Source organism: Notothenia rossii, assembly GCF_949606895.1.
Source record: "Notothenia rossii genome assembly, chromosome: 6".
Taxonomy (NCBI): Eukaryota; Metazoa; Chordata; class Actinopteri; order Perciformes; family Nototheniidae; genus Notothenia; species Notothenia rossii.
This window is the reverse complement of record NC_136909.1, coordinates 22,795,794-22,939,972: the sequence shown is the minus strand read 5'-3', so window position 1 is coordinate 22,939,972 and position 144,179 is coordinate 22,795,794. Positions and strand designations below refer to the sequence as shown.

The following is a 144,179-nucleotide window of genomic DNA, read 5'->3' as shown; positions in this document are numbered from 1 at the left end:
AAGTCAATTTAACACAGTAAGAAGAGAGCTTTGCATGCTCTTTGCATACTCTATTATTATAATTTAGCACATGTGAATTTAAGTGCTATACACACAGGCGCCTTCGATCAATAGGCTAATAATTCCTCCCATGGACGTCGCCTGGGGTAGGCATACGTGGCTTTAGCCATACTTGTCAACCCTCCCGATTTTCGCGGGAGACTCCCGATTTCATTGCCCTCTCCCAGTTTCCTCCCGGGGTCATATTTCTTCCGCATTTCTCTCGATTTCTGACAAGATCAGATTTACACACGACTGTTTCCACTCGGACATTAATACAGCTACACCATTGTTTGGTTTCCATGGTAACACGTCTCTTTAGTAGCGCACGCAACTCAAAGTCTGAGAGGGTGAGGCAGATAGTCACAGAAAACAGAACAAGAATCGACAACTACTCTACTCTCTGCTCACTCCTTTCCTGTAAAATACAGGTCCAGCCCACACATATGCTCCATCAAGGACGGGGAATGTCCCGTGTTCAGTGAATGCAACAGAGGCAAGACACCACCAGACCAATCAGAGAGTTGCATGGAAATAAACGTGTTTTATTGGCTGACAGGTACGTATCTCTCCTCTGTGACAGTGTTTAAACTTTAAACTGTCAGTCGTCAAAAATGGAACATTCTCCGTTCGCTTACGAGCTCATCGTTTGAGCGATCAATTATTCCTTCGCAATTTAGCATCACATTGGAAATGGGCTGGACTTGTCCTGGATTGGAATTTATCCGATCATTCCCCTAGGAGGAGTCCGCAGAAATGTCCTTAAAATGCATGAAAAACGCACATTTTTCAAAATGGCCGACTTTTTCGGGGGCGGGGCTAATGGAAAGCAATTTGAAATATGTCCGCAATCATAAGTGCAATGTGTATACAGCGTTTCGTGAATATCAGAAAAACTATATGCGACTTGTTTGGAGTAATTTGCGACATGTAAATCGTCAAAAATGATGTATTCGCTGTTAGCTTACGACCTCCACGATTGAGCTATCAAAAATGTTCTTCTCAATTTAGCATCATATTCAATAGGGGCTGAAGGTGTCCTCGATTGAAATTTTTCCGATCATTCCCCTAGGAGGAGTTGGCAAGAATGTGCTTAAAATGCATGAAAAACGAACATTTTTGAAAATGGCCGACTTTGTCAGGGGCGGGGCTTATAAAAGCCAATTTGAAATATGTCCGCAATCATAAGAGAAATGTGTATACAGCGTTTCGTGAATATTGGAAAAACTATACGAGAGTAGTTTGGAGTCATTTGGAGTAATTTGTGACATGTAAATCGTCAAAAATTGAAAGTTCTCCGTTCGCTTACGAAGTCCTCGTTTGAGCGATCGACTATTCCTTAGCAATTTAGCATCATATTGGATAGGGGCTGAACGTGTCCTGGACTGGAATTTTTCCGATCATTCCCCTAGGAGGAGTTCGCAAGAATGTGCTTAAAATGCATGAAAAACGCACATTTTTCAAAATAGCCGACTTCCTGGGGGGCGGGGCTAATGGAATCTATTTACAAATATGTCCGCAATTCCATGAGGAATGTCTGTGCCAAAATTCGTGAAGTTCTGAGAAACTATATGTGAGTACTACACAATAGGGGGCACTAGTGAGCAGTTTTTTGGAAAAATTACGTTTTTTTTTTACATTCTCGAAAAGGTCGTGGGCTCTGACGTGTGTCCCAAGTTTTGCGTCCGAAGCTCATTTTATGCTATCGCAATTAAATCTGAGTTCATAGTCACCCCGAGAGTATGTGTAAAAAAAAGAAAAAAATATTAGTCCATCCGCTCTTGAGTTATAAATTGGTGGTGTTTTTGGCGCCCCCTATAGTCCAAAATGAAAATGCTTTGGTGTGCCTATTCCCCAAGACAGACTAAACCTATTTACCAAAATCTATGATGTTTGGATACATGGTTGATGAGTTATGAGCATTTCTTTCTAAGCCCCGCCTTTTTGCGAGTACGTTTTGATTGAGGGCGACAATATCTATCATCCTAACATGCTCATTTTCTACGCTAATGTGTCTGACCCTCCACCGATGCTGTATACGAAGTTCGGTTTAGAAAAACTGAAAATTGAAATTTAAGTGAATATTTAACCGTTTTGAAAATTATGCTAATTTACATTTTTTAAAAAGTAGGCGGAGCTTAGGGTTCCAAGAGGATTATTTATAGAGCAGGTCCACCCGGATATGTGTGCAAAATGTCAGGTCATTCGGAGTTACGGTGCGACTTTGTACATTTATTCCGAAATGGGATTTTGATAGGTGCCGCTAGCGAGCACGTTGTAATATTTTAACCCATTGACTCCAGAATGTTGCAATTTTTACCGGTCCTGGCGCCCGTGCAAAATTATACAACTTTCTCAGCATCCTAAAGCCCTCAAAAACAGGAAATATGATTCCTTATAATAATAATAATAATAATAATACCACGGAGAACAATAGGTTCCTCGCACTTCGTGCTAGGACGCCGTTGGGTCCTAGCGCTCCGTGCTCGGGCCCTAATAATAATCCGTGCATTTTATCCATTAATTTCCCCAACATTGTGGTAAAAAACCACAACTACAAAAAGCATCGGTTTGTTTTCTGATCAGGAAATGCAGACCGGCTCAAACAAACGATTTTTAAATCATCATCCTCACGATCATTTAATGTATCATATGTTCGCCGAATTGACATGAAAGCACTAATAAATGTAGTTTCATCCACTTGAGTTTACAACTACAAAAATAATCGATTTGTTTTTATATCACATCCTACGGGGGGAAATTCAGCAGCTCTCACTACCGATTTTTAATCCTAATTTAATCATCATCTTCACCACGATCATGTATGTTTATGTTCGCCGAATTGACATGAAAGCACTGACAAATATGAATATACTGTACTCAACTTCATTAAAACGTTATTAACGTGCCTAAACTCAGTAATTCACAATTTCTACGCATGACAACACACTTTGTCCGTGTTTGGTTCTCTCGCCGCACAGTGAAGCGTTCCCGCATTGACGTCACTTCCGGCTTCTCCCAAAACTTCTAAATGAGTCGAAGGAATTTCGCCGCGATGTTCGAAATTATTGATATTTATCGGAACGGTATCGCACCTTCTTTTTTAAACTGACGGTTCGAGATGATTAGTAGCCCAATATTTCATTGCACAACAGTTGTTGGGATGCTGTCACAGGCTCTTTAAACTGTCGCACTTTCTGTTGTTTCTATCGCGCATTGCCGGTATGAAAGGGTCTGTGCCGGAAATATCAAACATTTAATAAAAGTGAAAAACAATTAACAAGACTTAACGTATTAATAATAATTAATTATATTTATTCCGTTTGGATGTAGGATTTTTGACTTTGTTTAGAGCAGCAGTGATCTTCAGCAGAGAGCTAAGCGCTGTCAGACCGGACCTAACCCTGAAAAGTATTATCATCTCAAAATTAATCATTATGTTATTCATATTAAATACATATTGTATTTTTACAACTTGTATTTAGAAATACTCTGTTGTAATTATTGATGCATAAATGTGTTCATCGATTCAATGTGGCATCTGCTATAATGGAGTTAATGTATGATATTACTAATAATACAATACATTATAATATATGATATGATAATTATATTTTAGTTTTATTCATTTCTTATTTCATAGTTTCTCATTATTATTATTTTTATCGCTCATCTTATTTTAGATTTTATTAATCTGTGTGAATCTGTGCTATCCTGTTTTTCACTCTTACCCTGTTGCTGTTTGAACTACTGAATTTCCCCACGGGGATTAATAAAGGTCCATCTTATCTTATCTTAATGTATAAATTGATTTACTTCAATCTACTGTACTGTGTAAAAACACCCCAACAATATTACAAAAAATATACTGCATAAAGCAAACTATATACTTTATTTGATCTAAAATATTGATGTTTTTTCATTATAGTAGCCTGTGAAAACCATAACAAATAAGTGATTAAATGCTCCAGTATTCAGCAAACACAACTGCAGAGCTGCAAACATTGCAAACAGAATAAGTTCTACAACACCCAGTTTTCTTTGTGTATTCTTTACAGAAAGAAACAATTGACTTGGTGCAGGCAGCAGTGGCGGATTTAGGATTATATCAGATCCGGGGCTTAGCCCAGGAGTTGTTGGGGCTGGGGGCTGGGGGTAAAGTGCTATTTTGGTGGGGGGTGGACCGAACATCCTTTAGGGGGGTCATCGCCTCCTCTAGTGGGGTCCGGGGGCATGCTGCCCCGTAAGATTTTCTTTTAAATATTGAAGTTAAAAGCATCAATCTGGTGCACTTTGAGAGCAAAATTAACCCTACCTTAATAATACCTTAAAGCGGACAAAAGGCACTGGAGAACACTTATTCATTAACACCCTTTAATTAAGCAAACTAATGCCTTAACTCACTCAAATACAGTTGTTTACTTATTTCTGTGAAACGAATGTGCGTAGAGTTTTAAAGGATGCGGATAGTCTCACCTGGATTCTGGCGCATTGCTTATCGTTTTATAGATCTATTCTCATCCACCATCTTTGTTTGTGACGTAAAGAGTGTAAGAGTCTCGTTTCTGAATCGGATACTGAGTGGATGAAGTCACAGCCAATCGGAGTCTGATTCAGAGGGTTGCCTGTCAGTTCCGTTGCCTGTCAGCAGGGGCGGACTGGCCATCTGTAGAATCTGGAGAACCACAGAACGGACGGTCGTCAAGGGCCGTTGACGGCCGCCCGGCCCTTTAAAAAAAAAAATGTGTTTAATGTCATCATTTAAGTTCCGCTGACGGCCGACAGAGGGCGACAGCGGCCGCTAATGCAGTTGTGTGGTTCTTATCTGTCAAATAATCACACACGAAGAAGAAAAAAGACCGGCCACACGAGGAGAAAGGATTAGACGCCGCGGCAGACAGGGGGAATGAAAAAACATGGATAAAAATCCAAGAAAACGAAAAGTAAAAGGTGGGGCCTAGAAGGCAAGAGAAAAAAAGGTGAAGTCACTCGCAGGTGAAGCATATAAATGTCGCAAATTGACAGACCTTTTTGGCAGCAGCTTAGAACAAGTGCAAGATGATGAAGAGAATGATGAGGGCGCAAGTTCAGATATACAGCCAGCCTCCTGCGTTCATGATGAGGGACAGAGTTGAGCTGGTGGAAGAACCAGCTCAACTGGCACATACAAGTGCAGGGCAAGAGCAAGAGGTGGGTGAGAATTATCCCTTGAACTCAGTGGTGTTTTCTCCTGGAGGCCAAGGGAAACCAGGCTTCCCCTGTTTTTTGGATTGTAGTTATCATTTTAATAAATAAATAAAAACACTTTGTTTAGTTTCGTTAATTATTCTTCCGGCCCATCTCTCCCCCATTCTCATTGAGTATTTTACAAAGAGTGAAACAGCGCCCCTCTAGATGTTATGGTGAAACAGTAGATTGCACTCTCTGTTGCAAGAGGAGGTTAGCCGAAATTGGCTTCCCTTGGTGAAAAAAAATTGAGGGATTGACCAATCAGATGAGGCTCACGTCATGCCTCACAATCCAATCAAATCACATCAACTTCAGTTCGTACTGTAACTGTCATCACCGCCCTTAAAAAGTAGCAAGCAACTGTCGCAAGTGCAATTATGGAGGGTGGAGATTTGGAGTATTTCATCAAAAATAGTTTAATAAACTTCCGCTACAGCAGCAACTAAAAATGAAATATGATGACAGGACAATGCCCAAACTGGAGCTGTGTACAGAGAGGAAAAAAGGAGTGAATCGGACGTAAAACTTGAAATAATAAACAGCGGATTTCTAACATTTGACATTTCATGTGGCCGGACTGGGTCAGTTTCCAGGGCTGAATTTTAGTCCCAGTCCGCCCCTGCCTGTCAGTTCTGTTACTATGGTTCCGTTGTTATGTGTACTGAAACGAGAGCCGGTATAATTCCACGCCTAAAAAAACAAAATAAAAATTGGAATACCTTATTTTAGTGTCTTAAAAGTAGACTGAGGTATGAAGGGTCAACGTTACATCTTAGGATAATTTTTAGTCATGTTCTGTATACATACTAATATATAAGGGTATACTTAGTGTGGTTACTCCATGTTTACTAGCTATAACATTAACGTTACATCACTCTTTTTCACTTCTTACTCAGTCAGCCAGAGTGCAGATATCACCATTAGATTCACAAACCTGAAACATCATCCATTTCTTCACTGCTGGTGATGACATTGTTGTCAGCTGCTGATACTGCTGCTGCTGCAGCTTGTGGCGCCTGCTTCGATGAAAATAACTTTCTAATATCCATAACTGTATAGGCTATTAGCTTAAAACTCGTCATGCACTGGAAGGATCACTTCTTCTTCAGGGCAGGGAAGGCTACGCAGTACGCAGGCTAATTTACAGCAGCGGCTGCCTCTCTGGTGGACTCCGGTACTTCACATTACTCCCGAGACGTTTTCAACAATTATTATTATTTTTTTTTTAAGTGAAACATCTGGGGCTTTTCAGAAAACATCCGGGGCTTGAGCCCATGTAGCCACCCCCTAGCGCCGCCACTGGCAGGCAGTAGATTACAAAACAGCAGTTGAGAACACACTGAAAAGTTACCGAAGTAACGAGAAAGCACATGAGGTCTATGACAAGACCAAGGCCCTGTGCAATGATCTTGATATTCCCGAAACTATGACACAGAGCAATGTGAAACATTAAACATAAATAAACGGGTGTACAACACTCACATACCTGCATTCCAATGGACAGCATAAAAGGACACGTGAGCAGGGTTCTGTTGGAGAAATAGCACCATGCTGCTCACATTAGCTTATTAGCTCAGATTAGCTATTGATGATCAGGTTGATAAATCATCAAATAGCCAATCACACAAAAAACATGTAACTGTGACTATGAGCATTAAACAATTAACATTAAACTAAACAAACACAACAGTACGTTATTGTCCTTATAAAATAAAAACATACATTTTGTCCACCGACATAATACAGGCACCTTACCCTTACCTCACGTGCTATGAGAATCTCCCACAATCCATTGCCGTAACAAAGCTAATGCAGGCACACGTTTGTGACACCAGATGGCGCAATTGTGTATGTGCGTGTGGGGAGTCTTGCAGTAGAAAATTTGACTGTAGCGCCGCCACTGTGGGCTAAGCCTCGAATGTTTCCAGGTCCAGGCGACGGCCCTGATTCCCATAATGTTTTTTTGCCAAATCTCTTCGAATTCCAATATTTGCTTCATTCCTATCAATCAATCAATCAATGTTTATTTATATAGCCCAATATCACAAATGTTACATTTGTCTCAGTGGACTTCACAGTTTGTACAGAATATCAGTATGACAATACGACACCCTCTGTCCTTAGACCCTCACATCGTACAAGGAAAAACTTCCAGAGAAAACCCCACAGTTTAAAGGGAAAAATGGGAGAAACCTCAGGGAGAGCAACAGAGGAGGGATCCCTCTCCCAGGACGGACAGACGTGCAATAGATGCCGTGTGTAAATTGAAAAGATAATACATTTGCAACATAGGTAGTCCAAATGTTTGGAAATGCATGTGTGTATAATAAGAAGATGAATCCACGAGGATATCCATCCAGGACTTATGATCCAGGACCACAGCCACGACTCAAGATCCAGGACTCGCAATCCATGACACAGGACCGCAGGATCATCCATGACTCCGGATCCCGGCGTATATAGACACCAAAAAGAAAGAAATTTGGGGAAGCTGGGTTAATCGGAACATGAGAGTACACAGGTATAGACAGAGAGAAGGAAGAAGTAAGATGTCCCCCGACAAACTAAGCCTATATCAGCAAAACTAGGGGCTGAATCTAATCAGCCCTAACTATAAGCTTTATCAAAAAGGAAGGTCTTAAGCGCACTCTTAAAAACGGATAGGGTGTCTGCCGTCCGAACACAAACTGGAAGCTGATTCCACAAAAGTGGAGCTTGATAAGAAAAGGCTCTGGCTCCCATTGTACTTTTAGAGACTCTAGGAACAACCAACAACCCTGCATTCTTGGAACGCAATGCCCTAGTAGGACAGTAGGGTATAATGAGTTCTTTAAGGTAAGATGGCGCCTGCCCATTAAGGGCTTTGTAGGCGAGAAGAAGAATTTTAAATTCTATCCTGTGTTCTATAGGGAGCCAGTGTAAGGCAGCCAGAACAGGAGTAATGTGGTCCCTTTTCCTAACTCTGGTTAGTACACGAGCTGCAGCATTTTGAATCAGCTGAAGCGACTTGACTGACTTCTTGGTACACCCTGATAATAAGGAGTTACAATAATCCAGCCTTGAAGTAACAAATGCATGGACTAGTTTCTCTGCATCGTTTTGAGGCAAGATATGCCTGATTTTTGCAATGTTACGTAGATGGAAGTAGGCGGTCCTTGAAATTGATTTTATGTGGGTGTTAAAGGATAAATCCTGATCAAATATAACACCAAGATTCCTTACAGTCTCACTGGAGGCCAAATTAATGCCATCCATAGTTAATATATCTTTAGATAATTTGTTTCGTAGATTCTTCGGGCCAAGTACAATAACTTCAGTTTTGGTCGTGTTTAACATAAAAAATGTAAGGTCATCCACGTTTTTAAGTCCTTGAGGCAGTCTTGAATTTTATTTAGATGATTAATTTCATCAGGCTTGATTGATAAATATAGTTGAGTATCATCCGCATAACAATGAAAGTTTACAGAATGATTCCTTATAATATTGCCTAACGGAAGCATATATAGGGTGAACAAAATAGATCCAAGCACTGAGCCCTGTGGCACTCCATGGCTAACTTTGGTTTGCATGGAAGATTCATCATTGACACGTACAAACTGAGAGCGTTCAGATAGATAGGACCTAAACCAGCCTAAAGCAGTTCCCTGTATGCCAACTAAGTGCTCTAGTCTTTGCAATAGGATATCATGGTCGATAGTATCAAATGCAGCACTAAGATCGAGCAAGACAAGAATAGAGACAAGTCCCTTGTCAGAGGCTATTAGAATGTCATTTGTGACTTTAACCAGAGCTGTCTCTGTGCTATGTTGTGTTCTAAAGCCAGACTGAAAATCTTCAAATAAATCATAGTTTCTTAAGTAATCACACAGCTGTTTTGCGACTGCTTTCTCAAGAATTTTTGAGAGGAACGGAAGATTAGAAATAGGTCTATAGTTGGCTAAAACCTCTGGATCGAGGTTGTGCTTTTTAAGAAGCGGTTTTATCACTGCTACTTTGAACGATTTTGGAACATAGCCTGATAATAAAGACATATTCATAATATTTAATAAAGAAGTGCTAATTAATGGAAAAACTTATTTTAACAGCTTAGTTGGAATCGGGTCTAAGATACACGTTGATGGTTTAGAAGAGAGAATCATTGAATTTAATTGTTCAAGGTTTATGGCTGAAAAGCATTCTAGTTTACTATCTAGTGTAATATTATTAGAACTTACGTTTCCGGGAGCTGTTGATAACACTATACTGGTCAAAGGCAAGAGGTCATTGATTTTGTTTCTAAGAGTAACAATTTTATCGTTAAAAAAGCACATAAAATCATTACTACTGAGTGCTATGGGAATAGAAGGCTCAGTCGAGCTGTGGCTCTCTGTCAGCCTGGCTACAGTGCTGAAAAGAAATCTTGCATTATTCTTATTCTCATCTATTAATGAAGAGTAGTATGCTGCTCTCGCTTTACGCAGTGCTTTCTTATATTCATTGAGAGTAATATGCCAAATTAAACGAGATTCTTCAAGTATAGTGGAACGCCATATCCTTTCAAGTTGTCTCGACTTTTGCTTTATTTTGCGGGTTTCGGCATTATGCCATGGAGCTAATCTATGTTGTTTTATTTTCTTCTTTTTCAAAGGAGCAACAGAGTCTAATTTTATTCGCAGCGCATCTGTAGCACTATCAACAACATGATCAATTTGGGGTGGTGTACATTTTGTATAAGTTTCCTCCCCTACATGCAGACATGCTATCGAGTTAAGTATTGGTGGAATCTCTTCCTTAAATTTGGCTATAGCACTAACAGATAGGTTTCTGCTGCAGGAGCTTTTGGCTAATGCTTTGTAGTCTAGTAACAGTACTTCAAAAGTTACTAAGAAATGGTCGGATAAAGCAGGATTATGCGGTTCGACTAATAGTTGCTCAATTTCAATACCATAAGTCAGAACAAGGTCAAGAGTGTGATTATAGCAGTGGGTTGGTTTATTTACACTCTGACAGAAACCAACAGAATCTAATATAGAGTTAAATGCAACAGTAAGGCTATTTTTATCATCGTCAACATGAATATTAAAGTCACCTACGATAATTACTTTATCTGTTTTAAGTACCAAAGCTGATAAAAACTCAGAGAATTCTGATAAGAATTCTGAATAAGGACCTGGTGCACGGTACACTGTAACAAATAAGATTGGCTGCAAAGTTTTCCAGGTCGGATGCGTAAGACTGAAAATGAGGCTTTCAAAGGAGGTATAATTTAATTTTTGTTTAGTATTGATAAGCGCAGAGAAGCGTGTAAGACTGCGACTCTGCCTCCTGGTCTCAACTCCAGTTTGTCATGGATTAAGTCCACAGAGCCCTGAAATGTTTGCCGAAATGAGATTTGCACCTTCCAAAGTAGGATGAATGCCGTCTCTCTTAATCAGACCAGGTTTTCCCCAGAAGGCTGTCCAATTATTCACGAAGCCCACATTGTTTGCTGGGCACCACCAAGACAACCAGCGCTGAAATGATGACATGCGGCTATACATGTCATCATTGATCAGATTGGGGAGGGGACCAGAGAAGATTACGGTGTCCGACATTGTTTTAGCATAACTACACACCGACGCCACATTAAGTTTGGTGCATTCTGATTGGCGTAAACGAACATCATTACCACCGACGTGAATAACAATCCTACTGTATTTACGTTTATTTTTAGCCAGCAGTCTAAGATGCGCCTCAACGTCGCCCGCTCTGGCCCCCGGAATGCATGTGACTGTGGACGCTTCGGTCTCTAAATTCACGTGTCTCATAATAGAGCTACCAATAACCAGAGTTGGCTTCTCAGCGGGTGTCTCGCTGAGTGGGGAATATCTGTTAGATACGTGAACGGGTTGGTGGGGACCTGCGGGTTTCGCGTTATGCCCCTTCTGAACAGTCACCCATTCTCCCTGCTGCTCGGGAGTTGCCGGGGGACGGCTAAGAGGAGCTACCTTTTGCCGGTCCGCACCGGCTAACATGGGCTTTACTGTAGCTGAGTTATTTTCTAAGATGCGGAGCCGGGCTTCTATGGCTATGATTCCCGCCTCCAACCTAACAACTATACTACATTTAACACATGTATCGGTACCAGTAAAGGAGGTAGGGGAGTAACCAAACATGAGACAGTTAGAGCAGGAAATAGCACCCGAGGGTGGGGAAAGAGCCATGGCTAGCTATCAAGCTAAAGCAGCTACCGTTAGCAAACCCGAAAAGAGTGTAGGCAACTGTGGAGTTACAGTCGCTAAGAGAAGGAGAGTTTGTGAGTGCTTAAGCTGTAGTAACGTGTGATTACAACGTCAGGCAGTTGCCGTGATCAAGAGTTTTAAAACGATCGATTAAGTTAAGATAACAAGCTATCAGCAACAGAACAGGCACACGGGATACCCGGAGATGACAACAACAACCGGAAGTTACAACATGCTTACCGCAATAGTGGTCCGTGTGACCACCTCTAATCCTCCCCTCCAATTCCTAGAATGTGGAGGGGAGGATTAGAGGGGGAAACCAATAATTGAATCAGATGTTGCCTGCCCATTACAAAATTGTATTATTGAATATATTTTTGGAAAGGGAAACTGTGCGCAAACAGCAGTAGATATATATTAATTTATAAAAAAGAAAAAAGGGGGAAAAAAGGGCACTTTCTCTGGAGGAAGAAAAAGGGCAGGGGCTCAAGCCCTCGCATGTGTCCGTGGCGAGGCATCATTCAGCGGGCTCTCCAGGGTGACAAGTTACAACACCTTCTCAGTGAGTTTCCCGACTTGACGCAGCCCACCTTTTCCGCTGCCACTACCAAACACGGGGTCGAGCACCACATTGACACTAAAGGCCCCCCAGTCTACGCTAGGGCCCGGCGGCTTAACCCTGACATGCTGGTAGTCACCAAGCCGGAGTTCGACAACATGGAGCGTCTGGGCATCATCCACCACTCAGACAGCCCTTGGGCCTCACCGCTCCACATGGTCCCTAAACCAGCCGGCTGCTGGCGACCGTGTGGTGACTATCGCTGCCTTAACCCCGCCACTACGCCAGACCGCTACCCAGTCCCTCAAATCCAGGACTTATCTGCACACCTGACTACCACCAGGTTCCGGTGCACCCCTCGTACGTCCCCAAAAATGCGGTGAATACGACGTTCGGGCTGTTCCAGTTTCTGCGTACGCCGTTTAGACTTAAGAATGCAGCTCAGTCCTTTCAGCGGCTGATGGATTCGGTGCTCAGAGACATGCCATTCATCTTCGTCTATTTAGACGACATCCTTGTCACCAGCTCCTCTGAAGAAGATCACCAGGCACATCTCCGAGACCTTTTTGCGAGGCTCAACCAACACGGCCTGATTATCAACCCGGCAAAGTGTCAGTTTGGGTTGTCCTCCATCCACTTCCTCGGACATCTCATCAGCAAAGATGGAGCCGCCCCCCTCCCGTCGAGAGTGGAGGCCTTGTTCACCTTTCCCTGACCGTCCACAGCTCGAGCGCTCGGAGAGTTCTTCGGGATAATAATAATAATACATTTGATTTATATAGCACACTTTAAAGACAACGTCATCTCAAGGTGCTTCACAAAGCTATAAGAAAAAGAAAAAAAAAAGACATCTAAAGCAGCATATTGGATAAAATATGGCAATATAAAAATAAAAGGTTAGGAGCATAAAAGGTTTAAAAATATATAAAGGATGGTGACATTTTATCACAGGGTTCTTGCCTTTTTCAGTCGCCAGTTGACCCTCAGGTCAATCCTTGTCGGCGGAGCTCGTATATGGTCAGAGGCTACGGGTCCCCGACACACTGTTGCTGGTATTTTGGCCCATTCCTCCATGCAGATCTCAAGCAGTGATGTTTTGGGGCTGTCGCTGGGCAACACGGACTTTCAACTCCCTCCCTGGCGGCGTAGTGTGTTACTGAAGGTAGCCTTTGTTACTTTGGTCCCAGCTCTCTGCAGGTCATTGACTAGGTCCCCCCGTGTGGTTCTGGGATTTTTGCTCACCGTTCTTGTGATCATTTTGACCCCACGGGGTGAGATCTTGCGTGGAGCCCCAGATCAAGGGAGATTATCTGTGGTCTTGAATGTCTTCCATTTTCTAATAATTGCTCCCACAGTTGATTTATTCACACCAAGCTGCTTATCTATTGCAGATTCAGTCTTCCCAGCCTGGTGCAGGTCTACAATTTTGTTTCTGGTGTCCTTTGACAACTCTTTGGTCTTGGCCATAGTGGAGTTTGGAGTGTGACTGTTTGAGGTTGTGGACAGTCTCTTTTATACTGATAACGAGTTCAAACAGGTGCCATTAATACAGTTAACAAGTGGAGGACAGAGGAGGCTCTTAAAGAAGAAGTTACAGGTCTGTGAGAGCCAGAAATCTTGTTTGTTTGTAGGTGACCAAATACTTATTTTCCACCATAATTTGCAAATAAATTCTTTAAAAATCAGACAATGTGATTTTCTGGATTTTTTTTTTCTTCTCATTTTGTGTCTCATAGTTGAGGTATACCTAGGATGACAATTGCAAGCTTCTCTCATCTTTTTAAGTGGGAGAACTTGCACAATTGGTGGCTGACTAAATACTTTTTTGCCACACTGTATGTGTGTGTATGTCTGCATCTGTAGCCTATTATTGTCTAATTATACCGCACTGTGAATCAATTAAAAGTAAATATATAAGTCATCATGAACACAGTTCTGTCTACCAGACAGAGGGCTGTGCCTCCTGTCATTAATGGACGTCTCTTTAAAATGACCGCTCAGAGGACAGGATTTCTAATTTCTCTAACCGCCTGCTGCTTCCCCTCCTCTCTCCTCGGTTCCCCTCCTCGGTTCCTCCGCTCGCATCTCTTGTGGGCGGGACTAGACATGTGGATAGGAGTCGAGGATAGGAGTCGAGGAGGGGAAATTTGTGAAATGAGAAAGGCCCTAGGGAAAGATTCTTGCATCGCCTCTGAAGGACCTGACTCGGAGAGACCTGTCCTACCAAGGAAGCGTCCTCGACATTGAGAAACACCCAGAGCTTCGAAGCTTGCTTCACATCACGTGACATATGACGTCCGAAGCAGCAACTAGGCTCATTTGAGATGAGTGAGACCAACGCAGACCTGCACAATTGTGACCGCCGTCTTGCTAGTGCGTTGCATGATGGTCAGTAATTGTGTCCGACTTGCTCTGGAGGCTCGACTACATGAGACGGGTCTGCCCTCCAGTGGTTTGCCCCGTACCTCAGTGGGAGAAGTTTCTCCATGGCGGTGGGCCCGTTCTCATCACATAGCACTCCCCTATCCTGCGGCCTGCCCCAGGGTTCTGTTTTAGCCCCCCTTCTTTTTGCCCTGTACATGCTCCTATTGGGCCGCTTAATTGGCCAATTTGAGGGTGTCTCCTATCATTGTTATGCTGATGATATCCAGATATATTTATCTTTCAAACCCGTCAAAATGGAAAATGTAAACACCCTGATCATATGTCTGTCTGCAATTGAGGAGTGGATGTCAAGCAACTTCCTACAGCTCAATGCATCAACAAGTCTTGATCTTAGCGGCTGATAGCATCGCCTCTAAGGTAGCAAGCCACCTGGGTTCATTTAGTGGTAACATAAGGGCAAACATAAAAAACCTTGGTATAACTTTCGATCAGTCTGTGCTACTAGACAAACACATAAAACTCCTGACCCGTACTTGTTTTTTCCATCTCAGGAACATTGCCAAGCTCAGGGGAGTTCTATCAAACGCAGAAATGGAGATGGCTATCCATGCTTTTATTTCAACCCGGCTTGATTATTGCAATGCTCTTTTTTCCTGCCTCAACAAAATATCAATAAACCGGTTACAACAGTTCCAAAATGCTGCAGCCAGATTGCTCACTCGGTCCAAAAAAACATGCCACATCACTCCGATCCTTTCTGCCCTGCACTGGCTCCCTGTCCATCTCATAAACCAATTCAAAGTATTGGTCTTCACAGAGCTGTCCATGGCCAAGCCCCAGCCTACATTAATGACCCTCATATCCAACCCAGGCCCCGAGGTCCTCTGAGCAAGGCCTCCTAAAGGTGCCCCGAACCAGGCTAAAGACTATGGGTGACCGGGCCTTTGAGGCGGTGGCCCCAAGGCTTTGGAACAAACTCCCCCAGAAACTAAGAGCCTCTGCCTCAATCGAGATTTTTAAGGGGCAGTTAAAGACCCACCTTTTCCGACAGGCCTTTGGGGTGCCGGAGGAGGTGAGTTAGTAGGTGTGTTTCATTGGTGTTTTATCCTATGTTTTATCCTATGTGTTACCTGCTGTTGTTTTATGCCTTTTATTCTACATGTTATAGTTGTACTGTGAATTGTGTCCTGTGTAATGTACTGTAAAGCTCTTTGTAAATTCGTGTTGAGAAGGGTGCTATATAAATAAAGTTTTACTTACTTACTTACTTATTTACTTACGTTGAAATCTCGCGGGACAAAGACGCTGGCAGCCTTGAGAGCGAGGCGGAGCAGTTTCTCTCCACGAGCTGCAGAAGCTAAATGCTTGATGGAAAACGACTCGCTGGTATATCGAATCGAGCTGATCGCTCGTTGGTGGTTTTTACCGCGTGCTGGTGATGAAACTCTCCAATTGGCTCCGCAAAAGTTTGTTGTTGTTTTGTGTCACTTTTACGTCGCCACTTCCATTCACATGTTTATCATCATGAAATTAATATCTATATATTTTATACTATACTTGCACTGCTTACCGTTTTCATACTTTATATATCTTAGCATATTCATACACATTGTTAATACTGTTCATACTGCTCATAGGCTACTGTGTATATCTAGTGTATTCATACCCCTCACTGTTTATTCATCATTCAATTAATTATATATTTTATTCTGTAGATTGTGTACATTACTTTTCACTTTACTGCTTTTTGCACTCGTGGTTAGAAGCTAAACTGCATTTTGTTGTCCCAGTACCTGTAATCTGTGCAATAACAATAAAGTTGAATCTAATCTTGAGCAGAAACAAATGTATTTACTTGGTACATATCTGACATTAACGATTAAACACATTTGTGCATTCTTTATACATGCAAACTGGTCAAGACAACTGACGGAAGTAGTTTTGAAAAATAATAAGTGGTTTTGTCTTTTACAGGATTCAACCCCCCTTGTATCAATTGATTTGTTTTAAAATGAACTGACACTTGAGTGTTTCATTTGTCGTGATATAATAATTGTGGGATTTCTATTGCAATTTCCACCTTTGCAAACCGAGTCAAGCCGACTCCGAGCTGTCCGACTTCAGAAGAGCTTTTTGAGACCTCCCCAGCTGCAATCGGCTATTCTCGTCTACTTTCGAGGCGAAGCGCAGCTCATTTCGCCCACACTAGTGCTACCCCAGATCCTGCTCCTTTTCTGTGCCCTGCTGTCCTCGAACACTTTGAGCCTGTATCCCTCTCTTCTCTCTCGGATGTAGTCATGCACCTGCGGCCGACAAACTGCACCTCAGACAGCATTCCCTCTCGCCTTCTCAGAGATGTTTTCGAATCAGTTGGAGCAAGTATTTTATTACTTATAAATACCTCTCTTAGCTCAGGATGTGTCCCAGCTGCCTTCAAACATGCCGCGGTCAAGCCACTACTTAAAAAGAAAAATCTCGACCCTTCCATTCTCGCAAATTTTAGGCCCATCTCCCAGCTACCTTTTTTATCTAAAGCCCTGGAGTGAGTAGTCTACGCCCAGCTGCAGTCTTTTTTAACCATGCATGGCATCCATGAAAAGTATCAGTCTGGCTTCAAACCCATGCACAGCACTGAAACAGCCCTTTTAAGAGTTTTTAATGATCTGCTTCTAGCCGCCGACTCAGGTAGCCCAGCTGTCCTCGTGCTGTTAGACCTGACAGCTGCCTTCGACACTGTGGACCATAGCATCCTGTTTTCACGACTTGAACAGTCCGCTGGCATCACAGGCTCTGCCCTTGCATGGTTCAGGTCCTACCTAACAGACCGCAGATTCTCTGTGCAGCTGGGTGCCTTCTCCTCTGTAAAAGCCCCTCTTACCTGTGGGGTTCCCCAAGGCTCGATTCTGGGCCCCATCCTTTTTCTACTGTACATACTGCCCCTAGGTTCAATTCTCACAAAACACAACAACCCCTTCCACTGCTACGCCGACGATGTACAGATCTATCTGCCACTCAATTACAATGTCAACTCATTACAGCTATTGATGAACTGCTTAGCAGAGATCAAATCCTGGCTGAGCCAAAATGTCCTCAACCTCAATGAGAGCAAGACTGAGGTTATCTTTTTTGGACCCCAACCTCTAGCCTGAGCCTCCCAGTTTGATATTCTGGGCTCCCTCAAAAATAATATCCTCCCCTCTGTCACAAACCTTGGACTGACCTTCAATAGCGCTTTTAAATTCGATAAGCAGGTCAGCAGCGTAGTCAAAGCCTGCTTTTTTAAAATACGACTATTGGCCAAGACCAAGTCGTTTTTATCTTTTAAAGACCTGGAAAGGGTTATTAACGCCTTTGTTACCTCGAGGTTGGATTACTGCAACGGTCTGTACGTGGGTATGGAGGACCAGGCGTCAATTCTGCAGCTAGTGCAGAATGGAGCTGCACGTCTACTCACTGGCCACAAAAAGCGTAACCACATCACCCCAATGCTGGCCTCACTGCACTGGCTTCCATTTCGGTTCAGAATTGATTTTAAACTCCTCTTATTTGTTTTTAAAGCACTAAATGGGCTGGCTCCGGCCTATATAGCTGAACTCCTCCAGCGCTACACCCCAGCCAGAGCTTTAAGGTCTGCTGACCAGCTGCTGCTGATAGTGCCCAAGACCAGGCTCAAAACCCGAGGGCACTGAGCCTTCGCAGCAGCTGGCCCTAGGCTCTGGAACACTCTGCCCCTCCATGTGAGGTTGGCCCAGACCCTAGGGGTTTTTAAATCTCCTCTTAAAACACACTTCTTCTCCCTGGCCTTTTAGTCAGAGCGGAGTACGACTCCTGACTTTTCCCTGTGTTTTTAATATATCTGTTGTAATTTATTGTCTTTATTATGATTGTAATAATGTGTTTTTATGTGATTTTAGTATTTATTACATGTACAGCACTTTGGCCCGACCAAAAATCGCTTTTAAATGTGTTTTATAAATAAACTTTGATTTGATTTGATTTGATTTCAAACAAGCCAACTGCTTCATTTCCTGAATGAATCACTTGACTGGTTCGCGGTCCAATCACGCGATTCAATGCACTGCCTCGTCTCGATTCTGACAGGTGACAGGTTGAAACAGTTTAGAATATGAGCGCTTCAACACTTTATAATCGCTCGAAACAATGCGCAATGTTTGGGTTGTTTTCGTAGTTTGCGTTGTTGCTGTTGAGTTGTTGTTGGTATTGCATTTGTATTGGATCATTAGAGCATGCCAGGAAGAAAGATAGGTCGTTCTGGCTTGGGAAACGCTTCAAAATGTGGAGAAGTTGTGAACAAAAAGACAATTATCACTATTAAAATGTTTGAACAGTTTAAAGAATAGATAGCCCAGTGCAGTGGTTCCTAGCCTGGGGGGAGCGCCCCCCTTGGGTGATCGCAGGGGGGTGCCAGGCCTCAGATGATTTGAGGCCAAATATCATATTTAGACTTTTTTTTTAACATATAATTGTAACGCAATACATGATTGTCACTAAAACCCTTGTACCTCACAATAAAATATAAAAATAATTGATTAATTAATTTGAATAAAAATTCAAGTTAGTAGCTAATAAAGGCATAAAAAGACAGAAATGTATAATTCTTTCTTTAATAGAAATGTTTCTTCTGCCCGTAAAGTGTCCAGACCAGGCTTTTCTGGACAAGCGCATTTTTAAAACATAGTCATTGTCCATGCCGGTTTCAGTTGGATTATTTTTGTAGATTATTTAAGACTTTTGAATCCACATAAACACATCTGCAAAATCCGGTTTACTTTGAGCATGTGTTTTAAACAGTTTAATCCCTTTGAGAATTGTTTCCACTTGCGCCGTCCTTTAATTGTTTCATACAGCGGGAATCCAAATTAATTAATCCTGAGTCCAATAACCATCAAAGTCACTCAATAGTCTTCCTTAATTACGTGTTCCTCCTCCTTTAACAAAATACTTGACATTCATCCAGTTTGTGACAGTATTGAGTCAATATCACCATACGGTGCATTTGAGAGTTCCCCATTTCCCAAAAACAAATTTGAGATTTTCCATTGAACTTCATATTCATTGTATTAAGTATACATTATGCTGTTAGAAATGGATGTTCGTCAAGCTCCCAAACTTTTTATAAATTACCTGCAAGTACATGCAAACAGCAAAATGTATCCACCCTTTCATGGACAAAATTCAAAGATTTAATACATTGTAATTACATAGTGATTATAAAATGTACATTTTCAGATAGCAAACTATTTGTACCATTGTCCACCCTGTCAGCAAGTCTTCCATGACAGGGTGGACATAGTACAAATAGTTTGCCATAATTTCATTATTATCCAAATACTTTTTCCATGAACTGAAATATATTGTTGAGAATCGCTTTCTGAAAATGTACATTTAATATTATTTATGGAAGGCTTGCTGACAGGGTGGACATTTTTGGCTAATATTAGCATTTAATGAGCACATGCTGGACCTTCAGTTAGCAACGTGATTCAGTTAGCAAGGTGACTGTGTACTGTTTAACAAATATATTTAGAATTTCTGAAAGGTTTTTATATTAATTGACATTTCACTATGACAGAGTGCACATGTTAAGCTTGATAATATCCAACGACACACATAATATTGTAGCGACTCTGATAGGATGCTGAGGGTGTCACTCAGGTATCCCCCGTCTCTCTGCCAATCATAGAGCTGTACCGGGATACTGGTTGAGGGCAGGCCTGTTGTTGGGGGAGCAGACGGGGGAGGGCGGGAAGTGGTGACGTAGTCTGGGTTATAAAGCTATCTGTGTGAGAGCTTAAGAGAGGGTGAGGTTGAACCTGCAAGTGATATCTGTACCTGTGATCTTCAAAGAAAATAAGTTATTAAAGCCTAATAACTAGAAGCCTGTTTCCGACTCCATCTGTGAACGTTACAATATGATTAACATTTTTGAAATATAAGTAAAACAACGTATAGGCTACTTTGAAACTAGCCAATGTCTCAGCCTCCATTGAGGAAAGACAACCTGTTGGTAGTAATGTCACTGAAAACTTCAGAGGGTTTTTTATGGGGCAGTTATCCCTTAATGACAGGGTGGACAGCAAATGTCAGGGACACATGCAAAATGTTCAATATTATTATGAAAATAGAATATACATGATCAAAATGACTCGTTTTATCAAATAACTCGTTGTGGACAATAAAACCATATGATTATTTTTGTAATGTAGTATGATTTAACCACTTACAGAAGCCTTCTGTCTGTGTGTGCATCGAATAGTTTTCAAGGCAAAGATACGTTAAACCCACTGCAGCCTTGCACTTCGCCAGGAGAGGTCGCTGTAACTGAAGCTTCGAGATATGAACCCATTTTCGAAACAATTGTCCAAGTGGTTCGATGCTTCATTCAAAGCTTCATTTGCCTATCACTAGTTGTTAGGCAGCCTATTTGTGATGGCTGTAACTACAAGCCTAACTTAGGCTTGTAGTTACAGCCTTCACACACACTTTACCAGGTGTTTATATCTCTGTGCAAATATATTGTTTACGCAATAGTTTATGGAAGCATTACAGGTCTATAGTTGAGACCCAATTGAAGGCAGAATTTGAAGACTTCTGTGGCCTATGGAACATACATTCATTATTAGGAGCTGGGTATACTTTCATCCAAGCATACGCACACTCAGTATAGTAATACTAATCTTCAGCTGAAATGAGTCAGCATTGCTTGCTTATGTGTAAGCAGCAGTTTCCTACAAATGTATTTATGGGGAATTTAACACAAAGCTTTCAATTAACTAGAAAGTGTGTCATACTCCAGTACTAAGTTGAGGAATCAATGACAAGAAATAGTAGCTATTAGATATATCAGAATAACAATTCCTTTGTTTGACAAGTAAATTGCCCCCAATAATGTAAACATGAAACCTGTGAAATTCTTCATGGCAGAATAGGAGTTTGTAATCTGCAACCCTTTCCTATAATGCAAAGGGGAGGAGGGAAATAACAGCCGATGCAGAGGAAGATGATTTGCTGTTCCACAATTGGATGCTTAAAAGTGGGCAGCCTGCCATAAATCAACACTTAACGTTTTAGGAGGCTAGAGGATTCTGGGAAAGAGTGTGACATTGGCAGCCAGCAAAACAGCTTAAATACTCACTCCTAGATTTGCTGTGGATATTACTAGAACTGCTGCCGGACCCATACACAAGAAGATGCATAATCATGCTTCCAGGAAAAGAGCTGAGCAAAACGACTGTGGTCATCAGATCCATTTCCACATCAAATCAATTATTGCATTATTACAGTATATGGTGTCTCAGATTGTAGTGGTATACTTGATAGATTGCTCCAGTATATCTATTCATCTGATGGACTTTCAAGTATAGAATTAAAATATATGGCATGTTATTGCAACTGAATGTTTGCGGTGTGTGCAGTTGACGTGTTACTCCACTTTGACCAGCAGAGGTCAGCAGGCGCTTGGCTATCAGATGAATGTTATGAGTGTTATCAGTGATTTCTAAAACATGACGATGTTTTCACCATTTCACTGGTAAATCTCACACCATTGCTTTTCCTTACATCATGCTATACCTAACTATATTCAACCCAAGCACTGCACAGGACTTGGTTAGATTCTTCCAGAAGTTTGTAGTAGTTTTCCAGCATGGTTTAACGGGCTGCTTTTAGATCCATCCAAATTGGTTTACCATCTCCTCCCATCAAGTGTTATAAAACACTGTCCTATCCTGGCTAATCACATGCATGTTTCACATAGATGTTTACCTGCAACTGATACCTTGGATGATTCGTGCCAGGAATAAAGCATGATCTATTACACAAGTTGCTAACATGTTGTGCAATGTGTTGAATTTAATACTGTGCATCCCTTAGCAGCAACACTCACACCAAATCCACTTTCCCAGAGGTCCAGAGGTGAATGTGGGACCAGAGGCTAGACTTGCGTGAAAGAACACAGAGTGCTGTTTCACTGTGTGATCTGTGGATTATATTCTTTAGAGCTGTATCCCCCTTTGCCTTATGAGGGGTCATGTGGTGTTGATATGCAGTGGAGTCCAGCTCTGGAGCTATGGCATTCCTCTCTGGGACATCACGGGCCTGCTGACCGCTTGGCTGCTGAAGAGGCTCCCCTATGTTTGGAAGTGTCGGCATTAGTTGTGCCTGAGACCGAGTAAGGATGCATTTGATCAAATCAGAATTAAAGCAAATGTGGGATTCTGATAGCAAGAATTATGCCTCCCTTGAGTACATTTGAAACCAAGTAGAGATGGGGGTCATGTTATGTAATAGCTCATGTAACCTGTATGTTATCAAGTATCATCTCTCCTGTCTGAAGGGCAAACTCTTACAGTGCATTCTGAAAAGACTCCATTAGCACTTATCCCTTTTCCGCTGTTTTACAACTTCCCCTATCTTGTCTTCCTTGGTTTTGTGCCAGAAGACCAAACTTACCTCTCATGGATCTCTTCTTTCCTTTGAGGGGTGTAGATAGCATGCAGGTATAAATCTAATCTGATACTTGTTTTTTCCCCTTTTTCATAAGATGTCAGCTGAATGCTAAATTCTGTATTTGTTTTGTTGGTTTGCCCCTTTGAGAACACCCCTCACCAGGAGCCTACAATCCAATCTCACCTTAAAAAGGCCAGTGTGAAACATAGCTTATTCTAGGAGCTCAGTTCCAACTAGGGCCATTATCTCTATAACACATACAGTAGAACTAGCAGTGACTTTATAAAGTGAGATATAGGTCACAAGCACTATATCAGGGACTTGCATAAGTGTGAAACACCAAAGATACCTTTCTATATTTCCCAGTTGCACCCAGGGACAGAGTGACGTGAGTGTTTGAATTCTTCCCATTTCATCTGCTGTATGTAACACAGTCTGATATAAAGCACCTGTTTACAGTATTTGCATGCAAACCAGGAATGTGAGAGACAGGCTGTAACACTACGGAGAATTCAGCCTTACAGTAACAACAAACAGCTGTGTCAAATTACAATCCACCAAGGTAGTCTGTGTAGTGTCTGATTGTGCTGTATTGTGTGTCAGAAGTATAAACTCACACCATTTCCCATAACTGTTTTTCAAAGCTCTCTTTGTAGCAGAACAAAGAAACAAAAGAGCAGTCTCAACCTGCTAACTTATAGATTGCAGACTTTTAGATTATGACACTACTTCTATTCTATTTTATTGTATTTACTTGCACTATTTTATCTGTTTTATTGTGTTGCACTGTTGGAGGAGCCTGTGACCTAACATTTTCATCGACATAACTACACTGTAGCTATGTACGAATGGCAATAAAAGCCTTGAATCTGGAATCACATGCTAAATATCTATAATAAGGGGTGCATTTCAGAGGGAATATAGATAAGTGTAACTACCATGATTTTGGCTTATAATATAAAGTCTACATCAAACTGTTCTTGCCATTTTACAGTAAAGCATCACTGTTTTGGTTGCATGCCTTTTGACTTTTCCATTTAAACATCTGTTTCAAAATGTCCCTTTACTAGGATATGATCTATGAAACCTTTCACTAAGTTAAAGAAAAAACCCATGTCTTGCACCGAATACTTTCACCTCCCCCTCGCAAAGAGTGGGATGTGTTTACTGACTCAGTGCTGAGGTGGGCTTTCATTTCTGTTTGCAGTTTACATGCATGCTTTTTAATCAGTAGTGAAAAACAATATCCCCTATACACAGATGCACACATGCAACGCATTTACAAACATGCTGGGTCAACATACAGTAGAGTAGTGCAGTGGTTTTCATGTAGGCCACAGCAGGCACAGCTGGGGGTCATTTAGAGAGTGTGAGAGAGACAGCAGAGAGCTGAGCAGGGGTTGAGGGAGGAAAGGAGGTAAATAAATGGAACAAAGAAAACGGTGCAGGACATTCTGACCCTGAGTGAAGAGAATGGAGCACAAGGCTAGAGTAACACATTGTGTCTGCTTTGGCCCTTGTGATGGTGGCCCATGCCAAGCCTGTCAAAAGATCACAGGGACACAAGTGGTTGCACATACACAAAAATGTTCCAAGCACACATACAGTACAGACCAAGTGCGTACATGCAAACAGTTGAATAACTGTGCGAACACACACAAAGTTAATGATGTTCTCCAAAGAGAGCTGGAAAGGAGATCAATAGCTATTAGAGCGCACTGTGAGGTTGTATTTCTCTCTCTTCCCTCTAATGTGTGCTGCCCTTAATTTGTTTCAGTAAAAGTGCACTGCCATTTCTTTGCATCTGGTCACTTGCTTTTACAGTAACAACTTAATATTACCAGCAGCCTATTTCCTTTTCCTCTGTGCCCAAGAAGCTATATTTGTTTTGTATTCCTAAGTGATGACAAGAAAAACTGAAGACTATTTTTAGCTATTTTAAGCGCAAACAACCTACTCATGGTTATTTACATAAACATGACAATTATTTATATTTATATTGTACAGTATAGGACAGTGTAAAAAGGAAAATATATTATGAGTAAACATTACTTTATTGTTACTTATTTACAAAGAGCTGCTCTTGAATTAACCCCTTAGTGGCACAGGCAATCTTGAGAAGACATTAGCCTGTTACACATGTTCAAAAAAGGGACTTTTAATGAAGCCATGTTGCTTCAGCAAAGGGGAGGGCAAAGTGAATTGGGCACATTGTGATGTCTACTTTTAAGATAGGACAGTTCCTCTATTTGGCCAGTCGATTCAGGATGCAGAATAGAGGCCTATTTAAAGGATCGCCAGATAAAGCACAGCTGATCACAGTGTAATTGTAAGCCATGCTCAAACTTGTGGGAGAGCCTCAGGGACAGTACAGAAAAGGAAGATACTCTCTGGATTCAGCTTTATTAAGATTTATAGATGCAGTTGCCATTAATGTCCCAATAATTGCTGTGTGTAAAGGTCTTGATCAGGGGCAGGACTTTGAGACAGTTTGCTGGTCTGTTAGGATAAAGTGACCTTTGCTCTGCAGTTAAAATGCCTAACGGTAGATTTCAAGTATGCATTACGTAAATGTGTGCTGTTTCAAAAAGCTGACCACAATGTACCGTGATGCATTTTTCATTCCTATTCCACTATGTTGTATTAATAATAAAGATAGTAAATATGCAGCAACAGGTTCTAAATTCAACAGTCCCGGCTCTGTTTGCTTTTCTCTCCCCATGTAGACATACCCAACCTGTTAAAAAAACTGGGGATAAACTTCACACACTCTTTCCAGCTAACCCCACATATACGGCACAATCTCTACTCATACAGTGAAAATATGTTCACTATATTAGAAAGCGTTCCAGCAAAGATGACAGCTACAGAGGAAAGGTGGTTTGTGCTATCACGTCACAGTTTTATACTCTCCACAAGTTGCAGTGGGTTTATTTGTTGTACGCACATGTCCTTCCACATTCGGAAGAAAAGCTAATTACGTAAGTTTTGAATATGGAGTATTCTCCACTCTGATAACAAAATGAAACACAATATAGCTAACAAATGTGTTGATAGAATGCATTCTAAAAATCCTTAAATCACTACGACTTTTGTTGTGCAGTGCAATGCAGAACAGAAACAGAGGAGCTAATCGTGGGTGGGGAAAAAATGAATAACCACAGAAAGAGACAGCTAAAGACTGCTCAGACAACACAGATACATGAATAAATACCTGAAAATATAGTTATTTATGACTTCTTAAATAATTTAAACCTATATGACATTCATTGCTGCACTTCCTGTTGGAACTGTACCAGTACGGTTTGGAGTAGTGTGGACAAAACGCCTCCTCTCCCCCTATTAAAAAGCCACACGCTGGACTATCAATGAGAGGTGAAAGGTCAATCAGTAGCAGGCTGAAGGGTCATTGGGTCAGAGGCAGGTCTCTGTATTATAATTGTGCCGTCCCCTGGGCTGTGTAAGAGGGACCGGACAGCTGTCCTGCCCCATAAAGATATATTAACCCTGCCCTGGCTAAGTGCAAACTGGACCTCTTCTCTGTGGATGGCTCTGGAATGGCTGGAGCACGAGTGGGCTGGTTGTCAGAAAAAACATAAATCCAGATGAGACAGAAATGTTATAATCATCAGTGATGTACATTTAGCAGTATTGTAGTAATTATACCTTACTTTAGTATTATAATTTCCAACTAGTTCATCCTCCCACTCCACCGCAATTGAGAGGCAAATACTGTGCTTTTTAATCCAAAAGATCTGTTTGGCAACTATTTGTACTTGAACTGAATTTGCATGGTAAAACTTTTAAATGCAAGATTGCTGACCAATATTTTCTACACCGTAGTAAATCTTCTTTTACTTAATAGTAAAATATCTCTGTGTATTACATCAACCTCCGACGGAAACATATAGTTGTTTGTAACATTCTACTTGTTGTGGCCCCCTGACTCTCTTATGAGGCATCATAAACAACAGTTGTGTGCATTATGTGTCTGTTGAGAGGTGGTGCTCTGACTCTGGTGCAGCTGTTGTATGTCCCTAAAGGCAAGAGGAACAGAATGGGACAGAGAGGAGGGTGTGCGCCCTGTACTGTCTGTATCATGCTGCTGCTGCTCCTCTCTTTCACTGCCCACTGCTCAGGTTTCACAGCCCACACGCCTGAATCACACACACACTTTTCATACCCCCAGGAATGATTCACGGTTCCCCCCCTCATTCCCCCGGGGAGCAGTGACTCAGAATGAGAGGAGAAGAAAAGGGCAGAACATAATACAGGGAGGAGAACAGAGCAGAGTGGAGCGGTGTCATGATGAGCAGTTTGGCCTTCAGTACTTCGAGGAGGCAGCAGGCGCTCTGTTTCAACTGAACTTCTGCTCAGCATAAGCTTCATGATGCACAACGCTCATCTTAGTCACCACGGCAACTGTTCTCTGGAGCTCCATATACTGTAAATCTGCAAGTGATATTCATTGTTTTACTTCCATCATGTGACTCATATTGTTGCTGAGATGTTTATATTGTGAATAACACCTACTAGTGGAGAAATTGCAAAGAAAATATATAAATTGTATGGAGGCAACTCAATCAGCATCTTAGAGATACCCTCTCCAAACTGCTTTGTGCATTTACATTATTTTATGTTTTAAATCATTATCACAATTCAAAAGCAGCAATTAAACATGGATCTCATTACATTGCTGTTTAGACCTTCAACATATGAAAGGTCAAAGGTAATGATGCTAGCATTTGTGGACTGATCATTTTACGTACATTTAAATCTTGCAACAGGTCTGACTCATCATTGTCGATCAATCAGGATCTTTAGATCTAAATAACAGAGAATGTTATTTAAATGCTCTGTTGGGATTCTAGACGGAAATGTTTACTAAAAACATATAGAAGTTGTTTTATTGCATGTACATGACAGGTGGCACATGGTGGTTGGATTAACAATCACAATATCTACTGAGTTGGCAAGTACATGAAAACATGCAAGGCACACAAGCAGAAAAGTGAAGCCCAAAGGTTATACCATGTTTCTGTATTGCCACTGACAGATAAGAGAATGGTATCAAAACTACTGTTCAAGGAAAATACCCAACTTTCCTAAAAACCCAATCTGAGTGAGAAACAAATGATCTGATTAGGCTGTCACAAATGTATAGTGTGTGTGTTCGTGTGTGTGTGTGCAAAAAAGGCTGACCTTTCAAACTGTTTTTTGAAATCTCAGGTTGGGAAATGCAGTCATATTTCTTTCCATTTTTCTCTGTTACCTACTTGGTACATTAATTACTTTAGCTCATTCCACTTATGACAAACGCTACTACAGTTTCTGGCCAAATGGTCCTAATTGGTGCAGCTATGAGCTGTCAATGTGACCTTTTTAGACAGAGAAGCAGGGTGAGTCAGAGTGTGTAGAGTGCCGCATCTTAAAACATGCTCAGACCACATGGTGTGTGTTGAGAGAGGGAGATACAGTAACCTCACAGCAGTCAGGCGTATGACTCATTGGCTCTTTACTCTGGGATGATTTCAACCCTAGGTAGGTGTGTGTATGTGGGATTGATAGCATGCGTGGTAGCATATGGTGAGCCTTTTGTTTCAACACCTAATGTCTAATATTTTCATGCACAACAATATAAATAAAAATCTCAAATAAAAAGCACGAAAAAGGGGAACTATTGAGGCTTGTTTAAAGTGTGTAATGAATCTTAACAGTTGGTCAGAGATGTTTGCAACTTTCCATCTTGATTGGGGGAAGAAATAAATCACTTTTACACAAATGAAACCAACATTGGCTGTGGTGCCCATGATGCATTGCTGTGCCGAGCAAAGTGGAGTTTCCTTCAGCAGAGGAATCCCCCTCACAGTGACCTGGTTCCTGTCTATATCACACATATACACAGACACACACACTCACACACACAAATGCACAAACACGCATACACACACACACACACACACACACACACACACACACACACACACACACACACACACACACACACACACACACACACACACACACACACACACATACACACACACACACACACACACACACACACACACACACACACACACACACACACACACACACATACACATACAGTATTACTACAGTACATAATTCAACTGATGCATGTATTATAATTTTAATCGGTATTGTCTTTGTTTACTTCCTGAGATGTTGTATCACTGATATTGCTGCAACAATTGTAACCGTGCATAAGTGTACAACTCGTCTTTTGATCCTGACACATAATTCAAAGAATTTTGTGTTTAACTGTCATCAGAGATTAATGTTTTACAAAGTAACTTCCCAACCTAGTCTCAAACCTGTATCTGTTACCTAGATCTCAGTGACATATTGGTTTCTGCGTAGTGGCAGAAAGCCAAAAAGACACAGGTCACCACTGGCTTGACCCCTCTAATGGAGTATGATGATCTCTGACCTCTGACCTGTCTGCTCACACAGTCCCCAGTCCCATTGACTCTGACCAAGAATAAGCTGACACTTTATCAACTCTGAAGAAAAAGTGAAAACTGGCCCCGGATCAGCATCTGTGACCATGTGAGCCTATTGCCCCTATAGTCATCATGGCTGCCAGGGTGGAGGAAGTGAGTGTGATGATTATCTGACTGACAGGAAGCCCTTTTGTCTCCGGGGTTATCTGGCAGCAGGCAGAGGAGATGACGTAAGCACTGAGAGACAGAAAGGCCATTTCACTGGCACTCGGGACAACTGTTGCTTGTTTCATGTAACCAAATAAAGAGTAAAAATGGCCTGTAACCAATAGAACAACCGTTTGATTAGAAGATCAAGGGGCTACCTCTATAGAACTGATAAGAGTCACAACTTTGATGACCAAAGGTGATGGTTGACATTATGTCAAAGCAAAGTGCAGAAGTTTAAGCGTAATCCTGCAGCTCAAATTGAAATTACATAAACCCAAAGCAGCATGCATTATTAGGCCGGATGCTGTGTCTGTGTGTCAGAAGTCTTTATTTATCTAGTGTTCTGCCTCTTTTATCTCTCCTCTAGAACACTTATTTCCCTCCCACCCTTTTTCTTTCTACGGTCCCTTGTGTTTCTAATTGTCTCTCTGGTATTGTTGTTTTATGCAACACTTGGTTCCAGACATGTCATTTCACAGGAATGATCTCTAATGGGACCAAACAGTGTAAACAGAAGCCACCATAGTGGTCCAGCACATGCTCTGTTTTCATCTGTTGCTGTCTTTGTGATCAGAATGAAGTTAGAAAAAAAAAAGCGTGGGAGATAATATACATTTTGGGACAGAAGACACATCTGCATTTAGACCACATTCTTTCTAGGTTGCATCAAACCATTCAAAAAACATTAACACTCTTAAGACATTGTAGATATTTCAGAGACATTTTTCCATTCCCCGCTGATGACACAGTTTACACAACCTTTATTCCTCCTTAATATTTGTTCTACCCACCTCAGAAACTGGAAGCAGACAATCAGTTCTTCACTGTGAAACTTAGGATGTTTGGCTTCTAAATAAGCATGACATATGATTCTATACATCTAGTGAATTAAGTGCATTCCTCCTCCAAAACAATTCAACTGTGGAAGAGACTCCAAATGCGCATCCATTATCACCTTTTATGATGAGACACATCTTGACATTTGAAAAATATATTCAAACAAATGTCAACAGGCTTGAATGACCTGATTTCCCGCTGTATTGAAAGGGACTGCTCACTGTTAACACATCTACCATTGTGGCTAGTTGGAAGGGGCCACTTGTTTGTGTTGTGTGGTTGTGTGCAGGTGTTTCTGAGAAGGGACCTATGTGGGCCTGTTTGCGATTTGCCAAGCCACAGAGGAACCTTGTGTATTCATGTGTGTGTGTGTTTTAGATGGGAGGAGATGAAGAGAGGTTTTTCTGGGTCTTTGTGTCATGTATAATGATATAATGATATAATGTAGACAGGCAGGTTGGAGGTATTCGCTGAGTATTCGGGGTCTGACTCTGACGCAAGACTGCAGGTGGCCCCCGAAGATAACCACTGACAGCTCAGCTCCCACTCAGAATCAGTGCTAGACAACACAATCACTTTTCAGCACCAGGGTGGGCGCATGATCAGGGAGATCGTCCCTCAACCAGCAGACTGGTTTAACCACTTGTGTGAGCTAGAATCTTAAAAAACACATAATCATTGCTATAACATAACATACATACCTTTTACCATACTTTGATGAGATGTGCAAAGAGAGTTTTAATACTAAGAATCAATAAGTATCATACATTTCTGATATACTGTACATACATATTTCTTATATTTCACCCCTCTTGTAATCTCATTGTCACACAGAGTAGCAAGAACTCCTTTCTCTCTGTTGATGTATCTGTCTGTCACACACGGCTGCAGCCTCAGCTGCTCCTCTAAGCTGATGAAATGGAGTCTTAAGACCACATGAGGGGATCTGCTCAATTTGAAGAGATGCTTCTTTTTACCCATATTGCTGTGGCAGGTGGAAGGCTCACTGATCCCATTAACAGAAGTTCTTTATCTAATCATCCAAGACAGAAGGTGATAGTTAGATAGAAGGAAAATGGGAAGAGAAAAACTGGGGCCTTTGTAGAGGGGAACAAGCTGAGCCCCCATTCAATCAATGTCACAACATATGTGGATCTTAAAAACAACATGATAGGATCAATCAAAATGTAATTCAATCTGTTGAACTAATAATAATAACTTTCATATGCATTGGTTATATGATGTTCAAAACTGTAAAAGAAACATAAATAATCCAGAGTGAACCCTTTAGCTGTAAACACGACTGGGTTGTGTGGTCTCAGTCACCCTATTGAAGAGGTCCTCCTGATTCCCTTGTCCTCAAAATAAAGCTTTTGCTGCACAGACAGCTGAGGGCACTTTATGACTGCAGCTTAGATCTGCTTATAGTCAGTCTGCCTCCAGAGCAGCAAACAGCATTTTTCCTGTCCCTGTTTACCATGTTGTTTGCGTGTGTGGGTGCAAGACTTCAACATGAAACGATCCTTCTTGTGTTTTGGACTTTGCATGTTTTAATCTGCAGCTGAGCTCTGTATGTCTGCCCTGTGGTCACATGTCTGCATGCATATCCATGTTTCATTTTCAAACACTTAATTTAGAACAAAGAAGCCTAATTCTATGTCTTGAGCAGATCTGGCTTTGCTAAAAAACAATCTGTGTTCCCTGTGCTAGTGTTTTCATCCGTGTGTCTATGCTGTGTCTGCGTTTTGTGGTTGTCTGGTTTTGATTCCAGGGACTGGGCGAGGTACAGGTGTCTGGCCCCTGAGACCCACTGCTGTAACTGACAATTAATTGTTCACACGCCTGCACACAGACGGTTCACAAGTATACAAACACACATACAGCTACACACACTCAGGCAGATGGTTTGCTGACATCCACTGCTGAATGTTCACTTGCAGTCCTATACTTTCACTTGAACATGGGATACAGGACAACCTCTGCCCGGACAGACGTTATACTCGTGCCCTCACTATAGACTGAGGTTTCATCATGACAGGCAGGGGTGGCTACTATCACAAATTGAAGGGTTTTTATGAGAAATCATAATGTTTCTATGTCTGTCAACACTTCTGTAATGACTAGGTTTTTTTCTCACCAACTTCAAGTGTCTTTCTGTCTGAATCAGACTGATCTCCACCCTTCAAGACTCCTTTACTGTGGGTCAGACAAACACTCAAAGGAGTATCTGTAAATGACACACCCATCATGTCTGAACGTTGTAAAAGCACAAAACCAAACCTTTAAATGGGAAGAAATGCAGACAGACAGTCATACAGTTCCAGAGGTGATAACTGTCACTTCCATAGCCTGTCATTTGGCACAATACAACAGCCCAAGCATGCATTTACCAAGCAGTTACAGCACTGAGTTACATAACCTGCAGTCATAACTCTCAGTTTCTAATAGCATCTTCAAATGACAAGATGTTCAGTCTAGGTACATAGTTTAACAAGCGTAGAAGACCAGAATAACTATTTAAATCATATTAGTTGACATAATCTGACCAATGTTTGACACTCAATCCCATTCATGTGTAACAGCATGGCTGCTGCTACATAACCACAATCACATGAGATTATTCCAACACAGCACAGAGTCAATTAGGCGCTTAGGCAGTGCTTGATATAGAAACACTGATGGCCCAAGATGGAAACCACAAGTTATTGTTGGCTAGAAATAGTAGGGATAGAAACTTAAAAAAAGAACTGGGGATCCAGAAATAAACCCCTCCAGGTCAACCAGAATAAGATTCCCAGGAAAAGGAAACCAGGAACAACAGAGACATCTTGGGGGATATTTGATGCGCTGTCATCCACTTAAAGTAGCACTCTGGCTGCCCTACATCCAGGCTCCCTGGGCTGTTCCCTGTAGCACAGACAGATAATCCACAGCATTCAGGTGAGAGGTAACTCATGTGGGATCAGGTTCTTTCTGGTTAGTAAAAGCAAAGTCTAATCTTAACCTCATGCTACAAAAAGAACAGAGGAATGCAGTTGCTGCTCATGACGTTGACACTGTGTGCCTGTGTTTGAAGACGTGAGAAAATGTGTTTGCAGACTTTAAAAAGTAAATCACTCAGGTTTTCAAGTTCAAATCTATCAGAAAGGAGCATCTCTAACACATGTAATCTCTCAGGAAGATTTTTAAATACATTTATGGGAGAGTGTTTGATCTGTGAAAAAGTGCAAATCATGCAGGCACAATTGTCTACCCCTCACAAATGATTAAATCATGACTCAGACTTTGGCCTTCACAAATAAATGTAATTTGCCTAATCCACATGTACAGTAAAATGAAGAGATGAAGTACATTCAGCAACCGAGATGCCCTTCCAGGTGACCTCTCCTGCATATTGTCGCAATTGAGGAAATAATCCGGACGTTGACAGGAAACAAGCCCATGCTGCATTGATTTATGGGTTTAAGGGACATGACAGCAGCAGTTGATTGAAATGATCTTATGGAAAACTGAGTTGAGCATGATGCTCGTTTCGTGAAAATTGGTAGGATAGGTTTCCTTAACTACCACCATAAATCAAATATAATAGCATGAATGCAGACAAGTCCAGTGTGCTGATTTTAAGAGTGGAATTAGTTCTGTTGTGACCTCAGTGCCTACAAGCTTGGGGGAATGACAGGTTATCAACAGTTTGTCTGGTAAACAACCTATTTATAAGTTCATTGCACTTCTGTTTTCAATTCCTGCAGTACTTAGTGAGAACCTAAATGAACCCAAATAGAAATGTAAGAAAGGTGTTTTATTTCTGTTTTTTTTACACCGAAAGTAAGATCCTGTGCACTTGCATATAATAGTGTGTATCATTATTGCTTTCTTTGTTGTTTCTCTCCATGTTTTTTTTCTGTCAATCTCAATATCTCTCTTTCTCTCTCTCATTATCCTCCCCTCTCTCTCTTCTCTCATATACATTTGCATTGTCCACCTCCATTCATCCGTGTGAGACGGCTGTTGGAGTGTCTCTGTTGTTTCCTGCTGTTAATCCACTTCCCTATGAAACACTTCCTTTTCCCTTTCCAGATATATTCACTGACACACTTACAATGACAAACTCTGGCTGAAACATAAAACACACACATAGACCGTACACACACACACAACCCCCCCCCCCCCCCACACACACACACACACACACAAACACACACACAGACCCTGCAGACCTGAGCCACGACGTATTGAACTTCCCACACATCCAAGCTTAGATTTGCTTGCACGTAGGTGTATGTGTGAATGTGTTGGCAACTTCACAACGGTTGCATCTATGTGATATTTTCTCTCTCCTCCAACATGCCACCTATCTTTACATCAGTCACTGTATGATTAATAGCTCTACCTGTAGTTCGAGTATCATTTTAAAATCTGCTCTACCAGTGGTTTCGATCCTTATGTTGTACTACAGAATGACTCACCCACCTGAAGCGTTCATCTTGCAAACTCCGGATATGTACAAATGCAAGGCATCGCTCTATTTTCTTTTTCGGATCAATCCACCTCCTACGTTGCTCCATTTTATTTCAGGTGACAGACATGCACACTTTTGAAAACATGTGTGTACTGCAGGTCATATTGAGTGCTTGATTGCTTGAGTGCATGGAAATAGTTCAGTCAAATATTATGTATCGGCCCAAATATTAAAACCTACATTTGACCTTTTGTATGTTCATGTAAGGTGGAGAAACCAGTGAAGTCTGGGTACAATGAGGACCACAGATGGAAATGAGCTATTAGCTATAACCTGGCATATTGCATCTCTTCTCTTTGCTGAGATTAATGTTTTTGTATGCATGGTCCTTCTATAAATAAATACAACATACAATGCACAATGCTTTGTCACATACTTCAGAGACCCAAGGTGTCAAAGTGCAAAGAAAACATGTGAACATATAGGTTGTGAGCATGGATGAACTGTATTTTTCCACTTTCGCCTCACCAGTGCTTTACCTGTAATTTCTGGAGCAGGTTTTTCTGTTCTTGCAAAAAGGAAAACATTTTGGGTATGTTGATATGCAAACATTCCAGAAAAGTATGGTTTGGCTTTAAAAAAAAAACTTGCCATAAGCAGTTTTCTATTGTCTTTCACAAAGGATATTTCTGGGGATAAAATCACTCACTAGTCCTGAAACCTTTCAAGGCTTATGCAATGTAATTCCACATGCATCTGTAATTCCCCCCTCCTTGATATCCTTCGTGGTGAATTAGTGTGCTTAACAGAGGGTTTAAGCCAGCAACTTCAGAAGCATGGTAATCAAGACCAGAGAAACTGTTTAAAGCCATCTCTGATTCTGCCAGTTACAAAGCACTGGCAGTAGTATACTTGGAACTCTATGTCTGCCCTATAATACAGAGCCACTGTAATTAGAGAGAAGAGGGGCTTTTAGATGCTGAATTGTCTTTTGAGGTAGTTCAAAGGCAAGCTACTGCAGCTGCACTGAGCATGGGTGCTTTGGGATATGAGCCTTAATGTGCAGTTGCTGTTTGTGATTGATTGTATTTGACTCTTGTTGCAGTTTTGACAATATGTCTAAACATAAAAATAAGAGATTGTATGATATTTTACTTTCAGAAAGTCCAACTTTAACTTTTCCCATATCTCTGAACGAGCCATATTACTCTTAGCCTATGTCTCCAAGCTCTTTCCAATGGAAATGGAGTACAAACGCTCACACTGGCAAACATGTTTAATGCTAAAAAATATGTCATGTTATTGAAATAAAGAATTATTCCAAATCATAAATGAAGGCATGCTCTTAACTTGTGCATCCAGAGATAAATCAAGGAATCTGTCTGTGTGTCCTTCACATTTCATGAGAACTGTGCGTCAGATCTACTTCACACTCAGTGGGAGTATGGCTCGCCATCCAAGGACGTGCAGTGCAATTTGGACATGCGGCCCTGGGTTCCTTGAAAGGAGCTATACACATTTTATCTATTATTATTATTATTATTATTATTATGTAAAACATTAATAAATGCTGTTATTAATTTACAATACTTTGACAAAATAATGATTTGATAAAAAAGTGAACAGGGACTTTGCAGCACCAAAGTGTAAGTCCTCTGTGTTTCTGACAGCAAGTGGCCTCAACTTGACTATGTGACCCAACTTTTTCATGCTCAAGTGTTTTGCACAGAACCCCAAAAAGTGCCTTGTGAAGTTGTTTGGATGAGCCAGCATTCCCTAAAAAAAGTAGCAAGCAGTATTACCGGCACTGCACTAGTTGATTGAGCATTCAGTTTAGTACACAGTTTAAGCAGTAAAACATGTTGTTCCCTTTATTCGGTCTACATACAAGACAAGTTTCAGAACTCACTACACAAAAAGGATGCAAGCTTTATTTTCAACTAAACTCCACTGCTAATGGGGTCATGGATGTGTATGTCTTTCCTGAACATTATGTTTGTTGTCTACATGTGCAGAAGCAACATGTGTGTACCACTCTCCTGCTGCATATCTCTAAACTACAGTCTCTGGGTTTTCACCTCTCTAACCTCCTGAAAACAGTCTGAGAAATGTGTCATTGTGAAAGTGCTTCACTTCAGAAGGGAAAATCATGTTGCTACATGAGCAGTAATAAAAATGCTTTGCTTTCAAAACAGTAGTGCCCTCAAATCCGTGTTGATCAGCTGTTTCTTTATATAGATCTGCCTGCTCTGAATCTGAGCTTCAACATGTTGGATCAACACAGAGAGCTGAGAGTGAAATAGCAATTACAGGCAAACAGTGTGGTAACTTGACATTTGTGTGGAGCAGTGGGGCTTATGGAGTGAGGGTTACACAAGGCCTTTCTGTTTCACAATATTAGTCTTGGTACAAAATGAGACATACACTGATATGACTCCACGTCTATTTGCATGTGATTAATATTCTTGCATAAAGCCCTCGAGTGTTATGACTTAATCTGTGTACTAATACATTCATGGTTTTGCTTCGGAATCAGAATACCTTTATTAGTCCCACAGAGGGGAAAGGGTCTCTGCATTTGACTCATCCTTGTGTTAGGAGCAGTGGGTGCCCGGGGAGCAGTGTAGCGAACGCTGCCTTGCTCAGGGATACCTCGGTAGCACTTGGTTTTTCCGGGACTTGAACTGGTGACCTTCCAGTTGCCAAGCCAAGTCCCTATGGACTTCCCCACCACCACCCTGAGCAGTAGCCTCGGAGTAGTTGAGTTGAATTCCTGACCTGTCAGTGAAAGTACCGGTAAGTAAAATGCATTGATAAAGCTTTTAACTGGTGAGATGCACTTCTGGCCCCGGCTAAATCAACTCGATAATATTCAATAGGGAAAATTCCTTTGTCCCATGCCTTCCAATATACTTTATTTCACCACATTTATTTTAATCAGCTTGTATTAATTACCAAGAGAATTTCTAGAATACTTCCTTCACAAATGCATTGGATTAGGTATAAAGATTTCAAAGCATTTAAAGTACATTGTTATATTATAGTACTTAAGTTGTGTACGGTGAACACATCAGTTCACTCGATTCCCTGTTTCTAAAAATACCCTCAATAAGCAGGTCTGTGTACTTACTCACAGCCACTCTACCTCATTTGTGACATCACTAACCTTTTGCTAAAAACACAATAAAGGCAACTATTTGTGTCGTTGTGGCTGGAAAAAGAGCTGCTGCTCTAAAAATAGACAGAGTAAAGTGTAAACAATAGGGGTAAGACTGCTGTTATTACACAACTGAGCCTCTCTCAGCATTGCTAAGATTACAGGGGTTAGGAGCCCGGGAAGACTAAGTGGCATTATTGTTGCATGCTGTCATAATGACTTTGCAGAAAAGAAAGACTTGAAAACAATGTACACCTGACCTTTTAGTTCAGCAGGAAATACAGCTACAGCCAAGGTTTAAATGTGCTTTGGGAAGTGATACGTAAGGGGAATCTTTCTAAACAATTCCTACACTTGTGTAAGTTCAACAAAATCTGGATAAAAAGAAATTCCCAGGACCTTGCTATTTATAGACACAGGGGATTTCAAATGGTGATAACTATACCTGTTGATATGTTATTGAATACCCTGTGTATGCCTCTTTCTCTTATCACAGTGTATCTACTAGAAGACAAATATTGCTGAATGAAACCTTTCCCCACTCTGCCTCACAACCAAACTCCCCTTCCTATTGGCCTTTGTAGTATTCCCTAAAACCCTCTCCCTTTATCACCCTCAGCAGTGATATGCAAGCTCAGCTCCCAATCCCCACCTCTTTGTTTCCAGCTTAAGGCTATGCTGCTTGTGATCTTTTTTGACCAAATGTGATCTTTTGAAGAGGCACTAAATTAATACTTTTTAACAACCGCTCTGGAATAATCCTGTTCAATCCTGTATGTTTTTTGTGCTTTTATTTCCCCCCCTATCCCCCCCTGCCCATTGCAATCCTTGATTAATGAGTTCAAAGGAGCCAGTATATGGGTACCCAGATCAGGGTGTACTGTGTGTGTACACACACACACACACACACACACACACACACACACACACACACACACACACACACACACACACACACACACACACACACACACACACACACACACACACACACACACACACACACACACACACACACACAGAGAGGCTAGGATTAAGATACATAAGGTGGGACTGACATTGTGGTAGCATTATTGCTCATTAAAGCATATTTTTGAAGGGTTTCAAGGATTAATGCGTGTTCAGGGGATTTCAGGGGGTGACGTCCAAGTGATTAGCAACCTCCAGATGTTCCTAACATTGTCCTTCTGACCAGTGTCAAAACAACCGTATGGCCTCTTTACACAGAGCGTGTGTGTGCATGGATGTGTGTGTGGCTAAGCTAGACAAGGACAGGACACTGTGAAAGTGAGAACTCTATCATTCAGCGTCTGTGTGAATCAATTGTCCCAAAAGTGTTTTAGAAATAATCAGTCACACTTAACCAAGTAATATGTTCTTCTGTCCTGCCCTGTGCAAAGCATAGCACTTACTCTTTGAAATCTAAGGCGAAGGTAAAGATCTAAAGAACCGCTCTCTTTAATGTTTTCAGACGGGTAAGCGTTGGATAATGAGAAGGCATTTTCTCTTGTTTAGAGTTATATTAAATAACAACAGTTTTGTTGTTGCAAGGCATTGGTCTTGGTTCATTTGACCTTTCTAAGTATTGCTTGTCTAAATGTGATCCCCTGCACCTGTTTGAAGTACTGCACTTAAAGAGACAAAATGTTCATGCAATGAGGCCAATGAGACAAACACGCTAATGAGCTATTGAGTCAGACATGGAGAGACATCCATTATATTACCAGAGGTTTATGTGTATTCAAATGACCATATCTAATATTTTAGAGATCAACAAACTTAGGCTTTAAGCACACTTTGACAGCAGTGTGAGTTCACTTGGTGCAGTGGCATCTGCCCCAGTCTAAACCACATCAAACACTGTCTCTTTTCATCCCTCAAAGTTTTTTCTTTCTTCTTTTCTTCTCCTTTTTCTCTTGGTTCATTATTACCACGATATATGTACCTCGTTTGCTTCTTTTCATCTTCATTCATTCTTTCAATCTCCTCTTTACAGTGTTTCTACTTTTGTGCTTTCCATATGCCACAGTCATGTAGCCTTGGGGTGTGAACCTGTGTGCACTCCAAACACAGGGTGAAATAAAAGAAATAAAAGACTGAGAAAAGCAGAGAGTGAGGCTAGATGGGGTGAGTTGTTTTGTAGAACAAAGGTTGTCATTAGCTGCTTTGTAACATGCAGAGAAACTCATGATCTGTTTGACAGAGACTATTTGCAAGAAAGCTAAATCAAAGTAAATTGTATCCAGGCAGAAACCTTTAAAAAACCTGCAATAAAATAGGTCAATAGGATATGTTGCTTTCTTCATACGCTATACATCCACATATTTCCTCCCTTTAAAACAATAATAGCAGTCAATTCAACATATAAGGGTTATGTTCACTGCAAGACTATTCAGTATCCTTTAATCTTAAAGTGTTGCAAGGGTCAAGAGATTACATATTCCCAGAAGTAACATATTGTATATTTACAGTGTTAAGCAGCATGTATGCTCCTCTTTGTGTGCCATAGCCATCCAGCATATTGTGGCTGCACCCTAAAAGGCCCCCCTTTTTTTTTGCCGTTCGGCTGGTGACATCTCACGTCTCATTAACTCTCGGCCAACAGGTGAGAGCACAGCTGCAAGAATCTGCATGCATCTGTCAGAGGCACAGAGAGGGACACAGCTGTCCTCATAAACACATTCTGCAGATAGGGTGGATGGCTAAATGTTGAGCAAGTAGTATAATACGTGAAAAGCACCCTATGTTTATGTCCACAACTTAGCTCACTGTGGAATTAGGTCAGAAGAAAAAGAAGACTTTCTGGGATAATTTGTTCCTCATGCTTCAAGAACAACTTGTTTCACTTTCTCTAATCATAATGTCCCATTTTGATACAATGTGTTAAATTCTTTCTTTCATTATATCAGCCAACGCAAGTACTGTTACTTGATTTATTCTCAAAATCTGTATGATAATTCTCTCCATTTTAACTTTATTCTCAAACTGTGCCTTCATACTCATAATTAAAAATAAATACGTATTTCACCTTTCATATTTTTCTTCTAATGCCTGGCCCTTAGAATCAGTAAAAGTACCTGATGCTAATCCAGCACATTGTCATCATGCACTGGTGTACGGCTGTTTAACATATGCACAAAAACATATGAAAGTGAACAAAAACAGAAATGCACACATTGTAAAATCCCCCATAGTTAGCGTTTGGGTTGGACATTCTCAAACCCCACCAACAGTGTTTCTGGGGTCCCCCGTGTTCAGGCTGATAAGACATAATGGTACCACTTCCTGCTTCACCCTGATTGATGGTTCACTATCAGGCGCTGTGACTAACCACAGCTGAACGTGCAGGTCATGGGTCAAACCAAGAGAGATAACCACCTGCTGGAGCAATTTGGTGCCCCTGCGTATATCACATGCTCTGTGTAGTGCGGGTGGACACACTGACGTGTTCATGTTGCTAGTGAGGACATTTGAAAGGTTTTCTTTGTTCTAGTGTTAGAAAACAGAAAAACAGATGTTTCACTTAGGCACAATTATCAGTGAACAGTAACAGCCATCAGGAGAGCAAAGTCTAGCTTAGAAACCTGACATGAGCTGAACAAAGTTGAGTTACAGCAGAGCAAACAAGAGCTTTAGCCCACTGTGGATAATGAAGATGGAGCACAAAGCATCAGCCACTCCTTCAACATGTTTGCAGGGTAATTAGCAGCCACTGTGTTAATGTCAAGGTATGATTTGCTAAATGTTTTTACAGAAGCCATTGGGTTGCTTAGGGATCACAGGCTGCGTTAATGACTACCTTTACCTTTTCGTCAACCCCGCCCATTGAGCCAGTATTACAGCATGAGTGACACCTTTCCAACAATGATCACGGGACCCGCACCCAGGTAAACACAGGAAGTGGGTGTAACCAGGAAGATGGGGGGTTGGAGAATAAATGGCCATTTCCTCAGAACTCCTGGGGTGAGCTAACAAAGAGGATTGCTTCCACCTTGTTAATACAAATTACCAAATTCAAGCAACCCGTAAATGCAAATAAATAGTCTAATTGTTAATCACATAATTAAGTTGTCAAGTCTAGCACAGGATGGGACACAATTAGGACATTCTTATCTTTGTCTATCATGTTCTTTTCTGTAATAATACATAAATAAAGTCTTTCAAAGTGTCTCAATCCTGCTCTGTGCAGACGCTTTGTGCACAGGCAGCAAGTCTTCTCATATAATTGCGAGGAGAGCAGGTCATTTCAAAGTAATTTAAAGGTGGTGACAGCATTCTTATTAGAAGTTAAAGATATCTTATGAACTCCTGTCAGTGATAAAGACAATAAATATACTTTAGAACGAAGACTCACACAGTATGGACATCATGAAAAAAACTAAAATCCTGAATGTGGAATTAAAATGCAGTCAACAAGTTACCTTTTCTCACCTAAACTCACAAAGCTATGCTCCCACGATCACATTCCCCCACGTTTATCCTCTAGGGTGTGTGTTAACAAAGATAATGAGCTACTTATCGGAGGGTTAGTTCTGGGATTAATTGCCTGGTCAGTGTTATTCAAACACGACACCCTGAAGAAGACACCCAGAGGGCTGGCAGCACACTAACTCATCTGTAATTCAGAACAAGCTGTTGTGAGGCTCATTACTGTGAGTGGGAGCTTGGGCATAGAGCAGAAACACACACATACACACTCAAAATGACCCAGTAAACAGTGAGCCTGTGATTCACAGAAATGTTTCAGTCCTCATAGTTAAGAAGATTAACTGTAAAGGGGCTTTTACTGCTATGACCAAAAACTTAATAGAACAAGATTAGTGTAGCTGGAGTTACTTTAAACTGTAACCCTGCATGAAATTGGATAACATTTCTCATCCCACCTGCTTTGTAATAACTACACATACATGTTTACACACTCATAAACAGATTTCAACTTTCTGTTATTCCACTTTAGCAAGTCAGGATCTCTTCAAAAAAATCTGAAAATCTGGCCTTGTTAATCTGATGTGTTTCAAAGGCCTTGGTGTTCATTATGGTCTGTTCAGTGCACAAGTTGCTTCTCTCACTCCCCCCACAAGCTTTTTGATTATGGAGGAGTCTTCACAGGAATGTTATGCTAAACTCAACGCTGCAGACGTCAGGCTTTTGGGTCGAGGATGCATACCACTGATGCCATTCATTTTACACTGCACACATGCAAAGAGAGAGAGAGGGCACTGAGGGAATCCCCATGGGGCCATCTCTTGGTGCACACTAAATGCTTACAGCAGCAGCTGCAGACACAAGTGTGTGATGTTGGGAAAACCTGCTGCTGAACATCAAACCACCCAAAAAGCCCATTAGGTTTGCATTTCACTGAAGTGGAGTAAACCCCCCTGTACTTCAATAGAACCTGTGTTGGTTGTTTGAAGAATACAATTCAAATGTTTTTGACGGCTATGATCCTACCTGCATCAGATATTGTAGTTGAATAGACATTTGGGCTGCAGTGAAAAGGAACTATCATCAAAGGGTTATACTGAAGTACCTGTATTGCATTTTACATTGGATTACTTCATACTTACCAGAGGTGTGAAGTAACTAAGTACATTTACTCAAGTACTGTATTAAGTACCATTTAGAGGTACTTGTACTTTACTTGAGTATTTCCATTTTATGCTACTTTGTACTTCTACTCCACTACAATTCAGAGGTAAATGTTGTACTTTTACTCCACTACATGTATTTAATACCTTTGGTTACTTTAGAGATTTGGATTAATGATGTGAAATATAATCAAGTTCCACCTGGAGTAAATTCACAATCCACCCTGCAGTACACAAAGTCATTCAAACTAGCTGCACCTTTACCAGCTTTTAGAACACTTTAATGATCAATAATTATAAGCAAATCATATAATATATATTATTCTGAAATGGACCAATCTGCAGAATGACTTATTTTGATGCTATTACTTTTGTACTTCGACTTCAGTAACACTTTGATTGCATGACTTTTACTTGTAACAGAGTATTCCTCTGGTACTTCTACTTTTACTCAAGTACAATATCTGAGTACTGTCCCACCTCTGATAGTTTACTCCAACGCATTTAGTTGAAAGCTATATTAACAAATTACTTTTTACATTTAAAACTACCACAGTATATTTATAGACATACGCTGATGTATAAGTTATAATAATTAAATAATAAAGTCTATAATATTATATCACTCACCATGAACATTATTTTGCAAAGTGAGTACTTTTACTATACTTACTACATTTCTACTATACGTATTCAGTAGCTTTACTTTAACATTTAATTGAATGGAGTATTGATACAAGGTAGTACTGCTACTTTTACTTAGGTACATCATCTCAATACATATTCCAGTTCTTTGTATAGATACTACCAACTCTTTAAGTATTTCCTAATATATTTGTATTTCATTTTTCATTTTTTTTGTTAAAATGTATATAATAATAAAAGCTAAAGAGAGACAACATCTTACTCGCTTGCCACAGGTTTGCGTTTGGTAGGCATCGTTAACTTTAAGCTGCTGCGTGTGTTAATCTGCATTCATTCATTATCTCCTCCTCTGTGGTTCAGCAAGAGATTACAATTTGAAAACAATGAGGTAGTTCAGCCGGTATTACAACCCAACCTCGTTTCCAACAGGGAAGATTTAAGAAGACAAAGGAATATCTGGAGGATAAAACAACATCTAATTCAAAGCCATCGGTTCCACTATTTGATTCCTCACTCAGGCTGATTTTCCTAAGTGTTGCAGTTGCTAGTTAAAAAGAGAACTGTGTGCAGGGACAAAAAGAAACTAAAGCAATCCTATTGTTCTGTCGCTGGATGTTTACCATGGCATGATCTGTTGTTTCCATATGCTTATCTATAAATGGTAGCTCCCCCTCAAAGAGCAAGTATGTAATCCCTCAGTGTCAGATTAGTACATTAGTTTACAATTCCTTCTGTTATATATTAATACCATATTCCTGGTTAAAGGATGCAGAGAAGGATAAAACATGGAGTAGATGAGGAATAACAGATAATAAAAAGGCAAAGCAAAAGTAGCAGTTGTGTCACAAAACTATTAGGATGTTTTTTACATTTGTTTTATGTCTTGTAAAACAACATTTGTTTTAAAGCACCTTGAATTGCCTTGTGTTGAAAGGTGCTATATAAATAAACTTGCCTTGCCTCCTTGTATATTTATATTGCATTGTTTGAGGAACCTGTGACCAAGTTTTTAATTACACAACTTAGCTGTGTATTTGACATTAAAACCTTTGAAAGTTTAAATAGCCACAGAGGAAGGGGGTTCATTGTTATCGAGTATCCCTATCCTTTATTAAAACTTAACTGAGTCATGAGTAAAAGTGGGTCAGAGTTACTGTAAAAGGACAAGCTGAATTTAAGGACATTTATGAATAGTAATGTACGCTAAAACTAACCCCTTCAAACACACACTTCTCTCTGTTTTCGGAACTCATAAATACACACATTTAAATCCTCAGGGGCACGCTCAGCTGAGGGCTCTTGCTGTGAAAAACATCCCAGGGGGATTTAAGAGAGCACTGATCCCCTGAGATTGCGTATGTGTCAATATGTAAACATGTGTATCTGGATGCATTGCTCTGTTTTTGTTTTCAGGGATGTACTGTATTCTAGCATGAGGCCTTTGATGTAGCCGTTGTGTTGTTGACATCCACATGGTAACACTGTGCCCTTTAGGGGCTGCATTTATTAAAGGATTGTGTGACTATGCAGAGAAGTGGAGGCGGATTATGACCAGTGTGTTAAAAAAGTCCAGTGTGTTAAAAAAATAAAATACAATAATAACCATGTGTGATGATGTGTAAACAAGGTTTTCTCCAAAGTATAGCATGTGGCGGCTGTAATGGGGATTAGCCTTTTGAAATATGCTTTAAGTATGGCTGCATTACATGTACACATTAATACATTAAATAACTTTTTGACAATGCCGAAAACAGCTCTGTCTATATTATTCTGACCATGGGAGACTAAATTGAAACTAAACTGCTTAAAGTTTATTTTTAATAAGATTAAAATGTGCTATTATGCCCATGGTTAGACTGGTAAAAATGAACTGTATGCCTTTAGTTTAGCGTTAGGATTGGAAGCAGCACAACACTGTTAGCCTTGCTCCATCCAAAAGGTTAAAATAACTCTGGCTACCAGCATCTATGAATGTCATTAATAAAAATAATGTATTTTGTTTCAATTGAAAGATTAAAGATTCAAAGGTTTATTGTCATAACATATACAAAACAACGGTGTAGTTATGTAATGTATGAACAACTTAGTTTGCAGGTTCCTCAACAGTGCAATTTACAAGTCTGAGAAAAGTAAATATAAAAATACAACAATGAAAATGATGCAAGCTCAGGTTTTAAATAAACTTAGATCCTGTGGGATGAAACCGTCCATGTGTTTGGTGGTTTTGCATTTATCCATAAGAAAAAGTTAAAAACACAAGATTTTACAGGTTATTATTCTCAAGATGATATTTTGGCCTCATACAGTGACTCCATTCAGTTTCCAATGGTTGCCTCTCAAACTGTCATACTTTTCCTTCAATGTGTAGACAAATAAAGTGTTAAGATTAGAGCACTTCTTCGTGAAAGGATTAGTTGACAGCTGCATTAGAGGGAAACACCATTGTATGTTTATCAGAACAACTACAGGAAGAGTTCGGTTTAGGTCATGTCAGTACAATAATACTGTACTGAGTGCTGGGGCCATATCCAGGCAATGTAGGATTACTATAATAAATCTTCATTAGTTGGGGTAAAGGTTGTTGAGCATACAATTGTGAGGAAAATGTCAAATATTCCTAATATCTCACAATATAAATGACCTGTTTGACGCATTTCTAAAAAATATCACAACTTTATTGCTGAAACCCCTTTTCTCTCCTGAGTGATACATCCATAACACTCTATGCTTATGTAAAGCACACACGCATGTCACTGTGCAGAATATTCTGAAGTAAACACCCACATGCTCATTAGCAGGTGTTATCACTGACAGCCGGTCTGCTCTGTGGAAAGTGTCAGAATTAGTATCTGCGTCCTAAAGTCCCCTACATTAATCTCCTCGAGTGACCCAGATTACATCGCCCTGCATCGGCCTGTGGACAGTACTGCTGATTTCAGCTGGTACCATGCAGCATTGTGCATCAGCCACACAAAGATGGCCTTGTGCTGATGCAACAAAAGGCAATAGAGAACATCAAACACATCTGTACAAGGAACACCCCCACTGAAGGCCAGAGGCAGACCCCCCTTTGTGTGTGTGTGTGTGTGTGTGTGTGTGTGTGTGTGTGTGTGTGTGTGTGTGTGTGTGTGTGTGTGTGTGTGTGTGTGTGTGTGTGTGTGTGTGTGTGTGTGTGTGTGTGTGTGTGTGTGTGTGTGTGTGTGTGTGTGTGTGTGTTTGCATGGCTGCTAATGATGCATCAGTTTGTGTTTGACTTTATCGTGCACATTCTTCCAGCTGAGTTGGAGCCAGTGTCCCTGTGTGGGCCCCACAGAGCTGCTGCCTGTGTTCTTTAGGATAATCAGCTGTTGAAGGTCTTGATTAGCTGTGGAACAGTGTAAACTTTCATCAGTTTCAGCTGCCCTGTTTTGGCTCTTTCTACGTCAGAGAACGGATACTCTGAACTCAGGGCTGGTCTCATTTCAAGGCTGTGAAGAAGGAGGAGTAGGCCTTGTTCACAGTTTAATGTTTGTAGGGGGTAAGAAAAAAAAACACCCTTCATACATACAGGGTTTCTTTGCTTGCAAGGTTCTCACATTCCTGCCAACTCTCTCCTACTCTCCTTCCTCCCCCACTGTTTTTATTCTCTTCTACATCTTCCCAGTAAACAAAAGGCCTGTTGAAGAGGATTCATACACAATTAACACAATATTGATGTATTTACAGCGTCTTCATAGTTACCCAACAAATGCATTCAAGACTAATAAGAGCAAACAGTCAAGTCACTGAGAGGCTGAGTGGTTCAGTGCTATGACAGCTAGATGAGGCACCTTGAAGTGGGCAGTGGTCTCTACAAAGGATAGGAGGAGGGCAGTGGGAGGTTTACAGGGGGCTGAGGTAGGAGTAATAGCACAGGTAGAAAAAGTTAGCTGGAAGTTTGTTTGTTTCAAGATATGTGTTCTATGATGTGTAAATGCACAACAGAGATAAACGTCTACATTTATTGCCCATAGTTTGTTGGTTAGTTTAGTCACTGATTTCAAAATGTTATGATGTTTAATGACTTTTTACTTACCCAGAGAAAGATATTGATACATTGTTAATGTCTTTGAATTGAATGTGTACTAAACAAATTATAAAATATTATTTTTCTCTTCCAAGAGATAATGTATTTTTATGGAGTACGCAGGGGGACAATGAAAACAAGTACAATAAAAAGATTATAATTATACTATGTATATTCATATGATGGAAGCTAATTATTTGGATCAAATTAATATTGGTTTATCAAAATATGGTACGTCAACATATACTGTCAGCACCTGGGGAAGTCAAACTAATTATAGTGGCTTTGATGATGGTTTATTTTTAAATGACATGTGCTGACTTTTTGACAATAATTAACTTAAGCTGAGAGAAATGACACACATTCAAACTCTGTTGTGAAGCAGAAATTCATCCATGACCCTTGGTCACAAGCAGGAAAAAAAGAAGAACGTCACTAAAGAAAGCTACTATTCTTTTATAGCTTCTAATAAAAAAGCACGGGACATAATAGAGACGACACACTCCCTGTATTCATAGCCGAAACACAGAAATCAACTGAGTATTTCAGGCACTAATGACTCACATGTACCTGTTACATGTTCCTGTTTGTTCCCTTCAGAGTTCTATGTTTACCAAGCCTAATTCATTCACAGATTCTGGCTTTGCCATCCATTTAATTAAATGCACTCTCATTTTTCCACAACTTTTAATAAATGCATTTCTTACTATGACTAGAGATACACAAGGGAACACCAACATTGTGTAATAAGAGTTAATCATGTGATATTTTCATGAGGCTCCGGTGCTTTCCCCACTCGGAATCAACATCAGCAGGTGTTTGTGAATCAGATCTTAAAACAGACGTCTATCCACAAAAACAGATGAAGTTCTGTAGCTGATGTTTGCATGCAGGATTGATTTATTCATTCCAACAGAAAAAACTTTTTTGTTGACACAATTACATTACTTCATGACAATCTGTGCCATGCTTGTGTAAGTAGTCATATTCAAACATTCATTTAAAATGCTCAGAATACACATTTGAATGATTTCCTGTGCTATTTTTTTCAACCCAGTGTTGCAGGTATGCCAAAGGACAACTGTGGAAAAACACAAGAACATGGTCAGGTGTGTGGGTGCTGCTCATTTTTCTTAGTTTTTTCTCAACTTATGACAGGACCAGGTCAATTGTTGGCCTGAATCTGCAGTGATATTTACTTGGAGACAGATCGTTTTGCACTACATTCTATTTGCAGTCCTGCGATAAACATTAAAACAAGCAAACAAATAAACCAACAAGCCAAAAAAGACCCAGAGAATTTGTCCAACAAGTGAAGCATACCTAATATTGACAAACATTGATCCTTTGAGGTTGTATGGCACAAAGTTAAGGCTTGCCTTGAGATGATGGAAATAAAAAGTAAGGTCATTGCAATGGCTCACTTTCTACAAAATGACGCAGAGTAACAGTCAGTGTATAAACTGACGCCACAGTATTAGCCACTCTGATCCGACGGGAGGATTAAGTCAGCTAGAAAATATTTATCTTGGCCATTGCATTGCAACTGCTGCAATGTAAAGGCCAAGATAACAAGATATGCATTTTTTATGAATGTGTGTGACATGTAACACTTGCTGCATACAAAATCAACACCATCATATTTTAGAAATACTGTGTTTGTAAATATAGAATAACAGTGTCAAGGTTTGGCTATCGCTAAGATAAAAAATGAAATAGCCAACCAGCAGATGTAGTTATGCCTGTATGTTTTTGTATGTGTGTGTTACATCTACACCCCCCCCCCCCCCCCCCCCCTATGCCCTTCTTGTTATTCTTTCTCTTTAATTTCTTCAGTTGATTTGAGAATCTGCACATTGGTTAAGGCATTACATGCAACAATGGAGCCCTGTTGCAGATGCCGTGCGACAGGTCAGATTTCCTCTCTGTGCCTCCATGTGGGAGAGCATGCACAGACAGAGGTTGCAGCACTCTGCCACACAAACAGCATGACATGTCCCTCTGCTCCAATAAAGTTACACAACCCTGGATCACTCTGTCAATGGTGCTCTGTGAACCGGCAACAAGAAAACATGTGCTGCACATTAACGTTGTAGTCACCAGACCTACATTGCTGGTGACCTGTTATCCAGCAGATAGTTAATAACAATCACCTGCCAGGTGTATATAAGGACATTATTATGGAATATAAGATAACCCAGATCAAATACAAATACAAAAACCAGTGGTTTGATTTGACAAAGGGAGGACAGCCCCTGGTAATTTCATGTTAACATATTCAAACATGTCATGGAAGCATTTGGTCCACAGATCTTAAGAGGTCCTGAAGGAATCCATACAGAAATACTTTTCTCTCAGGTTTAATACAAATCAACCCCATACCACACACAACGACTGACCTGTTAGCAAACTTAAGATACTGTATTCATTTTAGATTTTGTATAGAAATGAAGCCATGAACATAAAATAGTTTTTCAAGGCTCTTGTGATTAGCAATATTAACCCTAAATGGATTGAAAATGGTACGATACAGAGTGGTACAATAAGCACATGCCCTGAGCATTTAGTCGCTAGTTGGTTTCCTGCCGTCTCATTCCCCTTCTCTCTTCACAATACAGGTTCTGGTCTACAGGAGAACCAGGACTAAGCGGAAAAACCACTAGCCCTGGCTGCAATAAAGAAGAGACATGCAGGCAAATCAGCACAACATTAAAGTCCCTTGAATTAACTTCAAAGTGAAATAAATACAATATTCAATGTACCATTCTCCAGCTTTTGTCACTTGTACGTGACAGAAAATAATTCACACCATGATAACACACTCGTTTGGATGATAAAGTCTTAAACAGATTTTTGTATTTATTTATTACGTAAGCCTGCGTTTGTGATTCATAGTTTGACGATATAAATACTGGCTGTCAACCCTTTATAAAAACTACTCCAGATACAGTCATTCAGACCTCAGATAAATCTCAGAGAATAATGTTCAATTCATAAGTAGAAACATGACCTCATATTCTTTTGGCATTATCTGTAATCTCCCTAAACAGTAAACAGGAGATACGGAGCGTACAGATAGGTCTTTCTTCCGAGATAGGTAGTACAGTACAGCAGTCACACAGCATCACACATCAGAGTTCTCCTTGTATAAGCGTTTACAGCTTGTCATTCTCCACATAAGAATCAGCCATTATCTCACATCCAGCACTGTATTCTGAGACAAGAGCCTATTCTTCATGCATACTCCAACTTGCTTGTTGTTAAAGAAAACGTACACCCTGTGCAGACACTCAGTCTGTCATGAAGAGAAGGAATGAAGATTAAGCTATGTGTGTGTGGTTCTGTTCATAGCAGATACAAATGACTGCAAGACAGAAAAAAACGTAGGCCTACCTATAATGATGATAATCAATCTATTGTGAAACAGAGAAAAACACATACATCTCAAAATATAATAATGCATGTGAAATATATAAGGAAATACAAACGTGTTGGCTCTATTTTTATTTGTTTAATTAACCAGAACATGCACAATACCTTATCTTTATCTTTTTGTGCCACATTTGTGTCTCTGAAGAGATTGTAACTGGGTTCATGGAGGTTAGATAATGCTCCTTCTGTCCCTGACAGTCAAACTGTTCTCTACTCACTAGGAGGGCTGGGGAGGGGGTTAACAATCCCTGCTGTTTGCTGCACATCTATCACCAACTGTACAAAAACCACCAGAAACCAGATCTTTTTTTCAGGCAGCTGTCGCGTGCAGCTGGTAACTCGAGACTGGGCTCACCAAGAGCCTTTTAATTCCGCACATGTGGCACTACCTGTCCAGTGAGGATTTTAAGATGTTATGCTTGTGGGACAGCTGCGGTGGCTTGTAAGACTTGATAAGAAGGGAGGGGGGGGGGGGTAAAAAGGTCCCCTCTTAGGCTTTAAACTTGCATCTCCATTCATATGCTGTAGCTATTCAACCGTCCACTTACCCATCTATCCTTCCTGCTGATTAGCCACATGTGTCTGGTCATGTCAGGAAAAGAGAGAAGGAGTAAAGTGGAAATCTGTCACCCAAAGTGTGTCTGTGTTTATGAAACTTTACCACCGACTGCTGCCACACAGTAGGTCCTCCAGGGACACAGCACAGAGGGGCACGAGCTGATGGGGGCGGGGGAGGAGGACAGGGAGGATGGATAGCACTACATTGCAGAGACAAGTAAACTCATACGTTTTAAAGAATATATTGTTCAGTGTGACTACTATTTTATTTATCTCTCTAAATATACTGTTCTGAATGTGCAGCCTGTGTAAATGTGTTAGAATGATTGGTCTTTCCGAGGTACCACACTGACTGCAGGGACATTTTTTGCGATTCCTGGAAAGAGAAAAATGAATGCTTCCAAACTCTACTTTATCTCTACATATTGTATGTTGCTACTATTAAATGAAATGTCTCAAAATATGTGTTTTTTTTATCCAAAATGTGAGAAAAGTTACAATGCATTATCACACTGCAGAGTCAGACCTTGTAAAGAAAACAAAGTAGCAAATTATTAAATAAATTACACAACAATTGAACATACAAGGTTTTTTATTGGACAGTAACACATTGTGTCTTTTGTTGTTCTGCGTCTGGAGAAAGGAGACATAGAGTACTGCTGGGAAAGTGAGAGACATGAGTGCTACTAGGAAAGTAATCGTATCCTCTGTGGGGCAGTGCGGTTTACAGGAAATGAGAAGAACAAAGTTGCAGAGAAGATTTTTTCCTCTGCATTAACAAAGAAATAATCTCCCTTTAACTCTTACCACCTCTACTTCCTCAATTTCATTATCCTGTGTGGGAGGGCATGCACAATAGGATACTTAGCCGGTTAAGACGCATATTAAGTTAATATGGGGAGGTAAGGTCAGATGCAGAGAGAATTTATGGAGCTACTGTGCAGTTTTAACTTCCGTCTGCTATTTCTCAGCACATTACTCACTCTGCAGCTGGTTGCAGGCTTCACTGTATGTACTCAGCTGGAATCAACTTCCACTGGATCCTTCTTCTCCGTCCAGTTTACAGTCAGGTCTGGCAGCCACTTCAAACAAACATGGATGGAGCCAGTAAGGAGGTAAATGAAGGAGAAAAAAGCAGCATTTATGGCAACTTGCTATGTTTGATGCAGTTTTCTTTAACCGGCCTTCTGATGGTCACAGAACACATGAGTAACATTTGTTCAGGAGATGCTGCAACTTCTGAACACCTTCACACACTACCAATATGTAACTTATATTGTACAACTTCATTCCTTCTTGTTGCTCCACGCCCTTCTGTTTATTTTTCAGACAAACAATGTCATATAAAATATTGATATAAGCTTTGAAAGAGCATTTCGAAAAATCTGGCCCACTTGCATTTTTGGAGATAGGCCTATACAGTATGGTTTTAACAGTACAGCAACAAAATGATGGCGTGGCCAAGCCCTATAGTGTTTAAGTCCGACTTACTAAACCCGACATATTTTTGGCTAATTGTTTCGTCCTATCTAATAGTTTCAGAGAACCATACCATGTTTCTCTGCTGTAAATCATAATTGTGTGCTTTTGGCTCTCTTAACAGACCTGGCCCATGTAGGAGAACAGGATGTAGGTAAGTTCTGCTCTGCTGACTAACGGGATGTCTGGCTCACATTAGATTTTGTTTGGGTTCAACACTGACGATCACATCAAAGTTACTCTGCATTAACCAGAGCTATAAAAATCCCACTTCAGTAAGTTGTCTGGCTTTAATGTGTTTATATTTGGACATGGCGTGGTTTAGGTTAAAGCTGAGGCAACACAAAGAAAAATCATGAAATAATAATATGCAATGTCTGTAACACTCTGCCAGTCACAGGAAGCCCTTAATGTGTGATGGTGTTCCAACAGCAGTGTCAAGATTACTTTGCTTTGTGCTGCAGAGGGGTATTTAGGGATGTTAAGTTTATCTGCCTTTCTAATGTGATTAATCCTCCAGTAAATGTATCATTTGATAAGGGATTACTCTATATCTCTTTGTTGTCTTTTCACTCAGAGAAGATCTTCCAAAGCTCAAATGCATCAACTAATCTATATCCAAAAAGTGATTCAATGACAGGGCTGAGTTCAGACAAAAGCATTGTATGCTACCGCTGGGGAGGGAGATGACACCAGGTCACTAAAGTTATTTTAACTCACTCATCATTTTAACAAAGACCAAAACTCCCTGACACATTATCAAAGGACTTGTTCACCTTAAGATCTTTTTTTCTCTCTGTCTTTCAGACTTCAAAGCCTCAAACTTCTTACACTCTTCTGCAAAGCAAAAAAAAGCTCTTGCAGTGTGGCTGCTCCCAGCAGCAGACAGGATTGAGAGTTGGCAGCAAACATGAACACAACTACCTATACCTCAGCTGGCATGTCAGACGGCGTGCTTGCAGCCTGTCTTACTTTGTACTGTCTTTCTTCCTGTCTGTCTTTCTTTCTCTTTCTTTTTCTCTTTCTCCCCCTGCTGCAGGGTCTCTGCTTTCTGTGAAGGTGACAGTGTTCGTGAGTCAACTTGGACTTTCCAGCCTCTCCTCTGATCTCTCTGGAACTCACCTCAATGTGCCTTTTCCTGACATCAAACACATACACACTTCAACATTCAAGCCTATCTCTATTTTCTGCGAAAGAACACATTTCACACAGGTATTTAACACCTCACCTTCTCTCTTCTCTTCAACACTCGACTTCTTCCCCTAAGCAGAGGTAGCTAACCCATGGAACGGCCACTGGAATCCCCCCCTGGGTTGAGGATTAGGGCGTCTGCCCGGACAGCCTCATGTCACAGAGGAGTGCGAGGCTGATCTTTCACCTCTTCTCTCCTCTGTCTCAGTTTCCGCCATGGGGCTCAGGGTCTGACTTGGACTGGTTGAGTGTACTGTTACTTGGGTGTGAGAGTGTGCCAATGCGGAATCCAGTTTCACACCCTAACCCGAACACAATCTGAGAAATACTGAGTGTTTCTAAGATATGGCAGAGTAAACAAAACACTCCATACCTGAACTGCAAGAAGCCAGCTCTGGAGTTTGGGAGGATGGTGTTGAATCCTGCATGAACTTACCTGTCACGTGTTCATGTGTACTGTGCTGCACACATGCTAAAAACAGGTACACAGCAGGTACATTAAAATGAAGTATTGCTTTTTGGGATTGGGGAAAAACCACCCACCAAAAGTGGAACTTGTTATTCCTGAACTCACTGACCTATGACGCATTCTATAATCTTTTCATTGAAAAATGAATTCATTTATGTAATAGCATTGTGAGATTCAGAAATATTCTCAAAGCAAATGGGTGTGCATTATTACAGTTCATATAATGATGAAAAGTTCTCTTTCTTTAAATGCAGAACACACAGAAATGTTTCATCTTTCAATAGCTGAAAAAAAAGACACTTTGCACCTCTATTGGTGAGACAGGTGTGTAGGAGAGCGACGAGTTGATCAAAACTAATATCCTGCATGTATATGTATTCACAAGATTTGGGTTGAGGATCTCCATTAGGCACATGCACTTTTCTTTGTTGCAGCAGACTTACAATAAAAAGTTGTATTACTCAATTTCTGCCTCAAGCCCCTGTAAACTTGTCTGCGTGTCAAGGTTGAGTTTGTGCATCCTTATGTGCTTGTGTGTGCTCCATGGTGTCTGTCTATGCCTTGTTGTGCATCACAAAACAGCTGTACACTTGAAGTGCTTACATAAGAAATGTAAAGGAAAAAGGTGTAAACTTTTCAGGACTAGTGCGATGTCGTCAAAATATATGACAACGAATAAATTATCCATGAATTTACGCAATCTGTAAGTGATCAGATTGTTTGCAAATGCCAAATTTAAATGACGATACACGGAAAAAATGCCTATTGTGCTTTCAAGTGCTCTCACATATACATACACACCATTGTAAACACCTTTACCCTCAAAGTACTTTTCCACCCATGATGTCATTACGTCTTCAGAAGTGAGACAGTTGGGTCATGCTGATTAGATCAGCCAGTCAGCATACAGTCAGGTACACAAATAGTTGATGGTGGATGGATGGCTTGGTCGTAAACAGGTAAGACAGGCCCCCCTCTGCCACTCTGCCACTTGCTGTAAATACAGGGATGGGGTCCTCGCACACTTGTCAAGCTAAATCAGGGCTTTAGCAGTTGCAGACAGTATGCTGGGTCGGCAGTAAACCAGAGGGGCAGACAGGTAGCTGCAGGTACAGAGTTAGATAGCGAGGTAGACAGATCGTTATCAGCCATGCAGCGTGTGTTGTTGTAAGTGCAAATAGAGGAGATAAGAAAGCAAAATGACAATATTACTCCTCACAGTATATTCTGTTTACGCATGCGCAGGACTCCACATCCATATGTGTATGTTTGCATACAAAACACCTGAAGCATGCCTTTTTTTTTTTTAGAACAGGTGTGTGTGTGTGTGTGTGTGTGTGTGTGTGTGTGTGTGTGTGTGTGTGTGTGTGTGTGTGTGTGTGTGTGTGTGTGTGTGTGTGTGTGTGTGTGTGTGTGTGTGTGTGTGTGTGTGTGTGTATCTGTGTGTGTCTGTGTGTGTTTATTATGTACACAGGGTGTAGTTTGAAGGATAATGTTAATAATTATTATTATTTCTTTATTATAGCGATAGATTTGAAAGGGGGAGACAGAGGGGATGACACGGGTAGCAAAGGGGAATTCAATGATTGCTTAAAATTCTGCTCCACTTTTCCATTGCACAGCAACCTGCTGCTGTAAAATAATAATAAGTAAAAGTCACACATGGAGATGTTTTGTCAGGGGGCATGAAGTTTGAGAAATGCACTTAATATTCAATTAGGCTAAATGGCGCATTACTGGGGTCTGCAGTGGGAAGCTTTTCATCAGAACGCTGAAGGACGTTTAGTGACAGCTTAAGGGTTTGTCATATCTCTAAAAGTCTTAACATTGACATTTTTTACTTTGTTGCAATAGAAGAATACCATTATATGGTCAAACAAAATGGGAAAATATAAATTACATTAAATTCCAACAAATACAAAAAGCTTAACCTACTATAGATAACTATAATGCAAATTGTTTGTTTTTTTCTTACTTGAGAAACAATAGATGTTTGCCCCCTTTGCCTTTGAATGGATCCCATGAACCTGCTGACTTAAATACAGCAGAATGGTCATGATAGTGTGAGATTGCAAAGAGGTGTGATTCCAAGTTTTTATTTGAATGCGATTATTCATGCAACCACAGCAAAATGAAATTACACTTCTAACTTTCATCCAGGTCCAGGTGACTGAAGCTGTCAAATCTAAACATCTTTTTTATTTATCTTTTTCAGATAGTGCACTTCCTTAAATGTAGCTGAGTGCATAACAGCATAAATAAGCACATTAATACATGCTGTGTCCTGTTGACTTTGTAATTACCTGCTGAAAGGTTTCTGATTATATCTGCCAAATACACAGACGTTTTCCTGACAGCTGAGCGTTGAATTAACCTCCACTTACTAATGTGTTTACTGAGATTAATGCAATGGATGCAGCTGTTTTGAATCATGCTCTATTCATTTCATTACATTACATCTCCATTTGTGAGACGCTTTTATCCAAAGCGACTTACATGCATTCATTTTCCTGAACTCCCTGCCCATGCGGGATCAAATACACTAATGTAACACATTTTCAAATTTAAAAAATAATTATTGTTCTCTATTTGATTTTCCTGACGAAGTTATGTTTTGACACAACTTATCCGTTACGGCTAATGACAATGAACAAAGAGCTGACAAAGGCTCTGTAATTGAATCAACCGTCGTTCTAATTTCTGGTGCATCCCTCACCCTAATTAAGCATTTGGTTGTCATTGGAGACAATTGTAGACAATGACAACCTCAATAGAGCTGTCACTCTGGATAAGACTGACATGTTGCTTTGGCAACAAGGGTCATTGGGTTTGCAGTGTGTGTGGAGGATGTTAGATGGGACAAGGACGAGTAAGAGAAAATGAAGAGAAGGATAGAAGTGTTAAGGGTGTTAAGAGAATCTAGATCCAATAGTCAGGTGGGAGTCAATGTTGCATTAGCATCTGTAAAAGCACTTAGACAAAGCATGAAGGTCAGGATGTCTCATAAAGCAATTTATATTGTGTTATATACTATCTCTCAGGCAATATTCCACCTTATTGATCCATTTTCCATCATTTATCTTCATTACCTGGATTTTGCAAACATATGACTACATGCTTAAAGGCATTCAACCTTCAGTTTTGTTTGCTTTTCAAGCTGTCTCAAGGTAAAGGCTGGATAACACCAGAATGGTGCTTTTGGTTAACATATTTGCACGAGTCCCCCTTGTTGCAATATACATAGCAAGTTGTTGTGGAGCTCTGAATTACTTCTTTGTGTCAACAAACTGTAGCTCTGTCGCAGATGCCATTGTGCTGCAATAAATCAACATTGTTGAAAACAGGGCTATAAACGACTCTTTAGGTGGTGGAGCTTGTCTCCCTCCCTCCCCCCTCCCTCCCTCCCTCCCATCAGTCTAGCCAGAATGCTCTTTTTATTGGCAGGAACCTTTGGGTGAAGTGTGCCAGTCTTCATGCCTTGGCGCAAATCCAAACTCATTAATTTCAAAAGCTCTGTGTTTTCCATTTGCACATACACTCTGCAAAAAAGTGGCCCCTCCATTCTTCATCACAGCCTTGTATGTTTGAAAGGGCCTGGCTCAGATATCCTATAGGCAGGACTAACAGCTGTCACTAAGCCACCATAGCTGGCCCCCATTCAGCACCCATCGGGGACCCAAAACTCTCCATGTCTGTCGCTGTCTCCATCCCACTGTCTAGTCTTTGGCCTGACTGTCGCCAGATACTTTCACCGCCTGTCTTCTCCTTTATCTCTTTGTCTTTCCATCTTACTTAAAATTACATTACATTCTATCCTATTTTTCTTTTTTTGGAATACATGTGTTCTTGGGAGGTTATAGGAAACATAAGAAAAAAGATGCTAAAACAAAAATGATGAAACAGGGTATGGGACAAAGAAGGATAGAGGTCTTCTCCATTCATGGAGGGGACGTGTGGCCCAGTACACCCCCCCCCCCCACACGCACACCCCAGCCTACCTCTAATCTGCACTGTTCCACCCTGAGGGCCTGAGGCTGGGGCAGCTGCTACTGATGGAGCCAGAGAGCCAGCTGTCCTCACACACACACACACACACACACACACACACACACACACACACACACACACACACACACACACACACACACACACACACACACACACACACACACACACACACACACACACACACACACACACACACACACACACACACACACACACACACACACACACTCATACCCCTCCACTCATTCATTTGGGACAATGGAGCCAGGAAAGGGGTGTGTTTGTGTGTACGGCTCATGATTTCGGAGTGTGCCATGGACGCGAGGAGGGGGCCCTCACAGTCAGTAAAGTGTTTTTTATGTTCGCTTTGTGTCTCAGCAACAGTTGGCAGCACGTGTGTCGATGACACGCCTCTTGGTTTTATTGTCCATGAAGTCGAAGAGTTTAGGGTGACCTGGGGCAAACACACAGACACCCATACAGAAGCATAAAGAGATGCAAACACAAAAACAAACAAAAGAGCATGTGCATATAAACAGTTATAAAGAACAGTAAACACAACCCGTCAAAAGCAGGAAAAACAGAGACATAATGCTTGCTCTGCCAGGTTCTGTCATTTCATCATCTTGCAACATCTGCAAGAAGCCTGTGTCTTTTTTCAGGTTTACTTAAATAAAAGAAAGACTGGAAGGATTTGCTCTGCAACATACACATTTATTGTATGTTTGGAGTATCCTATGTATTATTGGGCCACAAAGTTAGGATTACGAAGCAAGGGCATTAAGATCTTGCATGTTTGACTTTAAAAGAATAGTTCTGAGGAGAGCAAAACAACACATCAATGGATTCAATCTGCAGGTTCTCATTGGTTCATCTCTATCTCTAACTGCTTCAGTTTCTCGCTCCTGCTGCTATTGGTTATATCCTCTCTTTATCCCCGATTGGCTCAGCTGGTTATTGCATTCAGCCTCAGCCGTCTGATTGGCTGAGCACCAGCCAAGACATTGCTGTGATTTGCCCTTGGTTGCACGCTCACCAGCCAGAGTATTTTCTAAATACTGCAGCTGCTTTGGAAACAGCGTGAAAGAGAGTGTGTATGGAGGCTGATTTGCTTGAGTGCGATCATGAGGTAGGTGAGGTGTGTGTTTAGCAACTAAAAGGCCATATGGCTGATGACACATATACAAACGCTTGTTCTACTAATCGCACACCTGACGGCTGCCTCACACCTGCTGCGCTGTCTATGGCTGAGTAAGATCCAGATCAAAGGAAGCAAGCCCTCGGGGACTTGTGTGTGCGTGCATTTATGGTGTGTTTGAAGAGACATTCACTGCTTCTGAATCTACGCCAACAAAGGGGATTTGTATTTGAATAAGAGACAACTCATGTCTGGCTTTGCTAAAATAGAGGGATGGGAGAGCTGAAAGGACATAGTGTGGCACGAATGCTGTGTGCTGAAACGGCACACAAGACATACACTTACCTTCATAGGTGGAGGATGAGAAAATGGGGGGGAGGTGGCAGGTGGGACTGAAATTGCAAACTCTGCTGTAGATTGTGTGGGGGGTATTGTTCATTTAAAGTGTGTTGAAGATAGTGAAAAGAAAGACAAAGGAAAGAAAGTATCTTCATATTAGAATCATCGTCTTAAATCAGGCAATGGATTTCCTCATTTGCTGTAGGAATTAAAGTTCCCTGACGCTCATACACCCACCAAGCTGCACACATGCGCGTATGCAATTCAAAGCGGGATGCTCAAAGACTGGGTTGTTTCGGTTCGCCCACAGAGGCAACAAAGTCTGTCTTTGTCACTTTCCAAGTCAGACGTCAGTGAGAGTGTGGCTTGCTCGGGGCTTGTGAATAAAGCTTGCCCACACGGAGCCCCCATGTATGAACACCCATACACACACACACTGCACACAGTACAAGATACTGTAAAATAACACATTATGTATTAAAGACAAACAGCAGATGCAAAACTTCCTCCTCCTCGCATATAGTTCATGCAGGCATGCAACAGACACATTTTTGATAAACAAGATCAGCCTCAACCATTCATGCAAGCTGACAAAAACGACAGACCCTTATTGACACACAAACCGAGAGAGAGTACTCTCCTATCAACCCTGTCCATGTCTGTGAGCACATGTGTATGCCTGTGTTTGTTTGGCTCGGAGTCAGTGTACAGTAGTTGCTGGGTAGAGTTGAGGAGTGTTTGGCTAGCCCCTTTCTTTGTTTCCCAATAGTTTCACTATAACTTTTGCAAGATCCATGCGTTTGCCTTTCTCCAACAAACTGGACCTGGGTTCTCTGTCAGCCGCCACTCACATAGCTGAATAGGTCTTAAGAAGCTGACTCTCCTGCTCATCAGGGGGCTATTGCCAAATAAACTTTTCCTCCATCAATCCAGTGTTACCTGCCTGTCCATTTTGATGATGATGTGATTAAGCAAACGGGATTGCGCTCACAGGCTGTGGACAAAAAGAAAGAAAAAAAAACATGGATTACTGATTAGATTACCTCTCTCCTGCCCTAAGGGCACGTTCAGCTGAAGAGCTGATCGAGGATTTAAGACAGAGGCAACAAAGGAAAGACAGAGATGACAAAGACACCACTGTTTTTTAGGAAATAAACTGCAAAACACACTCTCACATGCAATTCTGAAGCAGCTGTTTACTTGCTGCAGCTGCATCCTGTGGCAGGTAGCACGTGACTCTTACTGTATAACGTTTTTCAGTCACACACACAATAAGAAAAAACACACAAAAATACAGACCACATGTACACACCTTTCAATATTTACACCTCTGCAAATATTTAACAATGTTTTGAATTGTGTTTGTCTTCTGACAATAGCTTACCACATTTTTAATTGGTTAGACAGCGGAGCTTGTGTTTTCTGTGTGTGTTCAAAGGGATAAAGTGGGTGTTAACTGGAAAACAACTAGATCCTGACGGTAAAGAAAGCCTAAACAGTGCACAGGACCATTAATCAACATCTGTCATAATAAAAACAGCTGTATTACAAAACATACGCATGGCCAAATGTACCCTCGCCCATGTGCAAACAAAAAGCACACACCGAGGATACTCTTTTTATTGGGACAGTTTCTCGTTAACAAACACACATTACTGCTTTTTTACACAGCACCTAGGTTATACAATGAACATTCTGAAAATAGTTGTTACACAATAACAACAATGAGAGAAATCTTAAGGAGTATATTCAGCATGTATCACAAACAAACCAGACTCTAACACAAACAAAGAACACACAGGCAGATACACACATAAACTCCTCATAACCCTTCATTGGTATAAGACTGCTGATATATAATTGGCTTAGTGGCGTGTGTTTGTTTGATCCTGGTATTATGGCCCAATGTGTTTTCTTCCTTGAGTGAGCTGATTAAAAAATATCCCCCTGTCAACACGCTGCCTGATAGATAGCACTGTTTGATTAATTCACACACATAAACACACATGTCATAATCCCTGCCTTTCCATTGGCTGCTGTGCAAACACTGTTTCCAAAACAACATTGGCAGTGGGACTGTGGCTCCGCCCCTTCAGGAAGGAATCGCATGTAAACAAACCCGGCATGTGCAGCCGTGTCTCCGTGTGATTCTGGTAAACAGAAGCTGACTCTATGTGCGGGCACACTGAGGCTGACCTATAGGATTACATGTTTTTCTGCTGCCTTAAGGCTATTGCTTATGTGTTGTCCTGAAAGTTTACAGCCACAGTCCTGTATTTGGCAATGCCTGGAAAAGTATTTGGTAGATCAAAACATTGCACAAACAAAATAAACACTGGGAGCTTTTAATACAGGGTCTGCATATTTTGTCAGATTTCTGCCCAAGTTTAGATTTTTTTCATCTTGTCTCTTCATTTTTTGGATATGCATACAGTACCTTACAACTTGTTTATATGTAGGCTATGATTCATTGCCTGTTTCAAGCAATGATAATGTATGTTAAACTATACATTTGTACTTTTATTAAGTAACCAAACTGTGCTGCTAGTAAACAACAGTCTAACATCAGTGTGGGAAAAGCAGGTGCATTATGGCCAAATTAAGGTTCAACGACCTGTCCTCCAGCGTCAAATCTCTCGCCCACATTTGACATTTTATGGGACGTCTAGCCTTTTTGAGTGTTTACTGAAGCCAAGATAGTGCAATATGTCCTTTCCTCTGCAGGCTAGCAGCTAAAGGTAACCAAAGTTCAGGGGGGATCTAGTTCTCCGTGGTAGATAACATATTACTATGGTATGGCCTCAGCCACGGACAAAGTCCTCCTCTGTAAGTGAAAACAGAATAGGGGAGAATAACAAGGTTATTAAATAACATAACAGCCGATAAACACATCCATAACAGTGATCAAAAATACACACACACTGAGACACCTATCCGATTGAGCAAGAACTCCCAACAACCAATCAGATTTCTGTTACCAACAGCAACAACTCCTGTTTATGCCTGCATATAGCTAATCCTGCATTCTGATTGGCCGGTACTCAAGCCTTGCAGCACAGCCCCTTCCCCCCTCTCCTGCTCTCTCACTCTGCCTGTTCCTCCATCCCTACAGATTAAGTAACACCGGCAAAAACAAAAAGAGCTTATTTTTGTTTTCATCACAGGGGGCTTGTTTATATTGCAAAGGTGTCCACTTTGTGATGAAAGGGAAATGTAGAGGTACAGCGACAGGACAGTGGAAGAGGTGGCGGGATGCATTCAACCACTGTTGCCATGCACCCATGTGTTACTGGGTTAAGTATGGTATGTTGCTACGAGAAAAAAAAAGGAGGTGCAAGGAAGTGGGGCAATTGCATCACTCCCTTGAAAAGTCCTTGAAAACATGTCTCCCTCCTTTTGTACCCTGTGCAAATTCTAATTGCACTCTCAAATCATCCTCTGGGAGGAATTTCAAATTGAAATTCTGCACATGGTCCTAGGGTGTGCAGACTTTAAAATGTTCAAGTATGAAAAAGGTCTCAGACTCTTCTCAGTACTTGTGCTCATGACTCTAGCTCATTGTTTTGATGCATGATCAATGTTTATCAGCCGTACCGAATATAGTTGTTCCTCTTTGCTGCTGGCAGTTAGGGCAAAAAGCAAAAATGCAGCCAGCTGCTGCTTGTTTTTTAACTGTCAGCGAGGCTGTTGTTTGAGTAAAGGCATCAAAATATATGATATGTTGCCAACAACTTGGTCAGTCCAGTTCTGACGTTATGCAACACCTTAGTGGTTCAAGGAGCACGTTTTTCACTAAGAAAACATGTTGGCCCCACACGCATAGAGGAAAACTGAAAACATGTTGTGGTCAATTCAAACTTTAACCCTATCACCAAGGTTATCAGATGCCTTTGTTATCGTGCGGACGTATATTTTGTGTATGTGTGTGTGTTCAGTTTGAGAGTATTTGAAAGTAGTCTGCACAGTTTTCAAAGAGAGTCAACTTGTTTGTGCATAAGCAGGTGGCTGTCATGCTGCATCATCATTCCTCTAATAACCCTGACCTGCAGTAGAGTGACGGCACAGCACAAGCAAACAAGGCCTCTGTCAGGGATCCTCCTATGGCCTTTACTTTACTTCTCTCTCTCTCTCTGCTCTATCCCTTCCGTCACATCTCCAGACATTGTTTCCTCTCATCTATCTCTTCCACTCTCTTTCTACTGTGCTCCCTGTGTCATTGCAGGCCGTGTCCCTGGCTGCTCAGCCTCTCTCCAGGTTTCTCATTAGCATGTGTACTGAGAACATCGAATCTGGCAATCACTCTGTTTACTCTGCGCTTTCTCTCTCTCTCCGCCCTCTCTTCTTCTCTCAACCTCTGTACAAAAATGTCATGCTGTCTTGACACCTTTTGACTGTCTGTTCCAGAGCACTATGAACTTCCGTTAACATAGTCTGCATCTTGTATATTTGTGGTTTATTTTATTTTTTTCAACTATCTTTGTTTCGTGGTTGCACACACTGTTCATTCAAGATGTGACAGTTAATACGCAAAGAGAAATGTCTTCCTGTTTCTATCTTTTCTATGTGTGTCTGCTCCAACATTGCGCTTGAATTAAACAATCCCTGCGAGTAAGTATGAGTGTTGCTATTTCAGATACTACTTTGTTTAGCCTAACTCTGTGCGTACACATCAGTGTGATGGCATTTGGAATGTACTCAATGCGTGAAGTGTGTCTATCTCTTCTTATTATGCTTGTTTCTATCTCTCCTTGAATCAACCTGGTCACCCTGTATGCCCTCTCTGTCTGAATGCCAGGGCAAAGCATAGACTGAATGATCAAATGAGCAAATAGCGTGCAACTGTCAAACATTTTATTTGTATGTCTCTCCGTCAGCAGTATCCATCTCCCCTTCTTCAGGCTGCACTTTTATGGTCATGCCTTCCGCCCTGCTGCTCCACGCTTGAGGATTGTGGGCTTTGGGTTGGGATTCCTAGCGTGGCTTTGAGTACATGTGCTTCTGGACGGATAAGCTCAGCTATGTTAGTAATGTGTCAACCCCGCAGAGGTTACAGGCTGCTCCCCATATTTGGCAAATCACTTAGCGTTGCCCTACCTCGGCCAGACTGGCAGCCACAGTAAACCAGCAAATATGAACAGAATGTAGAGGCAGCCATGAGATGAAAGAGAAAAGCATAAGTGAGAAATACATGCTTGAATTCATTAAATACCATAGTTTGTAATGAGTAATAACAAATGTGAAGGTTTTATTTTTTAAGTTATTTGACACATTTGGTTCATTCACTGTTTTCATTTTCTACTTCTTCTTCATTTTGTTAGAGCAAACGAGGTGAGGCTCTGAGACTCTCTGAGCTGTTATCCTGAATTAGCCTTTGCCTTTTACACTCACCTCAATGCAGCTTATGTAAAGAGGCACGTCTAAAGCCCCAGCCCTTTTGATCAATGCATTTGGCATCAGATCTCTCCCTATGGACCTGGGTAACCTTCTTGATTCGCTCAAGAGGGTTTCTTGTTTTTAGCAATTGTTGTGATGGTGTTCACTTCTGAAATACCATGAGGCGGGAACAAATAAGAATCCTGGCACTTTGACCATGTGATCTAAGTTTAGCTGTAGAGGTTTATGTAAGGTCGCTGCTATCATGGCTTATACAGTATATTTTTTATAAACCCAGTGACCGCTTTATGCCAAAAAAAAGGCATCGAGGGCGACACATACATAATCTTCTTAATGCTAATAATATAGACATTGCACTCATAGATGACACATTTTATCCAGTCAATCCATTCTATTGCTGTACTGAACAAACACCATGATGCAATTCCAGGGCAATTTTTGCAGACGTATCAATTTGAAAACAAACACCCAAATGATTATACCATGCACAAAAACTGTGGGATTGTTTTTCAAATTTAAAACTCTGTCCATCTGATATATTTAAGACGATTGTGTAATTGTTTTGACCAACAAACTAAGAGTAGCATTTAAGCAGTAGCAGTTAAATGTGTGCCATGACCTAATCAGCAATGACCCGCTGTGTGTGTCACTCTACCCCAAAGAGCAGACAGTGGATCTTAAAGTGTAAGTCAGGTGTTTCTGTGTGTGTGTGTGTGTGTGTGTGTGTGTGTGTGTGTGTGTGTGTGTGTGTGTGTGTGTGTGTGTGTGTGTGTGTGTGTGTGTGTGTGTGTGTGTGTGTGTGTGTGTGTGTGTGTGTGTGTGTGTGTGTGTGTTTGTAACCTGGTCTCCCTCCCCTTGGCTCACACACAGCTGTTTTACTTTGATTATAGGCTCTGTAGAAAGACAACCGCAATCATTTTCTTTAGAACGGTTTGGATCATCTGATCTCATCCTTCTCAGTGTGGTGTGGTCATCCCAGGTGCCCAGGTGTGTGTGTTTACATGTGTACACTTCAAAATTGAACAGCTACCTCAGCCCTACCGCAACCACAAACTCAAAAACCACCTGTGTCAGGTCATACTGAGAGCCTGATAGTGATTTCCAACAACCTGCACTCACTCAGTGAGTGCACATGTTGTTGGACTGAAAATCAGCTTGGCCACCGCAGTGATGAGAAATTCCCCACGCTGTGAATGTCAGATCTTCAGAAGGTTGCATATTGTGCTGGCTCACCACGCTGCCTCGGAGGCGTGACCTCACTGCAAGTGGAGCCACAGCAGGAGCAGAAACAGCTAGGGTGCAGCTCTTTTCTCCACTGAGTGACACATACTTAGATTAGAGACACCCGATACCAACCATCCATCCATCTATCTCTCTCTCTCTCCTCTGCCTGCCAGAGCCAGCTGGACCATGAGCCCATGTTACCAATCTGGTCCTGAGAGAGAGAGAGAGAGAGAGAGAGAGAGAGAGAGAGAGAGAGAGAGAGAGAGAGAGAGAGAGAGTGAGGCTCAGAGCTGGGTGGGGTGAGAGGGGTGCTGCTTGCCAGCTCATCCTGTAATCTAATTTTGCTGTGGTTACTGTAAGTGAGATGGAGAAGGGAATGGTAGGAAAGGACCACAGTTCCCCATGAAAGTAATGGCTCTGGGAAGGGCCCAGTATCACTCTACCAGAGTCCCTCTGAAGCATTTAGCATTTGCTGTTAAACCACAAGTCTGGGAAACATATCCCAAATATGGAAACACATACTGTAACATTTCATCAGGGTTAAAGTAGTCAAACAGCAACGATGATGTGCTATAACACAACAGGACACATTTTGTAATTTAAATAAATATCTAAAATATTAAAATATCATTGTGCATTTTGTTTCCCCTCTCAATACATTCTGCATGCATCTACAAACAGAATGTGTTTTAGGACTTTTGGTTAACTTTTTGAAAATAAGCTTGAAAATCCTAGTGAGAAAAACCTGGCTTTGATTTTGAAAGGGATGAAAGCAGTGCTCAGTTAAAAACCGTTTTGACTGTAAGATTAATTGTTGGACTTTTTTCATCTCTAACTAATTTGGCTCTGAAATACACATTAGGAATAGCCATGCATTGGGGGAAAAAAAGCGTATTCACATTATTTCTGAGAGTTTGATGAGACGTTTGATACCACTCTGATGTGTCTTAGCAAGCACCTGGAATCTTGTCGTTTGACTCCAAGAAGAAAGCATGTCCCAGCTAATAGATAATGATGCACATAATGGCCTGTTAATCATGTCTTTCTTAGAATTGGTGTATGGTTTAAGCAGACATATGAAAGGTGGCAACTCCACTATTTGCAAAAAAAAAGCCTGATTTTACATATGAGTCTTTAGGGGAAAATGTAAACTTCTCACTTGATGTTTACCTCAGTAAACATCTTCCTAATGGGTTTATGGTGTCAATAGCTGGTCTCAAGCTTCTTCGATTCTGCATAATGTTTATTTTGTACATGTTTATTTTTAGAAAAAAATAGATTGTAAAGCAGAGAATGCTAAAGGCATGGCTATTGAGATTGATGGTTCGAAACACATGTTGGTTGGTTTAGTTGCAATCCATGTTTTCGTCTCAGAACTATTACCCAATTTTTACAGTGTTTTTTAGTTAATGGAAGTAAATTGTATCATTGTGGAAAGTGGTTATCACCACTTCCAATGAGAAAAAATAAAACAGAACAGTCTGAAAATAATTCAGTAGTTAACTGCTGATTTATGTTTACCATCTTTTTGATCCACAGTTGAAAGTACTAATGATTCTCACACATCTGTCTGCTCCCTTCCTTTCAGTCTACCATAGCTCTGGATCTCTCCTGGCTCAGACCTCGCAGACAGGCGGCTGCCTCGACAGTCTGGAGTGGACTGTTGCTCCAGGCTTTGGCACCAGAGCCAACACGGGGAAAAGATGTTTGTTAACTCCATATAAATAGCAGCAGCAGCAGCAGCAGCAGGGAACACTTTTAAAATCGTCTGAATTCTTTGTTGTTGTTCTCTACTGACCCACATACACCTGTAACCAAACGGAACATTGCATAAAAAAACAGGCATGTTGTTGTTTTTATGGCTTGCATATGGCTTGCTTGAGTTGGTGTCTGTGACAAAACTGAGGTTTTAAATATCAGATGAGTGGCCTGAGTGATGCAGACATGGACAAACAAGGTTTTAGAGAGCACAAAGAAGAATCTGATCCATCGCAAAGACTATCAATGTTTTATCCAAAGTAGGTCAAGGATTTAGTCAACAATTAAAATTGTCGTTAATTGTAACTACCATATAGCCAGCAACATTTATTTTTACTTGGTGCATATATTAAAATAGTCAACATTTATATTCTTTAGAAAATGTGTCTTATAGAGCATTAAATATTGCTTTTTTTTCAGGGAAAACAGGTCAAGATTGCCACTGCTTTTGTTATTTGTATGCTTTTTGTCATGGCAGAAAACAAAGAAAGGCTGCCTGAAGAACACTGACTTGTATAGACAGAAATCCAGGAATATCTTAGGTGCTTTTGGAAACATGCTAGATAAATAAAAAAGTTGTATTTTAATTCCATTGTTGTTTCTGAACATTAGAAAGGTGTCCCAACCCACAGACAAATAGTCATCACAAGACACATTGGTCTTTAGTACTCATAAGGTTATTCCCAATCTAGTTACAGTTTTGACTGTGCATGTAGGAAAATGACCAGTTTTGATGTATAATAATTTACCTAGGTCTCCCATTTGCCTACCATTGCCCATATTAGCGCACAAGGAAAGTCCCTTTATTGCTTCCTTTCAATTGTTTTTTTGTAGTTGTGTCTGAGTAATGCTTCCTCTGTTCTTAGAACAATGAGCAATTATCTGTAAACAGGCTAAGCAGGGAAATACTGCCTCCTTTGCTTGTGTGTGTATGTTTGTGAGCATGCATGTACCTGTGTGTTCATACGTGCACACACGCAAGGTATGACCGGCAATTGGCTGCAGGCCGAGGGGCTACCAAGAAAAAGTGAGTTGAGTTCCTCAGAAGTCTATCTCTTTGATGTGGGCCGCCTTTTACCGTCAGCCTCGGCTCAGAGGCGACCGCAGCGCTCACACACTTCCCCTTACCTGCCACTGATGATCTCGCTGACCCTCATTCTGCTACAGTTTCAATTTCAGTCCATTTTCTAATCTGCGATTGCACATGGCTATGTGTGCAAGTGTCAATAGGAAAACAGAAAGCACAACTTTCCCTATGCATGTTGCCTAATGGTTTGAATGAATTTTATAGCAGGGATTTTTCCACCTGAATGTCATGAAATCCCAGTGTGTGCAATATTGTAGATTTTTGACTGTGAATCTCTGATATTTAAAGTTTTAGCAACACTAAACAATGAGATTGTTTTCATCATATAGTCCCACATTTCCACTTGGATGCACAAAACCATAACTAAACTGACACACAAACCTCTCTAACCTCAGTTGCACAGAAAGCAAAAGAAAGCTTTCTCCTGAAGGCCCCCCAGCCTCTGTTACACTCTGGCTGCAGCGATTGTGCAAGCTGTTGTATTAAGGTCACTGCCAGGAAAGGGCGCATGTCACAAGCATCATTATGTTGTAATGTATCTATTCACCTGTATCTCTCCATTTAATCTCTCTGAGTTACCGTCAGCCAACCACATTTTCACTATTTCCTTCTTCTCTTTTACTAGGTTACTGATGTCATGCAACACTTCCTGATACTTCTATAAATGTGCAGTCTTTTGTAACTTCTTACACTCTGCTGCATCTTAGCTGACCAAAGGTTTGGCACGTGCCAAAAACCTAATGCAAAGGAGAAAAAACTTTTCTGACAAGAGAGTTTCATTACAAATGTTTATTCACAAAACATGAAAAAGAGAGTACAATTTGAACAATATTGCATATTTGTCTGCATATTTTTAAGTAAGAATAATAGTCCATGAAAATGTGTCACAGGTTCAGACACAGCTTAAATCAGGATTTGCAGGCAAGTCTGCTTATACCAAGAACTTCCTTATAGCTGTGCTGGAAAAAGAAAAGTATAGTCCACTTAAACAATTTCAGACGCCTTCTTCAGAACCAGAACCAGAATCTTTCCTGTTCCCCTTCAGTCCAGTTTCAGTCCAGCATCTGCAATTTAACAAGTCCACTTCTTGCAAAGTCTTTGTGACCTCCACCGCTCAGTTCCCCACTCCCTTTTATCTAGGGCAGCAACTGGGTCATATAGTCATGCACGAGGTACATTCCATATCCTCCTCAGTGTCCATTAAACTTTCTGTCCACTCCACATTCACCTTAGCCAGTCCACACTTGACCCCTGAACTTGAGCCCTTCCTCAGGGTCATCCAGAGCCAACATGCCAACCCAGGATGCACTGGAAGGTTGTGCTCTTGCAGAGAGGTTACAGCCACTGCCTCTTAATCCAGACATGTGAGGCAGAAAGGCTTGACACCCCCAACTGAGGCTCACCTCCTTGACTTTCTTTTCATAATCTTCATCATCATGTGAAGCATTGTTAGTGGAAAGTCACTTCAGCGCTCTGGGAGAGTGATGGTGGGCACCCAGTCGTAGACACTGCGACTTTCCTCACAGAACAGACCCAGCTTGTCCAGAGCAGGGTCCTTCCATGGGTTTGCACTGGGGCTCTGAAATATAAAACAATAGATATTTAGAGTCAGACATGAGACAGACATAAGCATGCGTGCAGTGACTTGGCAGCGTGTAAAGAATCTCCAGACAGAGGAATGAAGCATGCATGATTCACTGTCTGCAGGCTGAGTGGGTGCACCCGGGAACGTACCGTGACAAGAATGCAGTGCGCGTCCTTGGGCTCGCCGGTTTCATCTGTGCTCACGAGGTCAGCCAGGCGCTCGATGTCATTCACGCGTACAACGTTGATGTCGTTGTCAAAGCAGAAAGCCTGGATGAGGGTGAAGTGGATCTGCAGAGCAATGTCACACTCGTACTCCTCATCGGTGGCAAGGACGCAGAATGCCACGCAGTCTGGGTCACTGTGGAGAAGACAAGGAAGCTGGTTAGAAAACATTCTTTCATGCATAAGCTTTAAAAAAAAAAATGTAGAAAATACAATCGCAGTTAAACATTTCACGGATTGTAATACTTACACATTCATGATTTTAGCAGACTCGTAAACTCCAACAGTCAGGTAGTCCTGCTTCTTTGCAGCGACCAGCAGCTCTTCCAATGATGCGCCTGCACTTTGCACCCTTGACAAAGAAAAACATACACCATCAGAACACCGGTCACATTTTAGAAAACAGCAATTAAAACCACTAACCCAGCAACTGAAATAATGTCGTATCCATGTGTAAAATATGTACCTATTTGCGCTTTCCATTGTGTTCTCTTGTCCGCGGATCTCTTCCAGTGTCATAGTTATAATCCAAGTGCGTAAGTGAAAAGATAGCTCGTGTAGCTCTCTGTGTTGTCTCGTGTTATTCTGAGTTCGACACAGGCGGTGGGTAGCTTTATAGCAGAGCAACGTAGTTTCTCGGCAAGGGGCGGTCTCTTCCGCTCATGCCTCCTATCATTGGCTCAGAGCAGCCGGGTAGGAAAGCAAAAGTCCCCGGGTAGTTACGCCGAGCTTGTTGATAACCCCACGTGGGGCAAGATTACAATCTTTCTAGAAATGCCCCCCACCCACCACCGATTCCTGCTTGCCTTGTCAACATCCAACATCACCACAGTGAACCAAAACTTAAAGTCCTGTTTACGGTGGACTTTAAGAGACAGATAGTGACACAATAAAGCTTGAATTCCCTGTGGCTTAAATTGGTCAACAAATCACATAACACATTATTCAAGTATTGTGGCATGACTATTTTCAACATGTATACTGCATTCATATTTAATTTGAAGAATAAAGTGTTTTCTTCTAGCATCTAATTATTTTTCATTTGTATAAGGGGATTGTTTTTTATTATGATTATGAAAGTCATAGTTTCATAAGTTTATTCCACATGTTGTTTACCACTTCATCACTGAATACCAGGAAGCTGCCTTGTGTTTTTGGGTTATATAAACGTTGTAGCTACCAATTGCAGTTATAAAAACAGTGGGCAAAGCAGACCAATATCAGAATACAGGTGGCCGTGTAATTGAATAATGAAACGAAAGTAGGTGAAAGGGGCATCGGATGTGAAATGCATCCATCCCATGATAGACTGGAATAATCTTTTAAGGACTTTCCCAACTCGAGGAATCACTGCTGGGTTATAAATAGCTCGTCCAAACTTTCCCTGAAGTCTTGACTTTCCCTTAATAAACGCGTGTTGATGCTGCTGCACCTGCACTGTGTGGTGCACTTTATCAACCCGGGAATTACAGAACTGTCCTGACCCAGATAGGTCAAGATGTCTCGATGGAGTGTTTTTGGAGGAGTGACCAAACAGCTTGTGGCCGGCACACGCCACTTTGTTCGCCCCTTGAAAAGGAAGCTTTAATTGCCAGTCTGACTCGACGCGTGTCGTTTCTCCACGGAGAGAAAAGGAGACTTTGTGTTACAATGATCACGTCCTCCACCTGCCCCCGTTCCTTTATGAGGCAGGGGGGGATGTCATGTGTTTGTGTGCGTGCGTATTGCGTGTGCCCCACACTCTTTATTACCCCACTCCTTTCAGTGTCCTGCGGCAGATGCCCGACAGATGCGCGTGGGCCCCTCCCGGCGCCACGTGCCGTAACCAGTAGTGTTTTCAGGCCAGTTTATCTTATCAGAGACTGTGTTTACATTCAACATCACTCGCTTTTCAGACAGATGTCATGCATGGTGACACGCCGCGTGGCTGTCTTAAAGTGACAATTACGTCTCCTATAGTGTCAACCTAATTTAAGTGTAGGCTTCAGCAATTTAGTTACATCAATACCACACAGTATCAGGACTAGACAGTCAGCCCCTATTACAGAATGTTCTACTCTGTTGAAGTTGTTTACTTTACACGTTTCTTGGTAAATGAGTCAGCTTATTAACCACTCTGACATTTCTAAGAATGCAAATTAAGGGTACATGATAACAGGATGACCTTTAACCTCACTAACACCATCTATGTTGCTGCTGACCTGCATGAAGCAGAGCCTCAGTGTCACACATCTGGACTGACATTGCCACCTGCTGGGCTTTCAGAGAGTGACCTTTCCCTTACATTTAAATACTTCTCCACTAGTCTCAACATGTTCAATGAGCTCATGACTCATGATTACAACCTCACACTTATGAGTCACCATCACCAACCATTCCCCTATTTGTTGTCATTCCCCGACAGCTGAGGTTGCTTCTAAAGTCAGACAAAAACTGTTTGCCAGACATGGTGCATGTGAAAAGGGGAATACAAAAAATAAATACAAATGTTTGAGTGACAGTGATATAATTTAATGAATAGGCTAAGACTTGAAAATGCCTCACATAGAAAAAATATCCCTTTGTTATTAATATAGGTACATTTAATTATATGGTATTAATTAAAACATATTAAATTAATCCAGTTGGAATGTTGTGACTTTAAGTGTTTTCAAAGCAAAAAGATGGGGGAGATCCCAGGCTGGCTGTGAAAATCCCCAAAACAGGGTATATTAGAAACAGCTGAGCACTACTTTGTCTGGGAAAAGCTTGCTTAAATTAAACTGTAGGGCTATTGAAGAAGACTTTCTGAGATCATGATGATCTGAGAACATAATGTTAAACATGTTCTCAGATCATCATTCACACACCTCTCAGGTAAATACTGGAATAGTAAGTGTATCTACTCGGTATAGCCAAATGTGTCTTATAATGTCTCATTTAATTACAAAGTAGATATTGTGTGGTCAATAATCTCCTGAAGTTGAACAATTAATGTAGACAGGTATTCATCTTTTTGTTGGTCAATAACAGTTATGAAGACAAAATCAGTGTAATTCTGATATATAAAAGGTTTATTAATATTATAGATGTCCAGACATGTCTTATACATAAAGAGTTCAAATGTTCAGAAGAGCTACAATTATTCAAGCATATTTACATTTCATTCTTGGACTACGGCAAATGTCAGTGCATTTGTTCATCACGATCAACATTTAAAATCTCATTGACTGTCGAATATAACAAAAAGCAGTTCCAACACCATTTAGATTTCCTGTATTACTCACATAAACTTAAGTACACAAAGAAATGACAAAAATGCCTCACTGACAAAACAGGTCATTACATTTTTGAGTACATTTTACTGCAACACGGTTTACCGAGCTATATCAAACCCCCTACTGTGTGTACACAGTGCTAAGGTAATTCAGACATGTTTAGAAAGGTAAGAACTGTCCCATCAAGTTGAACAAGAGAAGTTTGAAGGGTTAGAGTGGGGTTGGCTAACAATGACAAAGTCTAGGGGTTTATTGTCTTGTTTTATATTTTGCAAACATAATTTTTTCTTAACTGTACAACATAAAACTAAGCATTCCGAAATGTAAATCAGCATGGATACCCTTGTTACAAGGGAAATACTAAAAACAATTTACAAGTCTACTAAATGGCCAAATGTCCTGCAATGGCTTAAGCGTGACGGTGTTCAATCAACCATTTTGATCAAGCTTTATGAGAATCAAGCAGCTTAAATTCTAATAGGCAATGGATGTTTCTGGACAGTTTGCAGTACAAACTGTAACACTAATTATTTTCACAATAATTTACTAGGAGAGTACTTCATGTGCAGCAATATTTAGATTTGCTGTTGTCAAACCAAGCTCTCCCTTCGAGTTGGTGATAAACAATAATGCCTTCAAGTAATACTTCTCTAGAAGTAATATACTGCAAGTTCTTTATAACGTTTTCTACGGAGGTGCCAACACATTTTTAGCCCTCAGTGCTTCTAAAAGTTGCATGTGGCCTCCAGCGAGGTAAGCATGTTTACTGCGGCAAGGTCCTACTTTTTAGGTAGTTTAGACTCCTGAAATATGGCGATCTCTCCCCAGTTCTTTTTGCCCACTCGAACAAGAAAATCCCAACAAAGTGCTAAAAGGTACAGTAGTACATGAGAAGGTTGTTAGAGGGGAAAAGTAGGGACAGGCAACTTGATCCTTTATCTTGATAATTACTAGTATGTTCCCTTTTTCATTTAGTAAGCTTCCCTCTGGTACATTAGGAATATGGCTCCCTCTGCTGGTTGTGTGTCTACATCTCATCTGAGCGGTGCTGCTGTAGTATGACAGATGGGGGGTTCCGCTCTATCCAGTTATCCTTGGAACCTGTGACTTCATACGCAACATTGGCATCGATAGACCCTTCCTGTAAGGCCCCCACCCCTCCAGCGGGCCCCTGCTTCATCTCTGCAGCCTGAGCCGGGCCGGGGAAGTCTGCCGAGGAGTTGCTGTTAAATCCTGTTTCCGAGTCAGGCTGCTCCACCCTTTGGTAGTCGGGGGTGTGATTCTTTTGACCTCCAGCAAAGATGGCTTTAACGTTGTCCACCTCTGCTTGGGGCACTAAGAGGAGCTCCTCATCTTCAGGCTCGAGGAAGGACATGGCGTCTGTGCTCTCTGCTGGCAGGGAGCGCAGGGTCCGGGACATGACTGCAATAACAAAGGCATAATGGTTAGCAAAGCTGAGCCAACAAAGAAACTCAGGAAGTCACAGGCACGCCATAGATAAACAGAAATTAAACAGCACTATACTAGCAAGTGGTCATGGAAGACATTTACTTACAAATAATTAAAAAAACACCTTACAGACTGTGGTTTCAACAAATACACTCCCATAACTTTGCATATAGTGTTCACAAAACTGCTTGTTTTCCCCCTTTCTTAACTATGCTGACTCAGATATGCACTTGATTTCCAATGTAAATCAATATTTTATTCTTCTGCAGTCTGCTGACACACACTGAATTACATCTTAATGAATAAACCAACACATTCAGTGTATCTAAAAACATGACAAGGAAAGGTTGAAATAGGATTAAAGAAATCGGTTTTTATTTTGAGGTAACTTACTGAGGGAGGGTGTGTAGAGTTCCTTCTGTTCTGATTTTCCTCCAAATGGATTGACAGACGGGAAGATGATGAGACAGAAAGAAAGCAGGAACACCTGGAGGACAAACACAAGGAGAGTGAGAGAAGAAAAAACTGCAGCATGTAAAACAACTTGACACTTTATACAGGATAAGCAATCAGGAGAGAAGGACGTAATCAATGCATTTACCATAACACAGGTGCTGGTTGTGCTGGCTTTCATTGTGGACATCTTCACCATCGACTGCAGCTTCCTCAGTTGCTCTATCAAGGAGCTGAAAGAACAAAGAGGACACATTTACCCAACAGCCGACAGCAGATTTGAAAGAACTTTATAGACACATGGCATTGCATATAAATGCCGAAGCAATATTTCAGAGTTCTTACATGTTCTGTTTATGAAGCATTTGGACTTTCTTCTGCAGTTCCAAGTTGTGTGCGGTACACATGGCAACCCTGTAGTAGAAATGTATTCAGTAGTTAGTATATTTATCCAAGCACACATTGACAAACGAGTATTTGACAAACCAAAAGTTAAGACATTTAATAAATCCCTGCCAGCACAACTATTATTTACAGGGAACAGTTATTCTGCAGTATAAGGTCTACACCTATATGCCCCATTTATGTTTACCTGTGTTATTAGAACAAATTCTATTAACTGCAGGATGCAAAAATTAGTTGTTTAATCAATTAGTTGATTGACATCAAATGAATAGGCAACTATTTAGAATGAAAATTATATTTTTATAGGCAGAAGTGCAGAACATTACCTAGTTTCAAAATGTCTGTATTTTTCTGATGAAGCAATTAAAGGTATCATTCCTTTCCATTGATAGCCCTTCAGGCCTAACAGCTCACCTGTTTTCCAGTCCGTCCACATACACCTTCTTCTTCTTGCGGCTCTCCTGAGCGGACTGCTTGTTGCGGATCTTCCTCCTGACCCTCTTCAAGGTCCTCTCCTCTGCCTGTTACACACAAAGAGGGCTTTCACCACAATGCTGACATGACAGATTACGACGTATATTTCAACAGCCTTGAGCAGCTGTGTCGCAGCTGGACCAAACTGAAAAAAAACACTAAATAGCCACTACATGGAAATATAAGACCAATATTTACATGTCCAATAAAAGTATCAAAACTGTTTTATTGTACTATAATTGCCAAACAGATTAACAACACTATTAAATGTATCAGCAGTCTGTTCTTTGATTAAGTGCCTAATTAAACAAACATTTACAACATGTCGCAGATGTTCTTATCTAGGGCAATGCTGCCAATTAGCTCAAGTATAAAAACATTCACAGGAGTGAATTACCTTTGTGAGAGGCATGTGCGAGGGAATAGTTGCTCCCTCTTTTCCCAGAAGCCGCTTCTCTTCCTCAGTAAGCACAATCTCTTTAAACTGGAACTAAAGGGAGGAAATAGAAACATTTAATGACCTGTATAAAATGATAGATGTGGAGGAGTCAAATCACAACACTTGACTCAATTTTCAAATGTAAAGACTTTATACTTTCTTGACTAACATTGATAAATGGCTTGACTTGGTATTCATAACTTTTGTTTGTAAATATTCAATATATTAATATAGATGTTTCTACATATTGAGAATAGTTTGGTTTTTGAAACACAACTGGGTGATGAAATGTGTTCAAAGCTGGCAACCTACTAGATAAAAAGAATGTAATCAGAATGTCATTTGACTTGACTTGTGTCCTAATTCTCATCACAGTAACACAGTAAGGACTTGAATGAAGCTTGAAGGGTTACGAATATTTCACTTGCAGGTGACACATGTGACTCTGCAACTTGATGCGCCAGGTGCGACTAATAATATGCCAAAAATAGCTCACAAATCATTTCAAAGATATAAATCATGTATGCCAAACTGAAACTGTCTGTCTTCTTTGTAAAGATCACTTCAAACTTCAAAATAAGGAAAAGTAGGGGAAACTGACCCGGTCCATGTCATTGTCTTGAGTGGAATCCTGAGTGGAGTCCTCTATGGACAAAGTGCAGGGCAGGTCGTCTGTGATGTCCTCCTCGTCGTCGTCTTCCTCCATTGCCTCACTCACCAAGTCGTCTGACACAAGAGAAATATATTCAAAATAAATATAATGTGGTGTGCTGACCAGCTCTGCAAGTAAGTGCTGCCATGCGTCTATTATGTATGCAGCTTCCCTCACACTGAATGTGCACTAAATACATGTGTTTTGTAGAGATTTATCAACGGGTTAGGTGTATAGGTTACAAATAGGAATATACTTAAGCCTATACAAATGATAGATAAAGCCAGAATCAGACTGTTTCTGTGCTAAACAGGAAAACATTCCTGCCTACTGCAATAACTGTATAACAAATCTCCTCTGGCTGGCAGAGAACTCATTGCTCCATAACTTTTCTTTGGACACACTGTACATTTTACATTTATATTTAATATTCCATTCCCTACACTTTTAATGTAAATAATATCCTGCTTTATATTGTGTCTAAAATATAGTGTTTCATTGTCAACGTTTCTAGATTTTTTTATCTTCACGGCCTACTCTATATCTTTCTACTTTTTAATGCTGTTTTAATAGAATTTTGAGATGTTTAAATTCTAGTATTGTTTATTTCTACTCTTTAACTTCTATTTATGTGCAATGCCTTGTTTTGGTGTTTTTTATGCTGCTGCAACGCAAAAATATTGCGTGAAATTCCCAATTTTGGATCAATAAAGTACCTCTTATCTTATCCTATCTAAACATACCCAGATCAATGAAGACATCTGTATCAGGCTGCTCTGCCCTCACACTCTGCAGGGCGTCTATGTCCCTGTCATCGCTCTGCAGCAGAGAGTAGCTGTGATCGGCCTGGACTGACAGCACCTCCGGGCTCTCTGCCTGCAGCTCTCCGGGGGCCAGGGCAGGGTCAAAGTGCTCGGGGCTAGCCTGTGAGTAGCAGGGACTGGGCACCACGTCACTGTCGCTGCCCTGGGGACTCGAGCATCCCAGAGGGTTGTTGTTTCCAACCACAGTGCTGCTGTCATCGGAAATACCGCTATCGCTGCCCAAGGGAGAGTGAGAGGGACCGATAGCACCCATGTTGTCTTCTCCATCTAACAAGCTGGACAGAAAGTCTTCAGTGTCCATTCCTGTCAGTATCTGTGGGGAAGAAAACAGTTAGCTTTAACACCACATGTTTAAAAATACACAGTAGTACGATTTGTAGTCATCCAAAGAGGAACAATATGGTTGTATTCCAATGTAACCATGGAATAATTGTAACAATAATATGTTTAATGTGAATGAAGTCTTACACTCTGCTCTGACAGCCAGGATTCAATGATCTCATTCCCATCAGGAAAGAGGGGCTCAGTAGATCCATTCCCTTCATTGTGGAACAGCAGCCCGAACAGGTCTGCTCCATCCATGTCTGGAAGCTCCTCAGTGACCGATGACATCTGTAGCAACACAGCAGCATATGGACCACAGCATTAGTAATAAATAGTAATATTTATTAAAAACGGCATCAATGTTTAGATACAATTAATATTTTAATACAAGTACAAGAAAAACGAGCTTTCCCAACACTATCCCATAAGAGTCTGTATTTTGCTGTAAACACGACAAAAATGCTAGATGCTGAGAAAAAAGAATTGCTTGGACAAAAACAGTGAATGCATCTTTTGTGTTAACTTATAAAGGGTACACACACAAATAAAAAAGCATCATTATCAGACTGGACCTTGTCTGGGATGGAATACAAATATTTGCAAATTGATCCATGTCGATTTATCAAAACATCTTCTTTAAGAGACTTATGTTGCAAAAATAACTGCTTGTTGATGCTTTTCTGTGTTTTGGATCTTTCGTTTATTTATTAATTTGACGATTATTTCTGAGTTAAATTAACGTAAACTGAATTCTTAATTATCATAGGAGTATTACTATAACATAACTCAAATATGACTGAATGTCATATAGAAGTCCAATATTTAATACAGAAAAATCTTAACAATTCAGAGCGTAATGTAGTGTTAAATCAAATGTTTTTATAGTGGAATATCCTCTTATTAAAATTACCCTGCTTTATAATGTATGATATTATTACAATGATAATTCACAGGACAACAGAAAAGTAGAATGATGGTACGCCAAGCTTCCACTGTACTTTGAGTGTCTGCCCCCAGCTCATCTGCATGTGGATCCTGTTTCCACTGTAAGGAGCTCCGCAGCCTTGACAGGTTTTAAGGTGGTGTCTAAGGTGTGACAGATTAGGAGTCCACGTCACTGAGTTAATAACACGTATACTAAAGTGCCATGTAAACAGTTTCATATTGCATCATTGCCACGCTCCCATCATGATCTCATCATATTTTGAGCCCCGCCCACACATGCCTTTGTCACGAGATCTCCGAATACAATATCAAGTTTCAAAACAAAAACATGTAATGGTATTAAGTGCATTCCAGGAAAATAATTGTATATGATGCAGTGCTTGCCGATATAACGTTATCTTGTAAGAAAGGGGAATGCAGTCCGGATGCATGGTGTCTTTGTTGTATTGCAAAATAAGAGCATTGTCCTGCAGCATAGCTATTTGAATATATACGATATGAGCTGGTTAACGTTACAGTGAACAATACAATTCATAAACATTAAAAAAGAAAATGACTGCATTATTTACTCCAAATGCAGAAAACGAGGAAATGTCTTTAGGCCAACATCCACCAGCCAGCTAGTGTTAGCTCAATAATTCTGTCATTATCTTACAAAGAGGGCGTGGTCCTTCGTGACATTAAACACTCTGAAAAACATTAAATACAGTTGATGTAGACATAAATGTTCGTACCGTTCAATGACAGGAGACCAAATACCATTCGAGTGATAGCGTCCGGGAGTCTTTTGGTTTCACAGCGTTTCTTCACTGCCACAGTATACAGCGATTCCTCTGAAACTACCTTCCAACGAGGCAAAAATTGCGTCATCACGTAAAGGCGGATATGAGTACGTGGGCTTCTTGGGTGATTCTGGGAAGTGTAGTAGAGCAGCCTACAAGTACTGTACTCATGCTAGTCTTCCTTTCTGCATTCAATACGGCATAGACTGCAGCCTATGGCATACACATACATGGCAGTAGGCCAAATAAGGGGAAGGTTTTCCTTAAATATTATCCATATATTATATAATTATTATGATGCAGCTTTCCCAACACTACCTCTTAAGAGTCTTTATGTTGCTGTAAACACTACAAAAAAGCTAGATGCTGAGAAAAAATTATTTCTTGCACAAAAACAGTGAAGGCACCTTTTCTATTAAATTATAAAGGGTACACACAAAAATCAAAACGCATCATTAATCACAAAAAAGACAAATGCATTTCAATGTTTTTTTATGTATTCATTTTATTTGAAACATGGCATGAAAATCAGACATCTGATAACTTAAAAATGAATAACTGGAACTCATACCAAAATTGTGTATTGCAAATATAATATATATATAATATGTTTTTTTCTACATGAGCAACCAATCATTTTGGTGATGGTGTTTAAGTGATATCTCTTGTCTCTCTCAAGAAATCTCTCTTCCTATCACCACAAACATTAAAGAGTATAATGAAGTTAGTCTGGCTGAGGGTCATCTGATTTCATAACATGATAGAAAAAGTAAGGCATCGCAGAAAAAAGTGCAAAATATTGTAGACATTATATTTCATGCATGTTTCACCACTTCATCACCTCAGCATTATGTTGTGGATTTCTATCTTTTTTATCAAGATGTATGCTACATTCATGTCTCATAGGGTTTATTGGTGTTCCAGCATTAAGCATTGAATGGATGTGGGCTATACATATCTAGCCTCCATGTCTCAATGCAAAATTGTGGGAATGCTTAATTTGAAGATCCTTGTAATAAGCATTCGTAGGTAATAAGGCCCCTGTTGGGCCTTATAAAATGCTTTTTGACATTATCATGTGTTAAATACCACTATAAGTGTTAAAACACATTTATTCGGCATACTTTATGTTGCCCTCATTAGTATTTAGCAATGTGCTTAATAACAAAAAACACTTTTTGCCAAACTTGAGTAAGAACAATGTCTTATAACCTAACATTAAACGTGTTAATATTGCTACAAACATTCATATATCCTTATTGTCAAATGTTAATATGTATCTTATAAAGGACATTTTATCTAATAGGTAATGCTTATTTCAAGGACCTCAATGAAAAGCATTACAAAAGAAGCTCTCTAATCATCCTAATATTAATTTGTAAATGTATTTCATAACATTTCCATCTCTCATGAGTAGGTCCTTGTCAAAAAGGATAAACTCATGATTCATCAACAGCAACATTCTCACAGAGACTAATATTACTTACTAGAAGAAAGATACTCTAGGAAGAAATGCAGTTTTGTTTAGGAGCTGAGTAAGGGTGCAAGTTAAACTGCTGAACTGAAAAGCACCTTTGTTTTGCATTTCTAATCAAATCCATGCATCCTCATCTCAGTCTATGAAGTGAAATTATTTCCAGAGCAAAGCAGAACATTTTGTCACAGAATCACACAGAGCTTAGATGTGTGCCCTAGACTACGATACACTTTTAGCCGTTCCTTTTTACTCTGTTTTTTTTGTCTGACTACCTGTGGGACCACAGGCATGCTCACAACAGCCCTTTTCCTGTGAGCACGGTGCAGCAGGATCCTATAGATCCCTGTAATGGAGCTCCTGCAGTCTTTTCCTTGGTTGTTGAGGATATGCTCCGAGCTGATTCCCAATGTTTCCAGTGCTGCTTTCACCTCCTTCTCTTCCTCTACTAGTTCAGATGGATCACTTTCTGCTAGGTAGGATGGGTCTAGTTTGAAGGGCTCCATGGCACGTGGGAAGTCCACTGGGAGCAGCCACTCACAGCCCATCATCTGCTCCACTGTACAGCGGTCAGATGGTATGGGTTGGAGGATTCCTCTGATCAGCCGCTGGCATGCCTCTGGTACCCAGGAGGGCAGGATGTAGGCCCCCTCCAGGATGCACCGCTTCAGTTTGGGTACAGTGTCTGCCCTGAACGGCATGGTGCATGTCACCATAAAGAACAGCATCACCCCCAAGGCCCAGATGTCTACAAAGATGCCGACATAGTGCTCATCCCGAAAGAGCTCCGGCGCAGCGTAAGGAGGAGAGCCGCAGAATGTGTTGAGGGTCTCACTGCGGGGGCTCAGCGTGCTAAAGCCAAAGTCCCCCACCTTGACACAGGAGCTGCTGGTGTAGAAAACATTTTCTGCTTTCAGGTCCCTATGGATGATGTTGTTTTCATGCTGAGAGAGAACAGGGAGAAACTGCATTATGTGCCATCTACTGTCACTTCAAGTCTGATGTGGACATTTGGAGATACCAGTGAACATGTGCCAAATATGTACTTTTAGTGAAGTATAAGTAGCTCGTCTTAAAAATATCTAGTCTCTTAATGGTCACCATCACAGTTATTTTACTTAAAGACTGAAAATAGGTTGCATTCAGATTGAATTTTTTTAAATTATTTTAATTAAACCTGCTCAATATAAACCTATATGTACTGACCATGTGTTTGACAGCAGAGAGGATCTGAGAGAAAACAATCTTGCTTTCGGTGTCAGAGAGTTTCCCCTCCGTCGTAATCTTTGCGTAGAGCTCCCCTCCCCCTGCATACTCCATCACCAGGTGTAACCGTGACAACGTCTCCACCACCTAAAAAAGAAAAAGGATGACAGGAAAGTCAGAGTGCATTACTTAAGTATATCAGATGTCTGGCCGGATGTAGTTGTGTAATCCCCTTTGGGACCAGTTTAAGTTTGTCTATAAATCAATAGGGGAGTCAAACCTCATAGAGGCGTATGATGTTGGGATGGTGAAGTTTCTCCATGCTAGAGATCTCTCTGGACAGAAGTCGCTGAGTCTTCTGATCCAGCTTTGTTTTATCTAGGATCTTTATGGCCACTTTGTCTAGTAATGCCATGGGAGAATACACATTTGAAAAAACTTGAATTATACAGCACTTTATGCAATTTCAAATGTAATCACAGTTATTGATACAAATCACACAGCTTGTTATAAATAAAACACAAAAACCCAACAATAACAGCAATAAAACAAACAAAACAGCATAAAAATACAGAAAGTAAGTAAAGTTACAGCCCAACTATTGTCTATTGAATTTCAAAAGCCTGGATACTGTGCCCAGAACCAATTGAATTTGGATAAATTGCAGGATCCCCAAAAAAGAAAAATAAGAAGATTGTAATCGGACTGGGAGAGATCAAAGGAAAGATCATCCCATTTAAATGATACATACTACTGGGTGTCATTTTTTATATTGTAATAATTAGACCAAGTGTGAGCATATAAAGATGAGCTGATGAAGAGAAAAACATCCACAATAGGCATAAAAGATGTCTCTGAATCTTTAAGGAAATCCATCTGAATAAAGGACCATTTATGCTAGCCCAGTGCTTTCAGATAATTAAGAAGCATGCAGGGAAATACTTAAAGGTTGCATTTCATTTAAACTGAACATTTAATATTTGAAAGATTTTGTAAAAAACAAGATATCATTTCCCCCATGTGTCTGTCATTGCTAAAATGATCTGCGATTTCTGTGAAATCATACATTCAAATGTTAAGTAAAGAGATAGAGGATAGAAAATGTGAGCCCGTGACAAGCAAACACAGAATTGCACGTCAAGAGACCAAGCCCGATGCTCTCTAGATCATTTGATGGAGGATTAGCTGTACTTAGAAACCAATTTTCTTGATGATGTAATTTCACATTCTTTGTTTCGTTAAAAGTACATTTGATTTTGCAATTAAAGAAATACAGCTGGTCTGACTTCAGGTCTGAGCACAAAGTATAAAGGGTCAGGTCAGAGTGAAGATTAAATATGACGGCAACACTGAAGGCTGTGTTAGCTACATTGTGCTGAAACACAACTTGACTTATCAGCTTTAAAATGTGAGGGGAGGAATATATAGCGCACATTTCAAGATTGATATTTTACAGTTACAGACACAGAGATAACATTTTACAGCCAATAAAGATCAAAATATGTAACATATATCAAATTCAAACAACTGATGTCTTCACTGTATTCTGTTAAATAATGTATAAAGAGAAGTTAAATAGAGCTCAGGTAACTAAATACAGAAAAGGTTTTAAGTGGCAAAATGGTGTTGAGATATCTAATTGTGCATCAATATGCATTATTCAGACTGGTATTAGTCTCCCTTTCAGCTGTGACATAGCTTTCAAAAGGAACATTCAAAATGCATCGCAGCTCATATTGTTTTTGGAAGACTAAATGATACCACCTATATCCACATGCACACAAAGCATGGCACACAGACAGGCACATAGTACACTACATATAACCCTAAAAAGATAGAAATCAAAAACAGAGCAACACACTCATTTTCCTTCCTCTCTTTGGCCTTTGATGAGGCATGCATCAATTTTAGCCATCGCTAAGGAAACAAGAGATCTCTAATCAATCCATCTGTTCAAGGGCAGCAGGCAGTCTGTCTCGTGGCTGAATCAGCCCCCTGGCCAGGCACACATCACCTTGTTACTAAATTGCTACAAAAGGACACACTTATTAGTGTTGCAGCCTACTGATGGAAACCACTCATCAGCCAAATCACCACTTAAATCTAATAAAAAGCCAGAGCAAATGGGAGGTTACGTAAGGTTTCCTTAATTATGGATGTGTTCCAAGCTTTAGCAATGGCTATTAAGTCAAACTGTATGCCTTCCATCACTGAGCCTTGATTATACTCAGTATGATTGCCACTCTAGATTCTTTCCTGTACACAAGCGCAGATCTTTTAGTAGCGGCATAAAACTCATGTCTTGTACTTTCTCACCTTTAGTGAGGGCATGGATTCCTAACTTGACATGGGAGAAATTTCCACAGCCGATCTCCCCTCGAATTTTGTAGAAGCCGATTCTCCTTCCCACTGTTAGCTCACGGACCACCCTGTGACCAGATTAAATCACAGAAGATATTCTTTGTGATATACTACAGTTGAGCCACCATAGGGAACATTTCCACACCGTATAAAGTAAGGGATAAGCAAATAGATAATATAGAATCACCCCTTGAAGCCTACCTGTCGTCCTGGCACATGTCCAGATTCAGCCTCTCCAGAGGGGTGAGGCGGCGGACAGTAGCTCCTTCGTCATCTGTGTTGATGTCGGAGCTGTCCTGGCGGCTCCAGCGGCTGTGCCTCTGGCCCCCAGGGACCACAGCTGTACCTCCAACTGAACCTCCGACAGAGTCTCCATTAGACTCTGTAGTCTCTGCCCCAGAGACTGAGATGCTCCCAGCTGTGCCTGCTGGCCCGCGCCCCCTTGAGCCTGCTGTCCCAGCCCCAGCTTCAGCCCCCTCTGGGCTTCTCTCCGAGGGGCAGACAGCAGTCATCCTGCAAGGGAAGCCCAGGGTGGCGTTGGCTTAGCTCATGGCTGGGGGTGGTGGAGGACTGGGTGCCCGATAAGAAAAAAGTTTTAAAATATATTTGCATGCCCTGTGATGATTGATTTTCTTAAATTATTCAATTGCCTTTTAAAATCCACCCTTATAAACTAACTACACTCTTGAGCTTCCAGGATCAAACATTTTTATAAAGCCAACTACAACATGTTCTAATTATTATTATTATTATAGATCTAATTTAAACATTGATATAGAGCAAATTCAAAGGGACAAAAACTCTGACTTACCTTCAGATGTGAGCCATTTTGAGAGAAAAAGTATTTCAGTGTCATTGACCAAAGCTCATAGCTTTTTAGACAACTGAGTCAAAAAAACAACGTTATGAATGCTGGTTTCCTGTACCTCAACAAAATAGTGAAGAACCTCCAGTCTGTGTACACGAGAACATGCTGCATCCAGAATTTCCCAAATATGCTTCAGCTGCAAAACGGTCCTCTTCACGAAGAAATGCCGTTAGTCCTATCTTGTGTTCCTCACGTAAAGTTGTTGAAAAAACGATGCTGAACCTTAAAATCAAACAGAGATGGGATTCATGCTCTCAGTTTTGTCTTCCTGAAGAGGCCCACAGAGCTGTAATGGGCTCTTTCAGTCTCCAGGGTATAAATAGGCCACAGGTTGAGGAGGAGGACAGAGGAGCTTGATGGGGGGGATGGTGGAAAGAGGTTGAACAGATGATAGTGTCAGGGTGCAGCCATGGAGCATGTAGTGAGACAACCTGGAATAAAGCAATAGAGAGATGGTAAAACAAATGTAAACTTAGGTTCCCATGAATGTTAATCCAAGCAAATATCTTTATCACTTTCCAATAAAATACCTTTTTCTAATTGTAATGGAGAGCATGAGAGATTACTGTTATCGCGTGTGTGTGTGTGTGTGTGTGTGTGTGTGTGTGTGTGTGTGTGTGTGTGTGTGTGTGTGTGTGTGTGTGTGTGTGTGTGTGTGTGTGTGTGTGTGTGTGTGTGTGTGTGTGTGTGTGTGTGTGTGTGTGTGTTAGGGCTGCTCGATTATGGCAAAAATCATAATCTCGATTATTTGGGTCAATAATTGATATCACGATTATTAAAAAACGATTATCCATTTACTTTGAAAACATCAGTTTATTGGAGAAAAACATTTTGAACAGTATGTTTTAAACAGTTGATTACCCTGAACTTTAAGTATAATTCAACTGAAAAACCAATACAAAAGAAAAATTATTTCAAAAAAAAAGAAAGAAAAAAGTAATAAAAAAATAATCGTTTTATTTTGATTACGTTGTTTTCGTAATCGTTGCAAGCCATGCAAACAGTAACAGTGCAATCTATGGCCTTCATATAAACCGAATATTGCCACAGTCTCAGTTAAAAAATGACAGATTAGCTTTTCATTGTTGCATTAAAGGATAACACTGACTGGCAGTATTCATAACTTTTAGATGTGTCAACATAATCAATAAAAAAACAATTTGATGAATAACTATGGATACAAAAAAGGCAATAGTAGTAAGGCTTAACCTTGTGTAACATGCTTCTTTGGAAGGTGCTCTCTCTCGTCCGTCTCTATATTAAGATGAATCAATCTATTTTAAAGCCTCACAAGGAAATCAAAGCATTTCTCTTTTGTGAAATGCAGCAATCTCCCAGCCTTCAAACACCTTGTTACCATCGTGTCATGAATATCGAAGCATTGATCTCAGGCAGACTAAAAGGACTTGCTAAGAGAAGAGAGGGATCCACTTTATAGCACAAAGCAACGAGCCCTGAATACCAGCCTTTTGTATACATAAACAAAAAGACGAAAGGGACAACCTTGCATGATAGAAACACATCAATGATGAGAGAAGAGGAAGAAGGGTTTGTGGACAAATCCATCGGAAAATGGTATTTTTCTTTTATTGAAGATGAATATGTACTTACTAGTCTACTAAAAGAATAAGGAGTTATAAATATGTCTTAGGAGTCGTTTGAAATTGTACTTGCTATATTCTGTTTGCTGCTACACATCCTGCAATTATTGTACTTTTTTCATTCATAATATATGTTATATAGAGAATAGCATTTTCAAGTAATATTCTTGAAATATTCATATAAATACATACATTTTTTGTCACCATCTATTTCCAAACTAGGAAACACCAAAGTGATTTAGTTTGAAATATAACAAAGAGTCATGAAGCAGCAGCCACGGTGAGTTGTTAGATGAAGAGCTCCAGGGAAAACTGACTACTTTAAAGTCTGTGTTCACACTGTGAGCGCACCTAAATTCCATATCAACTGACTTTGAGCAAGTCGCAGAAAGGTGAGATTTAACAACCAAATGCATCTCTGTTGCATGGATGGTAGAGAGGTATTGACGATTGCTGGATTTTATTGATTCATATTTCTATTTGTAAATCCCCATATACTATAAACAGACATAAGGAAAACAACTGCCTAAAGTCAACAGCAGTCAAAGATGGTGAGTTAATAACAACTAAGAAAGAACATATTAACACGGTAATAGTTCTGTCTTAATACTATTGTTATATTCTATGGTTCGAACAAATGTTCTACAATAAGTAAATTAAGTGTCTCTGAAACAAACAGAGGGGATTCTTAAGGACTGCCACACAAACTGGATGTACTGATAATTACTTTAAGTGAAGAGTATCTCCACAGAGGGTCTATAGAAGAGAAATAGTTACCCAGATTGCTTTGTGCTTTGTTTCCACTGGATAACAGAACTACCTGGTTGCTTGGTGACACTGAGTGTGTGTTTGTTTGTCTTTCTTCATGCTGAGCATTAGGCATTACCTGGCACTGAGTGTCAAGAAAGAGAGCACATAGGGCCATGTTCACAGTTATACAATGCTGCATTGAGCCTCAGAGTACCCGTGTTAATTATGTATGCTTGCAGAGTGATGGATTTATACATACACCTAGACACACACATAGAAAAAGCACAAGAGAGCAACAATGACCTTATAATTATATGGTAACTACCTGTTGAATTGAGCTAGAGCTGAGATACAGTTAGTATTTCTGGTCATTTTAACCACACTGTATGTAAAGAAAATATTAAAAAAAAATAACTGATTCGTTACTCTTAGAGATAGGCCTATTATTGAGGATTTCCAGGCAAGTCCAAGGAGACACCGGGGTATTCCCAGATCAAGCTGCAGAAATGTTATCTGTCTTGTTAGCGCCTCAGGATCCCAAGAGGGGCTGGGAGACGTTGCTGTGGAGAGACCTTGTTTAGCCTGCTGCTGGCTAGCCCTGGGGTTAGCATCAAAAAAAGGATGAATGTTGTCCTCTGCACTTTGACAGACAGATGTACGAGACTTTGTTGGATGTACTATTCAGAAACTAACTCAATTGGTAGTGCTTATCTAAAACAGGTCAGCAAATGGCTAGCCCTTTACCATTAAACACTATTAGCTTTGCCAAGCGTTGTTGCCTACGCACCAGACAGCCAGTCATTTGTCTTGGGATTCCTCAAGAGAAGGGATTACCTGGTGCACTCAGCTGCTGAACACACATATAGCATCAGCAGCCTCCTCACACTCCAACAACGGAAAACACAAGAGGCCAACCAAAGCAGCTGTGGATAACAATTACACCTGACAACAGAGGAGCTGTTTCTAACATCACAAGCTGCCAAACATCAGTTAAAAGAGTTCCTCCTCTCTGTTTTGGCTGTAAAAAAAACCCTCACTTTTCCTCCCATTCACTTGACGTCCCTTTCTTATTTCGCTTGTGCTTGATCGGCATTGTCTCTTTCACTGCAGCTATGCATTCAAGTACAAAGACGAGCACATACACACATATATACACACACTTTGCACATGCACACTCATTTAAACGCACACACAAGTGCATACACACAGACAGTGAGCTCTCTCAAACAAAGCAGCCCAGTGTGTTGATTGAGACGCACGGCTGACAAGAATAAAGGGCTCAGCAGTGAAAGAGCTGTGACAATGAAGACTACGGGCCCTAGGAACAGAGAGGCAGGCCGCCCTGGAATCCATGGGGCAAACATTTCACATTTCCTAAAAAACAGACTGACCCCTTAATCCCTCACCCCTGACACACACACACACACACACACACACACACACACACACACACACACACACACACACACACACACACACACACACACACACACACACACACACACACACACACACACACACACACACACACACACACACACACACACACACACACACACACACACACACACACACACACACACACACACACACACACACACGTGGTTTACCTGACTTGATTTCACCATCAATAACCAATGGTCAACTGAATTACTGCAATACACAAGTTGGACAAAACTCATTCAATACTGTTTTCAGATATATTGTGCTTTACATTTATCTCTTTATGTTGCATGACTATTTACTACTGAAGTTGGGGAAAAACATACTATTTTTTAACCTTACATGACAGAATCTGTACTAGATAATACCTTACAGCTCCTTGCCTGTCTATCTCAAAGACAAAGAGAAAGAGAGAGAGAGAGAGTCCAATAACATAATACATAATGTGGAAGAATCATGCATCATGGTGCTTCAAATCCAATATATTTGGTCAGTTATTTCTTCCTTCTTCACACATCTGATTTTGCATTGTATTCACTGTCAGTGCTTCAAAGAGGTTTGCATCAAAGAAAAAACACATAAAGGACAATGTTTCATGTGCTCTGACTGATTGACCATCAAAAGAATACAAATCAAGAACAAATGTTATTAAGGCGGATGTAAACACAACCTAAAAAAGGGATAGCTTCTAATCCAGGTCTAAAATTAGTGGAAAACATTACTAAGTTTTGACAGAATTTGGAGCTTTCTGATGCCTCAGTTTGACATGTTATGCAATTGTGACATCCAATTCTGGAAGCTGAGTCATGCTAAGGTCTCCTATCTTTCTCGTCCTTTTGCAATCAGCAAGCACAGCATAGCATGACAATAAGTCATTTATGTGAATAAATATAGTTCCACTTATAGGCTGTTTCATTTCCTCAAAGGCAGATATTGGAATCATTTGAAAAGTATTCTTTGAATTTCGTAAATCTTTTCATCTTTTTTTCTACTGTATTCCTAAAAGACAATAATTAAATTCCCTTCAGTCGAAATATCATTAGGATCTATCATAATTATCAACTAGAGCTATTATGAATAATGGTTATTATGCACTATTTATCCGCCTTTATGCATATAGTGCAACAGGTGCACGAGACAACCTCCTCCATTATTTGGCTTGCTACATGCACATCGTGTGTTTGTCTACCAGTTAGTCACAGTGGTCTTCCAAAGTTTGATATCTTACATTGCGCGTGGGATTGTGTCACGCGTTTGCGTAACTGACAGGTGATGCATTGTGACCGCTATTCGGAAGTGACATATTGAATTCAACGAAACTAATCATTGCACAATATTATTTAAATATAACTAAAAAGTAAGATGATGACAAATGTTATTGATTCATACGATACGAGCTCTTCAACCTCCATCTAATAGGCTACTGCTGACTCACCACATATTTGGTCTGTGATGCTAGTGTAATTATATATTCATGGGCGAAAAACTTCAAAACGGACACCTTACGACTAAATAACAATTATAACAGTAATAAAGTTATTTGTCTGGGTATTCAATGACAGTCAACAGTTAACACCTCCTCGCAGCAGGCCATCCCTGAGCCGGCGCATTGCTCTCTAATCCTATCAGCACAGAAACACAAAGGAGGTAAAATGTGTGAACCAGTCTTACTTTGGTGGATATATCTTTACTGGGCCCGTGGCGACAAGCTTTACGGACCTCGCTGTAAAATCATCTTCCTCCGGTGCCCGGTGACACAGTGCACTGGTTCTGCAGCAGCTGCTCCCTGCTTCTGTCTGTTGTGGAGGAAATCCCGTTGACTGGCAGCTGAAACGACCAATAAGCGGCGAGCTGAGTGGGCCACCGTGCATATCTTATCCAATCAGAGGCTAGACTTACAGCTCGAGGCGCAGGATCACTTCAGTTCAGAAACACAGGAGCTGTCCAGAGCAGCACGCGGCGGCAGGATTCAGGTAACCTAACCTGTGCGTTACCTGCCAGCCTATTAGTACAGCAAAGGTTCAAGGTGCGGTCAGGGGACCAGCAGGAGGCCTTAATAAGAGGTGTCCATGTCTCGACCTGAATGTTATCGTGGATGTGTGACTTTATTTTAATTCTGAAAAAGGTGAGGAACCCTAGCTATTACCCCATCAAATGTAGTTTCTCCCCAGGTCTTTATCTACATCTACGTCAGTTGATGAAGTTTGCTTATGTTTTCGTTTTTTTCAGGTTAAACCATCTAACCAGCTTTCAGGCCTGTTATCTTGAAGATAATTGTAGTTTGATAGAGTTTGTACAATTCCATATGATACAGCCTGTTCATTTTAATATTTATAAAATTCAATATTCTAATTAATGGGATTCTTCATTAATCCTTCAAGTTTATGAAGCCTATTGACAAGACTGGCAGACAAACTGTTCAGAAGATAACAAAATAAACCTTTCTCAAACTTCTTATCTTATCAATATGTATGGTGCTAAGGTAAGGTCTGAGTTTGGTACTGGTGTGCATTACACCAACTTTCTCAAAACTACATTAATACCTCTCTCCACCTGGGGGCAGTGGAAACAAGCTATAGACACAACATCGGCATACAATCAGTCACCTTGTGAAATTAGGATATAAGGGCTAACCCAGTGGCGTAACAAGGTTGTGATTGGCCCCGGTACAAATATTGTTTGGGGGGGGGGGGGGCACACTCATAAGCGCCACATGTAGGCTATCAACAACAGCCTACCCTGGCCTCAAACCACCACAGGCTGACAACGGCACAGTGAACTAAGAAGAGGATTACACCTGTTTCCTTGATATTTGTATCTGGGGAATGGGCCGGTAGGCCTACATGGACCGGTTGCTATAATATAGCTTTTGATCTTGGCGTTGGGGGTCTCAATAGCGCCATAGAGTCCCCTGTCGGTGGGGGCCCTTGGGGGAACTGTTGGACCACCGCCGGGCACAGCTAAATCCAGCCTCTCCTCCTGTCTGGCTGTAGAAGAAGGTTGCACAGCCACGGCTTCACTTGTGGAGCTAGATGGCAATGATGGTGGTGAGGCAGGTGAGCTATCGTTAGCCTCCGGCTGCCGCTGCACGTCAACATTGCTAACGTTAGCGCTCGATTTCGAGGACGATGTATGACAAAAAAAACTGTCTAATTTCGTCAGTTTAGCTGTTACATCTTTGTTCTCTCTTGTCCTTTCTCTTTGGTTTGCTGTATATTATAAATGCAAGCTATAACATTTGTATAATGCTGCCGAACTTGCTGCTGCTAGCTACAGCATCTGGAGGATACGTCCCCAGCTGAACCAGAAAACTGCGCAGGTTCTGGTCCAGGCTCTCGTCATCTCACGCCGAGACTACTCCCTCCTGGCTGGTCTACCTGCATGTGCCATCCGACCTCTGCAGCTCATCCAGAATGCAGCGGCTCGTCTGGTCTTCAACCTTCCAAAATTCTCCCACACCACGCCGCTCCCTTCACTGGCTTCCGGTAACTGCTAGAATCCACTTCAAGACACTGGTACTTGCGTACCATGCTGTGAATGGATCTGACCCTTCCTACATCCAGGACATGGTTAAACCGTACACCCCAGCACGTGCACTCCGCTCTGCATCAGCCAAACAGCTCGCTGCACCCGCACTGCGAGGGGGACCCAAGTTCCCATCAGCAAAAACACGTGGGTTTGCTATCCTGGCTCCAAAATGGTGGAATGAGCTCTCCATTGAAATCAGGACAGCAGAAAGCTTACACATCTTCCGGCGCAGACTGAAAACTCATCTCTTTCGACTCCACTTCGAGCGATGGAATTACTAACAAAGCACTTACATACTAACAAAGGACTGGCTTATCTAAAGCCTGTTGAGTAGCACTTGAAATGTTTGGCTCTATGAAACCTGATGTACTTATATGATTCTGTTTTCTTCAAGGTTGTATCTTCCTGGTCGAATATACTTATTGTAAGTCGCTTTGGATAAAAGCGTCAGCTAAATGCAATGTAATGTAATGTACAGTACTGGTTGATTAAATGGTTCGCTCGACACGCAAGGTATGACATGAAAGGGAGCAAGGTCATTGGACAGACAAATTAAAAATTAATTTAGGTTGCTTGGTTACTTTGAAGACTGCGTGAACCGGTCAATGCCATTGGGGCCCCAAAAAGCCCCTGGCCGGCACTGGGCCCCGGTTATGCCACTGGGCTAAAAAAAGCAGTTTTCTATCAATACATCCAGCAGATACAGAGCAGGTTTAAGAATTGGGAAAAATACAATTTGACAGTGTAATAATAGTAAGAGTTTATGAATACAAATAAACTCAACAGCATTTCTTAATGTATCTTTTTCCTCACCGAGTTGATTAAAGATGAATCTCAGTCAATAGATGACATGTATAGACGTGTAGCCCATTCTGGAAACCAATTTTATTCCATATGAATTTTACTACAAAAACATCAAGTCAGTAGAAAAATAATCTTAAACAAACCTGTAGCGTTAGCACTGAGGAATATCAGTACCAAACATGCAACAAAAACGTTTCATTCCATGTCAAATTGTCTTGGCAAGTGATCCAAACTAGAAGAACATTATACATTAGATGTAAAAAAAAAAAGTCATCAGAATTAATTTCAGAAGCATTGAACTGAAGAGTCAAGAATATGTGAAATTATCGCAAGCCGCTTTAAAATAGATAAAGGATCATTAGCAAGGAAAGGATACATCCCAATCACTTGTTTCATAAGTCTGTGTTAAAAGACTGAGAGCTGTTGTGGGGGTGACATGCTGTATCCCACATGTCGCGTCCTTTATGGAAAACAAGTCAGCTAAAGGAAAGTCGTTCAGCACTCAAAGTGTGTCCTGCAGGTCTTGTAAAACACTGTCCTGTCCACATTCTCATGCCTCCCCTGCTTGTTCTGCTTCAACGCTCACCATTTCACCCTCCACCTCTACCTCCACCTGAGAGTTCACCACCTGCTGCCCATCCACTTCAGTTGTGGTCACATGCACCACCTGGATTTGCACCCCGGCCTGCTTTAATCTTTCCACGTCCTCCTCACACATCTCCGTCACCCCTCCGTCCTCCACTAACATTGTCGTAGTCTCCTCCATCTCCATCACGTCCACGGGCTCCACTGTGACGTGTTCCACCTGGATCCCGTCATCCAGCAGGACAGCTTCCGTCCCTTCTATGCTCTGGGTTGCGATGGCGAGTGCGGCGACAGAGTCGGTGATGACTACTTCTTCTATTGATTTGTCATCCTCAATGGAGTGCATGTGTTTGAGGTGGGTCTTTAGTTCTTTGGGGTGGGTAAACCACAGGTCACACATGGTGCAGTGGTTTGGCTTGTCGCCTGTGTGGCTCACAAGATGGTCCTTGAACTCGTCCCATCTATTGAATACACTGCTGCAGACCTGATGATGGAGAAAAAAAGTCATTAGATGTCTTGATTTGTCAAACAAGTAAAACTAAAATTTTTAACTAATAATTGTATAATTATAACTGTTTTAAGCTCGGAGGCAAATGAGGCTGTAAAAAATAAATAAATCACCTGTCAAGCACAACGGCCAGGCGGACCAAGTTTATTATTAACATTGATAGTCAGATATAGGGCTGGGCAATATAATTAAATATGATATTTGTATTGTGATAGGAGAATAGATATTATCTTACATTTGGATATGTCTTATCATTGTCGTTTCTGTTTCATAACAGTAATGTGATGTCAAGTTTTGAACATACCAGAGCTCTAGCTGTTTATATATAATTTGCCTTGCCCATTTAGTCATTACATTTACATTACTGATGATATATTTAAAAAAATCTCATTGTGAAAATATTTTGTAGAAACAGCAATAGTAAATTGAAAATGGAAAGTACTTATACACTCTTGACGACTCCTCAAAACTCTTTACATACATGTCACGATTATACAGAGCAATGTGCCATTTTTGCTCAGGGAAGCTAACATTCTCACACATTCATACCTCAGGAGCAACTAGGGGTAAGTATCTTGGTAAAAGATAAATCAACGTGTTGATCGTACTGGGCTGGGATCGAACTCACAACCTTCCAGATAAAAGACGACTACAATCGCTTTCAGCCATAGTCAACCTGATGTAAAGCCTACAATATCATCGCAATATAACTAATATCGCTATTGTTGTTTTTGGTAAAAAAAAAAGGCATGACATTTACGTTTATCAATTCCCCCTTAATTCAGTGCATGACAAAACTGTGCCAACTTCATTACACGAATTATGAGTTTATCATATCACAGAATGTCTGGGTGTTATGTATTTGTGAAGTAAATAAATAAATACATACAAGGCGAAAGAAGCGGGACATTTTTGACTATAGACGCCGCACTGGCAGGTCAGCACTTGATGGCCTTGATACTGAACAAACTGTACCTGGCATTCGTAGAGTTTCTTGCGTCCCTTCTTGGCTCCGGCCCCATCCTGACAGGCTGCCATATGGCACTTCAGTGTGCTGTTCCTTGCAAATCGCTCATGGCAAGCTGGACACTCGTAAGGTTTTTCACCTACAGATAGGACATATAAAGCCAAACATGTATGTCAATGCTTGATGTATAAAACATTAACAATGCATTATTATAGATTGTACTCACTTAAATTTGAACTGAACATAACCAGCTTTATTTCCATTCTTACCAGTGTGCTTCCGCAAGTGCTCCTTAAAGTGGCCGAAGTGGTCAAAGTGCTTTTTACAGTATTCACAAACATGTACTTTCTTCTGGGGTTTCTGGTTTTGAGACAGCTCTTCTGCTTCAAAATGAAACGTGTTGATGTGCTGCTTCAAGGCGCCTTCTCGCGTGTAGGCTTTCCCGCAGTGGTCGCACACGTGGGTTTTTTCCAGCGAGCCCAGGTGTGTTTTCAAGTGCTGTTTGAGGTGGTAGTATAACTTGAAGCTTCGATCACACTTGTTGCAGCGAAACATGTTGTCCACTTGGGAAATCTGAACTTCTACGACCTCGACATTCTCCAACACTTTTGAGGCAGTCACTGTTTCCTCCTGATACACAACCTCCTGCCAAGCGCAAACATAGAGAAGGTAGGGTTCATCCTTTCAAATCTAATACCATCTTACTGTCTTTACATAGTTTAACAGTTAATGTACCATAAGAACATGAAACTCAGCTTATATTAAGGTCTGTACAATTAAAAATCAACAAACCTCCTCTATTCCTCCCTTCCTAATGATATGTAGCGCAGGTTCCCCTTGTTGATACTTGCTGGTTATGTCAGCCAGAAGGGCCAAAGCAGAGTCATCTGAAGCCTGAGCATTCCTCGCTGCATCCACCACCTCCTCCAGTCCAGTCTCCTCCACTTCGATGGCCCCTTCCCCTATTACCTCAATCTCCATCTGGAGAACAGACAGCATTCAGTCATTACAGCCCAATGCATGGACACAGTAAGGGCCACTTGTGTTTACTCCATACAATAAATAGACGCACCAACAAGAACACATCTTAGTGGTGGAAAATTGCATTGATATTTCAGCTGATCTTATTGTCCACTGTTTTGCAAGGAATGACATCTCCATGAGTGTGACCACCACAAAGTTACTGACCTGTTCCCCTTCCACTGAAGGGAGGGTTTCTGTAATCACATTGGATGTCTCAGCTATTTTCCTCTTTTTGCCTTTGCTCTTTGCCGTCAGCGATGGATTTTCATGTATCCTACAGAAGCAGAGAAGCTCTTGTTGAGAGGTAACAATGTTTATACAAAGAAGGCCTGAGAACAATTATTTTCTAGCTCCTCAAATCTTTCACGACTGAATTTGTGAATTAAATATTTTGAATTCTAATAGTGACAATAATGCAAGCCTTATCTGTAGTGATAGGTAAAATGTTTGCATGTGGGACTCACTTATTGTTGAGCGCTTTGATGGCCTCCTGCATCTGGAGGTATTCTGCAGCCTTCCAGACGTCAAAGGCATCCTCCTCTCCAACTACAACTAATGTTGCTGTGTAAGTGAACTCCATCAGTTGGCGAAAGGCTGTGTTACTCACTCCTGTCAGAGCAAGACACAGCAGGACTCGTGAGTTAAAGCTGTTATGTATAACATACTAACAAACACACTAACATATATTGGACTACTTTTATTTGATTAAAACACATAATACCTTCTATCTCCACCAGTGGCTCTTGGGTAAAATCCTGAAAGAACTTATGGAAAAACTGACTGCATGCTGCCAACACTGCTTTGTGGGCTCTGAACTGATGTCCTGCAAGAGACAAGAGACATGCATATATAATACATTGCTCAGGATTTAATCATAAAGATGAACTATTATATACAGTATATATGCCTACTTACCATCCACAATCAAGGTAATGTCCGTGAACTGGTCTAGCTGCCGTTGTTCATTAAGTTTGTCCATCATGACTTTGTAATGCGCTGGGTACTCATCGCCCTCCAGCTCCACCTCCACCTCCGCCGCCATTATTGACCTTATCCTTTTCTATGCAGAATGGAGGAAGATGGACATACAATTATTAACACAGCTATTAGCTAAACCGAACATCTCACACACCTCACAATGTACTTTGATTGACCTGGCTTCCTAGATCCATTTTTCATAATTGTTTTCAATTCAAAAAGGACAAAAGACAAGAGATTTAAGCATTTTAAAAACAGATAAGATCACATTTGGTGTAATTAAATGATGATAAACAAACCCTAAAATAAATTGTATTTAATATTTAGGGCTGCATTTTCTGGCTCCATAACTTAGTTTTCATTCATGGGTTTTACATCATGATCAAACCTCCAATAAATAGCCAACATAAACAAAATAGTGTGTCATGACCTCACTGAGACTGACATGAGATCTGAGTGTGTCTCTTTACAGGTCATTTTAGAATAATAACAAAGTCACGAGTTTTGCAAGTCTGAATACCATCAAACACTGAAGGAGACAACACAAAAACACATAGGGATGTGAGAAGAAGCTTGTGAGCAGTCAGTGACGCACATGTGTTAAAAGCTCTGCAAGTTTGTCAACATTTCGAAAAAAAAGAAAAAGATAACATAACATGTAAAATTAACGCATTTAACATTTTGATCAAGGCATCGCTGAATTGTCTGTTTTAGAGCGCAGTTGACAGAGGGGAAATCATCTGAAGTTCAAAGCTTAATAAAGACTCTACATGGCAACAATATTGCACAGAGAAAGTCAAAGTATGGGCCCATTAGAACCACATCACAAGCTGGTATAACGTTACGCCAGCCGATAACTGATAATCACCTTGTGAAATAAAACAAGTAGCCCCTGCCTAATTTTAAGAGCTAACCCTAACCTGTCACACAAGAAGACGGGCACATATTTCAACCAACAACCCCAAACATGGGTGTTCATTTGGCTAACAACTTTGCTAGTTCAGCTCGACATTAGCTTAACTTGCTAACATACACTCCTATCCCACAGAAGAACAAAAAAAAAGAATTTACCAAACTCGAGGCATAGACAACCAAAGCCCAGCACTCCAGGCCTGGATAGCCCCGTGTACTCGTTTAGATACCGGAACATGAAGGATATAAACATGGTACAAGCCCAGAGTGTCGCAGGTAACGGGCCTCTTAGCACACTCGCCATTTCGCGTTTGACAATCAACATTACGTCATCAAACCGCGCATTAAAATACACTTTTCCCGGACAGATTTCTTAATTATAACCTCCGTGGAACAAAATGCACCCTACAAACCAGCGATATGCATACCTGCAGTATGGTTACGCTGCTTCAGAAAGTTGTTTTGCGATAATATTTCCCTTGACTCATGTAGCGCTGTTCTTCTCTCGTTGCTCCAAAAAGGGCGGACGTTCTTCAACCGTAGAGCCTCGGATTCCCAGAAGCCATTGCGAATTCAAGGACGCGGAAAAGCGTTGCTTAGTGACGGCGGTGAGTGACGACCTTTATACAGTCTATGGTGACGACTCTAGCTTTTCTTCTTTATCAACGTTTAGCAAACTAACTACCAAATAATGCAAGTGTATTCAGGTGTATTAAATGCCACATGTATCATCTACTGATTCAATAGTGAGAAGAATGACAATGCTTAAAAAATAACCCCACAATGACCTTAAATGTTAGAGCCTGTTACAGAAAGACTAAGTTAATGTATATTGCAGTGTATGACACAGTTTATGTATCAGTGTTACTGTATAAGCAGGGTCAAATCTGCATGGAGATGTTTACTTGAGACCAAACCATGTTATAAGAAAAAAAAAAAGCATAATATTCACTTCTGTCATATTGTGCAGCTTGCACTTTTATTTTGTCCATTCCCTGCACTTTTCACCACAATAGCTTGCATTAACACATGTTTAAAAACATTGTATTTATTGTTTAACACTACATTTGTTGGCCTAGTTTAAAACTGACTTTAGCAATCTTATAGCATGACCTTCATCTGCAGAGAGACAACTAACCTGCAAGATTGGACTGGCTGTTTACAGCTATTTTATATACTGTAACTGCAGATGAACTGTCCCTTTAATGCAGTGGTACTATGCAATATTTTCTTTCTAACCAATAACTAGTTAATACATTTTAACAGGAATAAAATGTGTCTCCAGAATATTTTGGTAGAGCAACTGAAGCTATGCATTAGGGAACATTTGAATATATTTTTTTAAGGAAGCTGCTGTCTTTTGTCATTCTTTGGCCCTCCCAAATCCCTGATGTATGATGTTCATACAAATATCTTACCTACTTGCTTGCTCAGCTTAATTCTTTTTTTCTATACATAATACTTTTTATTTTACCCTGAACTATATTATTTGTATACATGAGCTCCCATTTTCAGTACACTCAATACATACTAATATTGTCCTGCTTCTACTGTCCGTGTACCAAACTGAAGGATACTTTATTCCAGAATGCTTTAATCACGCACTTGTGTATATTGTCTGGCTGTGTTCCTTGTGGACCCTTCCCACAACTGACTAGAGTCCCACCCCCTGTCCTTTTCACTTCCCCCTCTCTGTGCTGTTAGTGAAAAATAGAATTGCACAATGTTCTTCTATGTTCATGAAGACTCATGAACTCTTTAATATAAATAACACAATGTAAAACCAGTTCATTCAAAATGCAAATACATGCACTATCTCCACGGCTGCCATATCTTAACCAGCAGTATGAGAGGCAACTCTTCTCTAAATACTATCCTCTTGAAGGAATTTGTCAAACTGCCAGTTGTTGCAAAAATATTCTACACTGAATAACTCTTTGTACACTGTCAAAAAGGATTTTTATGCACTGTGACTTTTTTAACTCAAGAAAAGTGTTTGCATCAGCAGGCAGCTGGGGCTGAACTTTGTCCTACCCCCAGATAGGAAAACAACAGGCAGGGTATAAAAGGGGGGAGAAGTGGAGGAAGAGACTTGTTTTGTTCAGGGAGTTGCAGCAACGCAGAACCGAGCAGAGAGAAGGGAACTTTTTTAACTAAGGGTAAGTTACCAAAGTCATTACATTTCATTTACAGCTGTGATTATTAAATGGATATATGAGACAGGACCTATTATTATTGCAAAAATATCATTTATAAATGTTCTTATTTTGAATGCAGTGTCAATGTATCCTACTTATACCAGCCACAGAACCATATCCTACTTTATGTTATATTTCATGTAATGCATGTTGTAATACTTTGCAGAAATGTTAAGCTTTATGCTTTCAACACTCAAGTATTATTCCTGCTTGTGTGCTAGTTCGTTCTATTTTGCCATACAAACTCTGCTATAGTTATTTAGTTATATACAGTCATTTTAGAATTATCGTTAGAGGATTTGGAGAATGTAAAATAGATAACCTTTAGTGAACTTTTGTACAATCCTATCACAAACAAAGATTGACCAATCTCTGATGTCCCACCCCCCCTTTTCCCTTATTTCACCATTTCCCTAACTCCTCCCCCCATCTCCTCACAACTATCCCCTTTCTCTTTGCTCAGCAGATTTGGGAGGCACCACAGGGATGAGGGTGTGCCTCAGCCTGCTCATCACTCTCTGCCTGCTCCATGGGGGCGGAGCAGAGAGCGATGGGGGAGGGCCTCGCTGTCAGCTGCCTCCAGCCTGGAAGATAGGGGAGCAGGGGCCAATGCAGGGGGCGATGGGCCATGTGACGGTGGTGGCTCTTTTACAGGCCAGCTGATTATTCTGCTTGGTGCAGGCTTCCAGGTATGCACCCACTGTGTGTTAACCAATTTGCACCTCAACCTGTTGTTATGCACTTCTGTCTTTCAAGAAAAAAAAACAGTTTGCATTTCATCGCAACTAGAGCCCTAAATGTGACAAAGCATGACATTCACACACTATGTGGTTATTCATTAAGTGTTTCTTTAATGTTATTAGATATTTAACATCCACAATTAAATGTTATGGCTCATTTTGAAAAGCTTGCCAAGTTGGCAGCCAGGTACAGCTGGCCCAGACTAGTCTTTCTTATGCAACTATGAAAAAGATAACTATCAAAGAAGTGTATCATGTTCATGCTTGTTTGTTAAGCAAAGTATCTAGGTGAGCTTGATTAACACATTCATTCTAAACTACGATTTATCTCATCTGAGCAGAATGGACGGCCTGCGCCAGAAGCTGGAGAGTCAGGGTCTGAAGGACGTTGTGTACATGGTGGTTAACCAACAGGGGGAGCAAGCACAGCGCCTGCACACCATGCTGGAGCAGAGACTGTCAGAGAACATCACACTCTACAAGCAGGTTGAGCAACAGCCTGATGTCTGGAAGGCACTGGGCGGGGAGAAGGACGACTTTCTCATTTATGACAGGTTTGTTACCTGGTTAGTTCATTCAAGATCCACAAAGGAAATCAATTCTGTTTCTTACCATGTCTTTTTCTATCCCTTATCCATCAGGTGTGGCCGTCTCACCCACCACATTTCTCTTCCATACTCCATCATCGGACAAGGACATGTTGATAGTGCGATCAAAGACACCTACTGCAAACGCATATGTGGCGACTGCAGATATGAGGTATTAACCAAACATAAGTGCAAGAATACAATAAAACAAACAATACATTATACAAGTCCTCAATAAGCATGTTGGAACACATTCAATCAAAGATAAGAACATTTACTGAAATCCCTTTGGATCTATTTTCTCTTCTCCCTACCTCTCCACAGAGCACTGAGACAACAGAGGAGTGCAAGGGGAATGCAGACACACAGCCTGACACTGCCCCAGCCGTAGAGGGAGACACTGGGCATGCTCACCATCATAGACATCACCATGGCCATGCTCACAGCCATGGTCAACACCATGGAAACCATGATGGAGCTGGTCAGCAAGGCGTTAGACAACAGGGGCATCAGCAACTTGGTGGGGATTCACAAAGGCAAGATCAGTTAGATGTAGGCCAGCAAGCAGTGAATGAGCAGCAGATGGCACAGCAGGCACATGTGGCCTTTGTCAGGCCCTGAGTAGCAGAGAAGGCTGGGTGAAAGTCAAAGCACAGCTGACAGTGGACAGCAGGGTCTGACAATGAAGCCTCTCCTAAGGCCAGCTGATGCTGACACTGACGCAGGCTGTTTGGTGAAGCAGGAAGTGAGCAGCCAGTCAGTCTGTGACACTGTGACGAGGCATTGCCCGCCTCCTGACAGTGACACGGACTGATAGGCGATGCAGTCAATGTTAGGGAGACCTGACAGTGACGCCCGCCTCCTGCTGACTGACAGCAGCCTCAGCCAACCCAATGAGCCTGACCCCCAGGTGTGAGCTGAGGATGAGAGCAGCTGTAGGCTGCCTCGGAAATCAGCCTCATTTTGAAACCAGCTAGAAACACCGGGGCCAAGCGCTCTCTTTACCAACAAGTATTACCCTGGGAGAGGAACGAGCAATCCCTCATAGAATGCATTTGGGATAGATAAACATGAGTCCAACATTACACTGAAGAAAGATAATATAAATTACAATTGGCAATAAATATGCAAATAATTTGGTTTTGCATTAAGAATATAATGTTTGACCTGCCACTGTAGGTGGGTTGCTCTCGTCCTTTTCCAGGATAGTGCGGTTTTCATGTTTATAAACGGCCTTCTCCATTTTGCTCTCTCCTTCCGTTATGAAACCAGGCGCATAAACTATGCTCTAGTGGTGTCTGTATGAAGTCAGGCAGGAGAGGGAGGAGAAGGTAGTTCAGGGACATGATAAACCCTTTGAACATTTTAAAGTTCAGAATCAAAATATGTTTGACAACCCAGAAGAAATTGATATAATCTGCAAATTCTAAAAAAGGCAATTGACATCACATTCTGCAAATTAGGTAATCACCAAGAATCAGTAAAAAGATTGTAGTTTGCGCCACATTTATCCTTAAAAAAACATTTTGAACCAAGTCTAAAAAGTCAACTATTAATCATTGTTCTTGAGCAAATACCTCAGCAGTAATTACCATGAATGCTTTTCTTTTTGTATGCAAGCCTTACACTATATATCAGCTGTGGCTTTTTACCACAAAATGCTAAATGTTTTTAGATGGCTTCCCTGTATATGTTTCCCCGCATTTTCTAGACTTGCTAAGTAGGCTACTGTAGGTTGCAAATAGCGCACATTAAAAAAGAAAAAAACAAGACTATTGTTTAGAAAAGGGTAGAGGGAAAATGAGAGTGAAGCAATGACTGTTGGAATACACTCTGTACTTAATGATGGTTTTTTTGGGAAGATAAGAGTAACCTTGAAAACTTGATGCTTGCACGGAGAACTGTATTATGTTAAGGCTGTCAAGCATGGAAACTGAGCGCTGAATAAAGATTGTTGAGTTACTGTTAGAGCGTGTGTGTCTGTTCTTGTCAAAGATAAACATAATAGTCAGCAGTGAAGGTATACATTTAACAAACAGACTTTAAAATGTGCTGTGTAAGACATAAGGTCTGGGGGGAGTGCCTCTGGGTGGTATTTGACAACTATCCTGCACATGTCTGAGGAGCATGGACGCATGTGACTTCAACAAAGCAGAGGGATCATATTACCTGCAATACTTGTACAATCATGATCTACATAAGAGCATGCCATTTAAGACTAATAAACAGATCTTAAGTCTTTGTCCCCCTTATTGTTTTTAAGTAGATTAAATTATTTTCATGAATACATTTTTAAGATTTACATAAAGATTGCTTTTAAACTGTCTTTTATAGTGTTTGTCAGCAGATGGCGATGAAGGTCTGCACAATAAACCAGCTGAGAGTTTAAAGAGCAAATGGGCTCATATACTGTGGGTTTACCAACTTCTTTGAAAACTCCACCAAGAGGGCTTTTAACACAAGTATACTTTGAGTTTAAAGCATTTACTTAAGTTACATTAATTTTAATTGACTGTTCTAGATTGTTAATATTGGCTTTATGTCTCCATTTTCCTCTGTAAACATGTGCAAACAAATGCTATTGACTTTCTGGTGGTTCAAGGTATCCTGATTTGTACATGCACCCTTATGTCACATGTCTGGTGCAGCACAAGTAGTCCACAGGAGAAGAGAGTGGGCTCATCATTTCAGAAAATGCTTTCAGTTAAGTGGAAGTTATTTCAAATGGAAAATGAAAGACAAAATCCAGTTTGCCAGATGTGGTCTTATATTTAGTTCCTTAACTGTGTATCTTGTATGTGACATGTATGCATGCACTAATTGTAGATTGCTGATGCATTTTTAGTTTTGATGATATCATCCAAAGTATGTAGCAGTGGAAAACACAAGATCTTTTTCTTTTCAAATTAAACAGTCCAATTGGTTTGTTGTTGTGGTATTATTTGTTTGTGTTTTTTTTTCTAATGTGCCACCGACAAGAGAAGCATCTTAACCTCATTTTGCAACACTAATATAATGGTATCAACATACAGCTTGCAGCCTGTGAACATGTCTTCAGGTCTTAAGGTGCAACACCCTGTCCTCTGTGTAATGTATCTGAATTGCCTGTCTGACTGTGTCTGAAAAGGTCAACAAGCATCCGGAGGTAATAAATGAAGCCGAGGTGGACTAACTGTGTGGGCGTAATTGGGCTGAAGATCCAATACAGGGGAACAGTGACTTATGGGTAATTACCTGCAATGTCCTGAGACGAAGAGCTGTGAGTGTCTGTCTCTCTGATTCAATCAGCCCCACACAGAGCAGGGCAATACTCAGCCTCTGTCTTAATTGTCCAATATGCTTTCCTCCGATGCACAACTGTTTCTGCAGCCATTTCCTCTCCACTTACTCCAGCAGCAGGCAGAGAGAGAAAGATAGGGAGAGAGAGAGAATCACACATTTATGGACTCACTCACACAGTGGCCCTGTGTTGCTCACAAACAAGTACGCATTGTCCACCCTACCATCACCGCACATGCATGCATAAAACGCTTATTCTTCTCTCAGACACACAAATATAATTTGCCTTCCACATTGGTCTGTACATTTTCTTCATTAACATCCTCTTCCTCCACTGAGTGCTGATCTGAGCTGACCTTTGCTTTGCAGTATGCTGCTCGTGTACTTTTAATGAAACAGTTGGCATTGAGTTAAGGAGGTCTTTTAAATAGAGTTTGGAGTGTAACATTTTTAAATTGAATCCTTGATAACATTATGTTGTAAATTACAACCAGTAACATGATTTTGATAAGTGGAATCTAAGAGAAAATCTAATTTGTTTCATTTACTTTTGCTTTACCAACACTGATAATGAATGATTTGTCAAATATAATACCGGGGACATTTTAAGGGGTGTTTTCAAAAACACATTCAAATTATTTTGAAAGCATAATTAGAAATGTAAAACATAACGTTGAAATGTTTTATTTTATTTCTGTGGACAACTTATTACAAAAAAAAAAAACATGCACAATTTGATTTAGAGGCTGTCTATACATTTATTGTTTACATTTTTGAAGGCTCATCGATCACACATACAACACCAGAAAGGCTCATCAAGATCAACACATTTTGGCCTTCAGTAAAACAGCAGCTTACAGATAAAGACAGTGGCTCCAAAGTCGGGGGTTGGATGGACGGGGGGGGCAAAGTCCTATCGATTATGAAGCTAAAGTAAAATGACGAATCATGGTGTTCAGTTTTCCGCATATGCTCTGAAATGCATCTGCAATGCAGCTGTTTCTGATTCTGACAAGTAGAACAGTTTGAATATCTCCAGTTTGACAAGTCGTGACACATGTCAGAGAATAACAGTGCACACATTACTCATGCTGCCCCTCCACCGTGGTCAGATTAGGTGGTGGGAGGATCTAAGGGCTCGACAGATAGATAAATAACACACGGAAAGAAATATAGAGTGGAGCCACTGAACAAAGTCTGATGCTTTACTTAGGTCAAGAATTAAACTATTTTCCCAACAATCTGAAAAATGTCAAGAGGGACGCTCTGTATTAAAAAAAAAAGAAGATACAACCAGCACAAATTCCAGCTCAAGATTACTTACAGGCTTAACAGATCGACAAAAGCCAACCTTGATCCTGTGCAAAGCAAAAAAGATGGTTATCAAAACACATCATTATAAAACATTGTAGCACCTTCAAATTGACTTTTTAATGATGAAATGGTCAAATCACATAGTAAGAGAACTGTAAGAGTTACAGTTGAACCATTTCACGTTGCCTATATTTGTATACAACTTCATAAAATACTACATCTATCTGCTTTATGTATCCATAATCCTATAGGAAACATTAAATACACCATTACAGTACATCATTCTATGAATCTGGTAGTGTAAAATATGTCCATAAATGTCAAATTTGTAGGACAAAACTGAAGCTTAACAATATTAAAATTGTCTGATCATTGTGCTAAATAAAAATAATAATGCTATTTTAAAATAGAAGGCTATTCATATACTTGATTTAGTCCAAAATACAAACATCTGAGTACTATTTTAAACATGATATATCTTTATAAGTGTGTGTGTGTGTGTGTGTGTGTGTGTGTGTGTGTGTGTGTGTGTGTGTGTGTGTACAAAGTGCTTGCTGTAAAGTGTCTTTAACATTTATAAGCTTGAAATGAGAGTTGCAAACCTTTACACTACATTAAGAATAAGCTTATTGTGAACTGGCAAAAAAAGAAAAGAAAGATATTGCAGACACAATGTGGTAAACACCAGTACAGTAAGCCTGAACATATAAAGCACCTGCAGATTCATCTTCCTCACTGTAACCTTTAAAAAACACTCAGTGATCAAACATTTTGTTTTTACAGATTTTCCTTGATATCGTAATTGCATTGAATATTCCAGTTTGCACACATCACCACGGTAAAACTGAAGCAGTGCTTTTCCCTTTAACCATTCTTCCTTCATATAAATAGAGGGCATTAAGGGGATCTTTGGATGGCTGTGAACACTGTCAAAGTTAGATGAGCATCATTAGTGACTGTATAACATATTTACTTTGGGGCAAAACTGATATAGCGTTACTGCTGTTAACTGAACAAATAACTAAAGCAAATAATATCTTCCCGTTGCTCCCAGGCAAGAGACCGGTTTCAGTATCATCCTCTGTCTTTATCACTAAACATTCACACAGTACAGACATCGTTGCTCTCTTGAATAATCCCTTCCCAACCAACGTAAGGCTAAAAGCAGGAAAAAATACATGTACCGAGCTGCAACACATTATGATTAGTAACATCAATGACATAAAAAATATATATATACTTGTAAATTTACAGCACTAGTAAATATATTAAGACATTTTTGCAACAGCAATGACTTGCTGGTATCATCAGCACTAAAGGCAGCAACAGCAGAACACCGAGCTCTGAGAGACTGACAGAGGGAACAAAAGAGAAATGTCGATAATATTCACAGTTGAGACAAAAATATGTCATTGGATGGCTCTTGCTTTTCTTTCTCTTCATTCTGGGATTGTCTGATACAAAAGACCTATTCAGACTGCTTTGCCGGCTTATCTCAAGCATGATTCCAAAAATAACGTCACTCAAAGGCAGGATGTGTTTCCTTTGCACGCTGAAGTATGTTCTGTTGTGATGTGCTCATGTGGAGGCTGCCCTGATGTTATACAATAACAATAGACTCGCTGTAATGAACATTCATTGTGTTGCCATAGAAAACCTCTATTAGAAAGCTTATTGTATACATTATGCTATGCTGCTGTGTTTGTCATAGGCATATTGTCAATCTTTTTGAAAGAAGTTATAGGATGAAAATAATGAGGAGCATACAACTTTGACAATAAGTTTCCTCTACTACCTTCTCACAGACACAGGCCACTATAAAAAGTTCACATTTTCAATAGATTAAAGGGCCAGTTTACACTACAAGCTAATGTTACTTAATACATGATTTAGCAATAGATGCCCTTGTTTTTGACCTACATTTGTTTTTTCTGACAAAAAGTATGAGGCAATATGACTAGGAATCACAAATACCTATATGTATGATTCACGTTCCCCCGAGAAATATTTACATCTATAATTCTCACTTTTTCCAACCAGAAATTGGAACTCTTAGTCTTGCAGAAATATAGCCCTGATCATCATTTTTGGTTTGGAAATTGAGCATAATTGGACATGTGCAAATTACAGTTTTAGTGGCCTCAGAAAACAATTTTAACCGACCATTTTCAGCTCGTCATTTTTATGACTGTCAGGAAGGCAAAATTACATAACAATTAAGGCAAAAGTATTGATATAGTGTGTATGCATGCACGTTACTGTGTTCATGCATGTGTCGTTTTTTATTGGTGAATTTGTGCACAGTGGATTTATACCAATTCACCTATACATAACAGCACTTGCCACGCAACACATGAATGCACACATCCAAACTACTTATGCACAGCTAAGCACAGAAATGGCAAGCCAATAACAGGCACAGCTTGGCAGATAATATGTATACAATATTAGCTGATTACGGCTATTACATACTTCCACAGCCTCTCAACTAGTCCCAGTTGCTGTCTCTGCAATAACAATGCAACATGAGAAGAATACAACTCCCAAAGAGGAAGCTTGCTCATTAACGTTTTAGTTAAGGTAATAATGAGTGAGTGTTGGTTGAAAAGGTGTGACTTGGCTGCCGCAGAATGAAATGCAATATCATGTTTCTCAGAACGGCTGTCTGAGTGTATCCACTCCCCTGTATTTAAGTGCCCTTGAGCAAGGCACTTGGTGGTGCTCAATATACTACAGCATTGTTTACAGCGTTTAATAATTTTGAATAAATCCTTCCTCCTGCTTAAAAACAATTCTGTTCAGCGCTGTTGGTGTCCTGTTCCGAGTATCCATGTCCAGATAAAATTGAATAAACTATTCCACGCTGGGACATTGACATTCAGTCTGGGAATGAATCAAATGTTGTATATTCCCTTTATTTGTCACCACTACTTCTACATCAATTAATGGTTTCCTTCATTGCCAGATTGCCTTTCATTATCCCCAAGAAAATAGAGATACAATTGTTTATCACAACAACTTGTAACTTGTGTTGGCACATATGTACTGTATATATGTTTTAAAGTATTTCTTATATTAAACTCTATTGTGGCTTTAGAAAAATAGAGAAACATACCTGACATCATATAATCTATGTTTGGCCACGTATTATTTGAAATATATGAAAAGCATACTTTTAAATACATGTTAGGAATGCAAGGTAACTGCATAGTAGTGTTTTGGACTGTTTTTAGGGATGATTTTCCTCATAATAAGATGACGTGATGAGATAAGAAAGTAAGTATTTATGAATACAAAAAAGCTGCATTTAGCAGCAATATATCTCTGCCAGCAAGAGGCCTCTTTCTCGTTGGTGTGGTGTGAAAATACATGCCTAGAATGTGCTTGTCTTCCTCCGATAAATCATAAACTGACGGCATTGCTCTCAACGCGATTAGCCAGCAATGTGATGTGATCCCAGGTAGTTGAGCAGTAAGCTAATGCTTTGTGACTCATTATAATCAGTCTCAGCCTATATTCTGTGTGTGTCTTAGGCCTGGATCTCTACAAATAGAGCCAGCTGTCAATTTGGTTTGTCGTGTTAACTTATCTCTGCATCAAATTAAATGATGTAGCAGATGTATAGGAGTCAAGATTACAGCTTGGTAGCTTTCCATGTCTCCCTTTAAGCAACCTTTAAAAAACAAAAACCTGTACACTCTCTTTCACAATGTGTGCAGTGAAATATTTGGTTTCCAGACAGAATTAGGTAGAAACCCGCTTTTTTGACTGCTCGATCAACCTTACTCTTAAAAGGCCCAATGGCATTGACATATCATGGTGCCAGGTTTCCTAGAAGGTCTGGGGTGATGTACCCCATGGGCATGGCAGGTAGGGCCTTGAGGGGGTGCTGTGGCATGCAGGGAGGGGGAGACTGGCGGGCGGGGGGTTTGAGGAGGAGACTGTGTTGACTGTCCACCTCCTGTACCACTGTGTAGTCTGCAACAGGGGCAAAGAACTGGGATTGGGAAGAGTCAGGAAGAATGTAAGGCGATTGATTATCCTCTGCCATGGCTGCAGGTTTGGTCTCCACTGGCTGAGGCTGTATGGTTTGATAACCCTCGCCAGGCATGGGGGGGGCGGGGGGAGTGCTTATCTGTCGTGCGATGCTCTCTGTGGTGTAGCCACTGCCTTCAGGATCCACCATCAGCATCTGAAGCTGCAGCTCCTTCTGCCTTTTGTCCTCAGTGTCCTCGCTGCTTTTCCCCTTCTTCTGCGTTTCCTCATCTGTGGCTGATGTACTCTCCTGGATTCTGAGTTGCTGGCCAGGAGACAGTACCACACCCCCGGAGGGCATCACATTGCTGACTTGCGCATAAAAGTCTGTGTTGACCCAGGTCTGGGGCCCTCCAGTTTGGGTTTGGACAAGGGGCCTCTCACCTCTCTCCGGGGCTGGGGCTCTTTCTACAACATTGAATGAGGTTTCTACGTCCTCGGTTTGGCTTGACAGAAGGGTGGCAATCAACATTAGGGGGTCTTGTTCAGGTAGATCTGGGTCGTAACAGCTGGCCCGGCCTGAGTCATCATCAGGGAAGCTAGAGGCAAGGGGAAAAGGTGGAAATAGAGATAAGATGTACATTTGTAAAGCCATCTGAAAGCATGTAAACGCAGCATTTACAGCAGAGTGTTTGCAGTACCTGACAGCATTGGAGCAGCCTGTGTTCATGTGGTGGCTGGCAGGGTGACACAGGCCCAGGAGCTTCTGGGTGTCTGAGCCCTGGTTCTCCTCCTTCTCTCCAGTATCTGCATCCTCAGCATCCACCTCAATGAACTCCACCCATGGCTCATCTTGGTAGAAATCTTGTGCATAAGTGGGCAGGCCACCCATACCTCCACCACTCAGGATGAAATTCAGCTCGTCCAGCTTCCCTTTCTGCTTGTGCACACATTTGTTTGTTAGTGTTTGGATGCAGAAAGTCATGTTATGGTAGAACTACTACCTATTCCGGTTCTATGCACAGCACTTTGATATTGTTACTGTGCTAAAGTATCATCTGCAAACACAACATGCTTTGTGTTTCATCTTTATCTGAGCATGAAATAGCAGTATTATAACTGTGTTTATTCCCATCAGGACTTTTTTTTCTGTTGTCTGGGGGTAAGGTTGTTTTGTAAAGAGCACACAGGCTGCCTGTTAAATGCATCCCACATCATCTGACAATAATACACCCACAAAACAATGCTGAACCAAGACCCTCTTCACATTGTATTATCCCACATTGTATTATCCCTCTGTGTTTACGTACACACAAAACAAGGGTGCCTGTTTGCGTATGGATATTTCTACTTTCATTTAATCGCGGACAAAGATGTTAAACATGCATTGATTTGGAGAGGGACAGTGGGTGGTGCGATGATTACGAGGCTTAACATGCCTTAACCAAATGAATGCCCAAGAGTTTCTGTTTTTAATCAAAATAACAATTGAAATGTAATTTCAAAATTGTTTACATCTTGGCTAATTTTTTGTTAGCACTTCATTTTTCTGTACGATACAGTAGTACAATAGCATGCATAATATATGTATTAGGGCCTGACAGGTATTGGATTTAAAGGTCCCATGTCATGCGTTTCCGGTTATTACCCGTCCCCTTGTCTGTTATGAAGGTTTTTCTGCAAGTAAACGGTCTGCAAAGTCACAAACCCTCAAAGTACACCCTGTAGGGAGTAAAACTCTAACACAGAAAAGACCTGTCTATGCTGCCCCATACTGAAATGGACATCAACAATGGAATTATGATCAGTAGAAATGGCCATGACATAGGACCTTTAAGAGATTTAAAAAAATATATGTTGATATTTGGTTTGTAACATAAATACATAACATGAATCTGATAGAAGATATGTACAAAATAGGATTTTTTGAAGTTGAAATGTAATCTTGGCAATGCTCTCTGCTCTCTCTGGTGGATAAACTATGAAATGGTGACACTGTTTTGAATTACAGCATCTTTGGCATCTAAAGTTCTGCAATTTTACGTACATATCAGCATACATTTTTCATCAGAGGCATGGAAGAATAACAACAAAAGAAATAAATGTACCTTTAACAGCTCTGGATCGATGCCTTTAATTTTGGGTGCAGGAACAGGGGGCAACAGAATCATCATAAATCTGTAAAGGCAGTCAGGGAAGGAACACTTAATGAAAATAATCTGTTCACACGTCAGTCTTAGTGTGTGTGTTTGTGTGTGTCCCACAATCTCAGCTGGGGTTGTATATATTTTGGACACTATTGTTGTACATGAAGGAAAGAGTGAGAGAGTATATTCCTACCTGTGCTGCTGAGAGACGACAATTAGCATGATGAGGATGAGGACGCCCACAACGCCGAAAACAAGAACCAGTGTGAGCGGGAAAGTAGAATCTACAAGACAACATTAACAGGAGCCCTTTTTATCATATTCATCATCATTGTCATCACCACCACAGCTACCATGTTCCTTGGGATTTGAGGATATGCACCCTTTCCATCCAAATTGAACGAAGTACCTGGCCATATTTATTTCATCACAATAAACCAAATTATTGATAGCTGATCTAACCTTTGATGGAAATCTCAGTCACTTGAATGAAGATGGAGTCGCTGAACTCCCCAAACCTAATGAAGGCAAGCATCCTGCAGCGGATGTGCACTTGGTATTCTTTTCCTATGTGCAGACCGAAGATTGTCTGCTTGGTGTGCGGCTGCATCTCCAACTGGAATATGGGAAAAGGAGAGAGAGAGAGAGAATATATATACAAATATATATATAAAGTGATACTTAATTTATGAGAAAAAGGATTTAACTCTCTTTCATAGACAAGAGTTCAATGTTTATTTTTTGTCAATATAATAGTGCCCTCTCCAAAGGGGCAATTGTTGACATTCTCGACACATTAGAACGAGGACATACTGTTATGATAGAGGGCTTAAAAACGGTTTCCAAGGCTACATTTGCTGGACTGGCAGGGCGTTAATAATGAATATGAGCCTGTACATGGTCTCATGGCCTCTGACCTACAGATCCCTCCCTTCACTTCCTACAGAGAGGCTGTGTTTTCCCAGAGGGCCTTGCTCTGGCTTCCACTACGTTGCCAACAAAGCTACACTACATTTTAGAAGTGTTCATGGGGGGAGGGGAGAGGAAACAGGACACTGGCCTACCTACAATCTAGTTTAAAGAGGGTGCATGAGTGTTTGCATTTGTTTCAGCTTATGCATGTGCATGCAGGTCTTTTTTTATTTTGAATATGTGTTTACATGTCTCTAAACATGCAATTGTGTCTGTGTGTTTCTAAGAAATAGAAGAGAGAGAATTTAAGAGTAAAGAAAAGACTTACGGCTTCCCATTCGGTGCTATTTTTCTCTCTGTACTGAATCTCGTACTCAATGCGCATCCAGCCCGTCTTGATGTCTGCAGAGGGTGGGGAATCCCAGTTGACCATGACATCATAACTAAGCCCTGAGGGACTTACATTCAGCAGGGTCCAGTTTAGAGAAATTGGCGGGTCAGGGCGTACTGCCAGGAAAAGAGCAAAAGTTCAGAATAAAAAAGATGTGATTTATAGAAATTGATTTAAAAATATACAGTTTATAGTAGAGGTCACCTACACTGTCAGTATATATATATATATATGTTTCTGTGAATGTCAATGCAAGTTAAAATTGCAACAAACAAACTAACTGGTTCTCAATGGTTTAACATTCATGAAGGAATACAATACCTTTTTTTATACTCCACAGTGCTGCAGTGTTCAATAAGATAAACATCTATGATCTTTTTTGCCTTAGCAGTTGTTGGGATTAAAAACTCAAGACTGTCTCGTATATGGAACTAGAGGTAAAGCCACAAAGTCATTCAAATTAAAAGGATCCAACCTAAATTTCATGACGATTGAGAACAAGATTTTTAAAAATTATTATTAAATTCAATGGAAAGTTGCCCAATGCAAAGCGATAACTAGGTAAAACGAGACATTTTTTTCTTAAGGTTTACCAAAAAGATTCCGAATGGCCTTCTGCTATATATATAGCAGTCAAATGGTAGCTCTCACACACACACACACACACACACACACACACACACACACACACACACACACACACACACACACACACACACACACACACACACACACACACACACACACACACACACACACACACACACACACACACACACACACACACACACACACACACACACACACACACACACACACACACACACACACACACACACACACACACACACACACACACACACACACACACACACGTGAAAGGACGGGCCAACCATCAATTGCAGCTTTGCTTCGGTGGAAGACAACATCTAAATGTTATCGATAAAAACATGCTGAGAATTTCCGCACATTGGGAAAGGTAATAAACAAAGTTTCTCCACGGACATGTGACATAGCCCTTTGATAGTACATCATCCTGCAGTATCTTTCACAGTCCCGGTCAGATAAAGACGGTCAGACATCAAAACATATATTGTGTAGATAATGTTTATCTGACACTTGACAAGCATGTGACATTTACTGGCTTAGGTGATATGCAGCAGCACGTGCCATTTCTTTGAAGCATCGTGTAAAGTCTTTCGTCTTAGAAACACCACATTTCGACTATCCAACAGCACAGCAATCTGTACTATTTTCAGAACAGCTTCCCCTACATGTTGAGGAACTAAATTAAGATTAACCATATACCACAATGAGTGCAATGCAAAATGTCCATAATTAAATTTGATAAATTGCAAAAATCTTGATGTATGCACAAATGTCTACTACTAACCGATATTCTCCACATTAAAACACTCATTGAAATAGGTGATGTTGTTTTGGCTGCGCAGCTGCACGCAGTAGAGGGTCCAAATGGATGTGTGGTTTCTATCGAAGAAACACTCCCTGTTAGGATAAATGTACTCTGGACACTCTTTCCAATGAGATCCAAATCTGAGGGGAAAAGAAAAAAGGCAAAGGAAGAAATCAATTTTCGGAAATCTTTAAAAAAAAAAAAAAATGTATAAATAGGTCTCACATATGCATACAAAGATACATAAAGTTAGCCACATTCAAAATTACTATTTCATTTTTCTGCTGTTAACTATGGCACTCAATGGCACGCAATCAAACTCACGCTTTCCTATGGTAGAAGATTTTAAGTGCTCCAGGGGAGGAGAGATTGTGGAAATCGCCTTGGCTCCACCAACATCTGAATGTCTCTTGGTTACTCGATATGCACTCTGTGATATAAGGTTGAACGATAGCTGAAAGACAAGGACAAAGAAAAGTAAAGAGAGAGAACACACAGATTGCATGAGGCCGATAAAGCACCTTAATTGACATCACTCAAACTAGAATGAATACAAACAAAACTGATTAAACAAAACACCCTTTATCCCCCCTAGCTAGCAGCAATTCAATCCCAACCTTAACATAAGAGTTAGTAAACACTGAAATGAAAAATGACAACACTAAAATAACACCTCAAGTTGACCTCCCATCCTTGAAGGACTGACAGATGGTCAATACAACGTTCAGGTTGAGTTCTACAGACATTGTGCCTAACCTTGTTCTGAGTGTTTGTCAGTTACAATGCATTACCATAACATATTTAATTGACAGAGGTTTTGTCCCATCTGTAGCAGTGAGTCACCAATGAGAAAAAATAACCCAACCCTGATAAAAGCCACGCAGTGTGCAGAGGGAAAGACACTTTCTGTTGGAGGGGGTTGAGCCATACTTGTAGTCTGCATCCTATATCCTCTAAAAACATTTATGCTATAAATATGTGAGTGGTAAACAAAACATGTTGAAAGGAGTATATACACATTACATTAAATTAAATTCACTGCTCCTTCACAACCCCTTAGATCTATTCGCGCACAATTTATATAATTTCCCCTCTGCTGCACCCCGAGGCCCTGACTCAGCCCTTTCCACCTTTCACTCGGCACCCTGTCACTCCTCATCACTGAGCCACAGCTACCTCCCTCTCCCACCAGAGGCCAGTTTCTCATTCAGCTGGGGTTTGGTGCAACCATAAATAAGAAACTGAAGGTATCATTGATTTCTGCTCTACTCCCTCTCTTCCAGCACTGGCTGCAGCATAAATCACAGACCAGACTCAGACCATAAACATGCTTCACAACACAAGGCAAGGAATTAAAGACAGACTGGAGCAAATGCAGTGGGCAATGTTATAATTTCTGCAGTTAATAAAAAAAAGAAAAATCTCCACATTTAAAAAAAAAAGATGAAATACTACAGGTCAGTTGTGTTATTATCCGCAGACATCACAACAACACCCTTACAAGGACAACCCCAGGCAAGCCAGACTGCATAATTTATTAACAAGGAATGTGCACCATTGCTTTGATCACTTTATTTTCTTTCTCATTGACGAGTGTCACATCATAATTCACAAAATGACTATGCCGTTATGCCTTCAGCTCTCCACATTGCTTCCCTCCCTTCATCTTTTGCACACTGTCGTGGTTACCAGAGCTTTGCTACTTCAACTCGGCCACCCTCCCCCATCCAACAAATTCCAGCTACTAGCATCAAAGAGCTTTCTGAATGCAAGGAGAGCTTAAAACGACAGCAGGAGATATAACATAAAAAGTAAAATCAAACAGAAGAAATGCATATCTTTGGCTTCGAATATATCTCAAGGTCAGGCATAATGTCAATCACAATCTGATATTTCTAATATGAATTAATTAGTCATATACAGTGTTATTCATTATTATTGATGCTTTCATCATTTGGTTATTTAAACTAACAATTTCCAATTACAAATGTAACTATTTGAATTGTTTTAAACAATAAGAAACGCTTTGATGTCACCTCACAGCTGCTGTTCTATTCTGGCTGGAAAAGACCTGAAAGCAAGTTAAACTCTGGACAAAGAATGGGGGCCCTGCTGAAAAAGGTCAGGAGGTAAAGCCATTTAAAAAAAAAAAAAAAAGTTGTTCGCGTTTTTCAACATGGCTGTGGATTGTAGACTAGTCTGAAGATTGGTAGAGGTGAAAGCTTGAGTAGCAACACCAGTAGAGACTACAATTCCCAACATACTCACAGTGTCTCTCTCTCACACTCTTAATAGCTTACTTTACCTACTACTTCTCTTCTCCACTGATATGCTAAGCCTTATTAAGACATTACTGTAAAATAACAAATAAAGTGGAACTGTTCAAGTTGTTACTGGCTCACAAGCCACAGGGCAATGTCTTGGAAGTTTCTTGTTAATTACCTGCCATGCCTCGGCTGGTCATTTGGTTTTAGGGCCTAACTCCCCTTATAACCAGTTTCAGTAATTGGAAGCTAAATATTGCCTTTACCTGCCAGCCGCCATTAAATGATCAGCAGTTAAAAGCCTTTGGCTAGAAGAAGAAACCTAATTTTGTGTGTGCTCATCCTGGCTGTCGATCCTTGTGGGCTGTGTACAGCTGAGACTGATAAACAGCTTTTAGCTTCATGTCCTGTGCTTAGTCCATACAGAGGAGCTAGGAAACCACTTATCTAGCTCAATGCAAGCTTTATCCATTAAGGTTTAAAATCCACTAAAAGCCTAAATAAAGCACTCTCTCCCAGCCCTTGGGCCAGCAAGCAAGCAGCACTAAAAAGCCTTTGTGAAAGGTATGTTCCGGCTTTGTGAAATTCCCAACTTTCATGAGGAGTGGGTGGAAAATGAGGCTATGATGCTTTGAATTATAACCCTTTCCAGCTCATTTGTCAATTTAAACCAGTGTTGAGGTTAGTAACGCTTCAGAAGGCTGACGTAAGCAGGAGGTACAGAGGGGAATATGGCAATGATACATTTCCTTTGATGAAAACATAATGTTTTTACAGTCTGAGCATAAAGTCAATTAAAGATTATCAGCTTTATACATAACCATGCACATCAATTGTTTTGGTTGTAGGGTACTCCGGATTGATACATGGCAGTCTGTCTTAAACTGGTTCTGCTAGAGAAACTATACAGTCTCTGTAGGTGATTTATTATCTGTCGCAGCTATAATTGTGTTTGGCGTCCCTCAGGGCTCAATTTTTGGTCCCCTACAATTATATTGATAAATGCCACAGGTCCAAAATCATTGAAAACTGCTATGGAAATTATACTTAAAATACATATTCTTTACCAATATTTATCAAAACATTTCTATTGCAGCTCAACATTTGACTACACACTGGGAATCTGGGTGTGATTACTTGATGGTACATTAAATTATAAAAGACTTAACGTTTTTTGTTCACATTTTATAGCATCAACAATAAGGCCAGCCCAACCTCCTTTGGTATGAAATTATTGATCTAACAACAGCAACTCGATGCATTGTGTAACTTTTGTAACAACCTTTCCTACAATTTGTGCAAAATGCCGCTAAATGTATGGTTGGTATCCCTATTTGTAAAGCATTTTGTTACAAATTGATTTTCAAAGCATTTAACAAACAGGAGACATGATCTAATATATTGGGACTGTATGAACAGTTAGGGAGTCGCTTTTAGGTATTGTTTTTATCTTTTTAATAACTTCTTTTTTTTAAATGCACAAAACAAAAAATGGAACACAAAACCACTACACATACGTGGAACTTGAGTGCCTCTTAATGGTTGGATTACCATATCATTGTCTAAATTGCTTGCTTGAAGAGAACAAATACATGGCTGCTGAACAGTAGAACCTGTTGTCCCTGTTCACTCGACAAACAGCTTGTACTCTGCTCTTGACTGACAGTGTAAACACAATTGCAAGACACTCAAAGCAGAATTGCTGTCTCAAAGTTTAAATTTAAATTCAACCCTAACAGAAAGTGCTTTTTAATAGATTAAACAAGTGCAAAATGTTTGGTTTTTTGGTACAAATATAATGTTTTCAGAGATGGCATTTATTAAGTCAATAGTAGGCAAGAGGCAATAACTTAAGTAAACTTATTTGGTAATACTGATTGGTACAGCAGTTGAACCACATTCTGTCTGTGTATTTCTGTTAACCAGATGGAGAAATTGGCAGGCCAAACTAACAGTAAAACAGTAAAAGTGTATTTCAGTCTGCTCCCAGCACTGATCTGAGCACCACAGTCCATCTACATACCCACATGGACTATTCTGCAACACACACAAGACGATTATGTTAATTGGTCCGCAGAAGACAACGATGATTGTCTATTCAATGGAATTATTCCATAATGCACCAATACTTAAAACAAATGTAACCCTCCAACTGAACTTAAGAGTAGAGGTTAAATGTTGAGTCAAGGCCATGTGGCACTCGAGAGAGCAGGGCCAGAAGTGGGCCAGAAGAGAGTGGGAGAAAGGTGAGAGGCTGCAACAGGATACAAACAAGGGAATGTAAACAGGCTATATAAATAACTGCTAACATGCACACACAGTTCCACACAAACTGACATCTTACTTCAAAAGAAAATCCGACAAAGAATATTAAAGTTCCATTGTCCCATTCCTTGAATAAGCTTGGCCTTTCCTCTCAGTTGCACAACAGAACCTATGGCTTTTTTCTGCCCTCTTAATGATTTGGAATACAGAGTGACAACTTTTTGCTCCACCTGATCCTCATGATTCCCACCAGTGTTCATGACTTTGAAGTCTAACAAAAATAATCTGAAGGGTTTGACCACGCAGTGACCCAGCCAGCTTTTTCTTTTCCCAGCGATTTATTAGCCCGAACTAATGATGTTAATCTCCTGTAATGCCATTACAGCCCACAGTATTGGCTTGATTATGTAATATTACATCCAAGTGAGAGTAAATATAAATGAGCAGGGGTGTCTAGTTTACAGCATTGAAACCTGCTTATACTGAGCACACACATTTTCTCTCCCCACTTTTCTCTCTCTCTCTCTCTCAGACTCTTTTCTGGCTCATTGCACCCTGCTAACCTCTGCACTTTAGCCGGGTGTCGGAAGTTTTCACATTGAACAAAGCAACATGTTAAATTCAACCAGCAACTGTGTGGCATCGCATTGAGGTGGTAGAGACATGCTACACAAATGAATAACATGCCCGGTAACAATTTTTTACAAGTTGGAGCGGGGAAACTGACATCAGAAGTTAAGCTGCAAGATAAGGTCATAAGGTATAGCCTCTGCTCCACTCACTTCCATCACTCATTGCGGTCCTGCTGAATTAGTTAAATGTGTCTATTTTTAAAAAGTGTGTCAAATCCAAAACTAGGCCTTGACTTTTCTTTTTGGAGTAAAACACCCACTGCTTTTCTTTGAAGCAGATAGATGAAACTGTGTATTGTGTGTCCAAGCCAGCCAGACCAAACATCTGCACTTTAACCACTGGTTAGTTACAGCCTCTGTGGCCAAGAACACGGCCTCGCCTAACATGATCAAGCTATGGGCCTCAGAAGGAAGTCCTTATGGAAAGGTTGTGGGGAAGAAAAGAAAATGAGTGAATGAGGACAGATAGAGATGAACAACTTCCACTGGCTATAATCACTTTGGTAAGCCTTTAAATACAGAGAGCATCTCCAAACGTCTACTCTTGGCTTGTTATGTGGCTGGCTCTACAACAGAGACATACAATGGCTGAAGAAACACTATAACCCTCAGCATATTAAGAAGGCTCGATAGGGGCCTCAAGTGAAACAAAACAATTGTTTTAAAAAACAGAAAAGCACAATCAAGATGAGGGTCACTCAACTACTCAACAGTATCATTACTGCAACCTACTAGACGTGTCCAAGAGAAAGAGCAGTGAGTTAAAGGTCAAATATAGACCGTTTTCAAGTGTAGAAAGAAGGTGTCAGGACTGGAGTTAATGCAGCGGTAAGCTTGAGAAAGGAACAGGCTGTGTGTGTTTGCTCATGCTATCAGGGGCTGCTTTGTGTTTACAGATGTTTTAACGGTTGTTGAGGAAGACATCGTTTTAATGATCGAAAGGAGGGGGACCAGACAAAACCTCACCTGGCTATCAGCTGTCTGAAAGCTTATCATAAAAGGTAATGTCAACATACAGAGATAAAGACATTTGCTACAGACTGAACAAATACAAAGTCAAAATGCCCAGGGGCAAAGAGGAGGAGCTCACAACTCTGTGAGATAGCACTTGTGAATTTACAGTACAGTTCAGACAAACCCATTTGTTTTTCATAGGGGAATGAAATGTAATAGAGTAGCTGTTAAATTCAGCCTTTTGTGAGTAAATATTGTCAAAATATTGATAAGTGGGTGCCTTATTTTTTTACACACATCATGTACTTCATGCTCTAGTTTTACATGTCATTACATGTTGATGGGAGTATCTTATCAGGACAATCTGGTTCCGATGGTTTTAGCTCACACAGCTACACCAAAAAAACAACCTTTCCTTACTCCTCTGCCTGTTTTTCAAAACCAAACCTGTAAGAAATAACCAAGAATGTAAAATACACGTCCAAAAAACAATTAGAGTCATTACTCTGCAGTCAGAATGCCAACATGGCCTTAATCATGACTATTGATTTCTCTTTTGGCTGCTTTGGTACCAGCACTGGCACAAGTATTATTTGTACTTTGGAAAAGCAGTAAAAGCAGCAGAGCAGAAAGAACAATATGTTCACAGCAAATGATAATTGAATCAATGCTCTCAAACTTCTCTCCTACATCGAACCAGTGGGCCAGCTTAAAAATATATGCTTAATCCCAGATCAATGCATTTACAAAAACTATGGATAGGCACCAGAAAAAAATGCATTAAATCTGAGTCCATGGTACAACACATAGCTGACAATTATGTCAGCATTTTCTCCAACCAATAAACAGAGAACCAGAAGTGTGTGGACTTGGTCTTCACTTGGCAGGAGAAGAGATGATGATGAGATGGCATTCTCCAGTGGATGCCGGTGGTAATATTTCCATCTGGATTTCACTAAATCCACATTGAAAAATAAAAACAGACCTAATGAAGGGCCAAGCTATTTGCTGACAAAGGGGTTTATTGTCCTGCAGTGAAAATAAATAGCAAAATGACAACTTGCTTCACGCTACTACTCGTCAATTATCACCAGTAAAGATGGGTGTCTTATCACATTATGATATCAACAGTCAATTTGTATAATCCTGTGTGTATATTCCCTAAACCTGAAACGCTAAATTCAAAAAGGTCAAGTCCATTAAGAAAAATGTTAATGCTGCATAAAAAAAAGGTAGATAAATGGTCTAATCTCATTGAATGATACTACCTTAAAACAAAATATGCAAACATGTTTTAAGAAAATAAACGCATGCAGCAAAAAAACAAATGGAGGGTACAGAAAAATTATTTACATGTGCCGAGTACACGAGAAGGTAACCAGTAAATCCAAGTGGATATAGGGCCTCCATCCGAGCCAGAACTCCCCAGTGTGTCTCCAGGTAACATGCAAGCTTTACATTCTGTCAACAGGTGCTGCAGAGGCCAGACAGGCAGAGATGGTTTGGACATTTCTCAGGTCACTGTCTAATGTTTTCTGGCTCACTTCTTAATGGCAATGAGCAGATGCACCAGCAACTTGCCAACATTTACAGTCAAGGACTACTTTTATTGTGTTGCCAAATGTTTGCAGTACCATAAACAGCATGCACATGTACCATTACTTTTACAGATAATAATGAAGACATGACAATAAAATGTATAGTTTTATCACTATTGCATGTATGATTCTGAATCAAGGTCACGGGGTAAGCCTTTTGCATTATAATTCTGACCGTATTGTACAATGTCTCAACTTCACAGAAAGAGAAACAAATCCAAAGCTTAATTTTGTAGCGTTTGAATTGGAAAGAAAGAACTATAGAACGAGAATATAGTTGCTTTTCAACTCAAAGTGTTATCACTCCCAGGAATGCAGAAGCAAGCAGCCAGACAGCAACATAATCTTTTCAAAAAGGTTGAGAGACATGTTTTGACAAAGTCAACAGCAGGATTAATCCATTCTTGGGAGTTGCTGTGTCTTTGCTGTGATGAATTATGTAAACATGTGATGTTCTAGCGTAGGTAGACTTAACATAAACAAGGACTCTTCTTGGCTTGCAGGTCTACACATTTTTACCCAAGCTACATTCACCTCAACCATTAGAGGCTATTTTATGATCATCAATTGAGGTAAAAGACTGCTATCTTGGCCACCTATATATTTCTGTGGTGGAATTTAAGTTTGGCCTGTTTGTCAGCCACATCATTCTTTCAACTTATTATTTCAGATGATTTAGTGACAGCGGAATTAGCTGGCTGAACATCCTGCGTCGTCCCGTCCCTGGACTTTGACAGTGAAGCGCAGACCTTATATTTACCCTGGCTCTATTGATCATAAGCCTGTTTGACAAGCCAAACCAGGAAAGTGCAGCGTTTTCTCAACACTGAACCTTTCCACGTGTATCTGAGCAAACACAGCATTCAGCATTTGATGTCTGACATAAGACATGATAACAAGTGTCAACAGAGTGGTGCTTGCAAAACTTGAATTACATTTGTTAATGTTTAACGAGCTGGTTAACAAACGGAAAAGTGATATGTCTAAAATCAATATATTTCTTTTGTACTTTAGTCCTGACAGAAAGCAGTCAAAACACCTACCTGATGATGTCAGACGTTCCCGGTCAGTGAGAAATGCAGATCCTGGATTGGATAGCCAACCAAGGGAGGAGATTAGGAGAATAAGCAGGAGATTGGAGGAGTAGGAAGAGAACGCCATGATGCTGGAGAGAGACAGAGACACAGTTATTATAATCATCAGTTGAACTCCATTATGACATGCCCATGTGAAGAACCCTCCTTCCCTCACTACTCTGCCTTCCTTTCTTACTCCCTGCACAAATCGTGAATGCCATTTATTTTCAGCTGGTGTATGTGAAACCTTACACGGGATAGGGAATAATTAATTACTATGCCAGGTTGTCACTGCACAGTATTTTTAAGTTGAAAGCATTGAGTATGTTGCTGTGATGCTTGTCTGTTTGAGTAATCTCATTGATAAAAAGTCACTGCTTATTTTACATTTTTATAAAACATTCCTCCTCTCTGTTAAACACATTGGAAATTATTTCTTAAATTTGCCATGATTTTATATAGACTTACAGTAGATCTAACACAGATTTACAAACAACTGCAGCACACATCACTTACAATTTGAGAAGAAGTTGTGTAAGCACTCATGACACCAACTAATACCAACAAATACCAGGGTTAACCATTAATCATCCTGACTGCTACTCCCAGAAGCTTTTGCCGGAATGTTCTTATTCAACATTTCTATTACACACCCTTACCAACAAAGATCAATCAAACTGCATACGATTACATTCAAACGTGTTCATATTAAACCTGCATTTTTTTTAATGGCAAAGTTGGGACAGCAGAAACAAGCATCAAATGCACGACTGACACATAACCCGATGATTTGATATGGGGAAATTGTTAGCAAACCATTTGTTGTGTACGCAGCCAGCAGATATGAGGCAACATTAGCATTCATTTGGAGTCATGTTCCCTAACACCCGATAAGTCCAATATTCAATTTCATTTTAACTCTGCTTTAGTCTTCACTGCTTCCTGAGGGAAATATTAACCTCTTTAGCTGCTAAATGATCCCTGAAGGGAACTACAGAGTCATGTAATAACCAACTGTGTCATCACCACAAGCAACAACTTAACACAGATTCATTTGATCCATTGTTTATTTGTTTTAGATTACAGCAGCTTTAAGCTTTTGAAATCCATAACAACCTAAATTATGCATTGAACAAGAAGTCGTTGGTGTGACTTTTGGTTTCCCACCATCAGACTCCTTGTTTGTAACACACCAACACAGAAACATTTACCCTGCGATGTACTCCCCCCCTCTTTAAACCTGACTTGAACTTCCCAATAAAACCTTTAACATAGAAATGTTGAAACTGCATTTTTCATCCAAGCTGTCATACTTTAATCAAATAAGATTTCAAGTCTTTTCTTAGTATATGGCCTATACAGAAAACTGTGAAAAACTCTTCCTTGTCAATAAGTTGGAGTTGGCGGACAAGCTCTACCAGTCATGTCCAACCCCTAAAAATAGGCCAAACTTTCTGTCCGCACCCTTGGCTATTTAGAGCTGCGTCTCCACAACTTCGCTGGGCAGACAGCAACTCCAAACGTGGAGGCTATGTTTCTCAGGGCAACGCTGCCAGAATTCCCCCCAGTTCTGGTGTAGTCTGTTGACAGAGAATCGTAAAGCCATATAACTAAAGCATATCAAATTCTTCTAGGTTTTACTTTCGGGAAAACAATATATACAACTTCTAAATAACAATTTAGCCACTCCAGGCAAATCTTCAACACTGACAAACTGGGATAGAGCGCAAACACTGGCACTTATTTATAGTAGGAACAGCACCATTAGATATACTCTTGATTAGATTTATTGCAGATAAGTTATGCGTTATGCAGATAAATCTAAATTAAATGAAACTACAAAAAAAAACATAAAATACATCTATCTCTGAATGTAAGCGAAATTCAGGATTGTTTCCCGTAGTTTCAGTCAGTGCAGCAAAATCCATACAATATTCTATATATCATCTACATACAAATATAAATGTTCAGTCAATGTGTCTGTGTGTGTGCATGTGCGTTTCAATTCCAAGTGTCAGAGGCTGTGCAAGGCCAAGTTATACAATGCAATAATTCATCGCAGAAAGCAGCAAGCTTGTCTGGCCTGGATAAAATGCTCCATTTAAAATCAATGTTGTCTAATTTTCCGTATTTTACATATTGCCTAAGTTTGTCTTCATATCATCTCAAACCCTCCCTCTGCCTTTGGGTTAGATAATTCTTCATTCTAAAACCAGGATAAAGTAACATTCAAAGAGTAACATTCTTTAATCAGTCCAGTAACCAAAGTCATTTCAAAGTCCCTCTTCTACAACATGTGGCCTCATGTTAATCCTACCATTAGTCTCCCACCTCTCATGTGAAAGCGTCTGTGAAAGACCTGGCATGGCTGGTGCTTCATCTCCATCTCGTGCACATTTCTCCCCCATTCCTCTCTTCCTTTCAGCCAATTACAGGCTCTTAGACTTGCGGGGAAGGCCGCCTAAGCCAATCAGAAAATAGGGAGGCTCAGCAGGCCTCCTGGGGTCCCTTGGTAAACATTTAAGGCCGTTGTGGTCAACCTTCCTCCCACTACCTCTGCCCTAACACACACACACACACACACACACACACACACACACACACACACACACACACACACACACACACACACACACACACACACACACACACACACACACACACACACACACACACACACACACACACACACACACACACACACACACACACACACACACACACACACACACACACACACACACCTCCCATGTTCCCTTAAATCTCTATTGATCATCTGTGTTTGTTCAAAAAGGAGGACGAAGAGCAGGAGGAAAAGGATGTTAGGAGGAGTTTAGGAGTACATGGGGTGATGGTGTGAGGGTAAAGCCAAGGGAAATGAAAGGTTATGGAGCAATAGGTGACACCATGTCTGTGTTTGTCTCTTATAGCAGAAGAAGAAAAGCAAACACAAAGCGATGTTGCAAGCCCAAGTTTAGAAAGTTTGAGTATCCTCCAAAGAAAAAGCAGAAAGCTGTGTATTGATTCTGTATTTTTCACACATTCACAGTCTTTGCGAAAGGCACCTAGTGGGCACTACTCGTCTTATAGTAAACATTTACTTATTTTCTATATGGATGGGGCCATGTAGGTAAAAGTTCAGTGTGGAAAGGGGTGAGGTTTTTAGAAACAGACTTTCTTCTCTATCTAGTTTGCTCGGGCAGCAGTTCTCTGGGGGCCGGGTTCATTGCAGGACATGGCAGTTTGAAAAATGTGAAGAGCTGGTTATGTTAAAGGTGGGGTAGGTCATTTTGGAGAAAGCTTGAGTGCGCTAGAATTTGAAAATACAAAGCCGAAAAAAATCTGCCACTTCCTTACAGAGCCCCTCCTCCAACACACACAAACACGCACATGACCAATTAGGGCACGAGATAAGTGTGTGCTCAGATGGGAGGCTGTCAGGCAGGTAGACCAGTCATTTTAGCCGGCCCGGCTTTTTACAGCACTTCGGCTTCCACAGATGACATTTTTTTATGGATTTTTTGTCAAAGTACTTAAGATATTCATTGCTATCTGGATGTTAAGAGCATTCCATGGAATATAACAAAAAGTGTATATCGAGCCGGTTTCTCAAACTTACCTACCCCACCTTTAAAATAAATCAAATATATGAAGATAACCCAATAGCAATGAATATCTTAAAGGTCCCATGTCATGCTTTTCCGGTTATTACCCGTCCCCTTGTGTGTTATAAAGGTTTTTATGCATGTAAACGGTCTGCAGAGTCAAAACCCTCAAAGTACACCCTGTAGCGAGTAAAATTCTAACACAGAAAATATCTCCCCAAAACGCCTCGTTGGAGATACGTCACTGTCCATTGATTCTTCCGGGTACCGCATGATGTCATGCGTTAACCAGAACCAAATGGACCAATCCGTGGAGCTCAGCGGGATTCACAACGTCCCGACCAATCAGAGCACACTGTGCTCACAGGGAGGGTGGGGGCTGGAGCTATTGGAGCTACAATGAGCCGTTAAAGGCAGAGAGTGAAATTCAGTGAATACACGTAGTTTAAAGAGATGCTGTATGAGAAACCAAAGTGATTTTGGAAAATTGCACAATATACATCTATTCTAGTAGACCTCAACAATGGAATTATGATCAGTGGAAATGGCCATGACATGGGACCTGTAAGTGCTTTGACAAAAAATCCATAACAAAAATGTCATCTGTGGAAGCCGTAGTACTGTAAAAAGCACGACCAATCATTTTAGACGGCATGGCTAAAACAACTGGATGGCCTACCAGCTTGTCAGCCTTCCATCTGTGCACAAACTTATCTTGGTCATATATTATTATTATATTGGTCATGTGCGCGTTCGTGTGTGTTGGAGGAGGGGCTCTGTAAGGAAGTGGCAGATTTTTTCCAGCTGTGTATTTTAAAGTTCTAGCACACTCGAGCTGGTTTCTCCAAAATTACCTACCCCACCTTTAAGTACAGTTTCAATACTGAAGTACACAAACGTTTGGATATTCTTGTCTGGGATACTGTTGGAAGATGTACGAGGAGTATTGAAGAGTGTCACAGCGTTCTTGGTCACTTACAAGTAGGTAGTAGGCATGGAAAGAATGACATCATACATTCATTAACAGGATTATACCAATACATACATCCGTGCACAAACATAAATGCACAGCGAACAATGAGGTCGCATCCTAAAAGGGATACACACACACACACACACACACACACACACACACACACACACACACACACACACACACACACACACACACACACACACACACACACACACACACACACACACACACACACACACACACACACACACACACACACACACACACACACACACACACACACACACACACACACACACACACACACACACACACACACACACACACACACACACACACACACACACACACACACACACACGTCACTGTAGGTAGGAACAAGACTTTTTTTTGTTTCAGGAGGAAGCAGACACTTAAAATACAATTCTAACAAAGACATTGCAATTGGCGTCTAGTACAGGTCCTAGAAACTGCGTGACTTCCAAGATGAACGTTGTCCAACGTAAAAGAAACGTTGCAATGATATCCTCACTGGAGAATAATGCACTCTACGAGACATATCGACAACACATTAGAAAGCAAAGACAACATGTAAACATTTATGATTCAAATAATTTCATGTAAATATAAAAGGAGGGAAACATGTGCATATTAAAGATGCATATTGGTAGGCTGGTAAGTTCTTTATAAGTTTGATTAAATAAATAAAAAACTATTTGTTTTAAATTGTAGGTGAATATAAAACAATTTTGATAATATGGGTGTAGGGAAAAGGTTGTGTGCACTAACAATTAACCTTTAATCAAATATTCTGAATAAAGATTATGCGGTCTTCTGTATTATGTGTGTGCATTATTGTGAATGTAACAAGTCCTATCATGATCTTCCGCTCTCTCACTGTCAGCTCCTTTTTTTCTTTTGCTGGGTCTGATTTCTCAAGGGAAGCCAGCCAAAATCCAGCCAAGGCAATCTAAAGTCAAAAAACAATCATGGAGTAAAGCCCATAAATAAAGCGCAAGTGTGATCCTACACACCGCATCTTTAATAGCTTGAAAACTGCAGAGGGGAACAAGTACTTTGGGCAAAATGTGTGCAAAACATAAAAGACAGTCTATAAGGTAAGGGTATACTTCAGGGCTGTATTACAACCACTATACATGTTTTAAATAATATTGTGAACAAAATAATTATACTGCTACATCATCATGATTTCAAAAATAATCACGTTTGTGAGTGCACGTACACACAGTTGTTCAAGGTCCACTACTCCATAATTACACAACAATCATGCAAATAGATTTTCTGTGCTCAAGTTTTTATTTCATCACCACAAAACTCTTTCTTTGAAACAAACACACTTAAAAGTAAACATACAATACTTAAACATGTGCCTACATGTTAGAACAGACACTAGTGAGGAAGAGTGCACACAGAAAAGAGGCAGGGCCAAGACGCTGCAGCTCTTCTGATAGGCATTCAAATGTTGGATGTATTTACATAAATCCAGTAGAGTCTGTTTGAATGTGTTTTTAGAGAGGGTATACAGGTACAGCAACAGGAGGCTGCATTTTTAACCTGTGTGCATGCGTGTCTGTGTGCGCTCTCAGGCGTTCTGATCTGCTAACTCGATGGCTCTAATGTCTCCTACTCTTATTTCATAAGAGAGAGTGGAAAACTCAGAGTCAGCACACTGGCATGAAGAGAGTCTGTGCTGGAAGCAGATCAGGACACACATCTGCAAACCCTAATACTACACTGTTGGTGTGTGCGCGTGTGTGTGAGTGTGTCAGGGCAATGAAGTGAAAAGAAGTGCATGCACAGAGTTTCAGTCCAGCAGAAACAGAAAAAGATTTGTGCTGCAAAGATTCACAAAATGTTGTGTGGAAAATGTCTCCTTTGTAGCATTCTTTGCTGTGTGCACGCATGGGCATGCATTGGTTTGTCTAGGTCTAGGACATTAAAAGTAATAGCTGTCATGTACAATTTTGCCCCCATCTGGCTTTTTCATCTGTTGCTGCTGCTGCGTGATATTAGTAAAGCACTGGTTACCATTGTTGCTCATTTTGTAGATAATTCATTTATACTAATCCGAATTGACAGTCCAGAGTGAACTAATCTGGGTTTGGCATTAATAGAAGAGCTTACATTCATTGCAGAGTTTGAAGTTCAATCCTATGTAAAAGAATAATGAAAAGTTTCCATCAACCCACTTGTTGCTTTGGAGGAGGACTAAGTATAAATGTGCAGCATGTACCTCTCTAATATTCAACAAATCTGGTTGTTTCTCATGTCAGATACACACACACATCCTGACAACCATGCACTTTACTGAAGAAACATGGATGTGTGTAAAATCTAATGGTTTCCAGAGTGCTGCTGGGCTGTCAAAGGATAAAGAACTTAACAGCAGTACTTAATGTTGTATGTGGGAGTGCAGCGATGACTGAGACAGAAACTGATGAAACTAACGTCTTTTAAAACTCCTCGCCTCATCTATTAACACATCTCGTACCTCAGCTACCAGGTGGATACTTTAATGGCTCTCTCATCATGCTGTTTCTCTGCATAATTACATACTTTCCAACAGTTGCAATAATAAATCACATTATTAATGGCTCAGCTTTATCCATGTGAAAATTATTAAACGTTGTGATCTTGAAGAAAAAGGGCTTTTAATATGCAGAAATATGACAGTGTCAGAGGTTGTTCTTTTTAGAATTGGCCTCTAAACTAACCCCATACGGAGTGGACGTGCTAAATATACAGCGTTAAGATACATGATTTTGTGCAAATAAATATTTTTTAAAGGATTTAACTACCTTTCTGGAGAACTGAACTGGAAATTGAACTAGAAAAAAACAACATTTTTAACAAAATCTGATTTGCTTAAATTGCAGAGAACCTTAATGGAGGAATATACGTTTTCTCATGTAGGCCTTAGGGGCTAAGTTTGCACATTGCATCTCCTCACAGTGTGCTTTCTCATTATAAGAGCAGAGGTGTTCTCCTGTGGTCAGTACAACAGTCAGCCAATCATAGAAAAAAAAAAGCAAACACACTGAGAGAAGAAGCTGGAATGAAAAGCTTTAAAGATTGATACATAAATCATGATGACGTGACAAGAAATGCAACACATAGATTGAAAAAAAGAAAGCTAACCTGTGCAGATACTGCTACTGGTTGGCATACACTGAATAAGTATTGTGAATGTTGTCATGTTGTTTGGCATTATATATTTATCATGTCTTTTTTAAGTCATTAAATCTAACCATCCTCCAATTCCTTCAAAATAAAACAAATGATAAAAGACATCTTTTATACATGTTTGTTTGGACATTGTAGATTAAATTCCTTACGGTTTATGGCAGCTGATAAAAACATATAACAATTGAAAGGCATCATGAACTCTGGCAACTTATCTTCAACATGTCGTAATTTAAGAATTTATAGCAACATGTAAAAATAATAAAAACATATTATCTCTTATAGTTGCACTGCTCTTACATGCATATTCAGTAATACATGCATATCATAGTCACTGAAGCGAGTATGTGCCAGACTGATTTCGACGCTGTGTGATGGATCAATATCAGGCTGTGTCAACAATTAGGAAACATCTGGCTAAACAATGTTTTTGGGTTCAGCTTTACACTTCATCATTTCTTGTATTGATCACTTTTCCCATGAGCCCATTTCATATTGAAATGTTAACCAATCAGATATTCCTATTCCTCCATTAGAATGTGATATTTCTCAGTAGTCCATGCCGTTTAAACCCGTGTTTATGACTTCATGAAAAGTTGTAGCGGAATTGTATAAGGTCTCGTAGTTTCTGTCACTAATTAACAGCTACATCAAACAATGAGCCAAACACAACACATCTTTATGCTTGTTTAAGAAAATATTCTGCAATGCGCAACAGTGAAATGTAAACAAATGTAATATAATTTCAGCAAAGTTTTCCCGAGTCGTCGTAAAAGCATGGGGTTTTGGAGACATGGATAAACGCAGCAAAATATGCACAACACGCTTTAAAACACAAACGCACTTACTTATTTCGAAGTCTCAAGCTGAAGAACTGCAAAGACAGCGCAGATCGACTTTTCACAACTTGGTCATTTGATGGCCAGCGTGAACACCAACAGGCACGGTCCTGCTTCTTCACTGCAGCCTGCTCGACCGAGTAAGATCCCTGCGATCGAGATTTTCACATCACCCAATCATTAAATAAGCAGATCTGTGTCCTTTTTCCGTTTGAAAATAGGTCTTATCTGCCGCTCAGTTCATCCTCTGGTCTACTTTCGGGGCACACGCGCGCTACATAGCTCAGACAGAGCCAGTGTGTGTGTGTTCAAATGGCGGTGAAGCGCCCTCATCTGCCAGCAATCCAATCTGCTCCATTATGAGCACAGAAAACAGCCGGAGAAAAAGACTGCCGGGACGATTTTCCAAAATAAAACCCTCCAGTGAGAAGCTGCCTAATGCGCGCTTTATGCTGGTAAGATACAACGTCTAAATAAATAAACAAATACACATTTTATTAGACTTATTGTTATTCGAGCAACCGTATCCCAAACAATCTTAAACAAGTCGTATACCCTACAACCCATTTCAACATTTTAACAGTTTATTGATGTTTTTGGCTCATAGGCATGTGACTTGAAGTAGAAAACACACATAAAACCAGCATTAGCTGTCTCTGCTTTGAGTTATCTGGGGCTATTATTGTCTAATTAGAGCCTTTTAACCATAAATTAATTTAAATGCAAGTTGTTTCTGTGGATTAGAGTTGGTAATTAAGATAATACCATTTCAAGTACGGATTAGTTTACTGCATTCGGGGCCCAGTCAGTGGCGTAACAAGGTTGTGATTGGCCCCGGTGCAAATTTGGTTTTGGCCCCCTCCCCCAATCGCCCAATCGCCACAAACATAAGTGCACGCTGATGCGTTCACGCACGGACATACACAACCACTCAGAAGAATCAAACAACAGCCTGCCCTGGCCTCAGACCAACACACCCTGACAACGGCACAGCAAACTAAGAAGAGGATTAAACCTGTTTCCTTGATGTTTGTCTCTGGGGAATGGGCCAGTAGGCCTACATAGACCGGTTGCTATAATATAGCTTTTGATCTTGGCGTCGGGGGTCTCAATAGCGCTATAGAGTGCCCTATCGGTTGGGGCCCTTGGGGGAACTGTTGGACCACCGCCGGGCACAGCCAAATCCAGCCTCTCCTCCTGGCTGGCTGGAGAAGAAGGTTGCACAGCCGCGGCCACGGATACGGCTTCACTTGTGGAGCTAGATGGCAATGATGGTGGTAAGGCAGGTGAGCTATCGATAGCCTCCGTGTTTAGGAGGAAGCAGGACCCAAATGCAGATAAAACTGATTATACCTTTATTTCAAGGATAAAATAATATAACTCGGATAAACAGAACACTCACCGGTGAACTCAGTCAACAACAAAATACGAACCAACACTGAACACAGGAAGAGACAAGACTAAATACAGGGAGGGGTAATCACAGGACGAGAAACAGCCGGACAAGGGAGGAGAAACACAAGGGCCACAGGTGAACACAATCAGACCATAAGTTTATACCCTCCAGAAAAACGCGATTCTGCGATCGCAGAATTTACCCCATAATCAGCAAAATGGCGCATATTTTTAAAAGGCCGCATATTTATCAAAAGTCCGCATAATCCCCGCATTTTTCCACATAGAGTTGAGAGAAAAAAAAAGTTAACTCGTCTTGACGTGAAGTAGTGATGATGATGACGTGACGTCATCAGCTCACGCATCACAGAAGGTAAACAACACCGTAGAGTGAACGTTTGGAACTCACACGAGAGAGAAAACACCAAGATGAAAAAATCTGATCCATCTCATTTACCGACGAAAAGTGGGGGGAAACTATTCTGCACCCACTGCAACTGTGTGTTGGAGCATAAGTCTTAGAGAAAATCGACGGTGACGACCCACTTTGATTCATTCAAACATTCGAAAATGCTTTCTGCTGCTGCGGACAAGAAAGCCAAACAACTCACGTTCACCGAGGTATCAACCTCCAAAACTCTTTCGAGGGCTACAAGAAACGAAGTGAGCAGCCTTACAAGATTAAAGCTGGTCAGATAACGAACGAGTAAATGAAAACAGAATGAGGCGGAGAAGTGTGTGTGTGTGTGTGTGTGTGTGTGTGTGTGTGTGTGTGTGTGTGTGTGTGTGTGTGTGTGTGTGTGTGTGTGTGTGTGTGTGTGTGTGTGTGTGTGTGTGTGTGTGTGTGTGTGTGTGTGTGTGTGTGTGTGTGTAGGTGTGTGTGCGTGCGTGTGTGTGTGTGAGAGAGAGAGTGTGATTAAAATAGCCCAATTGCTTTTACAATAAATAAACATTGAATGTGTTTAATTGAATAGGAAAGGGGTTTAACGTTAGTGGCAGGTTGTGTGTGAGAGAGAATAAATAAGACAGCCCAATATTTAAAAAAAAATCTATTATTTTTCGCAACTTTCCGCATATCTCGCAATTTCCCGCAATTTCACCGCTTAAAATCACATAAAAACCCTGCATGTTTAATCGCATAATCAAGGATTTTAGCCCGCATAATCAAGGATTTTAGCCCGCATAATCAAGGATTTTTGCCCGCGTTTTTCTGGAGGGTCTAAATCAGACACACCAGGGAAACTAACGACAGGGAGGAAAAACACAGGGAGAGGGACCAGACAATATACAAGGAAGAAAACAAGACAGGGAGAACCGAACAGCAATTGTATTGGTGCTGTGCCTTTTCAGTGGGGAGAGATATAGCAAATATGTGTGCCTATCCTGTTATTTGTGAGCCGAGGAATGGAAGTCGGAGGCAGTGTGTTCAGTATGGAATTCCACACTTTATTCACACGAAACATTCAGACAGGTAAGACATTAGCTTGTTACTCATGTGAAGCTAGCGTGAATGACCCTAGCTTCCGGTGCCCAATCTAACGGGTCCGTGTTGCAACACAATATCCTGAGGTGAATTATGTCCTATCACGTGGCACCACAGTTTATTCTTTTAATCATACAGCGTTAAGATTAAATAAAAATGTGCCTACCTGTCAGTTGCAGCCGTAGCATCATTATTGGTTTAACTACCCTAACAGTATATATTTAAAACATTTTAAAATGACCATCTTGAACAGCTACTATATTAAAATACTTCAAGGCAGATTGTGGACAGTAACAAAGTACATTTACTTAAGTACTGTACTGCTCCACTCCTATTCAGGCAAATAGTGTTTCGCTAAGCTGAAGAGCCAATCAGAGTGATTTCTTTAACCGACGGCCTTTTACCGACAGCCTACTGATTCGACATGTTGAATCGGCGGCGGAAAGTGAAAAGACACGACGGTGCGGGACACACCAATCTGAGTAGGGCGACAGGACGCTCAGCGACGGCCAGACATCTATCGACATATATTGACGCCGAAAATTGGCCCGGTGTGTAGGGGCCTTTACTTTAGATGAAAATAAGGAGCCACTCCCCACGCCCCTCTGAGAGATGTTTGGTTAAAAAGAACACAATGGTGCTCTAGGAGGAGATTCAGGTGATAAGGTGGGGGGTTACCTTGGTTGGTGATTGGCTAATGGTTACACAAGCCAATAAGTTGTTATGACATCATAAAGTGGCCAAAATCTGATCAGCTCATTTTCAGACATGTTTTTATTTAAATGGATCAGGATAAAAAGTGAGCTAATCTTTTTCCCTGAAGCTTTCAGAATCTCTTTACACAGAGGGGACACATGATTATGTAAAAAAGACATGAAAAAGTGGGTTTTGCATAATATGTTACCGTTAAACAAAATGATCAGTGCAATAGTTATTATATTTATTATTATTCTCGTCAACTTGCATTATTACCATCATAACAAATATTATATATATTGTAAAATGAAAGATGTGCCACTTTACCAAAATTGACCAAAATATTCCCGATTGTTCAGAATGGCTTTGTCTGTGTTGGCTTATGTAGACGGTCCACTGGAGAAGTGACGCTATGAGAGGCTTGCCCATAATTCAGCTGTCAATGCACCCTCAACCACAAGCCATCAATTCATACGGAGGGCCCGCCCCAAACACTTGAGAATGAAACATACCCCTAGACCCAGCTGTTGCTGCTGCTGCTGCTGCTTATATTTGTGTGCCTGCGTGTACCATGTGATAGTTATTATTTTCAGGGTTTGACTCCCAATCAATGATCATTTTAGATCAAACATCAGGGTAAACAACACCAACTGCACTAACAAAACAAGGTTCAAGGTTCTTTATTGTCAAACTAACATAGCTACAGAGTAATTATGTCGTTGAAAATCTTAGGTCACAGGCTTCTCCAACAATACAACACAATAATACAGATAAGCAGAAAATATTAAAACAATATTAAAGTATATTATATTAAATGTAATACAAAAAAGAAAAATAGTAGAGAGAAAAAAAATGGAATAGTGCAATACGAGTCTATATACAAGTTATTGGAATGATATATTAGATATTAGATACATAATTACTAAGTAGCAGATGAATGTTATGAAATTGTTTCAGCAGTTCAGTTGTTTAACAAAACGAAAGCTTAGAGGTTTAATTGTTAATTTTGCAATACAGTATCTTGTTTTACTTAAGCTCAATTTACATATGTCTACACATTAGTTAAATGATGTGTCTGGCAATAAAGGAGAGTTACAGTAATTGTTGTGTAACTAATAAACACAAGTTTAGTAGCTTCGAGTCTCACTCGATGTCATATACTAGGGTACACCTTACATAATGTGAAGCATATAGTATTCAACCTGGTCATCTATAAATAGTACAAAGACAGAATGACAAACATATACTGACGGAGAGGCAAATGAGGCCTGTATGGGTTGTATTTCCCTCTCTGCTGACATAATGTCTGATGCGAGGGGAAAGAAATGGAACCGGCCTGCCTGTATTGAGTGCAGCCATCCTTGTATTTTTATATCCCTGTCTCCTTCTCTACAATGTCCACCAGTTATGGCTTAGCTTTTCCAAGGCCTGCAGTGCGCATTAAAACATTCAATAAGCCAACCAAAGCGGCCCGAAGTATCACAAAAACAATACAAAAACAATACAAAAAGGAAAAAATATAACTGAAATACATTTTTAATGAGGTTAACACAATTCTAATTAGCTGACATTAGGGCACTTTGTGACATTAATTACCAAACAAAAGAAACCCTAAAAAAAACTAGGACATAATTTGTATGCAGTAAACGACCCCTGTACATGGACATGTATTGGTCAGTGTTGGGACAGAGAGACCTGATTGGAGCAGAGCGGGGGCGTCCATTGAATTAGTTCCTTTGTTATGGAATACTCATTCCTGCGATTGTCTGCTCTGAGTGATCATGTGGACTTTTGCTGTATTGAATGTGACAACAGAACAATGCATCTGGCCCACAGACTGATGGCACTGTGAATGCACTGGAGGGCTGGAATCCCATTTTGCTCACCAGCTATCAAAGTGCTTTTTGGTTTTGTCATTAAGGCTTGAGATGTCTAATTTAAATTCATTCAAATCACAATCTTTGTCTTGCAAAGAGCTTGTCTTTGACAAGTTGTGTGGTTTCATTTTGAAGGATAAAGATGACTTATCAGTAATCCAATTTAGGGGATTTATATAAAAGGATAAAGCTTGTACAAATTATTTATATTTTGAAGAACCGTCAATTAATTAATCTCTCCATAAATACTATCCAACTCCCCCAGCCTGTGTTGCCCTTAGCCCATGGTTTAAAAGGTCAATCATTTCCTAAAACAGCTTTAAACAAACATTAGTCCAACTAAAAGGTTTGGGATTACAAGAGAGGTCTATAGTTCAAATGACTAGCTTTTGTTAGACAGGCAATATTTGTTGGTAAGATCAATCCTGGTTAGAACAATATCACCACACTTTGTTTTTATATTTGCAGAGAACTTATTCATTTTAATATGAATATTTGGCATTGACTACAAACTGACATTGTTGACATGTCTGTTTCACAAGATTGCTTGGTTTTCAGACACTGTGCTGCCAAACTGAGCATAGTTGCTTCAGGCAGCATAAGTCATAACATTCCCGTAATTGGTTTTCTGAAATGACATGCCTTTCAATAGCCGTGTAGGATGTCTTCCTGTATGGCTGACTGTTTTTATTTTCCACATAATGAAAGAGTGCCCTTTGTGTCATCCCATTCAAGTCACCTGTAATGCATTTAGTGCCGTTTCACCTCACAAGTGTGGCCGTTCACAACTATTTCAGCAGCCTACTGCTTATTGGATTAGGATAAAAGACAGGAGATATAGCTACAGGACACACACACACACACACACACACACACACACACACACACACACACACACACACACACACACACACACACACACACACACACACACACACACACACACACACACACACACACACACACACACACACACACACACACACACACACACACACACACACAGAGACACAGACACACACACACAGACACACACAGACACACACACACACAAGAAACAAAAACAACATGTTATGAAGGTTTTTATGCATGTAAACGGTCTGCAGAGTCAAAACCCTCAAAGTACACCCTGTAGCGAGTAAAACTCTAACAGACAAAATACCTCCCTAAAACGCCTCGTTGGAGATACGTCACTGTCCATTGATTCTTCCGGGTGCCGCATGATGTCATGCGTTACCCAGAACCAAATGGACCAATCCGTGGAGCCGTTACGTTACGTCCGCGGAGCCGTTACGTTAAGCCCCTGCTGATTGGTCCAAATTGACCAATCCACGGACTTCCTCACACACACACTCAGTGCATGCAGCTCTGCTGATCTCTCCTCCCTGGCTGCAGGCTGATAACAGACAGTTGGGATCGCGGCGAAATTCTCTCTGCAGACCCATTCTCACAGCGTTTATTAACCTTTTTCTACTCAATATCAAGCCACACTTATTGTTTTTACTTCAGCTGTGACTTTGTGTGTGCTCAGGGTGAGTTTGGCTGTTTTTCGCTGTCGCTAAACAAGGAAACCACACCAACTACGGAGCTCAGCGGGATTCACAACGTCCCGACCAATCAGAGCACACTGTGCTCACAGGGAGGGTGGGGGCTGGAACTATATGAGCTAAAACGAGCCGTTAAAGGCAGAGAGTGAAATTCAGTGAATACACATAGTTTACAGAGATGCTGTATGAGAAACCAAAGTGATTTTGGAAAATTGCACAATATACATCTATTCTAGTAGACCTCAACAATGGAATTATGATCAGTGGAAATGGCCATGACATGGGACCTGTAAGTGCTTTGACAAAAAATCCATAACAAAAATGTCATCTGTGGAAGCCGTAGTACTGTAAAAAGCACGACCAATCATTTTAGACGGCCCGGCTAAAACAACTGGATGGCCTACCAGCTTGTCAGCCTTCCATCTGTGCACAAACTTATCTTGGTCATATATATTATTATTATATTGGCCATGTGCACGTTCGTGTGTGTTGGAGGAGGGAAGTGGCAGATTTTTCTGTAAGGAAAAAAAAGGAAGTGGCAGATTTTTTTCCAGCTGTGTATTTTCAAATTCTAGCGCACTCGAGCTGGTTTCTCCAAAATTACCTACCCCACCTTTAAGTACAGTTTCAAGACTGAAGTACACAAACGTTTGGATATTCTTGTCTGGGATACTGTTGGAAGATGTACGAGGAGTATTGAAGAGTATCACAGCGTTCTTGGTCACTTACAAGTAGGTAGTAGGCATGGAAAGAATGACATCATACATTCATTAACAGGATTATACCAATACATACATCCGTGCACAAACATAAATGCACAGAGAACAATGAGGTCGCATCCTAATTGGGATGAGCCCATGCTGTGATGATGGACCACACACACACACACACACACACACACACACACACACACACACACACACACACACACACACACACACACACACACACACACACACACACACACACACACACACACACACACACACACACACACACACACGAAACAAAAACAACAACAGCAGCTGCAGATATAAGGACAGATCATTGTGTTCTTCATCAACATATTTTTATTCCTGAGCTGCTGGTAGACTCAAAGGGATTCACAAATAATAAATACAAAAATCACTATTAACACTTCTGAACCCTCATCCTGTATTACGAGTCCCTAACCTGCTGTATATATGGCAGCAGGAGATAGGTGGGACGAACGCAGTGAAGAGAGGAGGAAATGAAGTGATTTGGTGAGATTGCATGGGATGAGTGAGATCCACAGAGTATCAGCATGAGAGCCCCACCATGTGCAAAACAACACAATTAAGAAGGCCGCTTAGCCTAATCAGTGAATGCATCATGCAAATGATGTTTTTTTTTTCAATGCCTACTTTAATCTTGGCTGTTATCATAGAATACAAATCAGGGACTTAACCCTAATGAAAGGAGGAGAGAGTGAAAAGAGTGGGATGAGACAAGAGTGAAGAAGAAGGATAGCCGAAGATTTAGGGGTGATGTAAAAAGCAGAAGTCTAAGACCAGAAACAAAGCCAGAGTTGCTTGCTGTTAAAACTGTATTACACCCTGTGGTGAGGGTTTGGAGCCAAGATCATTCTTCAAAGTCTAACAAA

At 40.6% G+C, this 144,179-nt stretch overlaps 6 protein-coding genes across 13 annotated transcripts; 1 reads left to right on the top strand and 5 right to left on the bottom strand.

Annotated features, from left to right (window-relative positions):
• Positions 1-71,140: 71,140 nt before the first annotated feature.
• Positions 71,141-72,800, bottom strand: gadd45ga (growth arrest and DNA-damage-inducible, gamma a). The gene is made up of 4 exons (XM_079686622.1): positions 72,642-72,800; positions 72,426-72,527; positions 72,101-72,311; positions 71,141-71,945 (listed from the first exon to the last, which is right to left on the bottom strand). The coding sequence occupies exons 1-4, from the start codon at positions 72,692-72,694 to the stop codon at positions 71,832-71,834; spliced, it is 480 nt and encodes a 159-aa protein (XP_079542748.1). The 5' UTR covers positions 72,695-72,800; the 3' UTR covers positions 71,141-71,831.
• A 2,407-nt stretch (positions 72,801-75,207) lies between these two features.
• Positions 75,208-82,269, bottom strand: creb3l3l (cAMP responsive element binding protein 3-like 3 like). 2 transcript variants are annotated; one of them, XM_079687596.1, is made up of 10 exons: positions 82,132-82,269; positions 80,597-80,740; positions 80,048-80,441; positions 79,254-79,378; positions 78,611-78,703; positions 78,154-78,260; positions 77,680-77,748; positions 77,483-77,567; positions 77,275-77,368; positions 75,208-76,854 (listed from the first exon to the last, which is right to left on the bottom strand). In XM_079687596.1, exons 2-10 carry the CDS (start codon positions 80,738-80,740, stop codon positions 76,460-76,462), a joined length of 1,506 nt encoding a protein of 501 aa, XP_079543722.1. In that variant the 5' UTR covers positions 82,132-82,269; the 3' UTR covers positions 75,208-76,459. The 2 variants fall into 2 exon arrangements, with proteins under 2 accessions (XP_079543722.1, XP_079543721.1); XM_079687595.1 differs by lacking the exon at positions 82,132-82,269 and adding an exon at positions 81,451-81,781.
• A 520-nt stretch (positions 82,270-82,789) lies between these two features.
• nim1ka (NIM1 serine/threonine protein kinase a) lies at positions 82,790-96,137 on the bottom strand. The gene is made up of 7 exons (XM_079689162.1): positions 93,554-96,137; positions 88,032-88,519; positions 87,422-87,790; positions 87,176-87,288; positions 85,140-85,261; positions 84,860-85,006; positions 82,790-84,597 (listed from the first exon to the last, which is right to left on the bottom strand). Exons 3-7 carry the CDS (start codon positions 87,730-87,732, stop codon positions 83,839-83,841), a joined length of 1,452 nt encoding a protein of 483 aa, XP_079545288.1. The 5' UTR covers positions 87,733-87,790; positions 88,032-88,519; positions 93,554-96,137; the 3' UTR covers positions 82,790-83,838.
• A 138-nt stretch (positions 96,138-96,275) lies between these two features.
• znf131 (zinc finger protein 131) lies at positions 96,276-101,766 on the bottom strand. 4 transcript variants are annotated; one of them, XM_079689159.1, is made up of 9 exons: positions 101,616-101,766; positions 100,213-100,357; positions 100,019-100,120; positions 99,762-99,906; positions 99,463-99,571; positions 99,067-99,255; positions 98,544-98,919; positions 98,283-98,413; positions 96,276-97,283 (listed from the first exon to the last, which is right to left on the bottom strand). In XM_079689159.1, exons 2-9 carry the CDS (start codon positions 100,337-100,339, stop codon positions 96,765-96,767), a joined length of 1,698 nt encoding a protein of 565 aa, XP_079545285.1. In that variant the 5' UTR covers positions 100,340-100,357; positions 101,616-101,766; the 3' UTR covers positions 96,276-96,764. The 4 variants fall into 4 exon arrangements, with proteins under 4 accessions (XP_079545285.1, XP_079545287.1, XP_079545286.1 ...); XM_079689161.1 differs by having other exon boundaries at positions 100,213-100,352; positions 101,616-101,757; XM_079689160.1 differs by lacking the exon at positions 101,616-101,766 and adding an exon at positions 101,347-101,504.
• Positions 101,767-103,187: 1,421 nt separating this feature from the next.
• On the top strand, positions 103,188-106,675 carry selenop (selenoprotein P). Of its 2 annotated transcripts, none has more exons than XM_079689164.1 (5): positions 103,188-103,346; positions 103,852-104,074; positions 104,467-104,679; positions 104,767-104,884; positions 105,037-106,675. In XM_079689164.1, the coding sequence occupies exons 2-5, from the start codon at positions 103,872-103,874 to the stop codon at positions 105,331-105,333; spliced, it is 831 nt and encodes a 276-aa protein (XP_079545290.1). In that variant the 5' UTR covers positions 103,188-103,346; positions 103,852-103,871; the 3' UTR covers positions 105,334-106,675. The 2 variants fall into 2 exon arrangements, with proteins under 2 accessions (XP_079545290.1, XP_079545291.1); XM_079689165.1 differs by having other exon boundaries at positions 103,201-103,346; positions 103,849-104,074.
• A 1,984-nt stretch (positions 106,676-108,659) lies between these two features.
• On the bottom strand, positions 108,660-136,841 carry ghra (growth hormone receptor a). Of its 3 annotated transcripts, none has more exons than XM_079688468.1 (10): positions 136,615-136,841; positions 126,901-127,022; positions 118,469-118,598; positions 118,124-118,284; positions 116,668-116,846; positions 115,890-116,043; positions 115,621-115,711; positions 115,389-115,458; positions 113,982-114,217; positions 108,660-113,879 (listed from the first exon to the last, which is right to left on the bottom strand). In XM_079688468.1, the coding sequence occupies exons 2-10, from the start codon at positions 127,016-127,018 to the stop codon at positions 113,120-113,122; spliced, it is 1,899 nt and encodes a 632-aa protein (XP_079544594.1). In that variant the 5' UTR covers positions 127,019-127,022; positions 136,615-136,841; the 3' UTR covers positions 108,660-113,119. The 3 variants fall into 3 exon arrangements, with proteins under 3 accessions (XP_079544594.1, XP_079544592.1, XP_079544593.1); XM_079688466.1 differs by lacking the exon at positions 136,615-136,841 and adding an exon at positions 135,567-135,900; XM_079688467.1 differs by lacking the exon at positions 136,615-136,841 and adding an exon at positions 129,251-129,310.
• Between the last annotated feature and the right edge of the window lie 7,338 nt (positions 136,842-144,179).

Excerpts from the sequence above, each read along its gene's own strand:
- gadd45ga (XM_079686622.1), bottom strand. The coding sequence starts at position 72,694 with ATGACACTGGAAGAGATCCGCGGACAAGAGAACACAATGGAAAGCGCA. Across the intron at positions 72,528-72,641 it reads ACAATGGAAAGCGCAAATAG|GGTGCAAAGTGCAGGCGCAT; the intron begins GTACATATTTTA and ends TTCTTTGTCAAG. Across the intron at positions 71,946-72,100 it reads CGCACTGCATTCTTGTCACG|AGCCCCAGTGCAAACCCATG; the intron begins GTACGTTCCCGG and ends TTTATATTTCAG.
- creb3l3l (XM_079687595.1), bottom strand. The coding sequence starts at position 81,615 with ATGAAACTGTTTACATGGCACTTTAGTATACGTGTTATTAACTCAGTG. Across the intron at positions 80,741-81,450 it reads GCTGGGGGCAGACACTCAAA|ATGTCATCGGTCACTGAGGA; the intron begins GTACAGTGGAAG and ends GTGTTGCTACAG. Across the intron at positions 77,749-78,153 it reads GTGGACGGACTGGAAAACAG|GGTTGCCATGTGTACCGCAC; the intron begins GTGAGCTGTTAG and ends TTTCTACTACAG.
- nim1ka (XM_079689162.1), bottom strand. The coding sequence starts at position 87,732 with ATGACTGCTGTCTGCCCCTCGGAGAGAAGCCCAGAGGGGGCTGAAGCT. Across the intron at positions 87,289-87,421 it reads GACATGTGCCAGGACGACAG|GGTGGTCCGTGAGCTAACAG; the intron begins GTAGGCTTCAAG and ends ATCTGGTCACAG. Across the intron at positions 84,598-84,859 it reads TCTCTGCTGTCAAACACATG|CATGAAAACAACATCATCCA; the intron begins GTCAGTACATAT and ends GTTCTCTCTCAG.
- znf131 (XM_079689158.1), bottom strand. Across the intron at positions 99,572-99,761 it reads ATCAAAGCGCTCAACAATAA|GATACATGAAAATCCATCGC; the intron begins GTGAGTCCCACA and ends CTGCTTCTGTAG. Across the intron at positions 98,920-99,066 it reads GGAAGGGAGGAATAGAGGAG|GAGGTTGTGTATCAGGAGGA; the intron begins GTTTGTTGATTT and ends TGCGCTTGGCAG.
- ghra (XM_079688468.1), bottom strand. The coding sequence starts at position 127,018 with ATGGCGTTCTCTTCCTACTCCTCCAATCTCCTGCTTATTCTCCTAATC. Across the intron at positions 118,599-126,900 it reads GGAACGTCTGACATCATCAG|CTATCGTTCAACCTTATATC; the intron begins GTAGGTGTTTTG and ends CTTGTCTTTCAG. Across the intron at positions 116,044-116,667 it reads ATAGCACCGAATGGGAAGCC|TTGGAGATGCAGCCGCACAC; the intron begins GTAAGTCTTTTC and ends CCCATATTCCAG.